The sequence below is a fragment of the Anoplolepis gracilipes genome, unplaced genomic scaffold, assembly GCF_047496725.1.
Source record: "Anoplolepis gracilipes unplaced genomic scaffold, ASM4749672v1 Contig21, whole genome shotgun sequence".
Taxonomy (NCBI): domain Eukaryota; kingdom Metazoa; phylum Arthropoda; class Insecta; order Hymenoptera; family Formicidae; genus Anoplolepis; species Anoplolepis gracilipes.
This window is the reverse complement of record NW_027328671.1, coordinates 243,263-387,441: the sequence shown is the minus strand read 5'-3', so window position 1 is coordinate 387,441 and position 144,179 is coordinate 243,263. Positions and strand designations below refer to the sequence as shown.

General features: G+C 28.7%; 8 protein-coding genes across 25 annotated transcripts; 5 read left to right on the top strand and 3 right to left on the bottom strand.

Annotated features, from left to right (window-relative positions):
• Positions 1-3,612: 3,612 nt before the first annotated feature.
• LOC140675824 (lysine-specific demethylase 5A-like) lies at positions 3,613-22,125 on the bottom strand. 2 transcript variants are annotated; one of them, XM_072910431.1, is made up of 18 exons: positions 21,570-22,125; positions 16,518-16,734; positions 16,281-16,441; positions 15,761-16,129; positions 15,383-15,661; positions 14,688-15,180; positions 14,306-14,433; positions 13,892-14,086; positions 10,971-11,425; positions 10,635-10,896; positions 9,735-10,563; positions 9,436-9,647; positions 9,109-9,333; positions 8,885-8,969; positions 8,372-8,781; positions 6,943-7,069; positions 6,483-6,625; positions 3,613-5,284 (listed from the first exon to the last, which is right to left on the bottom strand). In XM_072910431.1, exons 1-18 carry the CDS (start codon positions 21,777-21,779, stop codon positions 5,237-5,239), a joined length of 4,848 nt encoding a protein of 1,615 aa, XP_072766532.1. In that variant the 5' UTR covers positions 21,780-22,125; the 3' UTR covers positions 3,613-5,236. The 2 variants fall into 2 exon arrangements, with proteins under 2 accessions (XP_072766532.1, XP_072766533.1); XM_072910432.1 differs by having other exon boundaries at positions 3,613-5,355; positions 21,570-22,124.
• A 2,024-nt stretch (positions 22,126-24,149) lies between these two features.
• Positions 24,150-25,323, top strand: LOC140675825 (cytochrome b-c1 complex subunit 8-like). Of its 2 annotated transcripts, none has more exons than XM_072910433.1 (3): positions 24,150-24,283; positions 24,485-24,650; positions 25,092-25,323. In XM_072910433.1, the coding sequence occupies exons 2-3, from the start codon at positions 24,497-24,499 to the stop codon at positions 25,184-25,186; spliced, it is 249 nt and encodes an 82-aa protein (XP_072766534.1). In that variant the 5' UTR covers positions 24,150-24,283; positions 24,485-24,496; the 3' UTR covers positions 25,187-25,323. The 2 variants fall into 2 exon arrangements, with proteins under 2 accessions (XP_072766534.1, XP_072766535.1); XM_072910434.1 differs by lacking the exon at positions 24,150-24,283 and adding an exon at positions 24,317-24,383.
• A 2,392-nt stretch (positions 25,324-27,715) lies between these two features.
• LOC140675826 (epidermal growth factor receptor kinase substrate 8-like) lies at positions 27,716-55,599 on the top strand. 3 transcript variants are annotated; one of them, XM_072910436.1, is made up of 10 exons: positions 27,716-27,869; positions 43,907-43,980; positions 44,441-44,676; positions 45,362-45,695; positions 45,900-47,119; positions 48,490-48,607; positions 52,414-52,878; positions 53,660-53,834; positions 53,916-54,051; positions 54,121-55,598. In XM_072910436.1, exons 2-10 carry the CDS (start codon positions 43,935-43,937, stop codon positions 54,217-54,219), a joined length of 2,829 nt encoding a protein of 942 aa, XP_072766537.1. In that variant the 5' UTR covers positions 27,716-27,869; positions 43,907-43,934; the 3' UTR covers positions 54,220-55,598. The 3 variants fall into 3 exon arrangements, with proteins under 3 accessions (XP_072766537.1, XP_072766538.1, XP_072766536.1); XM_072910437.1 differs by lacking the exon at positions 27,716-27,869 and adding an exon at positions 27,918-28,084 and having other exon boundaries at positions 45,903-47,119; positions 54,121-55,599; XM_072910435.1 differs by lacking the exon at positions 27,716-27,869 and adding an exon at positions 27,919-28,084.
• A 214-nt stretch (positions 55,600-55,813) lies between these two features.
• On the bottom strand, positions 55,814-83,771 carry LOC140675828 (dihydropyrimidinase-like). Of its 3 annotated transcripts, none has more exons than XM_072910438.1 (11): positions 83,581-83,771; positions 72,799-72,893; positions 70,942-71,254; positions 68,333-68,512; positions 66,709-66,822; positions 65,931-66,163; positions 60,675-61,011; positions 60,347-60,502; positions 59,580-59,847; positions 59,069-59,144; positions 55,814-58,829 (listed from the first exon to the last, which is right to left on the bottom strand). In XM_072910438.1, exons 1-11 carry the CDS (start codon positions 83,617-83,619, stop codon positions 58,787-58,789), a joined length of 1,854 nt encoding a protein of 617 aa, XP_072766539.1. In that variant the 5' UTR covers positions 83,620-83,771; the 3' UTR covers positions 55,814-58,786. The 3 variants fall into 3 exon arrangements, with proteins under 3 accessions (XP_072766539.1, XP_072766540.1, XP_072766541.1); XM_072910439.1 differs by lacking the exon at positions 65,931-66,163 and adding an exon at positions 63,262-63,494; XM_072910440.1 differs by lacking the exon at positions 65,931-66,163 and adding an exon at positions 63,262-63,494 and having other exon boundaries at positions 55,814-59,144.
• A 789-nt stretch (positions 83,772-84,560) lies between these two features.
• On the bottom strand, positions 84,561-121,957 carry LOC140675822 (uncharacterized). Of its 9 annotated transcripts, none has more exons than XM_072910424.1 (28): positions 121,583-121,911; positions 117,638-117,810; positions 116,455-116,782; positions 115,812-116,136; positions 115,215-115,573; positions 114,619-114,876; positions 113,914-114,116; positions 113,551-113,684; positions 112,859-113,106; positions 112,345-112,467; positions 111,640-111,831; positions 109,820-110,059; positions 107,450-107,591; positions 106,697-106,818; positions 106,423-106,647; positions 104,960-105,119; positions 104,193-104,356; positions 103,823-104,025; positions 103,285-103,466; positions 102,524-102,648; positions 96,143-96,758; positions 92,696-95,583; positions 91,936-92,077; positions 90,766-90,922; positions 90,209-90,318; positions 89,791-89,964; positions 89,095-89,209; positions 84,561-85,053 (listed from the first exon to the last, which is right to left on the bottom strand). In XM_072910424.1, the coding sequence occupies exons 3-28, from the start codon at positions 116,734-116,736 to the stop codon at positions 84,957-84,959; spliced, it is 7,986 nt and encodes a 2,661-aa protein (XP_072766525.1). In that variant the 5' UTR covers positions 116,737-116,782; positions 117,638-117,810; positions 121,583-121,911; the 3' UTR covers positions 84,561-84,956. The 9 variants fall into 9 exon arrangements, with proteins under 9 accessions (XP_072766525.1, XP_072766524.1, XP_072766526.1 ...); XM_072910423.1 differs by having other exon boundaries at positions 117,696-117,810; XM_072910425.1 differs by having other exon boundaries at positions 117,696-117,810; positions 121,849-121,876.
• A 2,532-nt stretch (positions 121,958-124,489) lies between these two features.
• Positions 124,490-125,582, top strand: LOC140675841 (uncharacterized). The gene is made up of 3 exons (XM_072910467.1): positions 124,490-124,822; positions 124,935-125,094; positions 125,391-125,582. The coding sequence occupies exons 1-3, from the start codon at positions 124,604-124,606 to the stop codon at positions 125,522-125,524; spliced, it is 513 nt and encodes a 170-aa protein (XP_072766568.1). The 5' UTR covers positions 124,490-124,603; the 3' UTR covers positions 125,525-125,582.
• Positions 125,583-128,150: 2,568 nt separating this feature from the next.
• LOC140675835 (uncharacterized) lies at positions 128,151-130,734 on the top strand. 2 transcript variants are annotated; one of them, XM_072910449.1, is made up of 3 exons: positions 128,151-129,127; positions 129,258-129,365; positions 130,407-130,734. In XM_072910449.1, exons 1-3 carry the CDS (start codon positions 128,216-128,218, stop codon positions 130,539-130,541), a joined length of 1,155 nt encoding a protein of 384 aa, XP_072766550.1. In that variant the 5' UTR covers positions 128,151-128,215; the 3' UTR covers positions 130,542-130,734. The 2 variants fall into 2 exon arrangements, with proteins under 2 accessions (XP_072766550.1, XP_072766549.1); XM_072910448.1 differs by lacking the exon at positions 130,407-130,734 and having other exon boundaries at positions 129,258-129,728.
• Positions 130,735-138,229: 7,495 nt separating this feature from the next.
• LOC140675836 (uncharacterized) lies at positions 138,230-141,444 on the top strand. 3 transcript variants are annotated; one of them, XM_072910453.1, is made up of 7 exons: positions 138,230-138,768; positions 138,844-139,003; positions 139,210-139,259; positions 139,344-139,450; positions 139,604-140,062; positions 140,155-140,274; positions 140,357-141,444. In XM_072910453.1, exons 3-5 carry the CDS (start codon positions 139,213-139,215, stop codon positions 139,912-139,914), a joined length of 465 nt encoding a protein of 154 aa, XP_072766554.1. In that variant the 5' UTR covers positions 138,230-138,768; positions 138,844-139,003; positions 139,210-139,212; the 3' UTR covers positions 139,915-140,062; positions 140,155-140,274; positions 140,357-141,444. The 3 variants fall into 3 exon arrangements, with proteins under 3 accessions (XP_072766554.1, XP_072766553.1, XP_072766552.1); XM_072910452.1 differs by having other exon boundaries at positions 138,231-138,768; positions 139,168-139,259; XM_072910451.1 differs by having other exon boundaries at positions 138,231-138,768; positions 138,844-139,259.
• The last annotated feature ends 2,735 nt before the right edge of the window (positions 141,445-144,179 follow it).

Sequence of the window (144,179 nt, the reverse complement as noted above, 5' to 3'; positions counted from 1 at the left end):
AAATCAATAATAACCATACTAGTAAGCCAATTCTTGAAAAAATGTCTGTCCTCTCAAAAATATCCAACGCAAAAATTACATTTCTCTCTAAAAATACATTTATTACCGATTATAAAACAATTTTGTTATATTTGTATGTGCATATGTAACATGACAAGCTCGCAAAGTCATAGGCACTTGTCTTAGGTATCTAACGAGTAATTACATAATACAATAATACAGATTAATATGATATAGTACGATAATGCAGATATAACATATAGATATACATATATGAATATGTTGTGATAACGGTATATAAATTTTTTCGAATATAAGCATATCTTTGGTAAAGCGCTCGTTATATTCAAAGAAATTGAAAATACTAAATATTGTTAAACACAAAATATTTTATATTAAAATGATGAAAAACACAAATATACATCGTTATATGAAAGAGAAATAAAAAAATATAAAAAAATCGAAACTTAGAGGCTAATGCTTTGGAAAATATGTATTACACCTATCTGTCAGAAATATGTACACTGTGTTACGTTTTCAACACACAAGATCAAAATTATCGAGCATTCCATCTTATCAATTTATATTAAAATATTCGTATTATCAAGAATTTTTGTTTTGTTAACCTAATATTTTAGATGAAACATATTTATTGTACGCTAAGAAACATATTGTAACATATTCGTGTACGGCTTGTTGCATTCACGTTTGCGATAGATTCTCTATTAATTAAATTAATTTGATATCCCTCTTACATTACATTCAATGGTGTAATATAATTGATGTAATATAATTCTTTGTCTTTGTTAACTTTTTCATAAAATGTCAAAATTCCTCTATCATTTTGCATAATACACTATGAAAAAAAATTAAAGAGACACTTTCTTCTATGCAAAAAAAGGTCATTTTCATGTAGTTGCAACTTCCTTAAAAATAATTAAAATAAGATCAATAAAAAGCCGTTTCAAAGTTTGAAGTTTCTAGTTTTACAATCTTTAAATGAATTTCAATTTTTTTTATTCGTTACAAAATGATATTGTAAAAAAGCAACGTCCGTCGATTGAACAAATTTTTCCAAAGCTTGTCCAAAAATACCGAATTAAAAAAAAATCTTAGCACAATTTCATTAATTGGGTGTTAAAAAGCAGAATTTTAGCTTTAATTTCTTTTTTTTAACGAATGTTTATTTTTTTCGCCGAGATATTTATTATTAAAGCAAAATCAAGCTATTAACTTTATAACTGGTGAAAAAAATGATCGTAGTAATCATTAATAATAACAATAAATAATAATTAAAAAAGCAATTCAAAGAGAAAAATTAGCACTTTAAAATGTTCTTATCGTTTTTTCATTCATTATTCATTTTTAAAGCGTAATTGTTACTTAAAGATCATGTAAAAATATTCAAATATTCTAAATCAATATTTAATATCCAAATATTCTAAACTAGAAATTTCAAGTTTTGAAATTTTTTTAAATCTTATTCCAATTATTTTTAAGGAAGTTGCAACTACTTGAAAATTGGCCTTTTTATATGGAAGAAAGTGGCCCTTTCGTTGATTTATTATTTTATTTTAAATCCATATTAGAAAAAATTCAAGATTTTTAATAAATAGTGTACAAAGCTCTTTCCTTTCTAGATATGATTTATCTGCTCTCGAAGGATATTGTTTTTCAATATCCAAATATTCTATGCGAAAATTTATATATAATATAAATGGTATATAAAATAAAATTATTTATAAAATAAAATACTGCATCCCAGAAAAAAATCCATGCTTTTAAAGAATTTAACTACTTATTTTTTAAATACTCTGTATATACGGGCAGAGAAATTATACAAGAGAAAAAAATATATAAACATATTTTATGTATAATATGTTTAAATGTATAATATGTATAAAAAGTATAATTATATTTTATATATATATTTATATCCTACAATCAATCTTTGATAATACAAGATATCTATTCAAATTTTATAAAACTACAATTCCTTAATTCCCCATTTTCCATCTTGTTCTAAATGTTTTTATTTAGAATTCCAGATAAAAATTTTAGTTGTAATTTTTTGAAATAAGTTTTTTTATTGTTGGCGTTTTCTAAAGCTTTTCACTTATTAAAATAAAAAAAAAACCACTTAAGTTTCAAATATTAAATTTGAAAATGTGTAGAGGAGATCAGGGCTAGTTGTTACAATATCAATTCTTGACTTTTTATAAGATTCCTATAGTACCTAAAATATTTAATTTTTTTTTTATTCAAACCAACACATTTTTAGGCATCTGTAAATATTTTTTTCATTTGAACAACTACTGTTATGAAAATATTAATTTTTGAACTCGACCAAATTGTAACAATTTGCTTCACTATGGGGCAAGTTGTCGAGGCACCATTGTGTGTTACACCAAAATTGTATACAGAAAACCATACATATATAAATAAGAAAACCGACATTAGATCATTAAGAAGACACAATTATATAGTTATTCACAAAAAGATTTATATTTATTTGCACAAATTTTTTTTCTTACTAATTTATAAGAATTTATACAAAAATTTACAAAAATAAAAATTAATCGAAAGATCAATACAAAAAAAGTTTTTTAAAGTAGAGTTTAAGAATCTATAAATTTAATCTATAAATTACATTTATATTTGTTGAGAGAAAGTTTCCTCTATACTAAATATTTGAAATGCACTAAATATTTAAAATATAAAAGAAAAAAAAAAGGAAGAGAGAGAAAGAGAGAGTGTGGGAGAAAAAGAGAGAAGAGGAAAAGAAAAGAGAATTTTTCATTTCCATAAAACATTTTCATTCTTCAAATATATACATATAAATATAATATATATTTGAAACACATATAATTTACAACTTAGTTAATCAGTGAATTATCAATTGCTTTTGCAATATATATAAGCAAAAAATTATCATAATTTTTTTTTAATTTCCTGAGTTTCAATAAAATGCCATAAGAAATCTCAAATAATTTTTCTACGTAAAAAAGAAATCCCTAAAAATGTTTTTCCAATAGACATTCTGCGATATGAAATTTTCTACAAAATATAAAATAATGACGGTTTTTTAATGAAAATTTTAATTTATTAAAAATTTTTTATAAAATGACTCTTTTAGTAAAAAGAAATGTAATTAATATTTTTTAAATAATTCTCTACAATTATATACTATATGATACACACAAATTAGTAATTTTATTATATTACATTACTTGATATCAATTCAAAATTATTGAATGACTTATCAATGATTCAGTATCTTGATTTTGATTAGCTACCTGAAAATATTGAAGGAATGAATAAACTCAAATCTCATTATTTTCCAATTTTTTTTTATTTAATAAATGATGTGATAGGAAAAACAAATAGGAAAACTGATCATTTATAATATCCGCATTTATGCACATAAATGTTGTGTGAACAATATTTACATGGATATTTATCATTTTTTTCTCAAAATACGTTAAGCAATATAATAAAATAAATGTACAACTATTAGCTAATTAGATTATTAAGAAAAATTGTGTAAACCTTTTTTTTTTTTTTTTGTTTTTTTTTTAATAACGAAACTGACGGGAAAAGATAATGAAAGAATTGTGAGAAAGAGCAGACGCAAAACGGTTGTATTAGCCTCTGGTGCAAAATCGACAGGAAACATCTACAGATTATTATTTCGAGAAGGCAGAGTAGATGCTACATTTAATATATCTGTTTGTTAATCATTTCTTTTTATTTTATACAAACTATAGCTTGCTTATTCTATGCGTTCTGATATATCCTAATATATATATATAGTAATTCAAAAATTCCGGATATTCTTTTTTTACTAACAGATTCTCTGAACAATTTGCAATCAATTTTTCCTTAGCAAAAATATTAAAATTTTTTGCAATTTTTCATTTTTTTCATGTAATATTTTTTTATGACCGAGCCTCAAATTAAAATTTTATTAAATTACATCTGAAAAGAGCACTCTTCTAACTGAATAATTTTGTTAATCTTTTAACTTCTCTTTTCAATTGCTCGAAAATTATTCCCCTTGACATTTTCGCTAAGAATTGACGACAAAAATTGTCTTTAAATTGCAAATTCATCCGATCAATTTTGATCATCCTATATATATATATATATATAATCATAATACACACATCTCTTACTTTAATTCTGTACATAATATACTCGGCGCAAATAAAATCCTCGCTTTGTGCGCTCAAGGGACACTTGAAAGCCGATGCAAAAGATCGACCGAATCCCTTTCCATCAAAACGCGACAGTATTTCCGATTGATTTCAAGTTTCATCAAAATATACTGAAAACGTTCTCATTGTCCGGGTCACTTCAACTCGCGATACATCCCTATTTTCAAAGTCAAATTTATCCACAATGTCAATTAATAAGGTAAGATAATACACACCTACGGATCGTGTAGTTAATTTATCGTTGTTATAAACAATCTGTAATTGCAAATTTTTCTAGCGTAGAAACTGCTTTATTTACAGTGTGACGAAAAACAATAAAAACAATAAAACAAAAGCATTTTTCTACGATATTGTAAAATTATTAAGACGTACATCAACGGTTCATCCGTGATTCGTCAGCGCGAGATACGCAAATTTTTAATAATTAAAAAAAAGAAAAAAACAAAACGACGAATGGACGAATAATACTCTCACAGTCGTGCGGATTAAAGTAAAACAGACGCTCATTTCTGTACAATTGAATTTCGAGGACGTGCGTAAAAAGAATATGGAAGCACAAAAAAAACCGATTTTCTAACATTATCATACATCGTGTAACATTATTCATACATTTACGTAAACGAAAATTTTTTATATATCTGTATAAATGCAAATGAATGAATGACTAGGTACTACTAGTATCTAAAAATAATATATAATTACAATATGAACGAAAATAAACAGGAAACATTCATCATAACGTTCGGTTAGGTGTGTTGCAATTCGATTATGCTATAATACTTTTACTTTTTAAAGTTCGTCTGTTCGTAAAACTGTAGTAATTGAATAATGTACGACCTCGAACAATGTCACTGGTTCCTTAGATAACGATAAGAGACAATCATAAACGTTAATTTCGTATCGCGAGTTCTTGAATCGAGAGTCACAAACTATCGCAAACACCCCGGAATCTCGTGCAGAGCTAACAGACGACATAAAGTGGGCTCCAGTGAATCCTAGACACGAGGAATGTCGCTCTTCTAGACGCCCGCTTCAGTGTCAGTGGTACTGCCATGGTATCCCTGGGGCTAAGAAAGGGAAAGAAGTGCATCCAGACCAAATGATTCAGTCAGATCTAGCGCAGATCTCGACTACCATGCTAAAAGAAAAAAAAAGAAAACTTCACTCTGAAATTATATGATGAAGTGAATAATAAAATAATGAACGTAAGAAAAATGTAAAAGTCAAATATGCCAAAAAATGTAACGTTTAGATAAATATTATATTTTTATGGGATGAATCATGTAACATATTGTTTGAAGAAATATGCATTGAATGAAAAAATTTTTTAATACAAGTTGTTTGATTTCGAGAGGGAAAAAAAGTGTGCTTTTTTTTACTTTGAATGGTGTTGATGATCTGAAGATCAACTTTATTACTTTTTGGGTGCTCATTTAGCATTAGTTCCTCTTTTCTTATGCAGTTATCATCGAAAAAAGTATTTAATAATGGCTTATTTATTATCAATAGAATATAAATCAACTATAATATCACCTGTGACAGGAATCTATATCGTGATTAGTTCGTTCCCCACACTCTATCAGATTTTTATTTGTTACATCAAAGATAAAGTTTACAGAATCACTCTAATTATACCAAAAGGTATAAAACAACGAATCATAAGTACTGTTTAAAACATTGATAGAAAATCATTGATTAGAATAAAACGATCATTTTCTCATCGCATTACAAAATGTACTGAAATGATGGCCAAGATAGTGAACATCTTTTAAATTAAAATTGTAAAAAACATTGATATGGATAGAAAAGACTCATAAATAAATAAGTATCCAAAAAGTGAAGATTAGTCAGTGAAATATCTTGACTCTAAAACTTGACGAAAAATATCGAAAGAAAGTTTTAATTTTTATGCACTGAATATGAAAATATAATAAAAAATTCCATTGAAATTGATCTTCAAATAATCTTAAAACTCCAGGTTCAATTAAGATAAAAAATAATCACATCATTTTTTTCTTCTCAAAACCATACAACTTTTATTTAAAAATTTTTTTCATTTGATGCATGTTTGTTCAGTTACTTTTAAACGACCTATTGAATGACTCATTGTTCGTGTGTGTGATGTATAAAATAAAATATGAAAAAATGAATTATAAGATATGTGGTAATAATAATCAAAATTTGATAATGTGCATTGTACATAATCTAATAAAAAAAAGTAAAGCAAAATATACTTTATTTTACTCCAAACACTTTTACTCTTACCGATGCATTTTGATCGATTTCTTTACAGTTGCTACAAATATAATCGTCTTCTTCAGCAATTTCTGTGCGGTCCAAACCAACACAATGCATGTGGAACCAGCCTTCGCAACCACCATCACACTGAACCCAATCAACTTCTTTACCTAAATAACAAATAAAATAATATATCTTAAAATATTGAAAGAAAAAAAATGTAAATTTAAAAAATACCAAATTTTTAAAGCATATATATTCATATAATATACATATATATTTATATGTACAAAAATCATGTAATATTTAATACATAATCTAACAAATTTATGTACATAATAACATTAACAATATTTATTGTAAATTAATTATTGATTATATATAGTATATGACAATGTACAATTATTATGTTTAGAGCATATTTGTAATGCTTAAAAATGTCATTAAAATTACGTTACAAATATATAAATAATAATGTCATTCTTACCACTAGGCCGCAAACAATTAACCGCCGCGCAATCGTCTTCTTCATCTGAGCTCTCTTGTTTGGTTTTTTTCGTGCGATTACCACCTCGCTTTTTAGGACCTTCGTCACCTTCACTCTTGCGTTTCATCTGCAATTTATATGTAACTAGATCATTGATATTCGAAAATCCATAAATTGTATCAATTGTCATAATAAATCATAAAATGTCTCACAATCAGATTTAAAAAATATTATATTTCTATAAATAAATAAATAAATTATATATACAGGTGTCCTGAAATTTGAGCATAATAAAGTTGACAACATGAAAAAGATTAAAAAATTAAATAAAGAAATTATTATTAAATAACTACTAAAATTTTGTAAAAAATTTCCTGAAAATCTCTTGATCTTCCAAGTATTTTTGTTGAAATTTTCAACTAAAGAGAATATTTAAAAAATTTTTTGGTATAACTTTTCACTCGTACAAAGGAAAAACATAAGGCCATTTAAATAAAAAATGTTGGAATTAAAAATATACTGAAAAAACGGAACAGCTTTCGTAAGATAAACATTTTTCACTTGCATAACATTTTATTTTTTATCTCATTATAAAAATTAAAATAAAAAATAGAAATAATTTAAATATAAAAAATGTGAATAAATTAAAATAAAAAATTTGTATTCAATATTTTGTTAAAATATTGAATGGATATGTATTATCTAAGAATGTGTGCTGATAGAACTCTTCTATTATGTACTTATTGTTAGTAGGTGAGAATTAATTATCATTCTGTGGGTATATATTTCAATTCATTACAAATAACCCCTTACGTGGCACGGACGCACTGGTGCATCCAGACAAAACCGTATTGTAAGTGGCACGGACGCACCGGTGCGTCCAGATCATTTTCGTGTTGTATTGAGTTTTAAGTGTAATAACTATTGTTAAGGATTTTTATCAAGTATTTTGGGTCACTGATTACAAATTTGAACTTAGTTTTTATAATTTGTTAATAAAAAAAAACTATAGTATAAATAGTATAAAAACTATATAAATTAAAATGTTGAAAAATTGTAAAAAAAATTTTTTTTAATTTTTGTGCGAACTGTGGTATATAGGGATAATTAAAGTTGCTAAATTGAAATTTAAGATTGCTACAAAATGTAAAAGTCAGTATTATAGAAATATTCAGATAAAGATTTTTTTTCTTCTATATTTTGACCTTAAATTTAGCTTCAGCGACCAAAAAAACTGAAATATACAAATTATTGAAAAAATTCGCCCTGTCATTTTTTTGGGGCGATTTGAGTGCATTTTATTGAATTTTGGCTGCCAATCAAGGAGTTAATAACTTATGTGTGTGAATAAAATAAAAATTTGATATAAAAGATTTAATTTGTGATATCATTGTTATCAAGAATACAAGAAGTTAGAAAAATCAAATACCTTGCGAGGTCCACGTTTCATGGGAACCGGTGAACTGCTCTGTCTCTTCTCCTTAATGATAGGACTGCTTTTGTTACGTTTGACTACATTTTTGTCTTCAATTTTCTGTCGTCCAATTTTTTTTGACAATTCGAATTCTTCCTTCCTTTTCCTTCCTCGTTTTTTTATGTCCTTCATCTCTTGATTGGCATTCACTTGAACTTCTTCGAACGACTTATATTTTCGCATGGTGTTATGATTATTGATGTGACTTAAGATGCGCCAGATATGTTGCGTCTCGTCCAAGGCAACTTCCAACAAATCACCCTCCATCATCAGTTCTTCTAAACGTAATCTCGCGTTTGACGATAATAGGCCAAACGATTCGCCACTGTTGTCATCCGATTGAGCTTTTCGCCGGATTTTTGAGACTGAAATAATACAAAATTTATTATAATATTTTAAATTTATTATACATTATAATTATTATCCGACCTAATATTTTAAATATATGATATATTGTCAGAAACTTACTGTATGAATACGCATGTTCGCTGCTATTAAAAGTACTACACGTTGGTTCATCATCCATAGCAATGACATCATCATCATCATCATCCTATAATATTAGAAATATAGTTTAAAAAATATATTTTATATTTTATTCACGTAAATCACAATGTTGTTCATAAAATAATTATATTATTCATAATATAAAAGCTGCAGATATAAATTTACAAATAGCAATTGATACTCACAGCAGTACTAAGTGCGCTATCATCTGAATGCACTCCACTGAGAGGCGCGATGGCCTGCACTCTTTGATGCAGTTCGGGATTATTCGCTGCTTTCTTCAACTCGCTGCTGATTATCTTCTCCGTCTTCTCCCTCGCCGCCGCTTCAACTAATTTTTGCGACATCACAGAAAGTTTCGCCAGTATCGACGAGATCTCTTCATTAGCTAATGCTTGTCTCGCTCGATCCTATGTATATATATATATATATATATAATTAAAATTTCAATACTATAAAGATGTAATTTACTTAAACGATATTAAGGAGCGTGTTTGATGAATAGACTTTACCTGCCAATTCATCGCACGTTCGGTCAAGCATTGCAACGCTTCACCCTCCGGCAACCGAATCGGAATTTTCTGGAGACTCACTAAGAGGGCTAGTATCGTCTCCAGGCGAGGTCGTCGTGAACGTAGACAACACGGACACAAGAACTTTATGTCCCTCGGACCTGGTGGTTTACCCTTGTTGTACGATGTCTTAGGTAACGGCACGCAATTTGCTGCAAAATAAAAATTGATAATTAATAAATTGATAATAACAGCGATCAAATTAATTTTTTTCTTATACGATATACTGTCATACTTACTGTGAAACCAATCCTTGCAAAGTTCACACTGAAGCATAATGCCGAATCTTGGTCGCCGACAGACGCAGTATTTGGTATCTTCCACATCGGCTTTCATCTTCATCAGATTTCTCTCCCTTAGGCTTCTCATCGCCTCCATTTCGCGCTGCTCCGCTAGCTTAAAGGCAGCAACCACATTTGCCGAATCACTAGAGTCATCCAATTTTGTATCACAGACATAAACAGCACCTACGGAGTCCTCGCCCTTATGCTTTTTAGTCTTCATCGCCTGTACACCAACGCCGATTCGCGGAGATAAAGCTTCCATTAATGTGTAGTGAGAATTCTTTCTCAGGAATGTTCTCGCAGTCCTCTCCTTCCACGTTTTTGCCTGCGAGAGCGTAGACTCCAGCGTCGGAAGAGCGTCCAGATGCAACGAGATATTTCTACCTTTCCTTATTAAATCGTCCAGAGTGTCATAATAAGGAAAGTTTTCTTTCGTTTGTATGTCATCTACGAGCTTTGTCCAATTCTTCGCCTTGTTCAGAGAATCCTGAAGACTATCTAAGCTCGGCAAGTATGCCTCAACTTCGTCCGCTTCGCGAATAAATTCCTCCACGCTAGTAATGGTTCGTCTATTTTTCGTGTTAAGAAATACCTTCGCCTTCTCTTCCCATTTATCAATCGCTTTCGTTAACGCATGCAATTCCGACAATGTACTTTCGATACTGAAGTGAGGTGGTATTGTCATGCCTTTCTCGATTAGCTTCACTACCTCTTCACGACTGACAGATTTGGGATCGTCTTGGAGAGATTTTACTTCATCTAGCCACTGTATCTGTGCTAATTTCTGTAAAATAAAAAAATGTATTATGTCTAATCCCTCTCTTAGAGAATTAATATATTTCTATTATTACATACTTGTTTCAATAGTACAAGTTGAGGCAGATCAATGCAGATGGAATCTCCAAAATCGATGCACTTCTTCAATTTCTCAACATCACAGTCTTCATCTTTGGACTCTAATTCTTCTGCATCTTTTTGAAACTGCAATACTTGGTCGAGTATAAACTTCACGCCATCCGATTCTTTAAGTTCGCAGCACAGATTGGTTATTTCCTTATAGAAAAGTGTTAATTCTTCTACAGTGAGTTTATATTTAGTATCAACTGATTGCCTAGTCCTAGAATAATAACAGTATAAAAATAAATAAAAATTGCACAAATCCTTATATCATAAAATTTTCATTTTATTAACCTTGTACGCTGTTTATTGTTCAACAACTGTTGCGCGACACTCGCACACTTCTCAGCATCTTGCACAGCGGTGGTTAAAGCTGTGAGTAATTCACTCTCAGGGAATTTCTTGTTCTCAGCCTCGTTGAGAAGCTCCTTCAGTTCACTCAGTTCAATTTTGTCATTCTTGGGATCCATCGCCTCCTTCACTTTAGTCACCCACGAGTCGAACGACTCGGCTTTTAGTTTTAATTTCTGCAGCATGATCGGTAATTCGTCCAATGTATACCGATAACGTAGCGTATGTTTCTCCGGTGGACAGGTACACAGATCAGCGAAGTGTCTTAAGCAAACTAATTGCGAGTTGTGGCACGAGCATGTAACCGCACTCAGAAAACAGGTAGTCTTGCATGCTTCACACTGTCTCTCGTCATCTGGTAGAAGCTCGAATGCCTCACGTTCCGCCTCTGTTACACCCTGTAAATACAGAAAAACAAGTTATAAATTCGAAAAAAATTAGAAAAAAAATTCAAAGTTACTAACAAAAAAACCTCGCGAACCCAGAAATTCTGATTTTAATGAAACTTTGCATATATGTAAAAGGGATAAATAGATGAATTTAGAAATTTCCAGTTGCGATGGAAAAATGTCTTTAAGGGGTGAAATCATCCCTCATATATAAAGCAAGTTTTTTACTTTTCTCGATACATCTCAAAAATGAAGAGATATCAAAAAATGTTTTATACAAAAGTTTTATGGTAAAATCACCTCTATTTAATCACATTAATAAAATCAAAAATTTTCAAAAAAATTCTTTTTTTAATTATTTTTTTTTTAATTTACATGAGAAGTGATTTCACTCCTTAAAAATGTTTTTTCGTCACAATTGAAAATTTTTAAATTAATTTATCCCCTCTAGATGTGTACAAACTTTCGTTAAAGTCAGAATTTCTAGATTCGCGAGGTTCTCTTGTAAGAAATTTTTCCCTCACTATTTCCTAAACTTCACATGGAAAGAAAACTTGACATAAGCGACGAAGTTCCGCGAGACGAAAAAGCAAGGAACGAGGAAAAATCAAGCTGCGTGTTTAGCATCATGAGCACAAGGCTTCGAAAACATAACCTTCTATACGTACAGTAAGTTACATAATAATCCGAGATCGCCGAGACGTGCTTGACAAGTGAGCATCGGTTTCAGTCAAGGCTAATGGTCGCAAACTACGATTATTATTTTAACGATAAAAACATAACAGAGTATCGAGAGACCATCGAAAATACGTGGCGGCATTAATTAGATTTATATAAACGTGGACAGTTTTGTACCGACTCCAACACGTCTAAACAACGCAATATCGCGCGTATATATATACGGATTTACCGCTCGCGCGCGCAGGCCACGTGTACATGTGTATACGTTATACGTGAGCGCGCGGTCTGTATGTACTACTTGGCCTGAATATGTTGACCTTTCGCGGCAAATATATTGCCAGTGTTCACATGTGGAATCTCTTCTGCATTGAAAATAAGACCGCATACCATTAGGTTTGTTCTTGTATAGCTACTGAAATCGAGTAAAATGAAATGGAGATATGCAATAGGTGCGTTCGAAGAGACGCTATTAGCGTGTTCTGTCCTTGTTTAACTTTCAGTAAATAATAAAGATAGAACGACATTTTAGCGCGAATAGCGTTTCCTCGAATGCACCAAGTGTGTTCGGTTTATAAACACTTGTCAGTTATTTTTCTAAATAATATGTAATTAATAATAATAGCTAATAATTATTTTTTTTTTAATATAAGTTTAAATAATAATGTAATAGTTTGTTTTTTAATAATAGAATTTTGTTTTTTTACTCATATCTAAAAACAATACAAGTAATAATATCTGAAGAACAGTTATAAAATACCTAGAAAATACTTGAAAAAAATTGTAATAAAATAGATATACTATTCCATTTAAAAATATTTAAAAACTAATATATTTAAAATATAATTTAAAAAATAATTGAAAAATGTTAAATCATTAATATAGATCTTTTAAAAAATAATTGTTGTTCCAATAAAACATTTTTTTATAACTCCATTATTTAAAAAAATAACTGAGTGTTTATATATTCTCAATTTATATATTTTGAAATTGAAAAGAAAGAGAAGAAAAAAAACAAAAAGTGCAGCAAATTTCACTAGAAAGAACAAACCTATTGATTCTTACATACAAAAAATCAAATAATTAACATAGTAGAAATATTTGATTGTGATTGCTTGATTTGCTTACAATCTTATAGTTATTAGTATTATGATTAAAACTTTTTTATGTGCAATGGTCTTTAAAAATACATAAAATATTGAATACTGTATATGTTCAATAAACATATATGTGTGTGTGTGCGTGTGCGTGCGTGCGTGCGTGCGTGCGTGCGTGCGTGCGTGCGCGCGTGTGTGTGTGTGTGTGTGTGTGTGTGTGTGTGTGTGTGTGTGTGTGTGTGTGAGTGTGTGTGTGCGCGCGCGTGTGTGTGTGTGTGCGTGCGTATGTATATTAAATTTATAAATATATAACAATAATAATATATTAATAATATAAGTAAATAATACACACACACAATAATGTAAATAATATATGTTAATAACTACAAATACATAAATATAAATAAATAAGTAAATTACATTTATTCAATTAGAAATCAAAGAATAAAAAATCAAAACTAAATTGTTGTGCTGATTGATATAAAAAGACCAAAATATTTAAAAACTATTATATTAATAATAAAGTATTAAAAATTATTTAATAAAATCTTATTAAATTCTTATTAAAAGAATTTTCATGTGGAATGTCAAAGTTTTGTCAGTTATCATTAGAAATTTACAATACTAATAAGTGCTTATGTATATTTTAAATATTACTTAGAAAAAAATATTGATAATATAGATATATGTACAAACTTACCCATTCCAACAAGTTTTTTCGTAATTTTTTCTCATCTTCCACCATTTGTAGCATATCGTAATATGTAGCAGTTGCGACACCAATATCTAACAAATCTGGATCCAGTGACATTTTGCAAACTAACTCATCATGAGAAAATACACAAAATCTCCTCAAATTCGAATAATGCGTGATACAATCTCGTCCAACCTTAAGCTAAAATGAAAAACAATTTAGTATAATTTAAATAGAATATATAATTTGTATAATTTAAATAGAACATATAATTTGTATAATTTAAATAGAATATCTAACAATAAGTATAATGTATTATTTATACTTAAATTAATTTAAATTCTTGAATATAATAGTAACTGCATTCTTTATTCAATAAGGCTTATAAAAGCAAACTTGGTCGTGCATCTATTTACATACCCAATCAGCAGGTGCGAAATTGACGGCTTCAGCGAAATTGTAACCCTGATTAAAACCTGCGTGATACGCTCTCGGAAATGTCACAACAAATTCGCCTGCATGTTGGTCTGTTCTAAATACTGGAACTCCTGTTAAATAATCATAAGATTATTTTGATACATATATTTAGAAAAGAAACAAAATAATGTCCTTTGATCGAGAATTATTTAAATGTAAAATATAAACAATTTATATAAGGGACAAATTTTTAGCCAAATTTACTCACAATTTTTCTTTTTTTAACGAGAAAAAAAAAACATTTTTTGAAATCTTATTTCTTCTTCTAATGTATAATTAAATTAATTTTCTTGTTTAACTTTAAGTTTAATGAACAATGACGTACCTTCGTTCGTTAATATGTTCGGATTCATGATGGTGACAAGTTGATGCAATAAATCGGGCTGACTGTGAAACAGTTCTGGCGCAGCAGACTTCATGGAATGTTCAAAGCGCTCTGCCTGAGAGCCAGGCACACCATACCATGTCTTTGGTTCGCCCCAATGTAGATAATTAATAGAGTAGCTCCAATGGTCTTCGTTGTGCCAACAGAATGTAGCAAAGCACATACCGACATACATCCAGGGTACTTTCATGCCGCTGATATCGGCGTTAATATGACCCAAGATACTGCCTCGCAAGACTGGCAGATTATTTAAATTCCATGAAGATTCGGCATACTCCTGATCGCAAGTGAACAAATTGACGCTGGTCTTCGTCGGAAATCCGGATCCGTGATCCATCGTATGCAAATCAGCACCGTATTCCACGGTAACGTCCTCGTCGATAGACGAGACTATTCGCCAGAATTCCTTCTCCACCAGTGATGTTGGAACCATCTGCAAACAAAAATTTATTAAATATACAATAAATAAAAGCTAAATACAAAATAATAATAAAATATATAAAATAAAAAATTAATACATAAATAAATAATAAATAAATATATACATATATACACATATGTGTGTTAATTTATTTAACTGTAAACTGTATTTTAAAATATATGTATTTTGTAATTGTCTGAACAAAAGAACTTACATGAACAGGCATATTAAAATAGTCGCTTTTAAATTGATCGGCCATTTCTCCGAATTGCTGCAACGTGTATTCCCTCTGAGCTTGTTCAAAGCCGAACGCCTCCATAGGCTTGGAAACTTCTTCGGCAACGCATTTAGGACATCGCCAATCACCTTTTGGTATTTCTGTCAATGGTGGCATAAGGCAAAAAGTGTGATAGCTGTCGTCGCAACCGTCGCACAATAGCATGTTCTCTTCATTGTCACCTCTTCCGCAATTGTGACAAATGTATTTTGCCAACTGAATAAAAGATAAAGGGAGAATTAATACATAATTAAGTTACTTGATCTAATTTTTTAATTAGAAAAATGCACGATAGATTGCCAAAATCATACTTACAGGATCGAAATCGTAAACGAGTTTCAAGCCGCGTGTTTTGTTAGATTTCTTTCCCTCTTTGGTATTAAAACCAGCCATTTTCGGGCCTGGTCCGTAAAATTGTAATTTTTTAAGCTCCTTGCTTTTGTCCGTGTCAAAACTGAAATGCCTACTTTTAATTTTATCCTTGCACTCGTTGTCCGAGTCGCATTCCTCCTTACAGTCCTCCTGTTTAATTGATACATCCTGTTTCTCTTCCTGGCCGGAATATCGTTTGGATCGCCGCGAGAATTTCTCGTTCGGCGGTTTAATTTGCTGACGAGATATTATACCGTGAGGCTTATAATCGCGATCCCTCTTCTCATTCACGTCCGATTCTGGTTCGATTTTCTATATAAAACAAAAACTCTTTTATATTAAACTAAAAAATTGGTTACAAGTAATTATATAAATATATAATAATTACTATCATTAAAGTAAATTATTAATATTATTATTAAATTGCAAATAATTGATATTACGATTTTTTTTTTTTACTTACAATATCTGACAATGCCTTTCCTTGTTTAAAGACATCAAACGGATATAAAATTCTCTCATAGTGATTCTTCAATATGCTGCCTACGCTTCGTCCGGATGGGTAACCTAGTTTGTTAGCAATTTTTGCCCATCTTCTTTCTCTTGTTACAGTATCTATGCCTCCTGCAACATATAAGGATTAAAACCGTGAAAATGTAAACATATAAATAAATAAAACATATATAAGAGTAAAACTGACCTTCATCTGTGACTATTTTATGTAAGGAATATAAGTCCAGTGCTTTACGTTCCACAAGCGGAATCTTCAAGGAGGAACCTTGAAGTTCCCAGAATTTTGCAATTTGATCTAAGAAATTAAGCTTTATCCTGGTTTTAGCTTCTAATTCATTTAATCTTTGTATTCTCGGAACAAATTTAAATTTGTCCACGTCCACGGCAAATGGTGGCTGCCAATTCTGCAACAAACCATAGATCTTATAAATATTTCTCTCATAAAAACTTAATAAACAAAACTTAACTAAATTTATTCCAGGCAAATTATTTTTATTTCATGAAGATTAAAAATATTTTAATTTGAAAATTGCTTAACAAATATACTTCATATCGATTTTAAAATCATATATACTTAGGTTTTATTAATATAAAAAATCCTATATTAAAAATAGAAAATCCTTAAGTTATATATATATATAAGATGAGACATATACGTTACTATTATTATTTTATTTCTTTGTTACAAAATAGTAATTAAATTAATTATTATTTTATAGTTTATGCTACTTTAAAGCTTTTAAGCTTCTATGACTTGCTTCAGCTTTTATGACATGCAGTAAAATCAGGATTATATCTCTTTGGAATATATATTTATAAGTATTATTAATCGATAGTGCATAATATATGCTCGCGAAATAAGGTACAATCGAATCATGTTTCTAAATATATACATCACCTATATATAAACCGTCTATAAGAATTATGTGATGAAACAATGAAAGGAGATGATCGATAACGCTTCGAAAGTTTTCTTTTGTGATAATATACATATTATATAATTGAATAACAAATATAAAAAATGAAGTATATACGTTATTTTATCTGGCAATATAGAACGTTAATTAATAAATCTTTACAATTTTCATTTAACTTTACAATTCTTATTTAATCGTAAAGTTTATATTTAATTTATAAACTGTACTTTTTCTGTAAAGAAACTAGTAAATTCAACTAATCAATATCGCTTAACTAAATAAATTAAATCATATCATATTCTAATTAAATAAGAGAATTCTGAATAGTAATGGAATAAATTAATTTATATATGTATTATTAATGTATCCGTATACACATTTTCCAATTTTAGCGTGTTTTTATTTAAATTATTCCAAATAATAAAATTTCTAAATAATAGAAAATTTAAATATTATCAAACTAATAAGGAAATTTAGACTTTTATCGTAACATGAGCGATAACATGATAACATGATAAAAAAATGACAAAATTTTATATATATATATATATATATATATATATATATACATATATATATATAATAAAAAATATACGATAAATATAAATAAATAATCTAAAATAAATGATCCATTTCACATAACTATATATGTATGTATATACAAGAATATTAATATCTAAAAATTTATATGTTAAAACATTATGGTTCTATGTATTTATTCCACTATATATTTATACCTCTTTTTCTATATAAAGTTAAACATTTTTCCAAATTGAACATCATCTAGATATTTATATAGCGCGATTCAGAACTATATTTAATAATATATGTACGGAATGTCTGTATTAAAATTAAATAGATAACACGAATGATATTACATCAGATTCTAGCAATCACAATGTACAAGATGTGGAATGCGATCGACTCGGTAATACCTAATTTCTGACATGAAGCCACAAATAATGCCGAGTTTATTGTTATGTATATATTCGAGAAATGTAAACTGATGGAATATTTTTGATAATTCAACAATGGAAAATATTCGATAATTCAACATGTCGGCAAGCTTTATTATTGTAAATTTATATTTCTATTTCAATTTCATGATATTTGAATAATTTTAAAACAAAGATTATTGCTTCTCCAAATAAATTTTATTCTCACAAAGTATACTGATCTTTCATTTTAAAATAAAATTAATTTCAAAATATAATTTTTTTAAGATTTTCGAATATATTGACATATCGCAAATTAAAAAAAAAATTTTAATAATCTTTAAAATAAGTACTGAAATATCTCACACGAAAAAAAATTATATTTTATAAAATACAGGATTTTAAATTTATTTAGCTTTTCTATCAATATAATAATAAAAATTACTCGAAGAATAAGTAACACTGCGCATTAACGTCTTCAAACATCACACTAAACATTATTACATTACACTTACTGATGCATGTATCTTGGAATAGATAAACAAAACAATTTTAAATCTTTCTTCAATATCACACAATAACGATTAGATAAAAACGTAATAATATCGTAATTAAATTACCTAGTATTACTCATAAATTGATTGCATAAGAGCAAAAAAAAATACATACTAGAGTAAATTTTAAAAACTTCGTTGGGCAAAGAAAATAAACAACCGTATGCAGCTGAATACTTAATTATTAACTATTGATTAGTTACGACGTAAATAAAAATCAATAATCACTTGAGAGATTGTGGCGCTTTGATACTGCTTTTGGCACTTGTCCGAGAGAGTGGCAACGAAAGAATGACAATTTATAATCACATGCAATCCTATGTGCGTGTGTGATAATCTATTTTTTTTCGAGAAATACGTATGCGATCTTTCTGCGATATCTCAATTATTAATGATTACTATTACGTGTATGTGTCACTTATACACATTTACTATTACACTCTTAATAACAGAATCGTTCAAAAATTGCGAAACAAATAATCAAAAGTCGTGTGTGTGTGTGTGTGTGTGTGTGTGTGTAAATATATATATATATACACGAAAATATATAATGCGAATTTTGTAAACAAACAAAAATGTAGTATAATCAAAGTGAGGAGATTTATTTATTTAGAAAACAAATATTTATAAAAAAAAATAAATAAAATTTTGAATATATATTTTAGATATATATTGATAAATACACAAAGACTATACGCATAATTAAGCTGCCATTATGTAAGCATTTAAATATTCTTTTCAAAATAGTATTCTCATTATATTTTACCGAGTTTGTAAATTACATATCTACATTGGCAATATATTTGCATATATTCGGTCTCTCAGTATCGATTACGCGAGCTATGCCCTTCGCGGATTTGTCCAAATATTCTTGTCGCCTACACTTAAGAAAGAACTGGATCAACTACATTAAAATTAATAAATCTAATAATCTAACATTGCGCTAATAAGTACTTCTAGTCTTTTAAAACATAAAATTATTAATTAATTTGCGAATTAAAGTATAAAAATTTACTCTGTAGAATTAAAATTTTATGTTGATGACTTTTTATGTACAATCATTATACAACTTTATACACTCCTTATAAAAAAAAAAGTAGTTCGATATAAAATAATATTCACGATTTTGAGATTAAAATTATGTTCTGCAAATTTGTAATTCATAAATTATTTATTTTACTTTATTTTATTATATTTTAAAAGTGTTTTGCGCGCAATGTCAAATTCATGAATTTCAAAATGTATTATTAAACTTATTGACTTTGTACGTAACTGATTTATCCAATTCCTTCTTAAAGTCGTAAAAAGGAAAAGTTTGATTTCCGGTCCGAATTTTTCTTCTACATACGCGGAAACAAGATGGTGGCGCAAATCGTTTCTAATGGTGGCGTAAATCAACGACGTGTGAGAGCGAATCATAAGACCGTCTTCATAAAGGACACTGCCTCCGCTCGGATGGAAAAATCGCAAAAAAAAAAAAAAAAAAAAAAAATTCGCCAACGAAAGATCCAAAATCCTGTGTTACGATCGAGAGGTGACGGAGTGAAAGGTAACGATAGAGCGGAAAAAAAATTATGTCACGCGGAGAGATTCTCTCTCGCAAGAATAAATACGCGCAAATCGAGACTTTATATTTTCAAGTCCGGTTACACGAAATAATTTTCCCGAAGAACGAACGAGGAGAGAAAGTCGAAGGGAAGTCCAGAGTGACCCGGAAAAAGCACATTTTTCGTCGATAAAATTTTCTAATTACGTTTCCTTTTTTTCTCCGATTTTTCTCATTACCAGGTATTTTCTCGACGTCACGTCGTCAGGTCCTATTGTCACGGCCATTTTATCATATGGCGTTGTCGTTTCGTTATTAAACGTCGACAAACAGTAATAATTAGTTGCTAGACTTTATTTAATTTCATATATTCGTATTGCCTTTTATTAATATTGCCACTGTCAATCGTCTACTGCATTTACGAAAAGTCACTTAACACCTCCATTAATATAGTCGTGACACTAGTCAAACGAAAGAGAGAGAGAGAGAGAAAAAGAAATATAGTAAAATTCTTTTATTAATTAGGCTAAAAACGATTGTTATATAAACCTTATATTTTATATGCACAATATTACTACACTGTAACCACTGTAAAATGTTTGTAAAATTCCTTTTTAAAGCCGCGAAAAACCCAAGAAATAAATTAATATATCAAAGTAAAAATTCTTTCCATTTTGTTTCTCATATTTTAACGGTTTTCGACGGTGGCATGAATTTGTTTTTCTCATGTTCTTTTCGGTTTTTGGCTCGCATCCCGAATGCAATGTCGCAACGTGCGACACGTACAGTTACATATTACATATTACATACGTATTTCACAGGCAAGGGAAATATGGAGAGACGCCGTGGAAAAACAGCGTGCGCGAGTACGCGATTGTGCGTACATTCAAATGGCGTGTGCGTCGAAACGCCTCGATCCGAGGGAGATCAGGTCCTTGTTCCTTCTTTTTTTCTGATCCCCATCGTTTTTATCATTAATAATTTTTTTACTTATTCTATAGAAAAAAAAAATCACATGCTTATCATATTCGAACGTGCGTTACTTCCTTTCGGAAGAAAAATAATGATCATCATTTTTCAATTTTAACATCCTTCGAGCGCGTTCGAAGAGACGCTATTAGCGCTAACAGTGTCATTCTATCTTTGTTGCTCATTAAAAGTTGAACAAAGATGACGACGATGATGATAATAATGATGAAAAGAAGACAAGCTCATGACGCGACGCATGCAGGAAGTAATAAGAGCCATAAACGTCCGGACCGTCCGCTCGACGTCCTGGGTACTCACGGGCGGCGGTTTGATCTTGCAGATGCCAGACTTCTCGGCGATCGGCCGTATTTTCGCGATGTAAGCCAGAGGATCGTGAAACTCCTCGTTGGTGGGTTCGAATACCGGCGCCTCTGGTGGCACCGTGAACTCGAAGTCGCTCTCGGTGCGGTCGCAAGCCATGTTGTCTTGGACGCAACGTTGATTCCCGCAGTTGCTCCTCGATCCCATGACCCGCTGGGGATCGGCAGTGGTGGCACCGCCGATCGGCGGCTACTTCCGACGCTCGCTGATTGATCGGCTGGCACGCACGTACGTACGTACGTACGCATACACGCACTTTAAATTCGAGAGAGCGAGGTGCCCACGCTAGGACGTTATGCTACTCAATTCAGATTAACCGTGTGAGTCACGTAACCCGCGACCCGTTCCTGGACCGACCATGTTTCCCGACGTGCGTATATTCACTGGTGCTTTTGACAATTAACGACGCGCGACGGATGCGAATCACGCGGACATAACATCAACGTGACACACTAACTTCTCGTACAACTCGCTGCAACTGCACGTAACACGTAACTGATTATTCCGTGTCCGTGTTTCGCTTGCTTCCCCCACCTCAAGTATACATGGGCTGCATTTGAGAGGACGCTATTAGCGTGCTCTATCCTTGTTCAACTTTCGGTAAATAATAAAGATAGAATGACACTTTTCGTGCTAATAGCGACTCCTCGAGCGCACCAATAGTCTCGAGTAAAAGTTAAAACCACTGTCTTAAGGCTTGTGTCCACGATCCGAGAACTTGGTCCGAGTACTAAAACTTGGAACACTGGCCTTGTTTACACCGACATACTTTGATACGCGTACTAAATACTACTGGCCAATCAGAGCCATTCCATTCTTTAGAAGACTGGCCATGATTGGCTAGTATAGTACTTAGTACGGGTATCAAGTGCTCGGTGTAAACTAAGCTACTGAACTTGGATGCAAAACTCGAATCAAAATCTCGGACGAAAAAATACATCACGTCCCATTTTTCCGTACTAGTTACTAAACTTTTCGTACTAGTTACTAGACTTTACTGGTTTAATTCTTTATTGCCAACGTGAACCTCTGATGTGAATTAAAGTCACTAGATGTAATCTAGTGACTTTAATATGAATAATATATGAAAATATGAATAATACATGAAAATTTTGGTAAGCAATTATATTAAATTTCTCTGTTTATACGAATATGAAATAAATTATTAAATTGAATAAATAATATATTTATATATTAATATATTTATATATTAATATATTTATATATTTATAATATATTTTTATTCACTTTGACTTTTATGTTGGCAAAATAACATTGATCAGAAACTCATCGTAACTAGAATCGTAATTCGACGACAACGTTATCTTTGGGCGTTTTCCAGCAAAGACACAGACGACACAGTGTAACACAGTGTTCATTAGTGTAAGTGAGACAACAAATGTTCTCCCTCATACTAATGGACACTGTGTCGTTGTGTCGCTTGCTGGAAAACGCCCTTTATTTGCCATAGTGTAAATACTATTATCCGAGAACTCGGAACGAGAACTTGGATTGAGATCTAGGTTATGTTCCAAAACGTCTTCTTCGAGTGAAATTTTACTCGAAATATATAGTACACGTAACGTATACTATATTATGTTGAGTAAAATTTTCCTTAGAGAGGACGTTTTGGAACGTAACCCTAGTATCGTGTATAAGCCTTTATGCTTAGAACGCACCGAGCGATCATCAGCTCCGTAAAGTTAGCCGAACCACTTTGATTTTTTTATAATTAAAATTAACTAATTGTTTGGAAATCGTTTGGAGATGATTGGAAGTCTAATTAAAACGTTTGAAGGTTCATCGTTTTTTTTTTAATTAAATAACTAAAATTTCGGTGTAAAGTTAGCTAAACATTTTTATTTTTCGTTCAATCGAGTTAAACAAGAGTTTATTTGATGCAGAATCGTTAGGTAGTCACGAATAAATTCTTTACAACGTTTGGAGGTCCATAGTTTATCCGAAAAATGAAAAAAATCATGTGCGGTAAAATTCCAAATTCTTTTAAGGCTGATTCATACTTTGGCAGAAAAGCAGGTAAATGTGAAGATGAGCGGTCCTCCTCACCGATTCTTTATATAACTTTATATAACTTTTCTATCCTGCACGACAAATAAATAGTACCTTAAATCAAGTTAAGTAACATTTAATCAACCAATCAAGAGAAAGAACTTTTTGTTTTTTTGTCCAATCGATTGGTCAATCAAAAATTTATTCCAAGCAATTCGGATCTACAATAGATGTAAGGTGCGTTCAGGGAGACGCTATTAGCGTTAACGGTATTATTCTATCTTTGTTACTCATTAAAAGTTAAACAGAAATAGAATGATGCTGTTAGCGCTAATAGCGTCTTCCCGAACGCGCCCGTAGTAAACCTTAAGTCGTAAGGAATTGACCAATCACAATTGAATGTGAAAAGAATAATCGAATGTAATTGGTTAATTTTTTACTGCTTAAGGCTTACTACTATTGTAAATCCAGCTTAAATTTTGAAACACAATTCTGCATTAGAAAATGCGAAGAAAGAACAAACTTATAGATACGTTGGACAATCATCAGATGGCGCTTTTGAGAAAATCGATATGAAAATAATTGCCTACAAATTTTATTGCTGCCATATATTCTTTTGTGTGTGTATGTGCGTGCGCTGAGTAAGTAAAGAAAGATTTTATAATTATATAATGTGTTTTCATATATTTTATTAAGTGACCAAACGTGATTTAAATTCAAGAATTTATATATTAAATTTAAGTAATGTTTTAAGGAACATTTACGTTATTATAATTGTCTGAGAATGGTTATGTTTTGTTAAATCATCAATTATAGGTATACAATTATAAATTTTTTTATAGATTCTAACTAACATGGGGAAGCAGTTCGGAAATCTCGCCAAAATTAATGGCATTGTCTTTTTCCGTCTTAGTCCATATGAACAAAAACCCTTCAAAGGATTAGTTTCTGAAGGTCTACCAAACTTGGTACGGCGCTTTCAAGATCGTGTATTCCGTGTTGCACCTTGTAAGTATATTTGATAATTCTATATTTAATATGTTAGATGCCATGAGAGTCACAATTGACTAGTAATTCATTTTTCTATGGCGATTGTTTGTGTGATCAATCATATTTAAACTAAAATATTTTTGACAAATAAGTTGTAATACTTCAAAATAAAATAAAATATATGAATACGCCTTAGGAAAGTCACAAGAGAAGGTGAGATGAATGCATATATAATAACATTGACAACAATTGAATTATATATACACTATATATATATATATATATATATATATATTGTGTTTTCTAATTATATACTTTCCAGGAGTAAAAATTTCTGACATGGGTAGCAAACCATGAATTACTGAGCATAAAATACATATATATTAATAGTTGCATATTTATTTTTCAATTTAATTAGATATTTTAATGTTCTAATAATGAATTATTTATTTGTTACAGTTTTCATGTTTTCCTACTTGCTTATAAATTGGGCAAAAGAGAAGAATCTTGAGCTTTCTCGCAAAAATCTCAAGGATTATGAAAATGATACATGAAATATAAGTGAATAAATTTTTAACTCTAATAACATAGACATATTAGATGTATTACTTAGGTAGTATATTGTAAAATATTAATCAATCTTGTACATTGAAATAAAAACTGTTAATATATATTAGAAAATATCTATGAATTTGCTTTTTTTATATAAATTCATTGCTCCCTTTTTTACACAGAATATCCAAATAAAATATAAAATAATTTATAAGAAAAAGGACATTTTATATATTTGTAAAAAAATTTATTAAGATAAGATAAATCTTAATAATACATTTATATTTAATTAGATACAGCTTAGATATTTTGTTTAATTATACATATATATAATTACAGGACATCTAAGTATGAAATTATACAGTGTTTTATTTTAATCACTAGACAATCACTTATCATTTTAATCCACTAGACAAATATTTAAAAAAATATGGAAAATGTGGAAAACGTTTCAGATAAAAGTTGTTTGGCTCAAAGGGAGACATAAGATGGTGCTATTGATTTGACGTTTTTAAATGGAACTACCTAATTTTTTTTTTTATATAAATTGATTTTATATAAATTCATCACAATATTCTGTATAAACAGTTATAAAAGTGTATGATGGCCAAAAATTCAATAGTTTATGAGACATTTCATATCTTAATTTGACAATTTTATATAAACTATAAAATACTTTGTAAAATATTTATTTTGTGATTATTTTGCTTCAAAACTTTTATCTACAGGATAATAAGAGGAATCAATTTGAATATATAAATATATATATATATATTTACCTATATATTATATAAAAGTATTCAGAACGTGTTCTTATCAATAATTGCGTGCATTAAACATATCGTTCATACTTATATTTTTAGAATTTCAAAATTAAATATAACGTACACAGAAAAAAAAATATTCTTATTTTAGCAATATCTTTAGTTTCAAAATGTAAATCTTGAAATGAGATTATATTGCGTTAAACAAAGAAAATTTGCTTGGATAAAGAATTTTATATAGTTCATCCATCAAAAATACATTCTTGTTATTTAAGAATAATTTTCTTGAATGGAGAGGAAAAAATATTGGATAGAAAATAACACATGTTCAAATCGAAGATTATAATTTTTTTTAGAGTTAAAATAATTATTTTATTCTTGAAATGACCATTGTAGTATTGAAATAAGATTATATTTTTGAAATTTAAAATTTTTAAATTCTAAGAAGATTATAAATTGTTGCGTATATGTGAAACAATGAACGAGTTCATATGTGTATGTAAGTTTTGATTTGACACTTACTTTTTTTTTGCGTATTTACCGATAAAGGCGCGTATTTGAATATTAGCCAAAGTTTATAACATCATTATAGTATATAAATTAGTAGACGAACATAATGTCAAATATAAAATTTTGTTACATTTTTTAAATATTTTCAAGATTATTTTCTTCTATTATTAAGAATTTTTTATACATTTTTTTATATATTTTTATAATTTTTGAATCTTTATAAATATTTATATAAATCTTTAAATAAATATTAAAAGACAATTTTCTTTTTTGAAGATTTACAATTTATAATTAATACTACTAATGATTAAAAATTAATATTGATATTTCTTGTCTGCAACGAAATGTAAAAAAGATAATCATATGCGCGCGCAGGCAAAAATTTTTTTTAAACCGATTAGTTCTACTATATATACGCTATTCATTTAAGTTTCAGACAGCACGTGATATATTCAAAAATAAATACTATTCATAAATATTTTTACTATTTATGTTTTAAAATATTATATAAATATTTTATATACACATTTTATACCTTAGATCTACACTAATAAAGACAAAAAGATCATAAAAACTGTATTTAATATACTAAAATAGATTAAATATTGTATATATTTATGGTAGTAAAAAGATGATAAATATTTGTAATAATATTTTGTAAATATTTCTCAAATATTTGCTGAAATATTTATAATAAATCTTTATGATTTTTTAAATTTAAGATTACAAAAATATTTACGAATTAGTCTGATAAATATTTAAAATATTTAATTAATTATTACAATAATTATTATTATATATACAAATATTTAAATAATTATAAAATTTTTTATAAATATTATATTATATTTTATTTAATATTGTGTGCTGTCTGGGATATCTATTGAATAAAAAGGGAATTAGATTTAATATATATAATATTTATTATATATATACAAAGCGCGCGACATTTTAAAATATTTTGCTATTTAACCACCCGATCCATCAAATTACGTTCAACAGGTGCTTTTCACCTTTCCTCGAGTCACATTCTTTATGATCTCCCTTTATAACAAGTAGTTTTATTGGTTCGAGATACCAGTCTTCGGGTGCGTTCGTCTTATATAGTGTAACATTATCGCAGCACCTCGCGCTACGCGTTTTTAAATAAAAAAATCACATATTTATTATTTGGCGCAATCCTTTTGTGACGGCATTATATCACTCTAATTGCCGTTATAGTAAACTCTAGAAAAAAAAATAAAAATACTTTTGCAGGAATCACATCAGCTGTTGCAACGTTGATTTTTCTGTACGATCCTGGCATGACCACGGCGTAGATTGCCGATTCCAACGAGTCCGACCGCCATATTGGTCTTGCTCGATGTTCAGCCAATGACACGTTGCGTTATGTGCGGCTTACCTGGAACAGGTAAGGATGCGTAGATCGACGGCGATCAAGTCGGATTAGTCGCCGGAGTATTTGCGGTCGAGCATGTTCGAGACGTAATTTTCGCCGCGTGTCTGTCTGTCGCCTCGAATCCGTAAGCTTCCCCCTCCTTCCCGTTTACCCCTCTCCCTCCGAGTCTGTCAACGTCTCTAAAGTGCGTGTGTTCACTGGGCGCGTTGGGAAAAATTTGTAAATAGGTAAGTAATCGCCTTCCTTCTCGAGCAAATATCGCGTACACGGAACGATCTTGTGTATCTCTTCATTGAGGATATACTTGTGGTACTCTGAGAATTACTAACACGAGATTCTGCACCGATCGTTGCAACGACCTAGGACGAATCATCCGGTCACGCGCACCTGTTGCCACCTTCCGCACCATGCATGGCCGCCCTGGTTGCGTGCCTGTGCGTGCTCGTCTACGATGATGACGAGCGAGCCTCAGTAGACGCATAGCATATAAAAATCACCTGGTAAAAGGTGCGGGCCGTACTACTTTAAGGATAAGTTGGACGGATCAGTTACGTCAAAATTAATGAAGCTAATATATTTTGAGATTCATGAATTTGACATTCCGCAAAACACTTATTTTTAGCCTTTTAAAACATAAAATTAATAATTCATTTGTGAATTAAAGTAAAGATTTGCCATGTAGAATATAATTTAATTCCCGAAATCGTAAATATTATCTTGTATCGAGCTTTTGTATCGAATTTTTTATAATGACTGTAGTACGAAAATTTATAATGATTATATATAAAAATTCATAAAAATAATTTTAATTCTACAGGACAAATCTTTACTTTAACGCGCAAATTAATTATTGGTTTTAAAGGATAAAAATACTTTGCGTAATGTCATATTCATGAATCTCTAATATCAGATTTATAAACTTTTGACGTAATTCAAATCCATCCAATTCCTCCTTAACTCCCGTTCATGTCACCGACATGAAAATATAACTAAAATACCGACATGAGATTCAATACGAATATCTTCTTCTTTTCCGATGAGAACTAGTGCATTATAATGTGGTATGACTGTTGGCAATATGAATATCTGTTGCAACCGGAGAGGTCACAAACGCAGAAGTCTGAAGGAATATAGAGCTAACACTTTTTATTTCCGACTGTTATGTTCGCTGCATAGCGTCACGTTTTAATTCCTGATCATGACATCGAAACTTTGCAAATGTGAGAAAACCGTGTAATTTTGAAGAACAAAATTTAATTTCGACTAACGTGAAAGTTTTAATCAAAGTTACAATTAAAAATCAGATAAACAATATTTAAGGAAATAAACTAACAATAAAATGAATAATAAAATTAGATTATCTCTATTGACATTCCAATTTTAAATAAATGAATGTGCTTAATTTTTTTAGATATAATAATAAAAAATATATATACACATACCTAATACTTTTATTTTCATAAAATTTGAAGAAATAATTTGATATTTTGTATAAAAAAAGAAAGAAATTTCTGTGTATTAAAAATCACCGCCGCTTTTTTTCTGACAGATTTAGGAATAATTCTATCGGAATGTTATGTGTGTATGTGTGTGTGTATGCGCGCGTGCGCAGTGCGTGTATAGTATGCTGATGCATGTGCGTGCGTGCGACTGTACGCTTTCAATGACATCAGAATAGAGTTTACGCTGTTTTCTAGTGTAAATTTCTAACTAATTAAGTAAAAATTAAAGATCGAAGTACTTTGGAAATTAAGGTAAGCTTCTTAATTGGATGGTATGTCATGTTTTAATTGTCGGATATGTTATTGTATCTAGATCACGTATGGTATGTTTAAATTTCTCTCGAGTCTCTATATCAGTTTAATATTTTAAAATCCAATTATAAAATCTAAATCTATAATATTAAAAAAAACATTTATTCGTAATAATATAAAAAAAAACATTTATTCGTTTTTATTAATCTTTATTATTAATAAAAAAGCTTGATACATAAAATCGATAACAAAAAGTAGGACACAGTATATAACAATAATTACAATTGAGAAAGTTAAAAAAGCTACAGTTTATATTAAATGTGAGATTTTGATGAATTTAATTTTTTTAGTGATTATGGGAGAAACACTCTAATTGTAATGTGTAGCCACAAAGATTATTTCCTCGTACTAATGTGCTTTATCTATAATGAACGCGCGATATCGATTATTATAGCTATTGTAGTATTGATTCGCCAATTCTTATCGGACTATCATTATCGTGATCTGTGTGATGATCTGATGATTCACTGATCGCTGACCTTTGATCATCCTCTTTTATTCTATCAAATAATTTTATTGTGTGAAATTTTAATTTTTTACCGATGATAAGCATTTAGTCACAATTTAAATCACAATCAACATTTTATAATTTTATGTATTTCTAAATAATAATTTTAATTGAAACAATATAGTTAATTATATATCTAATAGACAAATATAATTACCTACATTTGTAAGTTATGTAGTTTATCATATTTTAATGTTATGATATGAGTTTATAATATGATAATTATTTTAATATACATAATCAATGATATTCTTATATAATTTAATTCTGTGAAGTTTTAGTTTGTACATACATGTACATACACGTACACATATAACTATATATGGTGAAATATAATACAACACAACATAGTATTAGAATTAAAAAAAATACTTGAATGAAAATAAATTATATAATCATATTATATAGATGTTCATTCTCCACAAAGGTAAATTACAATAATAATATTAATTGTGAACGTTCTATTCCATATTTACAATAACTTCTTTTTATCACGTCTCTCTTTTGATTTTCTCAAATATGTCGAGGACTTTGTAAGAAACGATTATTGTATTTGTTAAGACTTATTGTTAGAAACGCAGCATCGTTATTTGTAAATAGTAATCGGTAGTATTTGTAACTTGAAATCACATGAAAAACGTTAATGTTGGCATCTTTTCATTGAGTAGGTAAAAGTTCACGACAGACATCGTAAGAGAAGAAGAGCTGTAAACATTCCTCAGCCTTCCGTTAAGCTTTAATCTCGTGTCGCTGCTCGTTCGTGACATTTACGATCTGCATTCCTTCGTTGTGTCACACACAACTGCATTGTTTGCCATTTATAATAATCAGTAATGACGTGCTGTACGTACATATACATAATCGACAATGAATGACGTCAAGACTTTGTCATATTATATATTGCGTGAATATCATGTTTTCACGTATGTTTACATTCGATCGGACACGTGTTGATATCGAGATTGACGTTGTCGTTACCGAAATCAGACAAAAACTTTGTTCCAAACGGCCGACGATGATATGTAGGGGAACGTGAGGTAGAACGGCCAACGTAAGCATTGAGCAAGTTTTCAACATATTAAAAAAAAATAAATTGATTTTTTTTACTAAAAATATTCTTTGGATTATCCACTGTAAGAAAAAACACAAGTTTATTATAAAATAATAGTTTAAATAGACGAGATTATTGATTTAGTAAAAGCCTAGATTTTCGTGATATGCTTTTCATGCGGGGAATAATGGACCACCTCCAAAATTTGTTTATTTCATTAACATTGATGTCTAAAACTTCTTAAAAGTTGTATATTATAATATGATATATAGAATATAAGAATATAGATTTGTATTTTTAAATGATAACTATAAATTAATAAATAAAAACAATTCTCTTGTTATAATAAATATTTTTAAAACATGGAAAAATATCCTTTAATGTAATAATTTTTGGTATTAATTTTGAAAGACAGCATCTATGTATACTTTCTTTCTTTCTCTAGTATAGAACTAAAAAGTACAACATACATTTTGTGGGCTAATATTTCATTAAGCCTCAAAACGTATTTATTTACTTTTGATAAAAAAAAATTATAATTAATCAATATTTACATAGACACAGTATGAAATTAATAAGAAAAGATTATTTTAAAACATAAATGTATTTACGGTAATAAAAAATAGAATTTTATCATTGTTTAATTTATGTAAATATATCGAAGAATTACAACTCAGTCGCGGAGAGCACAGCAAGTGCATTAAATAATTTATAACAACTTTCAACTAAAAATATTGCGACCACTGATAACAGCACGGAGAAAGAAACACCTAATAGCAATAATTGCAACATATTTCATGACATGGTAGCATCTCTGTAAAAAGATATCGACTCTGCACCATTGTACCCCGCGGTGTTGTTCTACCCCACGTTTCCTTATATATAATTCTTTGAACCATGACAGGGAAAAAGACATTAAATAGCATACAGTAATCCACTTGAGCTCATCCAAGCAAGTCTTGTCATATCATTTCTCGTATCCCATCGTCAAATGACACCTGTAATTCACGCCTACGAAGTGCCTACGTAATCTCCCACGTGAGACTAGCATCGTGACACAGATCGCGAATGTTTATTACTGCACGTATGAGTTTTCGTCATTTCAATATTTATGATGAACGTATTATAAATCGAGGAAGGCTATTTTTACAAATTATGCTAAATCTATATATTTAATGAGATCATCGCAATGCAATTTAATTTGAATATGTATTTTCTTTGATGAAAAATAAAGCAAAAATTATTAATATAAATAATTTTATTGATGGTTTTATATATAAAAGTGAGACACTTTTTTAATTATAATAGAAAAATTATTTCAAAATCTTGAAAATTTTAATTCTATTTTTAATTTAATATTTTTTAACATAATGTTATTCTGAAACTTGCTCGTTGAATTTTGCTGTTTTTATACCGTACATATTGGCTTTAATAACTATGTTTCTCATAATCTAGCATACATAGAAAATGTAGCTGCACATAGCAATAGTTTGTTGACCTCTTAATACGTCTGCGATTTCATGACATACATTGAGAATACTTCTTATCCATATTTTGTGTCCATCAATATAATTTTTCACCATCTGTTTATAAACATTAAAAACTTTTTTACTTATAAATATTTTTATTTGTTAATCATGTTATTTCTATAAATATATAATTGTACTATGTTCATAATTCAAAATATTATACAAGTCACAGCTAACACTTGATAGATTATTTATCGCAGAATTTTATCGATTGATATTAATATTTTTATCTTTATAACACTTGTTACAGCAATGAAATAAAAAAAAAAACAGAAAGTCTTATATTTTCTGAGTAATATTTAGTAAAGTCAAATAAATTTCTAATACTGGTTTCTATACTAATTGTAAAATATTCCGAACATTTCATCAGTGTTTTTTTCGTGCGCAGACATTACACTGTAAAAAAGAGAGAAAAAAAGCGGAAGATATCGGAAACGCAAATTATGTTTACCATTATGAAAACTATCTTGAATTCCTTTCTAGACTCATTGGTTTTTTATTCGGTTTTTTTCCTTATATATATAAGGATGTTTATTAAACTATATCTCATATCTTTATATTTATTTAGTTAAATGCAAGGAAGATTTACATGAAGCACGTAATTAAAATAAATATTCTTTTGATCTCAGGATATATATTGAATCATATATATGGGAATAAACGTACAAATTCGTTCGACATACAGATGATTGATTGCGAAGATTGAATTAATTCTTAATGATTAATCAACGAGCCAAGTGGTCAAGTGAAAAGTTGATTCGGGTTGTGGTTTGGTCCATTCACTGCGAAACTTGTTCGCAACTCAACGCGAACGGATCAATGTAGGTATGCGAAGTGCATTGGCAACTTTCTTTCCACTTTTTCAGCGCTTATATCGAGACTCATGTCCGCGATGTATGTATTTACTTTCAACATGTCTTGTTGGTGCTGCCGGCATTCCGATCTTATATATGTATAAGAGTGGAAAACGATCAAAGTTTCATTTATATACATACATAGTTCCGTGTGAAAATATCTTTCACGCAAGGTTAACTTTCCGTGAGTTTTCTGATTTTGTTGAAATATTTTTTCTGAAAAAAATACTTTTTATATGCATTTTTAAAATATTATTGAAATATGTTGAAACAAATGTATAAATAAGCACTAATTTGATTTTGATTAATAATTAATTAATATTGAAATATCAAATTGTCTTTTGTGTAACTTTGTGTGATTGCATGCAGACTATATATTCTTATTGAGTCTTCTACCCTTTCTGTAATTTGCATATGCATCCCACATACCTCCTATCGGATCTATAGATATAACGTATTTGAGTGTATTAAGTAATAATTACCACATGTTCAAGGAGAATGACGTAATATTCACGCATGATCATTCACTTTTATATTTATATATTATATATTATATATGACAACAATCTCGCAATATTAACATTTCATAAAATAAATATACAGTAGTAATTGATAATCATTACAATTATTATAATCATATCTATAAAAATTTTTATGGGCTGCCGTGCATAACGAAATGTAATCAAGAGATGGCCATAATTTCAACATAAAAATTATGCTAAATATTCAATGTTGTATCATTATTGACGGAATGTTACTGTAATGTGCAGCATTGATCGTGAATGATTACAACTGTATTGCCGTGCTGTCCCCTTTCTTTAATATCTTTTTTACATTTTCTAAAATTTGGCACGCTTATCAGCTTGTAAACTATTAAGTGTATTTTTCATATATATGTGTGTATGGGTGTCCCATTTTAATTCCTCCAGTGAAATATCTCGAAAAATATGGAAAATTCGAAAAAATGTTTAAGACAAAAGTTGTATGGTTTCTAGGGGGACATAAGATGGTGTCATTAGTTTGACCTTCAAGAGTCACATGAAGGTCACGTGAAGGTCATTTTGAATTTTTAAATGGAACACTCTATATATATTTTTGCATATTCTTGTAGCTTATCTTGAGAGATTTCCAAAACACTATGATAAAATGTTTTTTCATTAAATACTTTTCGAGTTATAAGGCTTCAAAGTTGCAATATTTTGACATAAAATACAAGATATCTCGCAAAATATTCATTTTTCGATTATCTTATCCTAATACTTTTATGCACAGAATAACGAGACAAATCAATTGGCGTAATTAAAACACATAATTATGTTAAAGTAAAAATGTGTAACTGCTAGTTGCAAATTCAGATTTTTTCTTAAAGATAACTATGTGTATTTTCTTTACACCAATTGGTTCGTCTCATTATTCTGTGCATAAAAGTATTAGGGTAAAATAATCGAGAAATGAATATTTTACGAGATATCTTGTATTTTATGTCAAAATATTGCAACTTTGAAGCCTTATAACTCGAAAAGTGTTTAATGAAAAAACATTTTATCATAGTGTTTCAGAAAGCTCTCGAAGTCAGCTACAAGAATATGTAATAAAAAATAGTAGGTTTCATTTAAGAAATTAAAAATGACCTTCACGTGAGCTTCAAATGATTCTTCAAGGTCAAACCAATGGTACCATCTTATGGCCCCCTCGAAATCATACAACACATGTCTGAACCATTTTTCTCTCCAAAGCTTGGTTTTTGAGATATTCGACTGGAGGAATTAAAATGGGATACCCTGTATATAAATTACCGGTGCGAAATAATATTATTTATCACACACGCGCGCGCGCACACCCACAAAGACACACACACACACAGTTGAAGCACATGAATGTCCAAACAAATGTTGCAAAATATATATTATGAGAAAAGCGAGATCGCGAATTAAATTTTCTATGCACAAAGAAGTAAATCTTTTATAAATAAATAAAAATATATTTCTATCTATGAATTAATATTATCAATATTGGTTAATATAATCTTTATTAAAATGAAGATAATCATAATTTTCACATTGTATACTGCAGTCAATGATAAATAAGAATATAATCTAAAAAAATGACAAGAGTTGATAGAATTGTTTGCTAAGCGCATGAAAATTTAAACTCTTGTACAGATTTTAATTCACAGCTAAAGAAAGATACGTAGATAAAATACAGGAGAAGTGATAGAGATGGAATTATATTTTCCCGGATGACATTTTCTCGAACGCGCAATGCAAAATGCGCATTCGCGCATGTACAGTACCTGACAAAAGTTTATGAGTATACCTCGTATTTAAAAAAAATTGGGCTATTTTCAAACTCGATGAAAAATCATTGTAAACAAAAAATTAAAAAAGTATTTTGAAATTTCAATTTTAACGCGCTATCAGTAGTTTTTAACAAATTTTTTTAATCTTCTCAATTCTGTGCGCTTTAAAAAAAGATATACTGTTTTTTCCTCAAAGTTACATATTTGTTGACACTCTACAACTCGATAAAAAAAATTTCTGTCGAAGAATTTAAATTAAGTTTTATAAACATTTTACTTATAAAACGCTTTTTTAAAAATTTGTCTACGATTTGTTTTTGACTGAGTTATAAACTAAATTATATTTTTTAAATGATGTCGGTACTCGACGAAAAATCATTGCAGACAAAAAATTAAAGAAATATTTTGAAACTTGAAGCTTCAACTTTAATATATGGTATTAATAGTTTTTAAAAATTGTTTTACTTTCTCATTTTTTAAAATACAGGTTTCAAAATCGTATAACTCAGCCAAAAAACTCATGGAAAAATTAAAAAAATACGTTTTACAGATAAAATGTAATTTGTGATTGTAGTCATAAAACTTGATTTTAATTTTTCGAAAGAATTTTTTTTATTGAGCTGCAGAATGTCAAAAAATATGTAATTTTAAGGAAAAAATACATCCTTTTTTAAGACACAGAACTGAGAAGATAAAAAAAATTTTTATAAATTACTGGTAGCGTGTTAAAATTGAAACTTCAAAATTTTTTAATTTTTATAATGTTTGCTTTTTGCCGAGTTGTAGCGGTTTGAAAATAGCCCAATTTTTTGAAACATAGGCTTAAACTTTCGTTAAGTAGCATGTATGTACATACATGTTCATCAAAACATAATTGTATTGGTATATTGTATTGTCGAAAATATTCTTTAAAGTACAACTTAATTTTGAATCATGTGTATTTCGACAAACTTCGATTCTAAAAAGAAGTAACATCTGCAGTATAAAATTTAGTTTTTTATTTTTATATACTTATCAATTTATTTTTTACTTAAGTATCTAGAATATTTTTATTTTTTTTAATGAAAAAACGTAAAATTATCAAAGGAAAAAATTGTTTATTTCGAAGAAACAAACGTTATAATAAACAAAAAATTTTTTTTGAGGTCATATTTTTTTAAAAGTGATTGATATTTTTTAAATTAAACTTACATATTTTTTTATTATTATTTGTATCAGCAAAATTAATTCAATATGTGACCTATAATAGTATAATTTCGAGTACGAAACATTCAGAAATGTATAGAAATAAATACAAATAATATGAAATAATTATGATAGAGAAAAAAATTTATTTTAACAAAATAACATACTCAAAATTGATATCTATAAACTTTATAAAGAAATATTTCCAATATTGTTATAAACAATTGTTATGAACAATAATCACCTTTAGAGTTTTCTAATATGAGCTTATATTTTAATACATTTTTTGGTATAGATAGATAGATAGATAGATAGATAGATAGATAGATAAATAAATAAATAAATAAATAAATAAATAAAGAGAAATAGAGAGAGAAAGAGAATTAATTTATATTTTTATTCTAATTTGTATAATATGTATTTAATTGACATTTAATTTAAAATATTTAAATAATGATAAATGCCTTTTTATTATTAATATATAGATTATTTAAATTTAATATTTTTATTTATATAAGAAAAAAATACAATACATACACATACTTTTTATTTTTATGAAAATAGAAGATACCTTTAAATAATGATAAATGTCTTTTTATTATTAATATATGTAGATTACATAAATTTAATATTTTTATTTATACCTATAAGAAAAAAGTACGGTACATACACATATTTTTAATTTTTATAAAAATGGAAGATACTTTTATATATTCTGCACACACATATTTTATGTGTTTGTGTATTGTTTGCGATGACAGTTTCTATTATAACTCATTTTGAATTTTTAATATTTATATATATATATATATGGAACAGGAAATATGTTAATGAGAATAGTTTACATTAAATTAAAATTAAAATTTCATTATAAGCAGAAAGCTGACATTCAGGGCGATAAGGAATTTCTGGCACGCAGAAAATACATTGACAACTTTAATATCGAGGAGAGACATACACATTGAAGCCCACTCTCGCCTTCCTTCCTTTTCCCTTCCCTTTTTGCCATGATTACTGTACGTTAGGTCGCTGTCGAGATTCTTATGCCCGCGAGCATTAGAACCACACCGTGAACAGGAATTCTTTCACGTCGAGTCGAATAGCTACCTACAATGCGTGAGAGAGAACTCGAGGTGAAACAATTATATTCAATATTTTATATAATTTCTGTAACATCTTTTTAGTGTGCATTTTTTATTTTTGTAATGTACATTCTGCTAGATTAATTATTTCTCTTTCTTAGCAAAATTAAAGAAAAGTTAACTTAAAATTATAAAACCTATATAAATATATAGTTTATAAATCGACTTTTGGAATATTCGTTTTTTTTTTTTTTTTTTTTTTTTATTTATTGTAGATTTTATGGGTAATCTAAGGACTTAAAATATTATACCTTGAAATGTCTTTAAATTAATTTTCTGCGAAAAATTTAAAAAACGTATTTTGATAACAAAAAATATATTCCCAATGTCTGTCATTACTTTCCAGATAACTATTAAGGCAATTATGAAATGAAACTTTAATTCTGTTAATAGTCTTAATATTAACAAACTGTGAAAAAACATGAAAATAAATAATAAAATAAAAATTATGTCAAAATATTATAATCAATACTTGTTTTCTTTGTAATATTAGTATAATTAGCATCTAGTGTTAAGCATCAACTGATAAGAAGAGATGCAAACATATTTGTTGATAGTACATTTATCTTAATTTATTAGATTCTTTCTTTTGAGGAATATTAAAAAACATTTACATGCCAACAATGCCGAAAGATATAATGCGCAGAATAGTGTCAAAACGTATGTAAATTTTTTATTAATAGTTAGACTTTATAAACAGAGTTTATTTGTTATTTATTTTTCCTCTTGATAAATGTTTAAAAGTTGATAGCATATTGAAAATATGTATTTAATTATTATGGTATATTTTTTGAATTTTGTTTGCACAAGGTTAATTCAAAGACACATAATATTAGATCATTGACTTGTTCATACAACATACAAAAAAAATGTATAACAAAAGATGAGTAATTATAAAAAAATAAGAATATTTAAATTATAAAAAAAATTAGAATGTTTAAATGATCTATCTTTTTAAATAAATAAAAAATTGATTTAAAAATATTCGGACCCTTAAAAGTAAACAAATCCATAAATATTATTTTTCGAAAAAATAATTACTTAATATTTTAAATATAAATAACTATGATTTATATATAATAAAAATAATAAAATAAATGTATGTGAGATAGCAAAATAATAAATTTTTGTTATACTAATGGTAACAATTAAATGTTTTCTATATATTAAGTTTTCTATAAATATATTCTCTCTTAAATATCTTCTATTTTAAACGTTTGCCAAAAGAAAATTGGCAAATAAACTGAAAATTTGAAGAAATAAAGTATAAAATATAAGTATAAAAAGCTAAGGTATCAGATGCATCAGTCCATTTGTTGACAGTGCTTCTCTTTCTTATTAGTCGCAACCACAACCAAGGTAATAGCGTAATTTCAGAAAAATTCAATAAGTGTTTTGTTACGTGTAGAAACATATATATTGTATATATATATAAGCCACATTTTTACAGACAACAATTAAAAATCCTTATCGAGTCATATATTGTTGCGCAATACTATTAACTTATTGTTAGTTGGTGAGTTTGGATGATATACTGTACGACTTTTGATACATAAAATAATACTTGATACATAAAATAATACTTTTAATAAAATGAAAATCACTACTTATTTGACTATTGAAACCAATACCTATTTCTTTCTTAATCTGTCTCTCTCTCTCTCTTCTTGCTTTCTTGTTTTCCTTTTTTTTTCTTTATCTTTTTTTTTGTTTTTATTAGAACATTTTAAATATTTTGTTATAAAAATACGTCATCATAATCTAACTTTTTAAACTCTATTGCCTTTATCAACCGTTTAGTTTATTATAAAAGAGAGCCTTGATCTTATTTATTTATAATCTAACTTTTTGTTTATTGATATTAAATACATAAAATAAAACCATCATCAATAAATATATATACAGGGTGTTTCATTTTAAGTGATATGGTCGATTATCTTGCGAATCGATGATTTTATTGAAAAATGTTTCAGAAAAAAGTTGCATGATTTGAAGGGTGACATAAGATGGTATCATTGGTTTGACCTTGAAGAGTCATTTGAAGCTCACGTGAAGGTCATTTTTAATTTCTTAAATGAAACCTACTATTTTTTATTACATATTCTTGTAGCTGACTTCGAGAGCTTTCTGAAACACTATGATAAAATGTTTTTTCATTAAACACTTTTCGAGTTATAAGGCTTCAAAGTTGCAATATTTGGACATAAAATACAAGATATCTCGTAAAATATTCATTTCTCGATTATCTTACCCTAATACTTTTATGCACAGAATAATGAGACGAATCAATTGGTGTAAAGAAAATACACACAGTTATTTTTAAGAAAAAATCTGAATTTGCAACTAGCAGTTACACATTTTTACTTTAACATAATTATGTGTTTTAATTATGCCAATTGATTTGTCTCGTTATTCTGTGCATAAAAGTATTAGGATAAGATAATCGAAAAATGAATATTTTACGAGATATCTTGTATTTTATGTCAAAATATTGCAACTTTGAAGCCTTATAACTCGAAAAGTATTTAATGAAAAAATATTTTATTATAGTGTATTAATGAAAAAATATTTTATTATAGTGTTTTGGAAAGCTTTGAGGTAAGTTACAAGAATATGTAATGAAAAATAGTAGTTTCCATTTAAGAAATTAAAGATAACCTTTACGCGACCTTCAAACGACTATCCAAGGTCAAACCAATGGTATCATCTTATGTCACCCTTCAAACCATGCAACTTTTTTCTGAAACATTTTTCAATAAAATTATCGATTTGCAAGATAATCGACCCTATCACTTAAAATGAAACATCCTGTATATATATTTTTTTCTTATATATTCTTTAAATTTCATATAATAATCATGGCATTATTGACACAAATATGTATATATATATATATATATATACATATTTGTGTCAATAATGCCATAATTTTTATATGAAATTTAAAAACTATAAAGTTTATACAGCTGTTTATAGGCATAGTATATTATGTGTACACAGCTGACATACATTTCTATCACCGCACAAAATGAAAACTGATTGTTGTGTCTCCTGTCACATAATAATTCTCTTTTCAAGCCATGATGTTTAATCTATCGTAAATTGCGAAACTGCCTTCAAATATTATAGCTCTGCAATCATTAGTAAGAAAGCAAATCATGAGATTAATTATCATCATTTAATGATCATCTCTTTATAGATAATTTCTATGTATTGAACTGATTTAGTATTGGCTGATTTAACAGTCTGTTATTTTATAACAATATAGATATGTCGAAATCGATAAATTTAGCTTTGTGTAATTCATTTATAGACTATGGCATAGAAAAATATAAGCAGAAAGCAAATAAATATTTTTTTATTTGTTTATGTTTTCAAATTGATCTGTGACAATATTCGATCAGAATATTTGTAATTGAAGAATTTGCTTACTGCTTATATTTTTCTATGTGTCATGGCCTTTACTCTTTAAGTACAAAGATACTTTATAGCCATGCATTTGCTTATGTGATTAACTCGAGGAACGACTAAGGAAGAATTTCTCTTGGAACAAATTCAGAATTTCACATTCCTCACGCATAGTTATACAAAAACTAATCGTCATCTTCTCTCAGTTTCTCTCGCGCCTATTAGGAGTAATTATTGACGAACGTGTATTGTAGATTTTGTGATGCATTAATCTACACGACACTTTCCCGTTTTCCTGTTAAAAAATGAAGGGAAAAATGTTGCTTTAACAAACCACAATGGTTTCAATATTATATACCAAATAACTTTCCTTATCAGAATAAGTTTCTATTTTCAAGTTTCTATAATTCATTTTCTTTGTTTATATAATATATATACACATACACAGAGGGTGTTTCCTTTAACCCTTTGAGTCACAACGGGTCACCCAGAGACCCACCTTTTTTTCGTAGTTTTTTATTGTTTTAACTACTTTTTTATCAACAAATACCGGACTTTTTGTTTCTACAAAGTCTCTAGAACATCAATAAGTGTAAAAAAATATGAACCGTCATTAATTGTTAATTGCAAAAATATCATATATAAACAAATAGTCAAAATTAGTACTTTTTTACGAAAAAGTACATTTTCTACTAATCTGACTAATTATGACAATAAATACGGCAATTTTTTTATAATCTTAGTACACTCTAAAATATTTTTCAGAATTTTTTTAGAATTTTCCAGCGTCTTGTTTTTGTTAAATCCTTCTTTTTTTGATCAAAAATATAACAATATTTTCTGTTCTAAATTAAAAGTAACAGTTGTATTTTTTTTAAAATTTTTTTTTCTGAAGGTTTTTTTAGATCGCAGAATCTGAATCTAAAGGAAAAAAAATTTAATTTCCAAAATTTAATACAGGGATCCAATATGGCAGGAGTAAAATTTTGAAAATCTCGTCTGCCATATTGGATCCGCCATCTTGAATTTTGAAAATCTGACAACGGATTCGTAATCAGCGACCCCAAAAACCCTTGTATATCAAATTTTATAAAATATTGACAAGTAGAAAAATTCGTGACTCAAAGGGTTAACTAGAGCATTTGTAGTTAAAATATCTTTGTTTGCTTTGATGATACGAACAAAAGTCAAAAGCGAAAATTGTTCGATACAAAGACATTAATATTGTGATAAAAATTTTTTTATATGTTATCTTTTATGAGATTTCAAGGTCATTGATATTTTTTTTAGTGAAATGATATTTTTATTAATGCAATGATGTAGGTTATAAAAGAATAAATTCAACCACATAAGATGTGTTGACTTTCAAGTGACTTTGTTTACAATTGATTTCTCATCATTTTGTGAATAAAAGAATTGAGATAAAATAATCGAAAAATGAATATTTTACAAGATATACATATTTTATGTAAAATTATCACAAATTAAAGTACAAAATATCTTGTAAACTATTCAATTTTATGATTTTATAACTTTTTACACCGCATATTGCGAGGAATCGATTTATACGTATAAGAAACTTTGCATTCCATTTAAAAAACTAGATTGATCTTTCAATGACCTTGAAAAATAACCTTAGTTAAAATTCCAAATTATTAACTTTTTTTCTCTTGGAATCCTATAAATTTTGTGTGAAATATTCTGTATATATTTTCATAAGAAATAAGAAGTGAGCAACATTACATGGATGCAAATTAAATGAGGAGTGAAGTGTCTGAAGGAGGAGTGAAGCGAACGATTAGCTTCGTTGAATGTAAAGTTTCACCTTCAACAATAAAGTTCAATAAACCGGGAGAAGAAGATAACGGAGAAGGAGGAGAGAGAAAAGAATTCCAGACATGTCCGTTAAATAAATTAGGGCTCAATGAAATGATTTCACTTCAGCGGTGTGTTAGTTTTTTGAGCGCCAAATATGACACTCTTTTGACTCACTCTTGCATCAGATATGCATCGCACAACGCGAATATGTTGCTATCATTTAAGTTATTAAATACAAACTATTGTCTGGCTGTGCTTGACGCTTGGCAACACCAATATCTACGACTAATTCTGTGATTCGGAATAAAAAGACGGCATGTGAATAAATTAAACGGGCAAACGCAAAGCCTGAAGGCCAATTAAGATTTTCTTTGCCCTCGCCCGTGACGACTTATTACGTATCTGACATACAATTCCTAATTCGTGACTTCTCTCTTTCAGTTATAATCAGGATCGGTATATCCTGTTTATGATGCCGTACTACAATAGTGGTCACAGTCCCGCTTATAACAAAGGTGAGTAATCGTACTAGATTAATTTCATTTCAAAGTAAATTATCATTTGCTAAAATATTATTTTTCTGCTAATTTTATTTGATTTATTTACTATTGCAAATTACAAGGAAATAAGGAGCTTTATGTAAATGTATAAAAATTAGAATAAAATAAATGGTATAACAAATTAGAATAATTTAATAAATTAAAAATATTTTGTATTATTTTAGAAATAAATAAGAGGAATAAATTAGGAATGTTTGGAAAAGAAAAATTTAATCAGATTGTGCTATAATAAAAAAATTATGTAAGGAAGAAAATTATTATTGTATAATAAAAATTATAAAAGGATTATTTGTGTATTATATCATAAAAAATTATATAAATATTTTGTATTATCTTGAAAACTGAACAATAAGAGAAGAAATAAGAGTCGGGTTTTTTTTGACCGAGTTAATTAAAAGCAAACCTCATATTTTAGATGGCGGTTCTAGCGGACCGTCCAGTACTTCTGGCGGTCGCGCCAGCGGTTCGGAATCGACGTATATGATGGAACACTTGGCCACATTCACCGTCACGAAGGACACCGGTATTATGTTTCCGACTGATGGTATGCGCCGACTTCTACAACTGGAGAAAAGTAATGGCATCTGGAGTCAAAAAATGCAGCTTCGTCTCGAACGAAACTGGGTTCTTATCATGGACAATGAAACAGGGGTAAAATTTATCTCTTTTATTTCACTTATAAGTATACTTTAAAAATTGAGAAAGATATTTATAGGACTTGATAATATTTTTAATTAAATTCATACTTTTCATCATGTTCTCTCGATCGTTTGCATAATTGTAGAAACTATTATGATCTTTCTCTTTCTCTCGAAAATATAATGATCTTGTCAAAATACTTAAGACTATACAAATATTACAATATATAATAATATTTTTCAAACTCCTCAGTAATTCTGTATAATAAGCAACCTCACAAATTTGAATGACTCTGACATATATTGTCAAGGTCATGAACCTGAATCTTTTTAACGTCTTGAAATGTCATCATCTGTGACATTAATCATTTTCACGTCATTACATTATGTCATTTTTGGATCCAACTGATCAAATTTTGACGTCAAAATGACATGTACTTGCTACTTGGAATATATCAAAGTCATTAAAATCTCTGAAATCGTTTTTATTATGTATAATTATTCAGTTATATTCAAATATGGTATTACTTTTAAAAAATAAAATTATACATACTTTTTATTTTTGATAATGTAAACGAAATTATTTGATATAGTTGAGGACTATTTGCATAATTTGTATCAACATTTTAATTTGACATTTTATACGAAGAAGTACAATCAATGACAGTTTTATTTAATAATATATTGAAAATTTTTAGGCTGTCATGGAACGGTTTCCGGCTTCCTCAATACAGGAACCAACGGCATTCACATCAAGGGACCCGATGGAGATGTACAATAATATTTTAGTCTTCACGGTAGGCGACGACAGCGGTTCCGGACAGCGAGTAGAGATGCATATATTCCAGTGCCAGAGTGTATCGGCACAGGATCTAGTTGAGGACCTGAAGATACTACAAACGGGAAAACTTGTTACGGGCGGTTCACCCAGAGCTCACAGAGGTCACATTCCACCTCCGCCGACCTTACCGCCTCCGGAACCACCTCTAAACGGTGTCAGAGAACAAGTGTCCACTTTCAATACAGCGAATGGTGAGTATACAATTATCGAAAATTAATATTTTATATGCGAAATTAGTCTTTATTTTAATTTTCGAGAATTATACCAGTTTGATATCCATCTTTTTTACTCACAAGTTTCTTATTAACTAAGGATTAATAGTGTTAATATCAATTAACCAAAGATTAAGAGTGTTAATACAGGGAGAATATTTTTATGTATATTTATTTACATAGCAGACGGTCAGAATGACATTTCCCGGGAAGAAAACAATGACGAGGTATCATCGACATCGTCAGAGAAATACGAGCGCGATGTGACGATTCTGAACCATTGCTTTGATGACATCGAGAAGTTCATTGCGCGTTTGCAGCATGCAGCTGCTGCATCACGGGAGCTGGAACGTCGACGACGTAACCGGAAATCGAAAAAGAGAAACCTCGGTGATGGTATGCTAACGATGAGAGCGAAACCACCACCTGAGATGGAGTTTGTTGATATATTTCAAAAATTCAAGCTCTCATTCAATCTGCTCGCTAAGCTCAAGGCACACATCCACGATCCTAATGCTCCGGAGCTTGTACACTTTCTCTTTACGCCGCTCGCGCTCATCGTAGACGCATCTCACGACACCAATTACGATCCGAATTTACCTAGTAAGGTGGTGTCGCCGCTCCTTACACGAGAAGCTGTCAATTTATTGATAAACTGTGTAACCAGCAAAGAGACCGAACTCTGGCACTCACTGGGTGACACGTGGCTAATACCGCGTGATCAATGGAAAGGTCATGTACCGCCTTACCATCCGATCTTCATGGATGGCTGGTCTCCGGAATATCCTATCCCCGAGGATAGAGACCATGATCACTTGGCGTCTTTGCTAAATGCAGATAAACAGAAGAGAGACGAATTACCGGAACAACAGAATGACCCTTATTATAATCACCGTGATGTGGACGAGTCACATTACAGCAGCGATTATTTAGAATACGACAGTCGAGAAGAGCGTGGCGGTAATGAGTACTTTGACAGAAATTACGGACCTAGTTCAGAATTGTATGGTAGAGAGGAAAGAGCAGACCAAACTAGGGCGCATAGCGACATTTCTGTAGATTCGATTGAGAGAGCTCCCAGAGCGTCGGCCGGTATAGACAGAGCGCAGGAAGCTTGGTTGGACGAATTGGCAGCACGCCATGCCAAGATCGTGCAAGTCACCTATCCACGAACGGCAAACAACGACAAGGAGCTCACCGTGGTCAGGGGCGAATATTTGGAGATCCTCGACGACAGCAGGAAATGGTGGAAGGCGAGGAATTCTCGGGGACAGGTTGCTCACGTGCCACACACTATCGTTACGTCCCACAATTCCACCGCTCACGCTGGTGACAATGATGTCTTTAACAATCCTTTGTATACGAGCAGATATCCGAGGCAGGGTCACGGCTATAACTACGAGGTGAGAATTTTTTGATAGATAGATTATTGATGAATAATTATGAGTGGTGTAGTATGCGATTCTGGCACAGTGAGTTGTGCGTCTGCTTGCTGTGCCTAAGATCTCGGGTTCAAATCCGACCAGAAATTTCGAATTTTTCTTCGATTTAATTTGATCGCCACCTCTCGGATGGCAATGGCAATCCACCAAAGAGTATCTTGCCACAAAAATTTCCTCTATCTAGGCCGTTCAGAACCAGCAGTAAAAAGTAGGTCCCTTTGACTTGCAGATAAGACGCACTCTGCGGTTGAAGTTAGAGGGATAAAACCATCCTCCTTCAGGAGATGACAGTTGAGAAAAAGGGAGGTATAGGGTTGTAAAAAAGTTGATATACACGGCAAATCCTGAGGGGAGTCCGGATTAAACCAATTTACCAATTTTTACCAAATTATGAGTGGCGTAAAGAATTCTAGATAATCAACTGTTTGAATCAGTTGCTGTTTTGTTGTCAATAATTGTATTATTGTTGGAAACATGACAGCAATATGATTAATCAATAAGATTAATCATGCTTGGTTATCTGAGATGTGAATAAAATTGTGTTTATAGATAACCAATGCTCATTTTAGCAAAAGTTTTGAAACATATAATAACCCCTACAGCACGAAATATTGCTAAAATATTGCATGAATATTTCAGTATTGTGACATATTACAAATATTGCAGCAATATTGTGCAAATATTATAAATTTAATATTTTATTGGAGATATTGCAAAATATTACTGCTATATTATAATACACTCACATATCTTTTGCTAGTTTGTTTGCTTACCGCTATGTGACGCACTATGCGTTATCTATTCCGTATTCAGGTTTTTTTTTATAAGAGTATCTAAAACCTGCAAATACAACACAACTATAGTAACATTATATATATTTTTCTATCAGCTTAATTTCTGATACAATCCTAACATAGGAAATTCACGTATTGAACTACTTGTTTAAAAATTAGACAAATAAGTATTATGCATATAAGAAATATTCTGCAATATTTTGTAAATATAGTATCACGTAGCAGAAATATATCAGCATCATTATAGAAATATTGCATAATATAGTCTGGGAGCGGACATATCTATATTGTGATAAGCTTTCAGGAATATTGCATGCAATATTCCAATCTTGCAAAACAATATTCCATGAATATATCGTGCTGCAGAGGAATTGTAATACTTTATTATTGTACAATAATACGATTTATGATCGCATGATAATTTAATATAATTATAGTAAGAAATCGAAAAGTTTAATGTTCTTTAGATTAAAACATCAAATTAAATTTTATAAATTTCTAATATTTATAAAATAGCATTTTGCGTGTATGTCGCAGGATTCGGAGCTCGAAAGAACCAGCACTAGTCCAGGACCGGAAGCTACGCATCGAGCACATGCGATTCCGCCACCAGCACCTGCTGATTGGGTGAGAAAAGAAAGACTTGGGAAAAAAGGTGAATTTCGATACTTTTAAGCTATTTTATTGCGATTGCAGGGGCGTTCTATATTTTTATTCGAATTGTGGAACAATTCCTAATATATTTTTTCAGCAAAATTACGAAATTATAAAATCCAGCGTTTTCTCTCTAAATAAGTTTCGATTTTAGAGCAACAAATGTCTTTCAAAATCGAAAGATGCTGCCTTAATTGGCGTGGTTAGGCCACTAAAGTCAATATAATATCAAATCTGATAAAGAGAGTTGATATACATAAGAGATAAGGAAACGCGCATTACGTTAGTATGTAAATGAATTAGCATAATTAACCATGTTAGATCATTGTTCACGTCACGTTCCAATTAGCGCATTTATCGAAGAATATTGTAATATCTGATGATTTTCTCTTGAACGTGTACATATAAAGAAGGTATCATTAATAAAAAGAAGTTCTCTAAATGTGAGAACCAACAATAAGTAGTAATAATTCGTTCTATTACGTGGATATTCATATAATATTTTTATTCTCGATGATTGATTATTTTATTCAATTTCTTTTATCGCGCTTAGCATAGAAGATATGATTGATAATAATCAAAAATAAAATATGACATTGAAGATACTGAACTATTTTTCAACATTTAATGATATATCCGAAAGCTAAGATATATACCAATATTGAAGCTCGTTTGATATGAATTTTATTAATTGATCAATATGCACAATATGAAAGTTAGAATTATCAAGTAGTAGTGACTGTCAACCTCCTCCCCCCCCTCTTCCTCCTTAATATTTAAAATAACACTATTTAAAATAACAATAAGTAAAGAAAACAGTAATGACTATTATCAAGTCCGACATTTAACTTAGTTGAGAATTACCGGAGTTTTTAATATTGTATTTTTGTTTATCAATTGTATGATTATTGAAGATTATCATCATATATTATATTCTCTATATTTATCGACTAACTAAATTTAATTATATAATTTTATAATAGCAGAATGAAGAAATATATATATATGTATATATGTATACACACTCATATACATACATATATGCGTATTATATTATATTTTATGGAAACGTTAACCCATTGAACATTCTCTCGTTAGACAGTACTTATATACAAATACTTACATATATACAAATAAAGCAATGCAAGTTATGTCAAGTATGAAATTATATACATACATAAGGAATCCCGAAGTTCACAAATCAAAAAAAAAAACTTTTTAATTTAATTTTTCGAAAATTTTTCTGCTATAGTTTTTTGATTTGCGAATTTCGAGACCCTGTATAATTTTGCTTTTCAAATATTATGTGTATATATATATATATATATATATACATACACACACACACACACACATAGTCTGTTCAGAATCTGGTGCGACTAATTTTTTTAAAATTTTTTCTGCAGCGCACTCTTTTAATTATTGATCACATTATGAAATTTGATATTTTAATCACGACAACCTAAATTTTCAAAACGCTTCTGAACAGACCGTGTAATTATATATATTTTGTATGTGTGTGTATTTGTATGCAATACTCCTAAATAAAATTAAAGCTCTTCGAGTCGATCGAAAAAAATGAAATTTGTATGTAACTTTGCGATAAATGATCATACATCAATCAGTATCATACAGCATTTTAAAGTTGAAAGTCTCTTTTGAACAACAAAATTTCAATTTTGAAATCAAATGCATTTATAAAAGAAACATTTTTTAAACATTGCTTTATGATCATTTTGAAAAGTAAAATTACATACATTTAAAGTCATCATTTTTTTGATTGACTCGAAATAATGTTTTAATTTTGTCGAGAAAAATTTTTTTTATTTGAACAGCAAAATTAAATTAGTTAGATTCTAATATACTATACTATATTTTCATTGAAACTATAGCAGAATTGCTGTGTCTGTCCTTTGTCTTTATATTGGGAATTTCATTGTGAGAAAAAGTTTTATTTCGATAAAAGCTCTTGATAAGAATCCAACGACAAATACGGAGAGAGAGAGAACAAAAAATTTTTCTGATATCATAATATCATTTTGACATTTATTGCACGCTCTGTTTTATCAATAGCTTTTATTGAAGGAAAAAATCTTTTGTCCGATTCTGCTTGTACATGTCGTCGCATGCATTTTGTATTTATTAGATCGATGTAAATAAGCTTGTACAAATAATTGAAGGAAAATAGTAAAAAAAGAAGAGGAAAAAAAATCAGAAATAAAAGATGTTTGCCAACTCAATATTAAAAAAAGAAATTATATTTATATTTATAATTTCTCTAACAAGAAAATTTTTTCTCATATAATCAGTTCTTTTTCCCTCATATTTATATGAATTTCATTCAATTTATTTCAATATACATTGACTCTAAATATCTTTATATTATGTCAAAAGATAATAATAGAAGGTACAAGCATAAAATACGAAATTGATATCATCAAATCAATACTCATCACTTCTTAGCTTGCATTATTTATTATTATATATTTAAATTCGATAATATAAAATAAATATCGAGTGTTGAATTTAATAATAATAAGTGGACCAAGAAATCAATCAGCAATATACTCGCACGTAAACAATAATCGTGGACAAGAAAGCATTTATTATATAATCTTTCCCTGTCATAGATGTATTTCTTCTGTTCACTCCTTTATTGTTCAACTATAATATAATATGTTGATAAAATGCTCTCTAAAATGCAGTAATCGAAAATCACGACATATATAATTTCTACAAGAAATTTTACGATGTAAACAGTTTATTTCCTATCTTTTCTCTTTTTACGATGGAAACCTTAAATCTACATTTGTATAGATATGTGTCCACGAGTGGGTCGGGGATGCGATTTATGTCCAGTATTTCATTACACTGTAATTTATGTATATCACTCTTATTGTTAATAAATATATGCAGTTACAGATTATATTTGTTCGAAGTATCGTCGTCTCTTTTATTTTTTCTCTTCCCTATAAATTGATTAATTAAACTTAATTGTAGTAATATTTCATCATATTTTACACGAACACTTGGTTTAGTGCAGTGATAAAAAATACATTGTACACATTTAACACGTATATTTAACAAATGGTAATTTATTATCCCGATTTATAATTGTTCAAGTTGTAGAAAATTTTGACTATTGTTACTTGTAGCGCTTAAACTATGCTTAATGTTTGTTCGTCCAATACATCAAAGACTATCTGTGTCTGTATTCTAAGCTTTGGGGTAAGTCTTTTCATGTTTTTAATAGCTTTTCTAGATTGATTATGATTTATACATATGTGTACATGTCTACCAGTGAATTCTATCCTATATTGGAATGGCTAGTCCTTTGTTTGAAAATATGAAGAGTGAGAGGGAAAAAGCTGCCATTCTCTTCTCGTTTAGCAAATTCTGATTGGCTAATGATTTTCTATGATCTTGTCTACTTTATAAACCATATTGTTTATAGTTTATACAATTCTTTATTGCACAATATTGTTACATTGTTAATCTTGTTTTTCTTTTCTATTTTATAATTTCTTTGATATTATACTTATTAACTGGTTGTAGTGGAGATTATTACTGCACATTTGAATAAGCTAATGTTTTTTTAGTTCGGATAGTACAAGACTAGAAAAAGAGGGAAATGGCAGTTTTTTCCCCTCTCGCTCTTCACATTTTCAAACAAAGGACTAGCCATTCCAGTATAGATAGGCTTGAGTTCACTGGTACCTACAGCAATGAAATGTTCCTGCGATAAATAATTCTTTATCGCATGGCAGTTTGTAATTTAAATTAATATTGCAAAAAATTATTTTATAGACAACATTAATGCTTACAACGCCATCAGTGACAGCAGCAGGTCGAGTGTTTCCTCTATCGAGAGTACCTCTCAATCGCACGGAAAGCTCAAAACACAGCAAAGTATCGTGGAGGTGCATTCCCCGCCTCGTGATATAGTATCAGATGAAGTATCCGATAAATCGGTGTCGCCATCGCCATCCTCTTCGCCAACATTTACCTCGAAATCAACACTAGCTACGTCAAAATCGGCACCAATATTATCTACACTGAAATTAGCATCAGCGTTATCTGCAGCGAAATCAGCACCCGCATCACCTGCATTAGCTTCGTCGAAGATACCTTCGACGCCTCCACCACCACCTCCACCACCACCACCAACGCCAATAGGTTCCATTCCGCTGTTCCAAACTCAAAAATCTGCGCCCTCGACATTTTCCACATCCAATAAAACGGAGGTTTCCAAAAGTATCAAGTTCTTTAATAGTGAGTTATAATCAAATTTTAACTTTTTGCGTAGAACATTTTAACTCTCAATAGAAATGTAAATAAAAAAAACAAAAATTTTTTCTTCATTAAATACACTTTTTTTGTGAAAAAAAGCAAGCTTTGTTTTTTCAAACAATTTTTTTTTCTCAAATATTTAACATATTTATGTTTTGATTATTGCGAGTTTAGTTTTCATTATTTTTTATTTTTTAGATGACAAATTTGCGCTAAGTATCACTATTTTAAATGTAGATCGCATTTCAATGGTTATACAGGTTGCCATAAAAAATATACTTTAGAGTCACTATTTTAGTATAATAAAAAATTAAAGTTTTTATATTTTTAATTAATTTTTTAAGTAATTTTACTGAGATTTAAAGAATTAAGAAAGATTTTTGTGATTAAAAAATACCACATAATTCAAATAATTTTTAATTAGATACATCATAAAAATTTTTGTTATACATTTAACTAAAAATTATTCAAATTATATGTTCCATATTATTTTAATTGTTAAAACTTCATTAATCCATTAAAATTATTTTTAATAAAAGATAAATTAAAAATATAAGAATTTAGTGTTTCTTTTACTATATTAACAGAAATGAAGAAAAATTATAATATTATATTTTAAAAAATATTGAAAGAAACTAAGCTTGTTTTAATAAATAAAGAAATGTTTTTTCGACTTTTTTTTTGGGAAAAAAAAATTTTTACATCTCCAACTGTTAGTAATAGCTTTTGTATTGTTAACATTCATCTTACCTGATTATAAAAGGCACTTCCGGTCAAGAAGAAGTTCAAAAAGAGCTGAAGTTTGTCTTGAAAATGTTCCGAGAGAAGAAAGCGAATTCTTCTTCTCTCAGCAGTGATATGCGTGAGATTTGGGTGAATCAATACTCGACCTCTCGGGAAATTCAAACCTGGTTAGCGGCCAAAGGGTTCTCGGAGAAGTACATATTGACTTCATCTATCTCAATATTTAATATGGCACCGGATTGATTTGATCACTCAACGATTTATCTTACTTGCAGAATTTGCAAACAATTGGAAAATGTGAATGGATTGGAATTATTTAATTTATCGCGACGACGATTGGAGCAATTGTGCGGATTGTCCGAGGGAAGCAGACTTAATGGTCAATTAACTTTAGCGAAAAACGAATGCGGGGTAAGTGCATATATCTTGAATTAGACAATCCTACGTCACTTTTCTTGTGAGTAAAATTTTTATTTTCAGTACAAAACAGCTCGGTCATCGGAACTCAAGCAGATCTTAGAAAAAGCGCGCCAAAGAGCAGAGAAATTAAACGATAAGGCTGATGATTTCAAACAGTGAATTATATACTTATGTCATGAACCATATGTTCCTTACATTCCGCCTTCCTGTGCAGGAATGATGCAAATGTAGTGTTTTACATAAAGTATTACCAGATGTTTCCTCCGAAAATTGACGCTATACAAAAAATGTTACAGACAAAATTTTTAAGGTTTTGAGAGAGAAAAATTTGAATGTTGAATTTTATAACTAAGGTAATATAATTATATAATTATATTACCTTAAAAAGGTAATTATATAATAATATAATAAATATAATAAAAGATATATAATAGAAAGTAATGTTTCAAAATTATGTGAATATAATCTAGTTTTTTTTAAATGGACTCAACTTAACTTCTTACACGAATCCTTACAATATGTAAACAGTTATAAAGGATAGTTTACGAAATATTTTATAATTTATATGTAAAAAATATTATCAAATTAAAATATAAAATATCTAAATTATTCAATTTTGGCCATCCTATCCTTATAACTTTTAATGTTGAATATTGCAAGGAATCGATTTGTATAAAACTATTAGTGTGGTCCTATTTAAAAAACTAGAAAAAAATCGTGATCTTGAAAAATGACCTTTAAAGTTAAAATTCAAAATTATCAATTTTTTCTCTTTTAAAACTCCATAACTTTTGTTTAAAACATTTTTTGTTTGATGTCAAAAACACTTTATAACACTTTATGTGAAATACTATATGTATATAATAGATGATATATGTGAACTTTATCACGCGAAAATTATCACGTGACAAGAGAATGAAGGGTAAAATAAAATAATATATTTTTTTCGTAATTTTCAATAGAAAAAAACTTATCATAAAAAGAATTTTCAAACCGCGAAAACTATCTTTAAACTTTATCGATGAAAATATCTTTAAACTGAAATATTTTATTTTACCTTAAATATTGTGATAATAATATTAACACAGCAAATCAAAGCAATATTGTATGCCAAAGATTTTAAACAAGATACAAGCATGTATTATATACAATAAAAATTACCTGTGATGTTTTTTTTCTTTTTGAAAAAATACAAGCAATATATTATCCGTTTGTTATATTTTAACAAACTCGAGCATAAAAATAGGATGTTTCCCAGCGATACCCAGTTTGCGATATTTGAATTAAGAGAATTTAATTGAAGCATTTTAATTTAATATGTATTTATAAACACATACATAATAATATATATATGTAAAATAAATAGAATCTTATTATTTGAGACAGCAAAACATGTTAAGCAAAATAAAGTTAAATTTAAATGTTGCAAAAAGAGAATTGTTATCAAATCATAAAACTGATATTAAAAAATGGTAATTAAAAGATTAATCTATATGTAATCAATATGACATATCAGAAATTTATATTATACCTGCAAAATAAATTGTTAAATCGTTGATTAAAAGAACAAAAACAATTTATCGGATATATAATCCTTTTATACATCCCTGATATAACAATTATTATTCAGCTTATATATTATATATATATATATATATATATATATATATATATATATATATATATATAATAAGAATCTAAATAGGAGATTTTGGCTCTCTGTATTATTCTATCGAAAAATCAAATGTCAATATTATTGATGTTACATTATATATTTATTAAAGCGATCACATACATTATAACAGACATAAATAGAATACTCTAGTTGTGCCATTTATGTCGATAAACTATACTTTTTCCGAATACTTGACGCAAGGTCACATAACACGTGAACACATTGATAATTATATTTATGCTATTTGTCGTCAAGCCCTCTTATACATATATATGCCTTTTAAATAATTGATATCACAAGATATTCAATAATGATAACGTAAAAAATTTTTTACACTGGTATAAAATATCAACAGCGTCACATGTGCAAAATATAATAACTTTCTGTGTAAAGTTTAATTAATAACAATATGTTAAAAATATTTCCATTATACACAAGATACTTTACGAATCAGTATAGCTTATATTATAATTCGCCATCTTCGAATACTCATAAAATGCTTTAAATAAAATTTGTTTTTAGAAATATTAAATTAATATTAAATTTATTGTTCTAAATATTTTCAGGAAATTAGTGTAATTTCCTTTTGAATTTTTTTTTCTCTCAAATTCAAAGTCTCAAGAATAATGAGTCGGAATAATTATATAAAATCGACGATATCATTTTTGTGAGAAGAAAAAGCATTTTACAAAAAGCATTTTGCACAACAAGTATTTTGTGTCATAGTTACTTTTAAACAAACGAAGGCGAATCTGAATACAAAAAAGTTACTATTTTAAATAAATATTACACGTCATATTTCTCCTGATTACATACTTCATTAGAAAGATATCTAGAAAAAATCAAAAATTTGCGAAATGTCGATAAAAAATCTATTATATAAAATTTTTTATTTTTAACGTTGCTTGTGTGAAAAGATATGAAACGACGTTGACAGCAAAAGAATTTTGATTTTTCCGATTTATATTATTTGCATATAAGCTCTAGTCCTACGACTTTTTATATTTATTAATAATTGCGTCATTAATACTCGGTATGCGATGATGATGACTATACGATTATACTTTATTATTTCTTATCATATCAAATTAGCTTTGATAGCAATACGATACTTTCTGATATATCTTAAGCGTTAATATCGTTGAATAAAATAATAGATCAGAAAAAATAAAATTGTAAAATAAAATAATAAAATAAAATGTTGAAGGAAAATATTCGATACTTTAATTTAAATAAAAAAACAGGTGAATTTTAGACTGTTTTAAAGATCGGAATGTAGAAAAACTTGTAAATTAAATGAGAAAAATTAATAATGATACATAAAACGTGAAAATGATTGATTCGAATGTCTCTTAAGTAAATTTTTCTTACAATTAATGAATATGTATTTTTTATAAAACGTATTATCTCTTATTTTGTTTTTATCGCAGTGATCTTTTTACAGCGATAACTACGAGCGAATACTATTAAAAATTTGTGCGTCGTTTCATATCGTACGCCCAGACGCCATAATCGATATCAGTATCGATATCCGTAAACTTCGGCTGATAAGAATTACATACATTTATATAACTATTTGTTAAACGAAAATTCTGATTCGCTGATAATATTAAAGTGTATAAATCGTCATTCGACCCAGAATCGTTTTCCTTTGATGTATTCTTTCTAAGATTCTACAGCAAGTACAAATTTTTATCGAAAATTTCATCATAAGAAGATATTTCAGATGTCAAAATTTCTCTGATTTACACACTTAAGCTAGTGATGACTTGTGTCACTTGTCACAATAAATTTAAAATGCAACATTCAATCTCAACACTTTTAGTAAAATTATGAGAAAACACATGTAAATTTATACGATACACTGTGTGTGCGGTTACATAATAATGATTATTTAAATTAATATGAACTAAAATTGCGCATTTTTATATACATCTAACAACTTAATTAAACTATGTACTGAAATATTTTCTTATTTACTATAATATAAATATAACGTAATATGAACGTTTATATTTTGTTGGAAAAATATTAATGAAATAAGTAAATTAGATCAAAAGACTTTTAATGACTTGTGTGATTGTGTGATTAATAAAAAAATCTATAGTCTTTATTTATTAATAAAACATTTATATATACGCGCGCAACTAAGATATTGATTGTTGTGAAAATTAAGAAACAAATTTCTTCAACGGTTTTTGATTATATGTATACAAGCATACATAAACATACATAATTATGTCATAGAATGCAATTAATCCATATATATACATTTGTGTATAACATACATTATATCATAATAAATCAACATAATTTTTTATCGATGGCTCAATATGAGTGTTGCAACTTAAATCTTTTATTACATTACTTTGAGCCACAATTCTTTTCGAATGCGAATCCTCTTTATCGCTGACAATAAATAAGCTATTAATAATAATAATAATAATAATAATAATAATAATAATAATAATATTAATAATAATAATAACAATAACAATAATAATGTTAATAATAACTTATTGTTTAATAGTAATAATAATGTTAATTATGTGACATATCACAATTTTTTATTTTCAAATTTTTTAATATTTCCATCTATTGTAATATATCTTTCTTTTGAATTAAAAAAAAAGGATTGTGACATATATTGTAAAAATGAAAGAAATTATTTCAGAAAGTTCAAATTTAGCAGATAACAAATGCTCTTATTATGATTGACTTTGCAATTTTCAAAGTTCATTCAATAATTATCGCTCGAAAAAGTTAAAATTCACCAAATATATTTGAATGTTAAATATGTATCTTTTTTTGCTCTATATATATAATATGAATTATATATATAAAATTTTTATATGTGTGTGACAATAAATTTTAAAATAAAAATAACAAAAATGATTTTAAAGAATTTGAATATGAATATTATCAAAGAATTAAAAAATCAGAAAAAATATCAAGATCAATGATTCATATATGCCAAAGTGATACAGTGCAATGCTATATAAAATATTAAAGTGAATGTGGATTAATATATGAATATATGAAACATACAACCTACTGATCAGCGACTTCTGCATCCTTCTTCGATGGAACAGACCTTGATCGATGGGAATAAAAAGTATAAAAAAATGACTAAATTCAGTGTAATATTTGGTGAATAGCGAACCTGAAAGCGCGGGGCTGGTACTCTTCGAAATGAATAAAGCATGTATTATGTATATGTATGTGATGATGAAGAAAAGAAAAAAAGAAGAAAAGAGGATAAACATTCCTTTCTCGCATTAAGTGACCTTTATACATAAAGCGAATCTTGAAATTTTTTTTTGCATAAATTACCAAAAGCCTCCCGCACTGCGACCGCCCGGTGGATTATTGACGCGAATGCATGCCCTTCGTGCTTCTTCGACATCCTCTGCAAGAATAGTACGCCATTTTATTCCCGTAATATAAGAAATAAATATAATATTAATAATATATAATAATATATAATATTGATATATTTATATAATATTAAATAATAAATATATAATATATTTATATATATTATGTTCTTATATATTAAGTATTATATAATATTTTATTTATTACATTATTATATTATACATTATTATATATTTGTATATTATACATATATTATACATATATATATATATATATATATAATATATAAAATAAAATAAAAATAAGTCATAAAGTAATAAAGATCTGTTAATGTGGGTCATTTATGTGTCAATATATGATGTCGAGCTCAAAATCTAGTCTTTATTAAAACTGTTATACAGCCATCAGAAAATATGTCCTGAAGTGTGAAATATGAAAGTTGAAAATTGTCAATCGTAAAACTCACCGCTGATAGAGAAAGTAGAATCTTGCAGATTTCTCTGGCCTTCAAGTCTTGGTCCTTTCGTAGATGGTGTCACCACAGCGGATTCCGGCAAGGTAGGTACACATATGGGTCTTAGTTTTTCTCTCGGACTCTCGTGAAACGAACCATTAGTCTGATTAGCTCGAGCTGCAGCGGCTGCTCTCGCTTCTTCCTTGGCCTTCGCAATCGCAGCGTCTTCTTCCGCGTATCTCTTGGCCTCCGCTTCGGTACGGGCGACTCCACGTGGTTTCTACGCAGCACAGTTGCAATATTAAATTTAAATTATAAATTTTAAATGAGAATTTTTATTCTAAACTATTAATTTTCCTAAATTCAGTTGTATAATATAATTATACTTTAATATTATTACTTAAAAATAATTTTATGAAAAATAGCACCATAAAAAAAAAACAAAAAAGATTAGAAAATTATATGCAGTGTTAAATACAAGGGTCACATATTTTGAAAGTAGATAATATTGATCAAAACAAGAAAAAAAATACTAGTAAATACTTTTAAATATACTAAAAATAATAAAAATAATATATAATAAATACTAATAAATATTCTTTTGTTTGCTGTATTGTAAAGATAACACGAAATTAATAAAAAAAGGAAAAATAACTCACAATATAGCCCTTGTATATTCGAAGATGTTAATTTACCCTGTTTACTAAATTTTTTTTTCTCGTTTTAATTAATACTATCTCTCAAAATATGACCCTTTTTTAATATCCAATATATTATACCTTTTCTTTATCGTTTATCATGTCGTACACATAAGTGCCAAATGGCTCCGTATTTATATATTTCCCAAAGCCGTGAACAGCTTTGAGCTCACACTCGTCCACGCACACGCGTCCACTGACAATCACATATTCAGGTACGCCAGTTACTTCCATACCCTGTATTAATAATCGAATATTAGTAAATAATTAAATTGTATTTAGGTAAGATATTTTTATAATTGCGATATCAGAATGACTTTCAATAATCCACTTTCTTTCCGAAAGAATTATGCATATTAAGTCGCAGTTATCACTTCTCGCCAAAAGCGGACGAGTTGATTAAACTCGCCTCGAAGATGTTGAAGTCAACGGCCTGGACGTGGGTCTGAGCGGAAATGGTGCGTTTCCTGTTAGGGTCCCAGACGACAATATCGGCGTCCGAGCCGACAGCTATGACTCCCTTTCGAGGATACAAGTTGAAGATCTTGGCGGCGTTCGTGCTGGTAACTGCAACGAATCGTGTGGGATCCATTATCCCGGCATGCACGCCCTTCTCCCAGAGCACCGCCATCCTGTCCTCGACACCGTTCACGCCGTTGGGGATTTTCGTGAAATCATCCTTACCCAGAGCTTTCTGCTCAGAGTTGAATGTGCAGTTATCACTGCCCGTAACTTGGAGAGTATCTCTGAAAAATGGCTATATTAGAATCTGTGAAAATTGAATTAAGATGATTTCAGAAAAAGAACCAAGTACTAAGGGATACCTTGACATCGAGTAAGCTAATGTAATTAAAATTAATAAAAAATAAAATTACCGCGAACATTGAACGATTAGAAACTAAAAGAGAGGACTGTTTAATAATAATCATCAAATCAGCTGTTTTTCCATCATCTGTGTCATTAACGCGTATTGCATATGTACAGATGACTTCCCACGTCGCGGCTATTAATATTAACATTACGAGCATTTATGCTTATGTCATTCGCGTCAAGTTGTTATTATAATTCATCGCTGCAAAAATGGACGTGCAAAATAACGCGATTATTAATCATAATAATGAATCCTTAGCTTTGTGACGTCTAATTTAATATATTTAAAGTATTTTTGAAAACATTTAGATAAATCTGTAGTTTCTATTAATACGTCCTGCAACTTATTTAAGAAGAAAAAATATTTTTAATAATTTATATTCTATAGAGTTTTCAAGAAAAATTCCTAAAAATTAGTATAAAGATATTTATAACTTTTTGAAAAATAATTTTCAAGAAACATCCCTTCATTCATTTATGGATCTTTGATTTTAGACTAATTTTTATAGACATTGCTTAAAAAAAATTATTTATTCGCAAGAACAAAACTATGCTAAAGAGTGTTACTATTGATTTTTTTAAATTATAAGTATTTTCTTCATTCGAGAAGAAAATTCGCCGGGAGCAGTTGACATCATTCAACTTTTTAACGAATACTGTATATTTTCTTCTTCGATAGATCATTCTTTCATACAAAGATAAATTATTTATTTCTTAAATAACTCATCAAAATAATAAATTTCATTTTAAAAAATTAGACTTTTTATTAGAAAAAATAAATCATAAAAAAGAGTTTCTGTTTCTAATTTTCACTCGCTGATAATACAGGCTTGTCATAAAAAATTGTTCAATATTTTAACTGTTTTTAAATGTATTTTTTGGTGCTGAATTCGAAAAGCATAATAAAAAATGTTACATTACAACAGTTATTTCATAAATTTGATTTTTTGATAATTTTTGTTATATGTATGAGAAATTTGTGATCAAGAAACATTAAAGAAACGTAACTTTTTATTGAAAAAGTGTACATTCCTTTGGAGAATGAAACTAGAAGACCAAGGTAAACCATGAGTTTCACAAAAAATTTATTTGCATAGAGGATTTAAAGGCAGAAAGAAAGCATTCAGTTTTAATTGTGCCAATGAAATGGAGAGAGCCAAAAATCACTAAAAAAAGTCTATAAGCTGTTTTTTATACAATAAAAACAGATATAATCCTCTTTATAATTTTAAATATTCCTTTTTTGTAAATAAATCGTATATTCAAAACTGGCCACAAAATATATAGGGTTCATGTGTATAATGTTTTACTACTAATTTTGTTTAGTTATAACATAAAAACATCAAAGCAAGTGAAAAAATTGTATGGAGCAAATCTGAGGTAATTTTTAGATTCTCAAATTCCTGAAACCAGAAAAAATTTTTATAACATTTTTATGACTCTCAATTTTGTAGACCTATATAATCAGAGATATACCCTTCTCTTTTTTTTTAATGGTGTCAAATCCTTTTTTGTACAAACTTTTTTTAGGAAGAGTAATCGATTTAAAAAATTCAGCCATTTTGAAATATTCTTATGGAGGTGTGAATATCTAAATAATGCAATTTAGAGATAATAATGCGGAAGCTAACCCGTTTGTTATACATGTACAGGATGAGGAAAAGTATGGAAAATCTCGAAAAATCTCGCAAAATATAAGTTTCACAGAAAAAGAATCTAAGGCGAGATCGAGGAAGAACCTGGTCACCTAAGACAAGATGTATTCATTTTTTCATTTATTTTTTTATATTTTATATTAGAAAGTATCCCGACAAACTTTAAAATATCTCAGGAAATTCTTAACCAAAAGAAGTTTTATTATAGTGTTTTGGAAAGCTGCCGAGGTAAGCTACAAGAATATGCAATTAAAAATAGAATGTTCGATTTAAGAAATTGAAGGTGACCTTCAAGCGCCTATTCAAGGTCAAATCAATGATACCATTTTCATGTCCCTCTCGAAACCATACAATATATTTGTCTGAAACATTTTTCTGTAAAACTTATATTTTTTGAGATTTTTCAGGGTTTCCATATTTTTTCCTCACCCTGTATAAACATGAAGGAGGCTTTGTGTACAATCTACTTACTGGGCCAGGTGTTCGGTTAGATAAGCAGGTGTTGTTGGATCGGGCCGTAACGGCGGGTTAGTAATGAAACGCCTCGCCTTTTCCATATCTTTACCAAACTGCTCGCTACCATCGATTCCGACGGTGCTTGCTAGGGTTTCTCCAAACACGATGACACCCTCCGACCGCTTCGCCGACACGACGTCGGCGGCCGACTTGCTCGAGATCGCCGTTACGTACAGTGGACTATTTACCTAAACGCGATATTTTTATCCTCTCTAAAATTTAACTTACTAAACTTGTGCTCTCTTTCTCTTTTTTTATTCTACAATTTAGATAAAACGCATCACGGCTGAAAATATTTTATCATTTTTTTTGCATCATTTATATAACTAATTTAAATTTTTAAAAGCTTTAAAAGTTCAATATGTTTTGTATGGATTTATATGGAATTAAAAATATTAGTGACAATTTTTTAATTATATTATTTTTTATTATGTTATTGTGTATTAATATTGTATAACGCCTACATTTTTATAGAAAATATGTCTATTAAAATAATTCAAATGTAACACGAATGTCTAGAATATAAAAAAAGTAATGCGGCTTTCATGTAAAACACAATTTAAATTCCTTGGGCTAATAAAAGTCAGACGCGAATAAGAGAGTGCGTATTTGAAAGAAAATTAATTTTTTTTATTTATTGTTAGGTAGAGGAATATTAAAAATAAATCTTGAAATAAGATTTATTTAATTACTTGATATTGTATCAAGAAAAACTTGTGTCCTGTATACAACTATTTCACACGCACGCAGACGCACATAAGAAAAATTAATTTTAATTATATTTAATTTTCTTTGAAACTCACGCATTATCATCGGTTCGTTTAGTTTCTAATCTAACCCGGGGAATTTAAATTGTCACAAATATATATGTCTAGAAGTATGTTCTCAAGTAGACACGTAAACACGTGCACGTGTATATTATTTAATGTATATTATATATATTTTAAAAATCTGAATATTTGTATCTTCAATATCATTGATGATAATAATAGATTTAATTTTGTTATTAAATATTTCATTTGTTAAATTTTAATAAATAAGAAATAGTAATAAGAATTAATGAATCGATACATAAATATACATCAAATTTACATTAAATAAAAAAAATCTTTCAGCCGTGCTCGATTTATCTATAATAATTTTTCAGACACTATTAATATTAATACTTTTTTTCTATATTAACTTTACGTAAACATTTTCAAACATTTAACGCATAACGTTGATAAAATAACGTTAAAAGTAATTGTGAAAGGCAATTGTGCTACTACGTATGGCAGATATATTTAATGCATAAAAATAGAGGACGAGGAGAAAACAAAAGTGACCATATATTTTTACTTTCAATATGCATGCAAGTAAAGTTTTGGTCGTGCAAAACCGCACACTAAAATAAATTTTAGTGTGCGCAATAAAAGACAAATTGCATAATTGGACTTTATGCAGTTTGTACGTATGTCACGCAAGCCTCTAGCGGAATAAGGTATAAACTTAAATTGCTATTGCCGCAATTGCAACCTATTTTCGCTAATTGACTAAATAGAAAGTGTGAGGGAATAAAATGAAATAATCGATATTTTAAACCGAATGCAGATGTGCATCCACGTTATTTTGGGAGATATATTCAATAGAATATTTAGTTTTCTCTATTCGAGATTTTCTCTATCTGAATCCAACATTTTCCCTCATTCACTCTCTCTCTCTTTCATAGTTGTTTAGGAAAAAACTGGTCGGTGCGTTACTCCTTTTAAATAGAAACTACGACTGTCGGTGCGTACTAATTACGCTGATTTCGAATGACAGTTTTCCGACAACATTCTTGCGGATAAGAAATCATTGAGCGATAGTTTCACCGTTTAGAAATGCTAATCATCGATAGATATGTATTCAAACAGTCATAATAACTAACAATTTATACTAACTCTACCTTTTGAATACGGCTTTCTTTTTTAAATCAAAATTTATAAAAAGCATTTTTTTATTAAAAATAAATATAGTTTTGATTAAAAATTTGAGTTAAAGTATGAGATTTCTTGAAACAATCAGTTACAGAAATCAATAATATCACACATTTCTATCTTGATTCTGATTTTTTTTCTTTTCTTTTCTTACTGATCGGCTACAAACGATACAGCTTTGTTTAATAAGAGAATATTTTGAATAAGAAAAGGGAAATACCTATCAATAAGTTTCTTCGGATGTTTTCCTGTACTTTTGGTTTTTTTCCGGTTCCAATTAATTTCACATATTGATTGATAATTTCTCTGAATTGAACTCACCAAATTGATTCCATTTTCAGAAAACTTCAAATTTTAGCAGAAGAATGAAGAAAAAAAAAGATTTAAAAATGCGACATCTATAGATTAAAGTTAAAAACTTACATTTATATGTTTACTGTCTGTTGAAAAAAATTTCAAAACGTATATATGTACGTCTATCGTCTTCAAAGGGTTAATTTTTGCTTATAATTTACATTTTTGAATTGCAAATTGTGAACTCTTAATTTGTTTATGATATCACTTATAAAATAGTTCTATACGCAAATAGAATCATAAATTTATGTTCTAGCCTGCCCCCGATGTCAAAGTCGCCCTGAATTCATGGCTTTTTAGTTGGTTTTGACTTACTTGACCAACATGTTCACAAGTACTCGCGGCGTATCCGTATCTGGCCTAAGTGGCGGACTTATAATGTGACCAGCGGCGTGTCTCCAGCATTTGTGCGAATAGTTGGTACCGTCCGTGCCAATTGCAGCCGCCAAGGTCTCGCCGAAGACGCAAACACCGCGTTTTCGCGCAGCTTCCACTTGTTCGGCGGCGCTACGACTCATCACATGCACTACATACAGCGGACAATTGACCTAAGCAAAATTTCGATACTAGTACGACTACTGAGAATGTGAGACGATAGTGTCTGATGAATACACTTTTGCCTATGGGTACATTTTAGCTTCCTTAATTAAAAAATAAATAAATAAAAAGGAGGTAAAAAAACAAGAGAGCTCAAGTGTGGAAATAAAAAATGATATGGGTGTATATATATATATATATATGTTGCTAAACTCTATCGCATGACACAGATATTCCTGGACATAGCAATGAAAATTTTGGATACATTGAGAATTGGGCATATGCCAGTAAATGCATAGCAAAGCAGTGGTTTATTTTGTCCTGAATTCTAAAGTAAAGATTTATGTTCGTGAACTAAATACTGTGACAGGTAGCGTGCCAAGTGCATTCGTAACAGACGGATGAATGTAAGAGATTTACATGTATTCAGGACAATTATATGTATTCAGGACAAATTAAAGTATAATATAAAAATATAGATGACGAGGTACGAATATACGAATTATCAATGTTCAACAATAATAGTCAATGGTACTCAGATTATCATTCCGCTTACCTGATTTGCGATAATGCACGCTCTATTGACAGCTTCTGCTTCAACTTCTTCAGGTCGTGACATTTCGTGGCCTTCTGGACCTGTCACTCCTGCGGCGAGTAATTTTTTCGCATTCTGTAACAAGTTTATGGCGATAAGAGAAAGCTTATATTTTATATTAACATTCTATTGCAAACAACGCGAATATCTTTATCTTTCGTTGCCCAACGTAACTTTCAAGTCATACATTAATTTTATTACTTAACTTCCTTTTCACGTTTCATTATTTAACGACTATAGTAATTTTTAAGTTACAATATAGAAAGTCATTATTATGTTTCTTGTATTTTCATAAATAAAAGTTTATTCATTATATATTTTATAGTTACTATATATATTTTTACTTGTTTTTTTTAAAGATATTTAGCACCTACAATCGGAGCAAAAAGTAGTCGAAATTGACGAATAAATACTTTTCTCATATATCTTAATATATGATTATTATAAAGATTGCATAAAATCTTATTATTTATTCATAGCTAGAGTGTAGAAATGTATTTTCGAACTTTTATTGCTTTTTTTCGGAGAATTTTCGTGTTTCTTAAATTATAATGAGAAACTTTTATCATTGATAGTACCTCGATTTCAACATTACAGCACAAAATTTGAATTATAAAAATAAAAGAATTTACTCGTACAGAGTAATTTAAAATGTCAGAATAAAAATTATAATAGTGAATAATGACAAAATATAGAAGATTTTTAACTATTTCTTTGATAAATTTAATAATTTGTCATTTCTCCGAGAAGAAAGAAATGTGGCAACATGGTAATTTTTCATAAGTTGGTCAAATTGCAAATTGACATGTGAGGCCTAGTCGCTTCTCGCTTACACGTTTGTATATAGAGGCTTCTTCAGATGAAAAGATAGGTTATTTAATATGTCAAAAGAAGGCTTAGCTGAATGCTATGTTGCCACGTTTTCACAATAAATAATATGTCATTTCGGATAATAGGACGAAATTGAGAAAATTATATTCAATATCTTTTGAACTAATCAGTACTTGACCAAAATTATGTGATCAAATATATCCTCTATGTTTAAACTATATTTTTGCAAATTTTGAATAAATTCCTATTATTATTTCTATCTATTTTAGCTCTTAAATCAACACGATCACAGGTTTTTTATAAGATAGAAAATCAATTTAAGGGCTAAAAAGGACAGAAATAATTATATTTATTTATATAAATAATTATATTTATAATTATATTAATACTTTTACTTATAATTAGAGCCACAAAATCATTATATTTATAATAATATCGATGGGTAAATTCATTGCAAATTAAAATCTTTATAACTTTTGATTGCTTCAGTGAATCAACTCTAGGTTTTTTTATAAGTCTCTAAACATGTATCAGAACAATCTATGCAAATTTTATTAAATTCCTATATTTTTAAAAATAGGTACTAAACATCCTTAAATTTTTAAATATTCTGAATATATTTTTTTATATTATAATTATATTATATAATTATATAATAATTTATTTTTAATATTATTTACTTTTGTTTTATTTTTAATTATGAAATTGATGCTAAACAATTATGCATATTGGTATAATCATCATCCCTGCGTACCTCCGCGATAAGGTCACCGTTCTCCGCGTGTACCATAGCGACGGCGCCGATCTCTTTGCACGCTTTGAAAACCTCGATCAGCTCCGGGTCTCTGAGCATAAACATGTCACGATAAGCCATAAACATCTTGAAGCTACCAACGCCATGGTCCTTCGCCAATGTTACCATGTCTTCTTTAACCTGCAAAAGAGGAAGTAGCAAGCATCGATGAATAATAAATCGAATGGCGCTTCCTTTTGTACAACGAACGGCAAATAAGGCGCGATGAACGATTTGCTTTCATTGCAGTCTCGTGCGATTTCCTCATCCGTCATTCTATATACAGTATTTCAACTACATAATCACACAGCAATTCACGTCACAATTTACATATAAAATATGTTTTTTGTTTTGCTTATATATAAATATAATCTTGAAAAATGAATGACTAATCAAATTTAATTGATTTATTCTATTAAGGTAAAATTATCGAAATACGAATCCACAATCCCAATGACCTTAACATGTATGTACTCAGGATCATATATGTTGTAACATATGAGTAACCTGAGTAACTACCAAATAATTTTAGCCGTCGCTCGTTGTTTATTAAAAAGTTATAAACAAAAAGAGATTTACGAATTAGGCGTAATTTTCGAACATCCTACACCGCTTCCTATTTTCAATGCAAACTGAAATTTATTATACAGTTTGTTTTGATTTAAAAAAATTAAAACAAAAACTTATTAAAGTTAAAAACCTATATATGGAACCATGCATTGATACACAGTAGCTTCGTCTTTTATTATTGAACTGACCGCATTATAGACTGCAATAGTTCAGAAAGCATTTTTTCCCTTTCATTGAAAGGGGAAAGATACCCTCTAAACTAGTGCAGCAAGTGTAGCAATAAAAAACAGACCTCTTGTTTCGCACAGAAAGATGGGTAGTATGGAGTTGTACAGCTTGTACTAATGGAGGAACCTTTATATGCCGAACATATAAGGATCTCTCGAAGAAGGATTAACTAACAATAAGAGGATATATTATTATTCTATCTCTCTTTCTATAGTCTGGGTTGTTCTCATGAGAAAAAAGGACAATTATATAAAACCTATATAAAAAGAACAACTACAAGTCTGTCATTGTTTATCATCCAATATTTTCTGCTCTTTCTGCCCTATTTCAGTATGTCAGAGTCTCTCCATTAGTATAAGCTCTATGTATGGGGTACTCCTCGCTCCGCGTGGAAAGTTGAAAATAACCCATGTGGAACCGTACAGTAATAAAAATTTATGAGTACTGATTTCACACAGGGTTTCATAGGAGCTGATGGGAAATATTTCTTCCATGTCTCAGAAAATAATTTTGGGCTAGGTTAGGCTAAGTTAGTTTTTTCGATAAGGGCTGTTCGATTTACTACACGTAAATAAATAAAATCTTTGCTAAAAGTAGATTCTATATTCTATAAAATGTATATAGTATCCGAAAATTACATATAATTCGAAATAAACAAAATTTTTTGTTGATAACTTTTTAACGAACAATAAGCGACAGCTAAATCTTTTGGAAAGTTACTAAGTGTGACCTTGGCAACATATGTCAAGGTCAAGGTCATTAGATACATAGATAGTTAAAATTTATCCTTGCGAAATATCTTGTATCTGTAAAGTAATTTTTACTAATCAAAATAAGATCACCATTGGTTTTGATATCCGAAAAAATTTGCAAAAATACTATCTCTGTGTTTACAAATCAGAAATTAAAAATTTTATTTAAAATAGAGCTTATGTAACAGAAAAACGGCAAATCTTTTGTACTAATTGAACAATATCAGTGACCTTAAACAGAGATGTTCAATGAATTCATTAGTATTTTTCAATTGAATTATACAATTCTATCAATTGGAAGTTGCAATTGGGTTAATTTTATGGGTACTCTGTGTACGTTTACGTAATTACCATTGTTGTAGAATTACGTAAAATTTTATCTTTATATTGGCGTCTGGTCAATGTCATCAACATATAATTCTGACACATAAAACTCGTGTATTAACTTAGATTAAAAAAAAAAAAAAATAATCACAAAAGAGTTTTTTTTCTAAAAGAGTTTCGTGTTCTTGCAATTATTTCGTTCCGGGTGACTAAAAAGGCAAAATAAAGAGTACAGACAAACCGTATCGTACATGATATGATAATCTAGCGCAAACATTACGCTATACTCACAATGTGAGCGTTTAATTGATACATCAATGCCGTAAAAGTAGGATGTGTTTACATACTAAAGCATTTATTAAAAATAGATCATATCGAAATAATTATATAGAAAACAATGAATTGTAGGTAGAAAAGCTGATAAAATTAGATATTTTATATGCTATTATCATAAATTATACGCCATCGCAAACAAATTACATGATAGAAAAGCTTAAGTTTAGTCTTAAATTGCAATTTTCTATGGTGAAGTATTATTTGAATTATTCCTAATTACGAGAAAAATATATATAGTTAGAAGAAATTTCAAAATCTAATAAGTTACCGCCAACTTGTTTAAACTATCTGCATGATTTGCGATATATTATAACGAGAATATATTTTATAAGAAAAAAATATATATTATAATAAATTTACTTTTGGATTCCAAGAAGTGACGGCGACGTGCAGCGCATAATCACAGCATACTTTTTCATCCGCGGACTGTCTGTACCTCTCGTAAGCCTCCACAAGACTCTCTTCTTTTCGTGGTATTACAAAATCTATGATCATCGTGGTACCGCCAGCGACTGCAGCCTTCGTGCCCTGGTAAAAGTCATCCACCGTCTTGGCTCCCATAAACTCGAATTCCAAATGTGTATGCGGATCTATGCCACCAGGCATTACGTATTTTCCCCGTGCATCAATGGTCCTTGTGCCACCCGGTATAATAAGATTGCGTCCCATTTGCCTATCGATTTAAAAGACAAAGATGTTTTCGAGCAGTTTTACTTTTTGTGCTCTATTTGATTCCTTGATGACTTTTTCTAATAAAAAATTCGGAGTTATTTAAATACTTAAGCTACACTTTTTAGTTGCATCAACATATGACTGACGATTTAACAACGTGCTTGCTGGCTACGATCAGTCACGTCTGTTTGATAAATCAAACGCTCTGTGATTGCCATCTCTTTTAGCTTCAGTGATGAAGTAACGACATGTATATCGCGTTTCACTTGAATGTAAAGTGGCGGTTAGACACGTGAGCTGAATCTATTGCACGATTGTCACAGTATATATCAGTCATAACAGAACTCTCAATATCTTCGAGAAACAAACGTGCGAGTTTACGTTTGATAAATTTTTCTTTAATAAGTGAGAGTAAAAAGAGAATATTAAAAAAATTTTTTAATGCAACTTTCTAAAGTAAGATTTTTTATTATACTTTTCTAATGCTTTTCACTTATGTGGAAGAAAACACAGAGCCTCTTAAATCTCAAATGCTAGATTTGCAAATGTAATGAAAACATTGAAGCTTTTCACTTTTTTATTATTAAAACTATGATAAAGAACCTCTACAGCACAATATATTGATAGAATATTATGGTAATATTGTTTTGCAAGATTGAAATATTGCATGCAATATTTCTGAAAACTTGCCACAATAGGGTCATTTTCAATTTTTTTTTTATTATTCCAAATAAAACTAGAGATTTTAAAAACATTATAAAAAATATTAATATATACCGTAGAATCATTATAACAACATAAAAATAATTTAAAAATAAGAAGCGTTTATATATTTCTGCAACGTGAATACAATATTTACAAGATATTGCAGAATATTTCTTATTTGCATAATACTTATTTGTCTAATTTTTAAACAATTAGTTTAATATTTGAATTTCCTGTGTTAAAATTGTATCAGAGATTAAACAGATAGAAAAATATATTTAATGTTACTATGTTGTATTTGCAGGTTTTAGCTACTCTTATAAAAAAACTTGAATACGGAATAGATAACACATAGTGCGTCACATAGTGGTAAGCAAACAAACTAGCCAAAGATATGTGAGTGTAGTATAATGTAGCAGTAATATTTTGCAATATCTCCAATAAAATATTAAATTTATAATATTTGGGCAATATTGCTACAATATTTGTAATATGTCGCAATAATGAAATGTTCATGCAATATTTTAGCAATATTTCGTGCTGTATGGAAAGTGTGCATGTTTAATATTTTGTTAATATTGAACATATTGATTATATAAGTAGAGACAGATATATAATTATAATTTATTTAGAACAATTCGCAACTTGCTTAGTATATAAGAAAAAATGATTAAAGAGAAAACTTTTAAAAAAATGTCCTGAATCTTATGAGAATTTCTTAATATTTCCAAATATAAAAGAAATCCTTAAGAATTTTAGATTTTCCATGTTTTTTCCAGGAAGTAGACACTTTTACGTGCTACATAATAAAAATGTACTTTACAGTCAGTTTGATCATACCTGATAATACCATCCTCGATGTAAACGTCGCTATCGATAAGCCCATCGTCATTGACAACCTTGCCATTTTTAATTAGCAATCTGTTCTGCGCGCTCTGTAATAAAACAAAATAATATTTTGCGTTAGTTGTAATTGCAAAAAGATGTAACTCTTAAATCATTTAACACAAATTAAGCGAGTCTTTTCTATTGACCGTGACTCCGATCATTGTCCTTGATGTTAGTAACATACACAATGTGAGTGAGTTCCAACATCCGGAGTACACAATTAATGTGCCTACTTGCATTGCTATGTATTACGGTATTATCAATCAACGCTGTGTGAGTGACGAGTTCACGCACTTCCGCTAATGCTAGATTGAGAGCATGTATGTCCGCAATGTGCATGATCCGATAAGTGAACAGTTACCTGCGTTAAGGGAAATATGCGTGCGCGCATGTACATATACATATAAAATGTATAAATTATGTTTTATATTATTTTTAACTGTGATATAAATAAAATATACATAATAAATTATATATATTTTCATAATACAATGTAATATATACATTTATATATTTAGATTTAATTGGCATAACGAATTTCATAAAATTAATAAGCACTAAAATAAAAAAAAATATAATATAACGTAATTTTTTATTGTTATTTTTTCTTGACATAATGCATTAACTGGATATATCTATATTTTCCTGGAAAAATAAATATTGAAGAAAAGGGCCGGCATTGTTCTGTATGGCATCGACAAAGTGCAGGTTGATGAATAAGTGTGTCCTTTTAAGGGACACAGACTCTCGGTCTTTTGTCCTGCAAAGGGAATATAAAAACTAATCCTTAAGGAGGAAGAAATAGTGATGAAAGGAATAAGAATGGCGGTAAAGTGTCGAACAGAAAAGAACAATTCTCGAACATGTGCTGCCGCCTACATTCCGGAAATATACTAGCAAGTCTAAACCTTTTCGCGCCTCATGAGACCAATGTCCAACCATGTTGAACAATGAGCCTTTGCGGGCGAGTTCTATTTTTTGATGTATGGATTAATTGTGTCGAAAGTTAATACATCTACATTTTGAATACATTTTGAAATTCATAAATTTGACGTGGCGCAAAAGACTTTTAGCCTTTAAAAAAAATATAAAATAATAATAATAATAATTAATTTGTAAGTTAAGATGAAGATTTGTCTTAAAATTAAAATCTTTATTTTGATGAAATTTTGTGTATAATCACTATAAAAATGTTTATGGTACAGTCACTATGAAAAAAATTAATTCAATATAAGATAATATTTACGATTTTGAGATTAAATTATATTCTATAATCTATAGGATAAATTTTTACTTTAACTCATAAATCAATTATTAATTTTATATTTTAAAGGCTAAAATGCTTTGCTCAATGTCTTCATTTCGAAATGTATTAGATGTATTAATTTGTTACGTAGTTGATTCTTTTTAAGTTTTCCTCGAGACTTCTGTGTCATCGAGTCTTTTTTGTTCTCACGTAAAAAAGCATTTGATTCGAAATTAATAAAAAAAAATTGACAAAATCTTTGCAATCTTCTTCTATCTTTATACAAATATCACTTATAGTATATAATTGTTAAGTGTTGTAAATGTACTATTATTAATATAGTCTTCAAAGCAAATATGACAAAGGCTCCAAATTCCTTCGCACACTATAAAAAATTCAACTATACTTCTCGATTTAGAACATCTGATATGTTGAATGAAGACAATAAAATCGATATATCAAAAAGAATACATTATGACCAAAATAACAAATAAAACTAAATATAAAAGAAAAGATAAGATAGTTACCCATGTATATAAAGTTTTATTGGAAAATGCAGAAATACGAATGCTCGATCTCTGATTTTTGTATGTTGAGAGATCATTGAGAAACCTGGCGCAAATATAGTTTATCTATAAATGGAGATCTTGTCATCTTCAAAGTCTAGTTATTACCAGTTGGTACTACCAGCATGTGTGTTTCATATGTTAGAGATCAGCATTCGGGTATTTTCGGCACGCTCTTAGAATATCTTCTCCACGCATACGGCATCTCATGTGATTTTTAAGAGAAATCTTCTCGAGAGTGTTATAAGAGCGCTACAAGAGCGATAAAATCTCATAAAACAAAGTACACATTAGTCTCTGAGAGACTCTTAACTTTCTCAATATCTAAAAGTCTACACATACAAATTATATAAAAAATTCTATTTTTCTCTTTTTAATTATCTGCTCCTCTTAAATTATTAATTAGTAGTGAAATTAATTTTATATCTTGTTTTTTCTTGTAATTTCATTAACAAAAAATAAAACTACATTTCTTATATGCCTTTTAATCGACATAAAAAATAAAAAATTATGTCAATCTTGAAATTAATATATAGAATTATATTAATAATAATGTGCATGCATTATATTAAAGTAGAAATATAATATACATATAAAATTATTATTTTTATCGTAGAGCATTTGCTGAGAAAGCAAGCCGAATATGGCACAAAATGCGGGCTGCGTCGAGCCAGACAAGCGGCCCTGGTTAAAATCAATAATCTGACTTCCTGTCTATATATCTCTCCTGCTGGTACGAATTGACGCGGTTTTAAGCGAAAATCGCTTATCGCGAATATCTTTTCACGATTAGATCATTAGTGGTAGTTTAACGTATCAAAACGTGCGATTTTCTGTCTCTCTCTCTCTCCTCTCTCTCTCTCTCTCTCTCTCTCTCTATCTATCTCTCTCTTTTACAAAGGTCTTGTGAAAGATATATGTGAGAAATAGATTCTACTTTTAGATCTTCGGTGCAAGGCACGAGATTATATATAGATGTATAGATGATTAGTTTCCCTGTGAAACTATGTTAAACTATGTTACTTTATTGCGATATTTGAGATATGCATTATATCGCTTATTATTAAAGAAGATAGATAACAGATGTAATTTTCACATGTAGAAAATAACTCTCACATAGCTCCAATTTATGTATATTTATGTATATTTAATTTAATTAAAAGTCATATTAATTTTTCAGACACACATGGGATGCCCGTTTGAATTGCGAAAAATCCTAATTGAAGACTTTGATATCGAAAAAGACAAGTATATCTGGAAGCACTTTACTTTTTTACCTTTAAGAAAAGAAACTTAGAAAATTTTTCTTTGATTCGGTAAGCAAAGCTACTGAAATTCAGGGCGTATCATAATACAGATTAATTCATCTAACATTAGCATAAGTTTGCTTTGTGCAGTGTGAGATAAAACGCGATGCAAAACAAATAACATCAAGCATATCTATCTTAAGTGTATCCAACGTCTCGTTTCTTGAGTCACAAGAAGATTTCGTAAAATAATTTTAAAAATTATAAAATAAAAATTTATACTATATTTTTTCAACTTTAAAAATGAATTTATTACATATATTTATTCTAAATATTCTAAATATAATTTAGAAATGTATTACGATAATAATACGCACAGTATAATATTTAAATATATTCTACAAAAATTATTTTTAGAAGAATAATAAAATATTATACATATTATTTTTACGCTTCTTGAGAAAAAGCGTCTTAAATTTAGATTGAATCATGTAGTCTTTATCTTTTTCTATATATATATTAAATTAATTTGCATTTGAAAGATATTTCAACAGTTACGCAAGAAAAACTTTGCTGAATAATTATTGCATGACATCGATGTAAAGTGTAATTGCGTCTCGCTTCTTAATGAAAGATGCCGTATGTGGATGTACGAGCATCTAGTTCGCAGCCGAGCATGAAAGCTACAAGACATCTCTTTGAAATAACATTATCGTCACGATCAAGACGTCCTTGGACCATATCCCACGATCACGTTTCTTCGCGCGAGTGAAGATGCACAAGAAATTGATCTTGAGTGGATCCTACGCAAAATGTCACATCCGAGATCATGAAAATTATATTTTATGTATATTAATTTTTAACTAAATTATTTATGATATTAAGAAAGTAAAAATTACATTTTTTGTTATAATTAAGTCTTGCCTATATCTATTTTCTATATCTAGTGAAGCGAGGATGTAGCTTTCATGACGCAGAGTTGTATGTTTGCTCTCTGTGTCAAAGACTCGGATTCAAATCCGGCTAAAAACATCGGATCGATTCGATCGCCACCTCTCGGAAAACAATTGCAAACCAAAAACATCTTGCCAAGAAAACCTAATTTGGCCGTTCAAAACCGGCATTAAATGATGTAGGCTCCCATGTCCGCGGAAAAATTATAAAAAGACCACAGATATAGAAAAATTATTATCCCTTCTCCTCTGATAAGGAGTACAGACTGGAGAGAGAGAGAGAGAGAGAGGGATACCTATCTATAGTTTTTAAGTGCTCGCCTTTAGAATGCCTCTGCGAACTCTGCAAACGGGGTCGCAAACAATCCGTGTATCTAATCTACTTTACATTTATACACACGGCAGCACCGGAAACGACATATAAGTCACACCTGGCTTCTTCTATCGTGGTCATTTACATTTTAGAAATGATGCCGGCAAATACGCGTTTCTATTGACTTAGCAACTGATTTAGCAATCGAGTCAAATTTAACACTGCCGCATTGTAAAAACGTGGCGGATGAGAGAGAAAAAAGAAAAGAAGAGAGCAAATTTTCCGCGAAATTACTATGACCAACAATGAATAAAGCTTTAAGAATAGACGGATGCGGATAGCGAAAGAGGAAACAGAGCGAAATAAATAGCTGACGAAAATTGCCGTAATAATGATACTCTTCGACATGCTTTAAAAGTCATATGTGTCGAATTTTGTGATCAATCATTTAGAAATTATGATATATTACAGATCCATCTTTATAACGTTAGCACTTTATTTTTAAAATTTCGATGTAATGACTAAAGTTTTACTTTTTCTTCAAAAAGTTCTGATACCCACGCAGAGAAACAATGTTATTAATAAGCAATTAAATTAAATAATATAACTTTGAAAATATTTGTATGAAGTGTTAATGTCAAGTTATACAAAATTTGATAACTTTTTTTATTTCGATCACTGAACTCTATCCTGATTAGAGTGAGTGTTATCTTCAGATTACACGAGCCAATTTAAGAGAGATGATAAAATATACAGAGTGTTTCATAAACACTGTTGGGCTGGTTATATAATAGTCATGTTCTTTTTATTAAACAAACAAAAAGGTTCTTATAAAAATGTTTCTTAAAAAGTTTATATAAAACATGTTCGTTAAAAAGCTAATGTCAAATTAAGATTAAAAAAATAAATTTCGATATTAACGTATGTTAATATATATTTATTTGAAAGAATTCTAAAAAGTCAAGTAAATTTAAGTAATAATCTAACATAGTAGCCCCTATTTTGATTACAATTTAGAGTCATGGAACACGGAAAATACTCCAGAAATACTTTTTAATAAGACATGTTTAAGGAACATGTTTTATAGGAACTTTTTTGTTTATCTTGATGAGAAGAACATGATTGCATACAGTCAGCCCAATTTTTACGAAACACTCTGCATATACATATATTCTGTATATACAGAATGTCTCAAAATCCGCATCACCTGCTAATGTAGCAGATGGAACACTTTATACATATGCAGGGTAGGCCATTTTAATCTATGCACTGTAATATCTCAAAATCCATAAGTTTCAGACAAAAGTTGTATAGTTTCGAGGGGGCCATAAGATGGTACCATTGGTTTGACCTTGAAGAGTCATTTGAAGGTCACGTGAAGGTCATTTTTAATTTTTTAAATGAAACCTACTATTTTTTATTACATATTCTTGTAGCTGACTTCGAGAGCTTTCCAAAACACTATGATAAAATGTTTTTTCATTAAACACTTTTCGAGTTATAAGGCTTCAAAGTTGCAATATTTTGACATAAAATACAAGATATCTCGTAAAATATTCATTTTTCGATTATCTTACCCTAATACTTTTATGCACAGAATAATGAGAGCAATTGGTGTAAAGAAAACACATAGTTATCTTTAAGAAAAAATCTGAATTTGCAACTAACAGTTACACATTTTTACTTTAACATAATTATGTGTTTTAATTACTTAAACTTATGGATTTTGAGATATTACAATGAATAGATTAAAATGGCCTATCCTGCATAAGCGAAAATTTTATTTCCTGATATATTATGGATATTTATTTTGTGACAAAATATTAGTAAATTATGTGAAAAGTTTTACAAAATATAAGTAACACAAGAACAATGTTCAATCCGAAAGCCTTTCCAATGAACAATGTTTAACTTTTTTCATTGTCATGTTGCACTCATTTCAATTAGGATAGAATTTAGTGATCAAGATTGATTTGAATCATTTAAAAATAATACATCTAAAAATAACACAAATTATTAATGCACTAAGAATCAAATAACATTGAATGCCAAATATAGGATATAAATATAAGCTATAGACTAAACGTGAGAAAAATATGCGTGTATACAATTTATTATAATAAATTGCACGTATATATTTTTAATAAATAAATTTATATTTGTAATAAACATATTTTTAATATAACCAATATATAATATTTATAATAAACAAATCTGCTCGATAGACTTTTATGCAATAATTAAATAAAAAAAAAATATATATATAATTTACTGCTTACAAATTAATAAACTATCAAATAAAAATTTGTAATTTACTTTTCTTGACAATTAAAATAAATTAACAAATTATTACTAACAATTGCTATTTTAATCATTAAAATAACAAGTTTTTTAAATAAATTATACTCATCATGAAGCGCATAAGGTAACGTGAGAAATAGAACCAGATCAGTTCCCATTAATTACACATTTTCTATGATTATACGCCTTCGCAGGTATTATACTAGGTTATTTAGTACGTCATCGCACAAATGCATCTTTGTTTGCTTCTCTCATTCCTGACATTGTAGATATGTACAAGTAACATATTAACATAAGATAAAAAAATGTCAAATGATGAAGGAGAGCAATAACGGGTTTTTTCTATGTTAACAATATACATAAATATTCTGTGTTAATAATAATTTTTTATAAGAAGGGTAGAAGGGATAAAAGAGCTAAACTAATACAAATTAAATAAATAACATTTCTTTATCTCGTCAAGAAAATGCTAGGGACAGAGTTTTCCCGACATTAGGTCGACGAGTCGAGTCGACGAACTATTGATTCCTGGAGCGCCAACTACACGTTCTCAACTTACTCCTGACCGTATCGCAGTGCCGTATGATTTTACCTTCAATGTCCCTCCATTTTCCGTTATATTCGAGATTATTAGAATGACGGATTTTTGAAACCTCCAGAATATTCACTTTTCTTCATAGAATTTCTAGTATCTCATATTTTATTTTATTTTCTTTAACAATAAGTAATTTAAAAAAAAAAGTGTAAATCTTTTATCTCCCAATACACAATAATTGATTTAAATTTATCGAAATTATTTTCCTGTTCGATATTATACATGATACTTGCATTAAAAGTTGTATGCATTATAGAATCGAGAAAAGTATCGAGGTATAGGTTCCCGATAAATAGTTTTTAGTTTTTCGATAAAATTCACCGATAATTATAAAGAATAAAAAACATCATTATTGTGAAATACGGTGGGTTAGAATTATTTATCCAGTTGTATATAATTGTAATTTTAATATTTCTAAATTAAAAATGAACATATATATGAAAATCCGATACACACCTGTTACAATTGTTATATTAAATATAATTAATGTTTGAGAACATGTTTGAAATATAATATGGTGGTTCCATTTACAGAGTTAGAGAAAGAGGATGAGAGTTTTTTTGCTTCCAATTGATACTAATTATAAGTTAGCTCGTGCTAATTAAACGCAACATCGAGTTCATCATCCTTTAGCTCCATTAACAGACAGAATTAACATAAAATAATCTAAACATAAAACAAAAATATTTTCAACAATACACAAAATCTACAAAGTTTATCTTGACATTAAAATATGTAATAATCTTATATATATTGATATATAATTTCAAAATATAATACTTTTTAGAGTTGTGAAAGAAAATCACTTGATTTTATTTTTCTTCTCTATACAAGTTAAGAAACATTATTAGTTTATGATTTTTGCATTTCATATCAACACGCATTTTTTATTATACAATATGATTGAATCCAATAAAATATATTTTCGCAAACATTCTTTATTCTATATTAAGAGATGATTATTAGCAAAAAAAATGCAATACATCATTATATCATTAATTATAAAATATGAAGAAACAATGTAGAAGTAACATATTTTTTGTAATTGTTATATTTTTAAATTTTGACAACAAATTAACAATTATGTATTAATATGTAATAATCAATAATAAAATATTGATTCACAGAACTGATTATGTAAATTAATCACTGCCCCTTACAATTAGTGTCTTGATTGACTCTCTGTGTGAATATACCTAATAATTTCACACTTCAAAAGATATTTATGAGGCATTGATATAGAATAAATTGATTATAAAATGAATGATATAATGTAAACAAAAGAATGTATCGAAGACTTTTCAAAACATGACAATAAATTTTTTAAATTTAATTCAATAATTATTTAAAAATTATGTATTAGGTTGTTGCAGACAAAATAGTCGTTTTTTTTTTTAAATTGAAACGTATATATTGCAAATTTAATACATATTTTCTTAATCAAAATAGCTACGATCTATTTAAATACACTTCTTTCAACGCGATACAAATCCTTCAATGCCGATTCTGACTCTATTAAAAATTATTATAATTGATATCCGCAACCTAATAAAAAATAATAATGTTTTAGGATTGATTAACTTCACCAAAAATTTAAATAGTTTCGCATATTGTATTTTAACTATGTCGTCATAAATTTATTACAAATTAAACGATATAAAAATCTTTCCATTGATTAAAAACTGTCTAATTTATTTATAATGTACATTATTTATTTATAATGTACATTATAAATAAATTATGCTAGTACATATTATCAAAAGTCAATTTCAATAAATTCCGTCATTTATCTAACAAGACACATACATACTACATGTATAGTGTGTAGAAATGTATGTATTAATCATGATTTCGATTATGGCTCATTTTTCCGATTAAGTAGACATTATTTCATATGCATAAATTGCAACCTCAATAAAATAAACGGCTTCGTATAATCAAGATCACAATTCTCACGCCGATTAAATGGTCTCATATTATATAATCAAAGATTATTAATTCTCAATCAATATTAATTACAATATTTTTTAGAATCATAAATGTAGTCGATTACAAATACATATTATTTTATCAGTAAATTAACTAAAATACAAATTACTCCATAACGATTAATTTATTTAAGCTCCATAATATTATATAAATCGTATGCCAACAATCATAATAATCTTTAGCAAAGAGAGCAAAGGACGTGATAATGTTCCTTATCATACAAATGGTTATTTATTGTACGGGTCGATTGATCATATGTATATCAGTAAAAATAAAACGTATAAAAACACGATTCTGCAAAAATCTCATTTACTGAAAATTGTTTTAATTTAATTTTAGCTAAAATAAAAGCTTGCGTGTATGTATTTAATTAAATGTTCTTTCTTTATATTTTTAATTCTCTGTGCAATTCTTTATATCTCAAAGCTACAAATAAAGATACAAATTGATAAAGCTATCTCAGAGTTTACAGAAGAGTTAACCGAATGTCGAAGCAAACTGTAATAAAGCAAATAATTCTAAAAAATATAATTCGACTATTATATGAAAGATTTCAAAATAAAACAATTTTGGAAATAAAAAGCAGTAATAATTAATTTTATAACTATATAAAGTAATAATTCTAAAATATTTCTGGCGTAGAAGTGAATAAAGAAGTGACTCAATTCATTTGAGGAAACAAAATAAAAAATTAAGTTAATTTAAAGCTAATTATAAGCATTAAATGATGTTGGTGCAACAAGTTCTTTGAACTTGAAGTTTTCAATAAGTAAATCAATTGTACGTTGTATGTTTAATCTAAGATTTTGATGCAACATACAATTTGACATTACACTTTTCCTGGAGCTTTATTCTTTGCTCCGAAAAAAAAGGGAAACTGACAGAGTGGCTTTTACGTTACACGGGTTACATAATATCGTAAATACGTAAAAGATATGATGCACGTATAACACATAAATGTTCTACTTTGAAACATGAATGTACATATTTAATAAATGTTAAATTAAAGGATATGATACAAATAATGTGCATAAAATTAAATAAAATTTTATTTCACGAAATATTCTAGAATATTATTATAAAAACTAAAAATAAATGTTATAACTAAAAATAACCAATTCCCAAGAAAAAAATAATAAAAAATATATGGAAGATAAAAAAGGAAATAAAAAACTTTATTCATGAATCGGTGAACTTTTTCACACGTAATTTAAATGATTGCGCATACATCTTAAATAAAAAGTGTTCCTATTTAACGCTGTTGATAGTCAGTTGTTCGTCCACCAATTAAATGCGCGGTATTAAAACAAAAAAATCAATACGAAACGGAATAAAAAAATTCATTTTATAGTAGAACTAAAATTTTAATAGTGATGGTAGATTTATCACAATTATCGCTACCACGTTTTTCGTTCGTCCACCATTACGGAATGCATGTAAAAATAACTTTTTTCTCTTCTGCGAAAAACACACCAAAACGAGACCGCAAATGCGAAAAATTTACAGGTGCTAAAACGTACTCACCTGCAGATGAATGGGCACTTTCTTCACCGGAGTACTCATCTTGCGGAAAAAACAACGATCACGCGTACGTATTTACTCTCCAATACTGAGTCACTTATTTTTATTCTTATAAAACAAACGTTGGTTTTTTATAACGCGTTACTACACAACCTACACGATCGACTAAATGCGACTGCTGCGACGCGTCGGTATCGTTTTCATCACTCGGAGAGGGTGGATCCCCACTCGACGATCCCCTTCGCTTCCACCAATCGGGCCGAAGCATTGACAGAACGCGGGAAATGTCAAACGTAAATAGAAGATGCATTCCATTTGACGTTATAAACGCTTCGAATTACGTACTTGATTCAGGAAATTTCTTTGCTTTCATCAAAGTTTTTTCAGCTTTTTTTGTGTCCTGTGGACATATAATCAATTTTAATTTTTAATATAAAATTAATTTTCTGTGAAATATTCTGTCTCTCTCTCTCTCTCTCTCTATCATCTGTCTAGTTCTTATTAGTCGCGGGAAATTTAAATTTGCGTTTCACAAAGAACCTTACTAGTTTTTGTTGAAAGTTTATTAACGTCAAATAGAATAAATTAAAATATTGTGCATATTTGTCATAAAATATCAACTTTTTTCTTTATCTATAAAATATATTATAAAATATAATAAATATGTTATAAAATATATTATAAAATTATAAAATATAGTAAAAATTTTCTTAATGTCAGATTTAAGATAAATGATTAATTAAAAAACACTCTTTAGTTTAATCTGTCACATTATTACATTTTTCTAAGTATCAATAATAAATTTTGAAACATCTGATGTACACAATAAATTAAATAATATGAGTATACAATCTAATACAAATTAGGATATGAAAATAGTTTGTCCATTATAAAAAAAAAGTAATAAATTCAATTTAGCATTTTATTTTGAATTTTGTGTAGGAAATTTAAATCCAGTTCTCATTTATGTCAGGTGTTTTTATCTATCATCTCGAAGCATAAAATTTTATTTTCTCTTTTTTTATATTACGATTCATTACACAATTTTTTAAGTAAAAACATATTTTATTCACGCAATTAAATTATATATCGATGAAATAAATACTTCGACTTGTTTATTTTTTTGCGTCAAAAATAAACAGTTATATTTGTGTAAAAAAGATACGTTTATTACATATATATTGAATATGTCGAAAACAGGCAGAAGAGTTCTAGGCATATATGAATCCTCTATCTTCAAATTCCATGTCGCATGTGATAATTAGCTTAAACTATTTACAATTTTATATATATATATATATTTATATACTTTTCTCATCTAGCGTTACGATAAAAAAATTGTAGCAGAAATATATATACAGAAGCGTAACTCCGATATTTTAGACTGAATATTTAGAGCCACATTTCTTTATTGGCGTTAATCTCAGGCCTTTAGCTAGCATTTGAGCTTCGAGGTCGCGGTCTTCGCTCTGATATCTAGAAGAAACAAACATATATATATATTTATATACATATATGTATACATCTATTATGTTTATATATCTATTTATACATATATGTACATTTGTAATAATTAAATATTATTTATTATTTAAAGTTGTGCATATAACATATTTGCATAAACCTTTTATTCAAAATCACTCTCCTTTTCCAAAATATATTGGCATTCAATTTAGTTATTGTCAAATGGAAAAAGTTTAAATTTATAAAACAGTTTATAGATACAATATTATTGATTTATCTTCTATCTTTGTATAAATAATAGCGACATTATTTTTTATCTTTATTTTATTGCAGGCAAGATAAGGAATTTATATTATATTAAAGAATTTGTAAATATATAACAACAGTTCTAATATATATAATGTTTCCGTTTATGACAATAACACCCATGAAAACAAAGACAAAAACAAAGACAAATTTTATTTTATTAAAAATATATCTAAAATATATATCTCTCTCATAATCTAACAACTACATGAATTAAAATTACAAGTCACATAACATTTTACCACTGTAGGCAATATAAATATAATTTGGAACAAAATTCAAATAGAATTCTATTTAAAAAAATTTTTTTTAAAAATATAAAAATACACGTGCCAAATAAAAAAATATTCAAACTTATATATACAAATAGAAATGTAAATATTATAAAATTATTAAAAACATAATTATTAAAGAATTACTTTTTCAAAAAATAAATATGAAATATAGCTAATTAAGTAATTGATTATATACTATCAATTTATAATCAATTTTAAGAGTTTTAAATTTCTTTAGTGTTTATAAAGTATATTTAATATAATGTATAATTTAGAAGAAAACTTAAAATAAAAACTTAATATACCAGGATCACTTTAAAATACACTGTGTAAAATCTGTATTTTACAATATAAATTATTTGACAAGTACTAATAAAAAATTCATACAATATTTACATTTTTAATATATAACATTTTATAAAGTTTTATACTTGCAAAAAATATACAGGGTGTCCTAAAACTATTGGATATTCTTTTAAAGGGATTCTGGATCTTCAATTTGAAGATTTTTCTTCATCAAAAATGTCAAAAGAGGTCATTATTTTTTGTAAACTTCCAATTTTTACCATTATATATCTTTGTAACTAAGTTTTAAATAAAAATTTTAATGAAGTAAACTCCACCTGAAATTAACTGAAAAATGTACAATAATTGTATTAATCTTTTAACTCAACAAAATTCAGTTTGCGAAAAATCCTTCTTTTTTAATCGCTTATAACTCGAAAGTTATTAATATCTCAACTTTAACCAGAAAATTTGCCTTTAAAAGATTATTTAGTAGTTTTGGGATACCCTGTATATATAAAAAAGACATTTATATTAGCTTATTAAAAAGTCTAAAGTTTTACATGCGCGAAATATATTCATTATTACATACATATTGTCCAATTGTCTTATATATTTTATTCGAAATAATAAAAAATAATTTATCATCATTATTACCATCATTTATCATCATATGTATCTGCAAATTATTAGAAAATGTTAAAATAATACATATTTACATATTTTTAGAATTTATGTCTTAATGCACATTCCAGGTTTTACGAAAATTAAAGGAATCTTATATATAATTCATATGTAAAAGATTATAAATTGACAACACATAATCAACTATTAGGCTAACTGTGTGTATTGATTTTATATCTTATTTTGAAAAGTTATTTTTTAACAATATTTAACAATTTTTTATTTCTTAAACTTCTTTTTGTTAAGTATCTACACTAAAATATAAATTGGCACAATGCTGTTAAGAAATTTATAAATTAGATCAATTTTAAGTTATTTATAATTGTGTTTTGAGAAAAGTATATATGCATTTTTGGCGTTTTATTTAATGATAAATAATGATTATATTAATATGATGTTAAAAAATATTATATCTATTTTAATAAACACTTCTTTTTTATATTTATTTTTAAAATAATAGTGAACTGATAAAGCTTTAACAATATGATACAAATAAAACAAACATGGTAACATAATAGAGCCAGACACAGAAAACTGTCTTTAGAAAAGTTTAACAGTACGTTTCCATCTTCTTTTAAATGTTCATTAATGCAATTATAAATCTGATGTTATAAATAAACAGAATAATGTCCACCAAACATAAATTGGGACGTAAACAAGTGGGCAGTATGACGTAAACAAGTGCAATGTTTTTTTAGGAAGCTCTCCGCAATCATTAAGTATGGTGTGATGTAATCATTCTGTATCGTTTTAAGATTCAGAGTATTTTTGTCATTTAATAAAAAACATTTCAGACAACAATCTCTTGTGTAGAAAATTGGCTATCCCCCATCACACACATACACATATATCCAAGATTTCCATTTTATCCCAATCAAATTCATGATTCATCAATCTGTGGTCCGTGATAATCAAATATTCAAGCAATTTTTACATAAATAAATCTTTTATCATGTTATTACCAAAACGTTTTGATAGAATATTTTTATGCACTCGCGGATGAAGTTATTTAACAGTTTATTTATACCGACACATTCTTTTATCAAGATCATGGATTGAGAAAACTGAAACATAATAAGTGTATTAAAAAACCGAAAGTATTTCATAATAATATCAACGTTATTTTTGTTAGATATAGTCAATTTTAATTTACATTATTTTCCAACAACATTTTTGGTTGTTCATGTGAAATATATAAAATAATGGATATCTATTATCGAACAAAATCTTAATAACAAGCTTATTTTTTAAGTAGAATCTTGGATAGGAGAGTAAAAAGCTTTAAATCAATGAATGTGCATTTTATATGACAGTCTCCTAGTTTATGTCAAAAAAAATAGATTTATGAAATCAGTTATGTTCTAAAAAATTATTAATAGTTATTATTAATAATTATTAATAATAATTAATTAAATAATAATAATATTAATAAGTAATTATTAATAATAATATTTATTAATAATAATTTTGACATCAAAAAAATTCAATTGATTATCGGTACTTTACTTTCGTATTTTTTTTCATTTTAAACAAACATATCATGAAGTCCGTTAATAAGTTTTTTATCTTCCTTTATTAATATATAAATATTACTAAACGTTAATTTTATTTTAATAACATTTTTATCAGTAGTAATATTTGTAATCTCTTCACAAAAATAGCTGTTTATAGTAGTTAATTAAGCACTTATCAAGAGGTCACGTATGGAGAAAAAAATTGAAAAATTTTTATTGATAATGTAAGATGACCTGCTTTTAATAGCTATTTGAATATTGATAAGAAGTTTATTGATGCTGTACTCATACATGATTTTAATAATTTCGTTGATATGGAACAGTTACTGAAAAGAAATTGAAAACATACTATTTCTTTTCTAATAAAATTAACTTTTCTAACAATTCTGCGTTTGGTTCTTATTAGTTTTTTATTATATTCGTTTTGTATTACGAAAAAATTATCACTCTCCCCCCCCCCTCCCTTCCAAGCTGCATGCAAGTTATTTTAAACTATCTACTGATAACAAATATAAAAATTAATAAAAAGTAACAGTGAAATAAGTGTAAAAAGAAAGTAAAAATAATTATACAAAAAACTAATTAATTTACAAAATGCATTGCTTTTTAGAAAAGATAACATTATATTTAGAAAAAATGTGCAAATTACATATATCATTGCAATTATTCATGATCAGTAAATGATGAAATATTGTGTTCTGCAGATTGTGTTTTGAAAAAAGCATACATCTGTTACATGATTGACATTCCAAAATGCATTATGAAAATGCTTGTGGAAATTTTAAAATTTAAAAGATGCTAAAAATGACTCCTTATTACAATTGATAAATATTTCTGCTATATAAAGGAAGAAAATATACACAAATAAAATAGTTAATAATCTAAAAAAAATGCAAGACAAATACTCCGAGTTATCCAAAGGCATTTTCAAAATACGAATGTAACATGCATTCATATATATGGAAGTCAAATATGATGATCTACACCACCTTTGTCGTTCTTCTTCTAACAGAGCAATTAGGGAATCCCTCTTTGCTACTATCTCCAACATTTCCGTCAAGATTTCTCCTTCCTTTTTAACATCATCACTAGTCTTCTTATCATCTATAAAATAATGTAACTTTTATCATACAATTATTTTATGATTTAATATTCTTTATATTTATTAGAGCAAAATTTGAAAGAAAGAAATTGAATTTTTCTTTACAGAAAGTACTTCTATGGAAAATAACAATTGGCTGTACTATTTAAAATTTTCAATGTATTAAATATTTTATATAACAAAAAATCTAAAATTAAAATTATTATTAATTAATATTTCATTTATTATTTTCTAATACATCGAACATTTATATTAATGAATGAAAAGCTGAGTTATTTGACAAAGATATAACCAATATTTTAGAAAAGAAATTATGCAAATAAAGAAGCAAATTTGCATATTACAACGCTATTTATGAAAATGACTACAAATGAATTTATGAAAGTGATTACATGTACTGTAAGTTACATTCTCTTGCTGCAAACGCTGAATTAACTTATTGTTAGTTGTGTATCTTGAACTATTATAAATATTGTTCAGATCTATATTATTAACAGAATATTTTCTCTTTCGTATATATTTAATTAATGTATATATAATTATCTTATATAAATTAACGAATTGCAAAGAAAAATATATTTACCGTCATTGGCCAAACGTTCACGCAATTCTTGTTGCAATCGTTCATGTCGATCTTCCAATTGAACTTCTTGTGCACGTACTAAAAGCTCTTTTTCATATCTACGCAACTCAGTGCTTTCCTTCATAAGGTCAAACCATTCCTTCAGTAAATCGTCTTCTTCATGATTGGGACAATCTAAATAAAATTATAAAGTATAATTTCTCAAACTGTATTTTTCTCTTCTATGTAATAATGCATAATATATTTATTTTATCATATGTTTATTTGAAAACAAATATATAATATTCCAACTAAAAAATTTTTATTAAATATCAGATTACATTGATAAATGAAAACATGTAAAAAAAACAATTCAAAAAAGATTAAATATTAACATATATCGAACAAAATAAAAATTTAGAAATTTTAGAATTATTACCTCCTTCACCACGCAGCGCTTTCTCGACACTTACACCACGACTTTCCAATTCCTTCTGTTTTACCTCGGTTTCCTCTAATTTTCTCTGTATTTCTTGAGCCATACGCAATCTTTAAAATATATCTAAATTAATCATGTTTTCGAATTCAAGCTGCTTACTTAAATATTTGTATATTAAACGCAAGAACAATGAAATAAAATTTATTAGGGAGAATATCTTCTACAAGCTTTCAAAAATTATAAAATTATGAAAACACACAATGGCCTATTTTAATATTTTTATTAACAATAAGAAAAAATTGTCTGTATATTCGTCAAGAAAAATATTTTGAAGCATTTCAGGTAAGTGACTATTATAGTGACTATTATTGTAAAGTGACTATTGTATTATAATTTGATTTATATATATATATATATAAACATATATATTATTTTTTTAATTCTTATATTTAAATTTTTCTAGTATTTTTCTAAAAAAAATTTAGTGTATTTAACTGACAAGAGCATATATTAATTTTCAAATTATTTCGGATATATTACTTGAGTACATTTCTTACCTCTTTAATTGAGCTTGTCTAGCTACTTTTTTAGCAGACTTTGATTTACGTGGAACGCTACCGCATGATTCTTCAGTTGCAGTAACTTTTTGGGCACACGATGTCGACAAAGCAGCTGTTTTCGTATCGTCATCCGATAAACTGTTATCTGCAATTTCTAAAATGTTTGTTTTGCTAAATTATATAATATTTTATTTTATTTTTGACGAACTGATAAAATGAAATAATTCATACATTTTTATTTACATTAAAAACAGAACAAGTATATGTGTTTATTATATACTTTGTTAAGTTAAACAATTTACATATACAATACAAATAAATATTTATGAATATTGAAACCAATATTTATTTATACAGGGTGGGCTATTTTTATCGATCCAGTCGAATATCTCGAAAACCAAGCCCGGAAGAGAAAAATGTTTCAGGCAAAAGTTGTTTGGTTTCGAGGGGGCCCTAAGATGGTACCATTAGTCTGACCTCAAAGAGTCATTTGAAGGTCACATAAACGTCATGTATAATTTTTTAAATGGAACACCCTATATATTATTACATATTCATGTAGCTTATCTCAAGAGCTTTCCAAAACACTATAATCAAATGTTTTTTCATGAAGTACTTTTCGAGATATAAGGCTTCAAGTTGCAATATTTTGCGAAAAATATTCATTTTTCGATTATCTTAACCTAACTTTTATGCACAGAATAATGAGACAAATCAATTAGCATAATTAAAACACATAATTATGTTAAAGTAAAAATGTGTAACTGTTGCAAATTCAGATTTTTTATGTCAAAATATTGCAACTTTGAAGCCTTATAACTCGAAAAGTATTTAATGAAAAAATATTTTATTATAGTGTATATTTTATTATAGTTTGGAAAGCTCTCGAGATAAGCTTCAAAAATATGCAATAATATATAGGGTGTCTCACTTAAAAAATTAAACATGACGTTCATGTGAGTTTCAAATAACTCTTCAAGGTCAAACCGATGGTACCCTCTTATGGCCTCTTCGAAACCATACAACTTTTGTCTAAAACATTTTTCTCTCCCGGGCTTGGTTTTCGAGATATTCGACTGGATCGATTAAAATGGCCCACTCTGTATAACATGTGTTAATTTCAACATTCATAATTTAGTTAAAAGAAAATATTTATATAATTCGTACCTGATACTTGAGTGGTAGATATTGAGTAATTAAGTGGTGGTGGTGGCACCGGTGGTGAATTTTCAGTGAGAAAATTTCGTACAAGTATATCTTCACACATACTTTTAGGTCTTGCATCGGATTTTGACGAGATTTTGTCAAGCTGTAAAAAATTTTAAGATATCAATTAGAAAATAATTATTTTGAATGTTACAATCATAAGATTTTAATAAACTAATGAAATTGTTACGAAAAAAAATTTAGCAAAAATCCAATAATATTATATGTACATAAATTTAATATTAAAATGTTATAAAATATAATATTATAAAAATTGACAATTATATTTTATAAATTTGTTTCGTTAAACAAAATAATATATGTGCAATATATATTATCAAAAATTTAAACAATTCTCGAGAATCTTAATAAAATAGAGTTTACAAAATACCCAGTGAAAAATGACCATCAAATCAACATCAAATTGATATCGAATCGATGCAATTTACATCAATTCGATGTCAATTCGATGCCAACTCGATAGGTCCTTTCTCATTGGGTAATACTAAAGCCTAAAAATAAACTTGTTGCAAATCACATAAAAAATAATAATGTAAAATACAATAATGACGTTTCTGTCCTAGGTTGAAATGTCTTCGGTAATATTAAAACATATAGTGGTCAAGATGTAAAAATTGTCCAAAAGAATTACTGTTATTTATAAATAAAGTTGACTATTTATAAATAACTCCAAAGATACATCAGCAAAAATCGGACTCACTTTTCCTTTTGATTTCGAAGTCAATCGAAAGACCGACAGCTTGTCTTTCTGGTTAGGCGATGTAGGACTGGTTTCTTTCTTGAAAAAAAAATCCGATACTGCTTGTATAATACTCTTCCTTCTCTCTGAATCTTTCGGTTTCTTTTTATCTCTCTTAATCGTTACACTATTGCTATCCGAACACGATAAACCTGCAGTATTCAACAATTCGTCCATTGATTTCGCGCTAGTCGCCGATAATTTCTGAAGATTTAACTTCTTTGCGATATTCTTCACATTGTCGGTACTCTTACTAGTTTGTAATTTCAACTCGGAATTGTCTTTTTTCTTGAAGTGGTACAATCTAGCTCTTTCAGTTTCTGATGTATCATCCTTTTTCGCATCATCCATCGAAAGTTGTCGGCGAGCTGTCACCTTTATTCTTAATTCCTTGATCCTATCCTCAGGGCTTAAACCTAAATCCTCGTCACTCTTCAGTCTGGCTCGTTCTCTGGCATCTTGCCTGGCCTTTTCGGCTGTTCTTCTTGCTTCTTCACTCTTATATCTTGGTGGCGCGATTGGTGTCTTGAAGATATCTTGTAGACTAGTCGGTTTTTTGTCTGTTACCTGGCTCAGCTGATCGGCTTTCTTTGGAATTTTCTCTTTGGCTTCCATTTGATCACTTTGAGAGCGTGAAAACAATGAAGAGTCCAGTAATTTGTTTGCCTCGCTGAAAGTTGTATCAACTGGACTGTTTGTTAGAGATGTTATGGAGGTAGGCACAAACTTGTTACCAATGGAAGAACCATTAGAACCATTAGATTCCTGTTTCATCGGTGATAGAATTGTGGTAAAGGACGAAGCTCTAGCGGCCCTTCGAGCCTTTTTCTCGGCTGACTTCTGCTTGTGAGCCTCAACCTTATCCATCAAAAGATCTTGAATAACATTCTTCTGCTTCGAGCGCTCTCTAGTGATCTCCTCAAGTTTTCTCGAGGTCGCCGGTGAATTGATACTACTATTATTCGCAGTTGTCATTTCTTGACACTTGGTCTCTTCGGTAATTATTTCCGCTGTACACGTCTGCGATACGTTCTTCGAGTTCTTTCGCTTCTTTCTCACGTCGATAGAATCTTTTGCGTTGCTAAATTCCGCGATTCTAAACTGCAGCCTTTTTACGTATTCTAGATAATCCGGATTGTTGGAATCAGCTTTGACTGACTCGTCGGGCTTCTCTATCACTTCTAAAGGAACTATAGACACTTGAGGGGTAACCGGACTAGCAAGTACCGTGACAACTTCACTGGTTGTTGTATCTTCTGCCGGCTCCATTGTCAATAAACTATCTTCCTCCATCGATTGGAACAATTCCTTATTAATAGCTTCTACCAATGGCGCTGCCGGTGCGTTCTCCTTAATTTCTCCCCTAAACTTCTCTTCGCTCTGTTCTTCTCCAAAGGCTGTTTGAATTTCTGATTTATTTATGGCGGGTTCGTTTAGCTTGCTAATCACATCCTCCATAGTGATAGGATCAATCTCGATCACATTGGCATCCTTGAAGCCTTCTTCTTCTTCGCTGTAGGAATCGTTTTCAAAGTCTAGTCTCGCTATTGGCGCATCAGCGATTGATAAATTGCGCGACGAGTTATCAGGAACGATTGTCTTGACATTCACAAACTCAATGTAGCCTCGGTTTCTCAACATTGCAATATTGGAAGCGTCTTGAAGGCTATCATCTAGCAGTGACTCATTGTCGGTATCCATGTAATTAATGTCCTCGCCATTAACTAATAAATTCGATGTGCTATTGTTCGGATATTTCTGATCGATCAGTCGGTCGAGCCTGGAATAGTCGAGTTCCGTGTCCTCTTCTTTGGCGATTCTGACAGGCGTGGAAGTTAATTTTGCGTTATTTCTTCGTACAGTAATAAAATTAGGATCAATGTCGAGCTCTACATCACGGAGATCGTCAGAGACCAAAGCTTCCCCGTCGCGGGCCCATTCGGAAAATTCTGTCTCGGTAAATGCCGCGGTGGTGATGTCATTCTCTTCGGAATCATCTTGCTTGTTGGACATCGCCGAGGCTTCGGAAGGACTGCTGCAGTCTCTCTTATTGTCGTCCCGCAAGTCCAATTGTTCCATATTATTATTCAGCGTTTCAATAATATGTACATTATCCACTGATGAATCAATATTCGATGAATCGATCAGTCGGCGATCCTGCAGATAGGAGACCTCGATAGAGTCCGGCTCGAAAGTCTGACCATCGTCAGGATCGTAATGTTGTTGATTGTAACGATCAACCCCCTCGTCCAACAGTAGATCGCCATCAGTACTGTGGATCTGTAATCTGGGCGGCGAAAGATTTATAGCGACAAATTGGTCGTTCTCAACTTCTCCCACTTCGTTGGAAGAGGAAGAAGATAACGAATCGCTCTCCATCTCGGAGTCACCTGAACTGGCATCTTTAGCCTCGTTCTTTTTGTTCCAATCTACTTGCGGAACGACAATGGACGTCTCGTGAAGCGGACTACGCGGTCTGAAACCGTTAGTTTCTTCCGTGTTGCTTGAAAGAAATTTTTCCGTATTTTGTGAACTTTTCATATCCTCTATGGAATCTTTCGTTGATTTATTAGTTTGATGTAGAAACACTGGTTTGTCGATTAACTCTTTGTCCTTTATCGAAGATTCACCACAGATGTTAGGAGCTGTCTTTGACTTTAAAATGCTGGTTTCTTTTACCAAGTCAGGTAATTGTGGCGCTTTGGACGGATTTTCTATCGGAGTTGTCGGCTTATACGCAATATCGTTTGATAAATTTCGGCAGCGATCGGTTGAAAATTGTCGCGAAAATAAAATCGTAGGCGACAATGGAGAAAGTGGCGCATTGTTGGTTCGCAGCTTACTAGTACCTTGAAAAAAAATCACATATAATTACATTGAATTTTAACTGAAGTCATTTTGAAAGGTCATGAAAAGGTCAACTTAGAAATCAATTTATGTAAAGAAAACATAATTGTTTAAAAAAATAATTTGCAACAGCTACATTTTTTTAAGAAACAACTATGGGTTTTCTTTACATCTATTGACTGATGTTGAAATTTATAATTAACAAAAAATGATCTTAATTAAAATTCAAGATTATCAACTTTTTTCCTCTCCAAATCCTATGGATTGACTCCAGAGAGATGATGAGTTTAGTAGACTAGGTCTATCAACCAACAGTCTAGGTGTTCTCTGAAAATCCTCACAACTGTCAAGCGCATCCTACTAGACTATGGATGCTTGGCAGTTGTGGGAACTTTCAGAGAAGACCTGGACTTTTGATTGATTATATTCTTCTTGTTTGTACTAAACTTTTCACCATTATTTCTATCATATCAACGCAATACTCCTCAAATTTGGCCTCCATAATATTATATACGTATAAAAATAATGATGCAAAATCATAAACACAAAATATAAAGATACCTTGAAGAAATGCTTGCATAGTAGGACTGGGTTCCGGTGCTGGGTTTAACAGCTTTTGGTGCTGAGAGATCGCGTCAGTGAAGTTCCTGAGTTTCGTGTCCACGTTCGACGTCGACCCTGATTTCACGACGGAGCCACTCAAAACTGATCCGCCCAGCAAGTAACGTTTTTTCAACTCTAAGGACAGTCTCGAGGCGATACCTCCGGTGGAGTGGGTGCGATTCAAAAGATAATCTCCCTTTCGCGGGTTCAGCAATGGTGTTCGAGTATTGGTGTCGACAGTGGTAGTTGAGATATTGCAATTCACCTCCTTGCTCGGTTCGTATTTAATGTAATTGTCCTTCAAAAGCTGTTCGTTGTTGCTGTTACCTTGTTGCTTCGTGTCTTGCTTTAAGTTGCTGTTAATCGAAGAAATCACCTTGCTCTTTATCTGCACTTTCTTCGGCTCAACGTAAGTACCTCTTGTTTTCCGCACGTACGAATCATTGATGGTGATCTCAGGGATCTCGTGCTGCGTCGGAGTCGCCTCATCGTGCTCGAATTCTGAATCGGTCGAGATCTCTGTCGCAGAATTTTCTGCACTTTCTTCAGTCGAGGCTTCCTCCGATGATGCAACCTGCAAAACAAAGTCATTATGCTGAATGAATATTATAGGCAATATATAGCTACATATTAGTTATGTTTTAGTAAATTAGTTGAAGAATGTGAAGCAAGAGCCACAAATATGGTAATATTCTGCCTATAATATGTATAATATATACATTGAATGTAGTTTTATTATTCTATGTAAATTTATATATATATATATATATATATATATATATTTTAAAATGTATGTGAATGAAATGTTACTTCTATAAGTGTTGCTAAAACAATGCTAAAATAATATCAGAATTCTTTTTTTCACAAAAATATGTTAGTTTAAACTTACTTTGTAGGTCAAAATAATTGAATATTGCAATAAATAATTTTAAAGATTTAAACATAAAAACACAAAAAAACAAATATTTAAAATAATTAATTAAAGAAAAAGTTAAAACTAAAGTTTATCACATTATATTATCATATGAGTTTATAAATGTTCAAAAAATATTTGTTTAAATATCAAGATAATATCAAAATTATTCTTTTTAATTCTTATACACATACAACAAGCACACACGCACGCAAAATACCAGAACAATTTTGGAATTACAGAGCAATATTGATTAGTGACTACAGAATGTTCTATGGGAGCTAAGTTGCTAAAATTAATTTGCTGTTATTTTTAAACGCATATGTTATAAAGAGCAAGAAAAGTAAAATATATTCTATTATTAAAGAATTTTGACAGTTTTATTTACATATAAATTGAATAATCGAAGATATTTTACTTTTTCTGCTCTTTATGTACGTTTAAAAATAATAGCTGATTTATTTCAGCAACTTTCCGTGGAACACCCTGTATGTAAGTTGATATTTCTTGCAAATTTAAATTTTTACATTTTTATTTAATATTTTTTTGCATGTAATTTATATAAATTTTTATAAAATTGTAAAATATCATACAGTATGTCAATCATATACTATCATGATAGTTATTAAAATCTTTAAAAGAAAAATCCAAAAACTTGTCAAAAAAACTTGTTATTCATTTTCTATGTAGAAAAAATGCATTCTACACTTATTTTGTATGTATGACGTATTATATAAAATCTCTAAGTTTTGTAATTGAAAATGAGAATGTGGTGAGATATTTAATAAAGTATCGGCTGGTGGAAATCTTTACACAAATTAGTCAAAATTGGTGAGTAAACTGTTTTTAACACGAGCACTAAATCAAACACAAACGATTATTAATGCTTTGAGTCACTGTTAATGATAAATTAGTTCAATAACACTCCACTCATACACAATAAAATGATTACCTTTTCTTTAGTGCTCCTTACTCAGTTGCGATTAAAAATTATCCTTTCGAGAATTAAAAAATCATTCACCAGCCAAGATTCATACATATTCTTTTTTTTTGTCTACTTTATTAACACATCTCACAGTTTTCTCAAGTTTAAAATCACAATTTAAAAGCAAAATTACAATATATATATTAGTGACATATAAATATCCATAGAATTATGAATCGTAAATACAATTATAGATTTTCAATTTTATAAGTGTGAAAAAAATCAAATCTATAGATTCATAAATCTGCAGAATTTTAGATCTGACAAGAAGAGTCAGACTATAACTTCATTGATAACTTCACTCATACAAGCAAAATATATAGAATCACCAATATTCAATAATCAATTATGTAATACATACACACATAGTATTATAGTATCGAGTTAGTGTACAAATAAATTCTTCGATCAATTTGAAGCCAACTTTTTATTAAAAATTTATTTATACGCTATATTTTTCATTGTTAATATTAAACTTTTTGGTAAATATACATAAAAAGTTACACTTATGATCACTCACTTTAAAAAGTTGAATATTTATGTTGAACCGTATAATTATAGATCTTATTTTTTTTCAATTTGTTTCTTGATAAGAACAACCATATTCAAGATAAGAGATAGTGTACAAATAAAATAAAAAATACCAACAAAGAACAGCGTGAATAACAAAAAAAAAATCAAATACAATTAAGAATAAAAGTGAAGTATTGCAAAGTAATATATCATAAAAATCAGAAATATATCTGTTATGTAATTCAAAGTATAGGTGTGATTCAGGATTTTATTTTATTCTGTATACGTTTTTATGTATATTTATCAACTTTTTAATTGTTAATATTAAAGACTATTTTAGAATATTTTTATACAAAATTAAGCTTCCAATTAAATTTCTCATTTTACTTAAATTATGTAAAAATAAAATGTTTGTTATCTAATTATATTTTCTGAAACTTAATTGAAGCAAAAAATTTTCTATTTTCAGTCGTTTATAATTGAACAATTACCTAAGCATTTATATACTTTTTAAAAACCTACATACTTGTAAACTTTTATACTTTTTTCATAAGCTTTTTATATCAAAAAACAATAGAAAATTATACTATCAACTTCGATAATTATCGAATATTAATATCAAATATTTAAAATGTAATTCAAGTTAAGCTTTCTTTTGTAAAATATATCATTGTCATAAAATTTTTTAATGTGACATTATATCAATATATCACGAAATTACACATTTGTCTTTCTTCGACTGACTGTTATAAGAAACAGATTTTGTAAATTCCTCAGGATTATTTGGCAAACGCCGATTTGTAGAATGAGTTTTTTGAATCGACGATATACTCTTGCTTTGATTTTGTAATTTTACATCTGCAATGTTTCGATTTTCTGCTGCCGTTACATTTATGTTATCCTTTTTGCTAATTTCGTTATTGACGTTCGTTGAAAAATTCATTACGTCAGTTTGTAATTTTTCGACATTTGACCTTTGAATAATATCGTGACTTTGGATATTTAAAACATTCTGAATTTTCGGAATACTATTAATATTTTGACTTTGTAATGCGATATTTTTTATATCCTTAGCTTTAATTTCCAAAAGTTTTTCAGCATTCTGACTTTGAGTATTGGAAACATCATTGCCATTTTGACTAGATAATTTTAAAGTATTATCCACAGCTAGATTTTGTAGCTTCAATATATCTTCCACATCTTGATTTTGACTTAAAGATTTTAAATTTCTTTTTACCGACTTTTTTCTTACCGGGATTTCAGGCGTAGTTTGACTTTGTAGTTTCGATATATCTTCGACATCCTGCTGCGAAGGTTTTAAATTTCTTTTTGCAGACTTTTTTCTTATCGGGATTTCAGGCGGAGAAAGTTCCGCGGAAGAAATTGCGAATAAATTATTATTAGTTGCTGTTGCATCATTTTGAGAAAAATTAATATCATTGGGTAAATTTTCTTGCTCCAAGCTTTTAGGAACTTCTGGAATACAATTTTGTGTTGAATCATCACTCGCAATCTTTGTATCTATGACAGAGTCCACTATTTTGTCAACAACTGTAACTTTTGCCGCAGATAGATCTTCACATATTGTATTTCTTAATTCAGGCAATGATTTTGAATTAGCTCTAATGTTTTTACACAAAATCTGTGGTGTATATTCATTTAAATTCATATCACTTTTATATATCATGTTATGTTTGATGGCTTTATCTGTATCATTTTGAAATAATATATTTTTATTTAACTTCAAAATATTTATTTTATTGGCTATATTTTTATTACTATTATCCAGAACAGTTTCATCTAAAGACATTGAATTTACTTTCTTTTCTTCATTTTCTTCACTATTTAAAATACTATTCTCTGGATCAGTATTAATTACGTCTTCTTTTTGAATTATATCATTATCTATTATGTTGCTATTTAAATTTACGTTCTTAACTTCTTTTTCTTTATGTATGTCACTTATGTCATTCTTCAGATTCTCATCTATTGAATTAATTTTTTCTATTTCCTTTGTATTACTTGTAATATCAACCTGATCACTTTCTAAAATAGTTTCTAGACCTATATCTGAATATGAGACAGTTTCATTGTGATTTAATTTAGAAATATTATGATTCGATGTCAGAGAATCTACATAATCAATATCAATATCATTTAAATCAGGATGCAATTCGACTAGATCATCATACATTAAGTCCAAATTGTCATATGCTGTGTCTCTTTTGTCATTACATATTTCAAATACGTCCGACAAATGGGATTGAGAGCCCATCCCATTATCTTCCGCAACCTCATTCTGCGCTTCAATTTGATTAAATTCTCGATCAATCATGACTATTTCGTCGTTTATATTTTTGATATCAATTTCCAATTTCGGGGGTTCATCTTGTTTAATAGCGTTGGAAACTTTATATTTGTCACAACTATTCGAGGAACTGGTCTTATCAAAGTACTTAAACATTTCCTCTGTGTTTATCTTGCCGGATAATCTAGGTTTAATATCTAACTTTATCACTTTTATCTCAGATGTGTCTTCAGTCCCTTCATTTTGTGCCGGTTGACATTTCGAAATCATCTTTTTATTCTCGATGAAATATTTGCTCATTTTCAACCGAGCATTTTCGGTCGACAGTGGTCGAAGTCCATTCCCTACAGCTTTGTTCTTCGCCTTTCGTTGTTGTAAATCGCGTTTCAGCTTATCAAATGCGCTGTCGCAATGCGGAATATTATTATGCGATTCCAGGGGAACCAATAATTTCGAAGGTTCTAAGGGTAGTTCTTCGAGCTGTATCTCTTGTGTTGGAGATGGCGACGTTACTGTCACTGTTGGATATATTGACCTTTGTAATAAGTTTGCAGCAATCATTGGTGTTGCTGCGTCGATCTTTTTGTCAGCAACATCGCTCACGTGACTATTATTACTATCATCGATATTGACGACATTCTTACTTTTGTCAATAAAATTGTTATCTTCACATTGTTTAATTGCACAGACATTTTCGTGCTTATAAATTTCTATTTCTTCAGGTAAGTTAGATTTCGAGCATTCCACCAAGTCGTCTAAATGATTGCTGCTGACTGAATCGTTACACGATATCTCATTTGATCGATACGTCTCTGATGATGAAGAAGATGAACAGTCTCTACTTCTGTTCAAAGACGAAGCAATCACACCCGGTAAATTATTAACATTCAGAATAGTTTCGTTATCAGAAACCTTGGGATCCTTGCTTACTTCAGTGCAAGGTACATCCGAAAGTGTAATTTTAGCAACCTGTTCCAAACTACCTTCGTCATTTTGTGCAACAAAATTATTTATAGGAAAGTTTAACGAATTCTGAATTGAATCATTTAAATAAGATTCATTAATATTTAGATTTAAATCAATAGGGTTTAAATTAAAATTTTTCATATCAATATTAACTTGATTATTTTGCAAATTATTGTTATCGATTCTGTTATCTGAACTGTTTAAATCTAATTGAACATTTTCGTCCACAAAACTTTCGTATTCGGAGCTGCAGTTTTCTTTATCCAAATAATTGTTATCAGAAATATTAGTAAGAACAATTAAAGATTTGTTTGGATTCGAGATATCATCGTCAGCATCGGCTGATACTGGAAAAAGCGGTGGATGGGTCACGCAAATTATACCGTCGGAAGTTTGTGGAGTAACATCGAGAGATGTACCATGTTTATCGGCGGAAGTCATAGTGTCCTGACTATATGTACTTAAAGCTAATTCACTAGAAGTTAATGCAACCTCGTAGGAAGATTCTTCGAGATTGTTGTTTTCGGATAATGATTCACTACCATTCGTATTCATGTTGGATACTGTTGAGGGTACTGTTACTTTAGATTCGAAAGAAATGAGTGATTCCTGAGCTATTATAGTGGAATCTACAGAGTCTTGAAAATGTTTCACCTCTGTTTCCGAGCCGGTGTCAGTATCGGAGTTGCGTGGTGGTACCTTCAACCATACTTCTTGCTTGCGGAGTTCTCGAGCGCGTATGTCCTCCTCGTCTTCGGTCGCAGTCCCGCTTTCATCATCTAATAAAGAAAACAAGTTATATATGTAAGATATTATGTTATTAAAAAAAATTATATTAATTAAATAATTAATTTAATTATATAATTAAATATAATTTAATATAATTTACAAACACATAACTATAAACTTGACAATGAGAGCCATGCGCGGATGTTAATGCGTAAAATTTCTTTAGAAATTAATTCTTTCGCGAAATTTGAATCGTGCACAGGGCACATATTTTACTTGGTGTATTTTACCAAGAAATAGATTTTCATTTTACGATTCAAATTTCGGGAAAGAATTAATTTCTAAAGAAATTTTACACATTAACATCCGCGCATGGCTCTCATTGCCAAGTTTATAGTTACGTGTTTGTAAATATTGGAGCCTTATATCTTTCAAATTATTAATATAATTTAATTATAAGTTAAGAAATTAATAATTTAATTAAATAAGATATTTTTTAATTAATTATTAATTTCTTAACTTATAATTAAATTATATTTCTTAAATAAAATTTAAAATTAGATTTTTTCTTGTAATATGTATGAACATAAAACTGTACGAAATCATGAAATATGTATGATACCAAGAAACAATGAAAAACCTCAAGAAATTCAAAGATTATCTATCACTTCTAAATGAGTGAATACCTTCACTAGTATATTCATCACTAGAATCTTCATATTCGTTGCTGCCAGTGTCCGATTGACCGATTGTAGCGTGCGGATAAGAATAGCGCAGTGTCCAATTTTTAGCCAATTCGAGAGTTCCCTCGGTTGTTAGCGGCTGGTCAATAGCTTCTTCAAATATCTCATCATCTTCATCGGAATCACTGTGTATCAAAATTAAACATTAACATTAATATTCATCTAGTTTGATTAATAGATGAAAAAGTTATTAAAATTTTCAAATTTAATAAGTTAATTATTTATTTTAAAAGTTGATAAAAAATATAAAATAAAATTGAACGGTTCACTAATGGAAATTATATAAAAAGAAATAATTTTTTGGATAGTAAAAAAATAAAAAGTGTCTTTTAATTCAAAAAATAGAAATTATTGTATTCATAAATGAAATAGAGGGGTACTTAAAGAAATATAAAAGTTTAAAATAAAAAAGTTATTAATTATTAATTATGTAGAACTGTATAAACACAAATAATTGTTTACAAAAATATATAAAACTTGCCTCATATCAGAAATATCATCACTGGACCCCATTTCTGCAGTAGAAACACCAAAATTTCTATCTGTCCACTCGTCCTCGTCCATTTGGCTATGAGCTTCCTCAGGATCTGACATTTCTGCTAGATTTTCAAATTCAATTCTCTCCGGAGTTTGACCACGATCGAGGAGATCGAGTCCAACAATGCCTTCCAATGGTGTTTTAGCCTAATGTAAACATACATATATACATATTTGCTCATTAGAATATATCATTTTAGATTAAACATTTGTTTCAAATTCTTTAATCGTTTATTTATGATCGTTTTATTTAGGATTTTTTTTTGTGTTTAGTATTTGATGCATTTTTATTACATTATTATAAAAGATTATACCTTTTCTGGTGTTTTCAATGTAATCCCAGCATTGGGTACATTTTCTTTATTCACTAAATTAATTCTCTTCTTTTCTGCTCTAGTCTTCATCGTTCCCGATAATCCAAAGTGTTGAGTACAGTAAAAACGCCCTCCATTTTTTTCTCGATCAAACGTGTGATTTCCTATAAAAAATAAAAAAAAACCATAGTATTAGCAATAATATTAAATTACTGAAACATAATAAAAGATATGTATTAATATGTAACATTATATCAAAATATGTAAATACATATTTTTATATACAAGGGATATACAAGTATTCAAAACTGATAAAAATTGAAATTTATTGTTAAAAGAAAAATTTAATTGTAAGAAGCTTGTATTTTTTTACATATGTCCATTTCTAGATTTAAAGGGTAAAACAAGTTTCCAAAAAGCTGATACTTATATTTGAATATAATTCTAAACAATTATCATCGAAACGATAAAATATATAAAAAATGTTTTATGAGTTCTTGAATACTTAAAAAAAAACTGTGTTTGGATTTTTCAAAAATTTAATTTTTTAAATACTCTGACTTATAATTATTTTTGCAAACTATAAACTCTTTTAAAAATAAAAATAAAAAAATTTTTCTGCCAAATAATAAAAGTTAAATTTCACAAAAAATAATATCTAACAGTTTATATTGACCTCGATATCGATATGTCAATAAAATAATTGCACAAGCTCTTTTTTTACATTTTTGTAATCAAGACATTATATGAAGAAAGAGAGATATTACCTATCCTTAACGAGGTGGAGCAATACTCGCATCGAAAACAACCGCGATGAAAGAATTTGCCTTCCGCACTAAGTCTTTCCATTAAATAAACTCTTTTGTTGCAAAAATGGCACATCTCCGAACTTCCTTGCACCGGTAGCACGATGGTGGATTTAGTATTCTACACAAATAAAATTTGTATAATCTAGCATAATAATTATTAATACCATATTTTTCAATATAAAAAATTATTAAATTAGCAAGATTTTTTAACAAAGAGTTTTCATAGAAGTTTTTATATTATTAATATCATAATAATAAATTACGTATACATGCACATACAAACAGACTACATGCAATATATACATTTAAAACTAGTAAAATACATACAATTTAAGTTTTAACTAAAACAAATTTTTCTAGATAAAAGTTAAAAGATATTAAATGTTATATACAAAATCTTTTGCTATTATTATTATTATTATTTTTAATATAGGTACCTTTTTAAAGTTATTTCGATAAATTTTTATAAAATAAAAGTCTATATTTTTTATTATACAAACTTATTCTAAGCATTAATATTTATGATTTTTGTAAATGAAATTTTTTATCTAATATTTCAGAAATATTTTATAAATAATAGTTATTTATATATATGTATGTGTGTGTGTGTGTGTGTGTGTGTGTGTGTATCTGTAATCAACTACATATGCATACATATATAATTGTTTATAAAATATTTCTGAAATACTAAAGCAACTACTTTCGCTTTTACCTAAAATCAACAATGTTATCTCTTAAAATATCTTGGATAGAAAAATTTTTTCAAAAATCTTTTAAATATTGAACTATAATAAAATTGAAATAAAATTCCGCAAGAAAAAAAATATAAATTTCTATTTAAAAACAAAAAATTAACTATATAAATTAATAATAACTACATTAATACTAATTAATATAATTATATAATTATATTAATATAATAATAACTATAAAAAATAACTATATTAAGTAATCATCAAAATTAATCATCATTTATGAAAAAAATAATGTCAAAAATTATCTCTTTTAACATCCTCTAACTTTTTATCTAAAAGAATTTTTTATAAACTTCTATGTTTTAAATGTTTGATATATTTTAGTTTGTAGTTTATTTTGTATATAAGATTTATTAATCTGAGCAATTCTAATTATAATTTATAATCGGTTCAAATCTTAAATGTTATTTTGCAAGTAATTCATATTTATAAAAGAATATTTTTATACAATTGGAAAAAAAATACATTCTAAAATTTCTTCAACAATATAAGTCCATCATTGATCTGTGTCTTTCTTAAAAAATTTCGTAGTTAAGTAAAATATTGTTTAGAAATTGATCAACATATACATACATATAAGATAAAATAGATATCTGTACATCAATAAACACAAATTAATTAATATTGCGTTGACCATCCTACGGAGATCGTAAAGATCGTATTTACCGATTTCTGCAGCTTGGGTTCCGTATCCTGACTTTTATTCGAAAATTGTTCAGCCATAGCTGAAACTTTATTGTGTCCGAGCGCGCTACCCTCTCGGATCTTCTTGCCTATATTCTTCAGGGTATTGTCTATGTCAGCGTACTTACTGTAGGTGTCCCTTTGATCGTTGCCCCGCTTTTCCATCTTGATCTGCCGAGCTAAAAACTGAATGAAACATATACACATCTAAAAAAGGTGCGAGAACGTCAGTGCTATTGCGCGTTTCTTTGCCAACCTGCTCGCGGCTCCACTTTGGCACTCTCTCGACGCGATCATGACGAATCCCACGGCCCATCTTGTTCTCTTCAATTTTTTTCTCGATCTCTTTCACGTTCCAGTCCGTCTTCTCGATCTTACCTACGTCCATACAAAGGTATTTTATTATATTTTTTATTATATTTATTTATATTCGACTTATTGTTAGTATGGCATTATTTGAATTGATACATAAATAAGTAAATTTTAGTAAAATATGTAAAAGTCAATCAAAATTATTTCAAAACTATATAAGTTTCTTTTTCTCTCTTTTTTTCTTATTAATTTTGTCACATATAATATCTTTCAAAAATCTGGTAACACTAAAACAATCAACTACAATGAAAAAATATGTAAGAAGCAAAGTTGTAGCTTTAAAAAAATCGTAAAATAAAATTAAAATTTAAAACTTAAAAATTAAAATTTTTTGACCAAAACGATTTTATATCACTTCGGAAACATTTCCATGTCAGCTATAGAGTATACAATAAAAATAAGTTCCCATTTTAAAAATTTGAATTGTTTTTTATGTATAAAAATCTATAAAATTGTAACTTTATACAACTTTGAAGACTTTATCTAAAATCAAACTGTTATCAGATTTTTTAAGCTCTGCAATTTTTCCTTACATATTTTTTTATTAATTATAAACTTTTGAAGGATTCTGTATAATTGTAGATGCTTGAAACTTTATTGGAATTCGATAAATAAGAGATTAAAAATGTGTACAAACCGATAGCACGTAAAAGATCTCTGGGTTTCTTTTCGGACGATGTTGTTCCTTTTAATTTATCTTCAAAATCTTTTATTCTTCCCGAAAATTCTTCGTCCACACTACCTCTTTCGAAACCGATGTGTATCTTAGGTTGTCTGTCCTAGGAATAATTGATAAATTAGTAATCTATCACAAGCAAATGAAAATCATAGGGAGTACCAAAAATAATGCAAGCAAGTATTTCACAAAGAGTAATTTTAATAGATTTTATAGATATATCAGAGTTTCTCGAAAAGTCCATATAATTATGAAGCCGTTTTCCAACGAGTTCAAAAATTAGATCTTTCTTATTCATTCATTTTTTTTTATTATCGAAATTTGTTTGGAAATTAAGGAACATCTAAAAAATTAAATAAAATAAATTTTGACAAGATTAAATAAATAATATTTAATTCAAATAAATGAAGTTAAATAATAATTAATATATTAATTTTAAGTTTAAGCAAGATATTTAATAAAATTTTTAAAAAATTATAAGCAAAATAGAAATTAATAATTTTCGTGAAAATATAAAATTTTTCTGATTAATTTATGTGCTCTTCATTTAGAGATATAAAATATGTTACTTAAAAAATAAATCTTTATTTGTGTGTGTGTATTTAAAATATCTGTCTAAAGAAAGACATTAACGATGTAAAAAAGAGCGTCAGTAATATCATTCTAATCAAAATAACTTTTTACAAAATCTCTCCGGCCAAAATAATTGTTTACCAAAATAAAGTTTAAAAAATATAATAAAATTAAATTAAAATATATATATTTATAAATTAATAGCATTAAAAATTACTGAAATCATAAAGAAAACTAAATATGTTTAAAAATTATTCCTTTTGCCAGCGGATAGCGTGTTTCGAAAAAAATTCGCATATGAAAAAATGTCTAACACAGACATACGTATGTTATTATTTATAATTTATATCATTATAAGTATATAGTATTTACATTTGTATCTACACTTAGTATGCTCGTTTCCTGGATAATGTAATTCATAGACAATCAAGTATATATTAATTTTCATACATTAATATTAAACCAAGAAAAAAATATGTTGGAATTGCACAATGATTATAATAATAACAATTTTTTTAATAGAAATTTTTAAAACAAGGAAAATTTGCATTATATTATCCCTGTTCACAAGACGCATAAAACAATAAAAATGACACTATTTGCAATTCCAAACTATTGATTAAAATCGATTATCAAGTATCGATCAATCTAGCTATTTTTGAGATTCGATAATTTTACGATAAAATACTTGCGTCACTGAACAATCCGTCTCGCTATTGTTGCAAGACACTACCATGTTTTTTGATTATCTTGTTAGTAATAAGATGAATTTAATAACAAATGTCACAATATTAGAGATCATCAGTTATTCAAACTTAAAAAAATGTAATAATGTTATTGACTTTTAAAGTTAATTTTCTCAGAAACAAAACCTTATATATAAAACTTTATTTTACATTTTCGACTTATTTTTCCATGTTTTATTATTATATTATCTTCTCGATTGTACCATCAGTTACAGAATATTTTGTACATAGAGTTTCTAGGACCATTTATTTATTTTAACAAAAAATCTAATAACTTAAAAAACTTAATAGCTTTATTCATATAAGTGTTATTAATGAAGTTGTAAGTTAAATATGTCTATTATTTTAAATTTTAAAATTAAATGCTTCTTGATCTCAAACTCTAATTTTTTAAACTCAAAAATAAAACTAACACAATTTAAATTAATTTCTATAAAATTAAAATTTTAAAAATTTTCTAAATATTAAATTATATATATATATATATATATATATATATATATATATATAAAATGCTATATTAGAGAATTTTTTTAAATTCTCGCTTTACATAAATTAATTTAAATTACGTTAGGTTAAAAAAATTACAAAATAAAATATATATACATATATATATATATATATACATATATATGTTTATATATTTTTAAATATATATATATATTTTTTTTTTATTTCATAGTATTTTTTATTTTGATATAGACATTGATCTTACAAGTGTGACAAAAAATACGACTGTAAATAGAATAATTTTTCGTAGAAAAATAAGTCGAAAAAAATCTATTAAAATTTCTATTATCACAAAAATCTTATTAAGCATCATATTAATCAAAAGTATTTAATAACATATATAATTTATATCTTGCAAACAAGTTTAATTAGTTAATAATAGCGTCACTATCATGCCGAGCAACTTTTAGAGACAATATATTCTGTTATCTTCAGCATTGATTTGTCATCAGAGTAGAAAAAAAAAACATTCATCTGCACTCATAATCAGTCTCTAGCTTACTGGGTAGAGTATTTTCTGTTCTAAATCTTTTACTCTGTCCTTGAAATCTGGCGCAGTTTGACGGTATAAAAAAATCGAATAATCCTCAAACGGCCCGTCTTTCTCGTGTTTCGCATTGGCTTGCAGCATTTGCATGCTTTTGTAGAATTGTTGCGTCGCCATCTTGCGCAAATATTGCCGCCTCTTCATGCGCTCAGTTCGATGCTTTTCAATCTCATCGAGTCTTTTCTGTCTTTCATCCTTTATTACACGAGTTTAGAATCGTCATTAGCCAATGTAAGTTGACCAATTGTAAATCGTAAATGCTAATATTTTTTTTTACAGCAAAAGCACACTATATTACATTTCGAATTATGCTACTGCATGAAACAGCGTCAAAATGATTCATTGACTTCTGAATTATTTAAGAGTCCAATCTATTTTAGAGGGTAAAAAATCGATTTTTTTTTTACATCTTCTGAAAGTATGATGTCTTTCAAATTTTATGGAAAATTCGTAAAATTATAATAGTTATACTGACTTTGAATAGGATTTCAATAAAATTAAAATATCTAATTTTAAGATGGCAATATATACTTTCTTATTTCTTAATTTTCTCTAATAAAACTAAGTTCACTATCTCATAAATATTCTACAGCATAAAACTAGAGAAAGTATATTCATTTCAGATAATTGAGCAAAATAAGTTAAAATATCTAAAATTCAAAAACACTGGCGTACTGTATAAATATCAATAAAAACATGCATAAAATAGCAAAAAGATCAATTTTTAATATTCTTAAAAAAAAATTCCTAAAAATTATCGACTTTTTATACTACTAGAGTAGATTAGGCCCTTAAAGAATACAATTTTATGGAATGCAAGATTAAAGAAAAACAGAAAATTATTAAAAAATAAACATTAAAACAATTAAATCGAAATTGCTAGCTTAATTCTAAATTTGACATCTACAATAATCAATTATATTATTGCTGTATTTAACCGGTATTCAGTGAATATTTACATATTAATATCTACAGCAATAATTAATACATTGTAATCAATCTTTTGTGTGGTCTCTCTCCTCAGAGTTTAAAGGAATTGTGATAGCAATTGTATAACAACATATGCATAAGATTGTATAAAAAATATAACCAACAGTCTGTTCCTTCCTATGCTGGATTACGCGTATTCAGTACATGTCTAGTTTCTTCCAAAGTATGGTAAGGATAAGTCCAACAAATGCGATTAACAATGATATGAATATCCTGTGGCATGTAACAGCTTCGACTTTCTGCCATTGTGACTATATAAGATTCAAGCATTTCAGTTATTCTAGAAGTAAATTACTACACATGTGATTTTTACAGAATTTTCTTTTGTTCTATTATATTCTTGCCAATAAAATTAAAATTTTATTAAAAATTAAAATAAATTAGTTTTTTTTTTAGTAAATCAGATTTTTCAAAATAATTTTTTTTTATATTATTCTACATTCTTGTAAAAAAGTGTACAGGTGTCATTAAAGAAACAAATTGTGTTTTTGCAGAATAACATCCTTTACGAAATATTGAATTTTGTTTAAAAATTAAAATTTTATTTTAATATAAAGTATATATATATATTGCGTGTAATTACTTTAAATATTCATAACTTTCGATTTATTGCAATTTAAATTTAAAAAAAAAAAAATTCTGTAATCTGATTACGCGTACAAACACTACCACACATTTGTATATTTTATTCTTGTATTTGCAATATTTTTTTGTACATTTATCCAATTAAGTTAAAACAAGTGCATTAATGATATTATGCATTAAAAAAAATTTATTTCACTTACCATTGTTGCACTCATTTTCTCGGTACTGCGTCTCTTTCGAGAACGTCGACTAGTTGTATCTTTCTTATCCACGTAAGATTGTACATTTTCATTAGCGTACCGCGAGCGCGAGTGCCTTTTCGTAGCTTTTTCCTCAGGTGTCAACTGTTTCGGTTGTTTCGGATGTGCGCTGCATTCTTCTATTTCTGGTTCCTATTTACAATAAAAAACATAAATGTTTAAATTCTTGATTAAGGATATATCTTAGATATAAATAATTTTTGAAATTTTTTTAGGAAAATAAACAATATATACAATAAAATAAAATAATACAATAAAATAAACAATATATAATAATAACAATAGCAAGATATCAAAATTTAAGTGTATATTAATAAAAAAGAAATGATTTTAAATGAAGAAAGAGATTACAAATTTTTAAATAAAAACATTTAATAAATGATTGTTACAATCTCATAAACTATGATTTAGCAATAAGATGACTGAGCCTGAAAATATTGGAAAATATTAGCTTTTCCTGATATCATTGTTTTTTTATAGATAATATACTATATTTATTTATAGATTATTTATAGATTATTTATAAATAAAACTATAAATATACTGTAATTTGAAAGCAGACGATTGAGATTTGTAAAGAGTTCTAGAAAATGGGCAGAGATTCTCTATTTAAAGCTACTTACAAATTTAATTAAAGTTACTTACTAATTTTGGATGCTTGATATACGGGATATCGCCTTTGAAAGCTTCATATATTTGTGTTAAGTAAGAATACATTGTAAGTGCATCAGGAACATCACATTGAGCCATTTCTTCTCCCGTCATTATCTGTAAGTACAATTATTTTGGATTTTTTTTATATGTAAACAAAAAATATATATTATACGGATAATATTGTTAATATAATTCTAGTAATCCAATAATATGTAATTTAATAATTGTATTACTATCTGAAATAAAAATATTTGTCAGCAGCTCATTCATAAACAATATAGTTTATATCTTTTCTATATTTGTTATTCTATTTATTGTTTATTATTTAAAAATCATACAACATATTAAATAATTTATAATTGAGAATATATATACAATAAAAAAATTGGATAATAATAGCAACCAATTTTAAAGTCATATGTTTGTATTTTATTAAATGAAGAAAAAAATGTGTCCACATAATTGGTGATATTGAAGCAAACAGATAAATATGTAACATGCTTACCGGCGGTATATTTAATTCTTTTTCCAACATGTCAAAGGCGAGTTGATTGTTCTTCACTACATCTTCCGCGTTTAAACTATAAAAATTTATTAGATCTGGACGGTATCTATGAATTATTGCACAAATAGCTAAACCATTTTTGAAGGAGGCACCCATGTCTTCAATATGAACTTTATCGTACAGTGCGACTTGCTTTTGTAGCCAACGGAGTAACGTGTCTGAATGAATCTGAGTCTCTGCTCTCAGATCTATAAACAACATTTTATGTCTCTTCACGTTTACATTTTTAAAAAAATTAAAATAATTAAGATATATTATTTTTTATTGATATTATTGTATACATGTGATTAGTATATGAAAATCTTTAAATATCTTTAAAAATATTTAAGATTTTCAGAATATTAAATTTTTAAATACATAATATAATAAATGAGAAAAATCGATATCAAAATTATATTCATTTTTATAATATCTAACACAAATGGATAAATATGTTTATTTATTATTATTTTTTTTAATTTCTTGAAATCTACAACTTCAAGATTTTTTTGAACTTCTTTTACTTTTAATAAAACTCATAATTTTTTTTATAATTATTATTATCAAAACATATCTAACATTTTAAAACAATTACAATTAAAAATTAATAAAAAATCTTTAAAAAACTCGACATTATAAATCGCTAAACTTACCACGACGTCTTCGTTTCTTTGGAATATCGATCTCGGACTGTACTGTAGATTGTTTAAGGCTTTCAGGATCATCTGTGTCAAAAAGACTGCGCACTTGTATAGGGATCACAGAACGTACGTTAAGGTTTGGATACCTTCAAAAATAAAATTAATTAATTTCATTATTATTGCATATTATATTTGATATAAGGCAAATTATGAAAAACACTTAACAAAAATTTTCTTAAAAATTCATATGATTTCTGTCATGATAATTTTCTAAAACGCTCTCGCTTAATAACCACTTGATACCATTTTCTTTATCTCTATTTATAATAATATTTAATTGACTTATTATACTAATCCAACAGAATTGTACCTTACCTAGTATGAGGATCAAGGGTGTACGCGGCATAATCCCTGTTCAAATTCTCCGGTGTCGTCTGTCCCAACAATCTGTATATTGACTCGCGTTCGGCGATTACTTCCAATGGTGAAAGCAAAGCGCCCCAACCCTTGATTGCCCAACCAGCGTCCAGAGAGCTCAAAAATCCTCTTGCGCAACCAGAACCAGTAGGCCAAAATGGCTAGAATTCGTGAAGTAAATTTTAAGAATGATTTAAAATAAAAGATGTTAAGAATTTTGTTTAATTCCATAATTGTTATTGTCTTTATACTTAAAAAATTTTTTAAAATAACGAATTCATTAAACAAATAAACTTATAAAGTATTTTATTATTTATGTAAATATTGTTGTATTATTATTATATATATGTATAATATTATATACAGTACCAAAAAACTAATAGACTTAATTTAAATAACATATTTTTGGACTCAGAGATGAAAATTTTAATATCATATGTCAAGACAATATTAGTTTTTAAATAAACTAAAAATTGAAATCAAATGTCCCAAAGTTGATTTATTATTAATTAATTAATTATTATTTTTCTTTATTTCTTTATTATTATTTATCTTCTCTATATAAATATAAATATTTTATAATTTAATTAAATAAAATATAGGTTAAAAAAATTAATTTAAATACATAAAGACGAAATTTTCGTAAAAACAGAAATTATTTACCTCTAAAAGACTGTCGCCTACAAGGATCATAAGTAGTTTGTGTCCATAGCGTTTCAATACGCGACTCGCATTTTCTGCCGCGTACATTGAAGTAAAGTCGAACATGGCTACGTCCGGTTGGCCATAATGATTCACCGCAAATTCCATGTTCATCATTTGATATTCCGTCGAGAATTCCGCCGCTTCCCGCGCATACAACATTAATGCCTCGCGATCTACGTTCTCTTTCGCAAGTAGTTTTGCAGTGTCAGCATGATCCTAGAAATCAATAATTAAAACTAAATTATTTGAGAGACAAGTAGAGAAGTATAAAAAATTTTGCAATAGCTTATTTTCTATTGTTTGAATAAATACTAAAAGACTGCTATTTTTATATTATCTTTTGTTTTTAATTTATATCATAGTTATGCATGTTAGTAGTTTAGCATTCACTTGTAACTTCAGTATTACTTCATATCATTTTAATATTGTATTGATATTTTATAATTTGGTATTTTTACATGTATATATTTCTAATTCTAAATCTATAAAATATTATTTATGATCTATGTATGATAAAATATAAAAATAAAAATATATATATAAAACTTTGTTACCTGTAGAATAACTCCCTTGTCAATTAAACTATGTTTCTTAGCAGTCATAACGAAATAATGCGTGTCATCTTTGTAATATACAATGTTTTCCAAGTCAATTCCCGTTTCTTGATATAATTCCTTAAAAAATTTTTGATTAAAGATAAAGGCAACACCACTGATCTCTTCAACTCTAGCCTCTGCCTCGGTTCGTTTATTTATGAAATTCGCAGTAATTGCGATGGCTAATTTCCCTCGAAATTCTTTTCTTTTAAAACCTTCCAAAGTATTTCTCTTGCCATCAGCTCCGATTAGCACGTCAAACTCGTATTGAGAAACTGGGTGATCCACTGGTAATGTTTTTGCTCTCCAACCAATCTCTGAAAAAGACAATATTAAAGTTTATTAAAATTTTTATTAAATTTTAAGATCAAATTTATTAAAAATGAATCTAAAATACATATTTAAATTTCTTTTTATTAAAAGGATTCCATAAATTATATCAATTCTATTCTTCTTTTTATACATATTATTCATAAACATATTTTGCCATATTTTGTATATATTAAAATTAATTTAAAAAATATATAATTAATTCTATAATTAATCATTACTTACTGCCGTCCTCTTGATTGTCCGGAGGTGGAATCAAGGAATCAAAGCTCACACTTTCATAGAACTCAACGCCAAGAATCAGAGCAACCTTAAGTAAAATACATTGCAATTGCCGAATGCTAATGTGATCGATGGAACCTGCGCAAAATTTTCCAAAGAACTTTTTCGCTCCCAAACCTCGTAGATCCTGGATAACAAAGGGCCACAAGTGCAAAACATTGTTCCTAGACATCCGGTCCCTTTTCTCTATTACTACGACTTTTGCTCCCAACAGTTGTGCCTCTATGGCTGTGCGCAAACCACATGGGCCTCCACCAATGATCAAAATCTATGAAGATAAATAAAGAAGAAACTTATTTCTAAAACAAATTCTTTTTAATATAATATTATATTAACAGAAAGAAATTAATATATAAATCAATACAAAAATGAGGACTTTTATCCTAAATTTTTATTATATATAAATATTTATATTTATTACTTAAATGTTCCATTATTTGAATAAAAAAATGTTCTTGTAAAAAAGATAAGTCTATCAAATATGGTTTATAAGGGAGAACTTTTTAAAAATATATTTCACTTTTAAAAATTTCTTGTTTACAGGAGAGAAAACAATTGGAAAGTAAAAATTAATAAGTAAACTCACCCTTGTGTTCGGGCATGCTTTACCACGATTGTAACATTTGTGATTGGCCCGTTGATCAAATTTCTTCCAGAGCGCTTGTGCCTTCCATGATCGTAGCTTCGCCTTCAATTTTGGATAAAACTGAGTGATGATGTTCGGTCGAACTTTTAGCAATTCGCACAACTGTCTGTAATAACCAAGAATAGACTTCAATGTAGTGGCATTGCAAAACTGATCGAACACCTCGCTGGCCAAAGCCGCTTCCGGTGAGTTGACCGCCTGCTTTTTACTGACTGGATCCATCGTCTTTCACTTTCAGTTTCGTGATAATTCATCAGTTCTTCATTACCTGTAAAAAAAAGAAAGTGTTTTTCAGATTTTATTTAATTTTTCATAAGTATAGTATTTAATTTTTATAGTATATAATATTTGTATATGTGTTATAGTATATGTAGTATTTTTATAATAATTTTTCTTTATATACATACACTTTAGTGTATATATATATAAATACAAAATTATTATTAATTATAATAATAATACATTATAAATTATAATAAATATAAATATATTTATTATAAAAGAATTAAATGTATAGTTTGTGTTATATTATAGTTTATATTATCTTGCAATAGTAAAAATTCCTTAATTGAATAAACAATTATTAGGACAAAGTAAAAGAATAAATTTTTTTTACACTAGAGTTGTACAATCTCACAGTGCATTACTTACAATTAATTAAAAAAAATTGTATTATTAAATATAGATATAAGAATTTGGGTGTTAATAATATGTATACTTATGGATAAGTACATAATCTTTTTTAATTGCAAAATAAATCATAAATTGTTTTGCATTTCTGTAAAGTTAACATTCTCTATTTTCTCCATTCTCAGGATTTCAATGCAATTAATAACATTCTGGCAATAAAATGCGAAAAAAAGAATTTTACTTTGCAAAAATATTTGCTTCATTTTTTATACATTTTTATTCGTATTTAATATTGCATTTGTCATAAGAAAAATTTTGTTGTCAACAAAAAAAGAGCGAAATAAAGAAAGACTCAGCTTACATTTGTCCATCGTGTTCGAACAAAATGAATGTGTGCGTCAGTACTTAAACTAATTAATCCGCCCATTATCAATTTTATTATGATAACTTTCACTTATTCACGGTCTTTACAACAAGCAACTGTAATATGTACTTTGCATTGAAGGTGCCATTGATAGCTCGCGCGTTCTTCTTCAGTTCGTTGAACTTACGGTCTGATAACTTTGTAGCCCGTCTCATGCATTTGCTCTCACGTTTCGCCGAGGAAAAGCGGAAATGCAAAAACTTCTGCAGTGGATTTCCGGAAGAATTATTTCTCAATATCTCCTAAAATTTTGAGCTTTTTATTTCCACGTGATGAGAGATGGACAAAATGTGAGAGTAAAAAAAAAAAGAAAAGGAATTACATAATAATATATCCAGAAAATTAGATTTTGGAATTTATTTTTTTATTACATCTATAAAAGTATAATTGGAGAACTATATAATTGTATACTTACATTTATAATATGTAACAAGCATAAATTATTATAAAAATTTAGTATTATCAATAAATAATTTAATTTCGCAAGTACATTAATTAAATTAATACAAAGTTAAAAGAAAACATTTTGAGAAATTATTACATTTTATAATTTAGTTAAATTAATATATTTGATAAAATAACAGAATATTCAACAAAACCATACGATTCGCATTTTTATTTAAAAGAATAATAATAATAAATAAATGTTAATAATAAATAATAAATAAATATTTCATTTAATAATAATTATATTAATTTAATAATAATAATAAATATTTGATATTCTTTCATAGATCAAATTTCTAAAAAAAGCAAAGTGTACATTTTATTAATTTTTTATTAATATATTCAATTAATATTTTTTACTGCTTATATTTTATTAAAGTATTTGATTGTTTTTATCAGTCTTGTTTTTAAAGACATAAAATGCGTAATAAATAAAGAACTTCTTAACACAATGCACTTAAAAAAAGAAGAGATGATTAATATAGTTAATTAACTGTTGACAATAAAAATACTTTGTCATGTGTCAGAAAGAGAAAATAACACATGACAAAATATTTTTATAGTTCATCATGAGAGTGAATCAACTAATTTATGACTATAGTATCAAATATATGTTATTATTGCTCAATGTTATATGAAAAACTATCATTTGGAATGTTTGTTAGAAATTTCCAGTACTTTATCTATTATGTCATTTCTTTGGTAATGTCAAAATTACTAAAAAAAGTTGTCATAGAATATAATAAAATAATATCAAAAATTTTTATCCTAAGATCAAACTTTACTTTAAAACTTAGAAAAAAAATAAAATAGAAAAAAATTAATAAAAAAATAAAAAAGAAAAAAAATATTTAAATTTATAATCTATTAATTAAAAAGAATATATTCATTCAGCCATTAGTGTTACATCAACAGTAAAAAATTGAAAGAACTAGGAAAATTTGAATACTAATAAGTAACGAACATAATAATAGGTTCGTCAAAATCCTGTGACAGAGAAAAAGAGAGAAATATATGTACACTTATTTTCTCTTGTTGTCTTCTCTTGTTGCATTCTCTAATTTAATGTACTATGATGATTTAATGTACTATGCTCACTAATAAAAGTCATTGTAAAAATAATTGAATTAGCAGCTCCATTTTTACAAATAATAGTTTAGATTGCCATGGATTGTCGTAAATTATGGGTAAAAATTATAAAAAGATATATAATATTTAAATTAAGGATTTTTAATATAAAAAAAAAAATATATATATATATATTTATAACATATATAAAAAATATATGATAGAAAATCAATATATATATATATATATATATATATATATAATTTATTTAAATTTTAGAAAGATATAAATAATATTCTTACAACTTTTACTTATTTATTTTTCTTTTCTTAAATTTTGTTTAATTTATTTGTATGTAAATTGAGAAAAATATTAAGTAACATAGAATTTTTAAATGTTATTTAATATTTAAAACAAAGAAAATATTTTAGTTTTTAAACATTAATTATAAAAAAAAGAGATATTTTTAATATCTTTACAATATTTCTCTTTTAACTATGTGTTCAAATTTAAAGATGATTCAAATATAAGTGGGAGTTGACGAAAAATGGTGGACCAATCAAAAATGGCTATCTTATATCATGACTCTTATAAGGCTATGTTCCACTTGGCGATTGCATGCTCGTAGAATCATTCCACCCTCATTGTTCACTGACAGTTAAACAAAGATAGATAATGTTTTGCTTGGGTCTTTAGTTTATACCAACATAAAATAAAGTACTCCGGAAGAAAGTAATTTTACTTTTTGCAATAGTCTTATTTCATCATTTTTATGGAATAAAAAAAGATTAATCAATTTTAATAATCCATGTTTTGCATAGATATCTCAATGTGCAGTTGAATTTTTTTTACAATATTATATATATATGTTCCTTTTACATTAATAATAATCAATTCATCTCATTATTGTGTACATAAGTATGAAAATAAAATCATGAAGAAAAGGAAATTCTTTTATATTATCAGAACATGTCAAAACATGCATACAAAATATAAAAGTAACAACAATATACATATTAAATTTGCATATTAAATAAATAAGAAAATAAATCCTTGCAAAAAAGTAATTAAATTGACAATATTAATATTTATACCTTCTAAATAAAAATAAAAGGATGTATGTATAAATAAAATATTTAAAGAACATATATTTGACCTAATAAAATATTTTTATAGTTTATTTTACTTATAGTTATATTACAGTTGCTGTCACTTCTAATTTACTTATATTATACTTAGTATTTTACTTATATTATATAATATTATATATAGTTGCTGTTACTTCTGATTTTTATTATTATAATATTCTTAGAAGGTAGAATTTTAACAATTTTGGCTTTTTCGGAAAATTATGGATATAAATACGCCTTGTAACTTGAAAAAAATATAAATATTTTCACAGCAAAAATATAAACTTCAAATTCCAGTAGATTTTAATAATTTATAAAAAAATTAATTTGCAATAGTAAAACTTTGTATAAATCAATTTAATCTTTTAAAGTATTTTCACAAAAAATTTAAAATTTATGTAATTGTTTTTTACAGTAACAATGTTATTTTCCTATAAGAGCACATGTAAAAACTTTTATTTCTTTCTAAAAACTTTTAATCTATATTGTAAGGCACTGTCGAGTTTTTTGTATTACTTTTATTTAAATGCAATATAGATCTATAATTTTTTCATAATTTTTTTATTAGAAATGACACAATCTTAAAAAAATAGAAATTATTCATATCTTGTAAACAATTCCAACTAGATCAAAGAAACATTAATCAGAATAAGTCCCTCTTGAAAAACAAAATTTTGTACATTATTTTGAATCATCATTATATTTTCGAAAATAATCACTTTAACACCAAAATAATGGGAAAGATTAACAAAGAACACATTTTTTATATATTTTTATATAACAAAACTGTAGAGATTATTATTTATCACAACATTCCAATTTTTATCTTTGTGTAGTTAAATCTTGAATTAAAATTTTATCTGAGGTTAGTATTAGATATTTCTAATATTAAATAATCTAATGTTAGATGTTTCTATCTGATATTAATAATAATGTGATATCCGATTACATTTATCTAGTATTAGTTAAACGATGCAATTTTGTCATCCACTTGATATTTCAAAACTTAATTCGCGAAGAACTGTTTTATCATTCATTTATATCTAGGAAATAATACCTTAATATTTTCGCGAAAAGTCGACATCTAAAAGTCTATTATTAAAAAGATATTCCGACATACAAACGTTTGCGAGGGGTACCTTATATAATTTTATATACATGTTATATATATAATCGAATATATTTATATAAACGTATACACATACATAAGCTCATTTAGGGCACATAAAAATTGACGTAATTAATGCCAATACATATAACATTTAATACAATGAATATATGTGTAATCGAATCTGTGTATTTATATGCACTTACGAACGTCACAAATTTATAGGTATGCATGATAGGTGTGCGTGAGATGCATACGTACGTGTGTGAAAGGCTGCGTCATACGCTGCGTATAATTGTATGACTGACGATATTACAAGACTATGATCTCTCTCTCGCAGAGCGATTTTGCGGAGCGGGACCTCTTCCTTTTTATGGCTCGAACTCGCATCGCACAAAACACATACGACGAGAGGGAGAAGAACGAGGGGATAGACGAGTGTTACGTTCACGCACCATGGGAATACCGATGGGACCTCATCGTTCACATGATGAGCTATCTCGACTTAATCATCGCATGCAACTCACCGCATAAATAAGCACTACACACCCACCATCGTCCATTTCCTTTTACAATCTCGACTCAACTCACTCACAACGTTATATGACACATACTGAAGGAATGACAGTCACAGGAATGACGAGTGACTGGCAGACTCCAAGTCGATCTTGGAGACCTCACGTGGTGGCAATGCAAAACTCTGCTGTATTATTTGAATTAGAGACTATGGTCGGTATTCATAGTCCGATATTATATTTAAGATCGTTTTAAGATCCTGTTCAACCAATCAAATAACCGCATAGCATCATTTTATTGGTTGAACGAGATCTTAAGACGACCTTAAATATAAGATCGGACTATGACATATATTGCACATTGTTAAACATATGTTTATATTATATAAAAATAGATAACTAAATTCATTTGAAACAAAAAAATAGATAAATTCATTTAAAACTAAAAAATACATAAACAAAACCCAAGTAGCACTGTTCGTTTTATAAACGTTTTCCAAACGTATCTAATACGAAAAGATACGTTTAGAAAACGTTTATTAAACGAACATGTGCTACTTGGGAACTCATTTAAAACTAAAAAAAAAGATAAACTAAACTCATTTAAACGAATAATGCATCGCCATAGATTTACTGTCATAATATATTCAATTACTTAATACAATTTTACGCTTATTTTTAAATTTTAAACGTACAGTCGCAAATTTTGAAAATAACTTAGAACGCAATTTATGACAGTCTGAAATGTGTTGTGTGGAAACCACAGACTTCTATATATAACTAGACCGCTAACTTTCTTATATACTAGACCTAAAAAGTGACCCCGAAAAATATGTACATTAGTAGGATAGAGAAAAGGAGGGGATAGATATATAATATGGCTACTACAGAAAACTCGTGTGTGAGTGACATTGCTTTAAATTCAACCAATCAGCGTGACTGTCATCCTACTAATGATGACGCATGCGCATAAGTTTTGTACATACTTTTCGGGGTTATGTATTTTGCCGTAGTTATCAGTCTAGTTATATATAAAAGTCTGTGATTCTTATATCTCTATGGATTATAGGCTCTCTAACATAGACTTACTAGAATAGACTGCTCATGAAGGTAGTGGGGGTATCATTGAATTCTTGAATTTATACTTGTGGCTTGTAGCTATGCTTATGTATTTTTGTGTAGATTGGAAATTCAGATACCGTACGCATGCGCATGGTATCTGCTTTCTGCTTACGGCTTCTGCAATTTTATGTGTTTCCACCTTAATTTGAACCGCTAATCTGAACAAAAAGGAAAGAACATTCTTTGGATCTGAATACAGTCGGACCTCTTATCCTACGAAACCTTTTATCCACAGACTTCTATATACAACTAGATTGCTAACTCCGGCAAAGTACATAACACCGAAAAGTATGTACAAAACTTATGCGCATGCGTCATCATTAGTAGGATGACAGTCACGCTGATTGGTTGAATTTAAAGCAATGTCACTCACACACGAGTTTTCTGTAGTAGCCATATTATATATCTATCCCCTCCTTTTCTCTATCCTACTAATGTACATATTTTTCGGGGTCACTTTTTAGGTCTAATATATAAGGAAGTTAGCGGTCTAGTTATAGTATAGAAGTCTGTGCTCTTATCCTACGACAAAAAATCCTCTCATGCTACGACCGCGAAAGGGGAATTATACCCCCACTCTAAAATTTTTGTCGTAGGATCAGAGGTTTAAGGGGAAGATTCCGGACCGAAAATGTCGTAAGAGGTCCGACTATATATAGATACATGTTGCTGTTTTTTAGGGAACGCTTTTTCCCCGTCGTACAGTGGCGCTAACTGGATCCATTTTACGGCCGGCGGAACTACGTGGTTGGATCCACTTTCCAGTGTCACAGATTAATAGATCTGTGCTAGTGCCACATGCCACGGTAGAACGACCGATGGTTCGAGTCCGTGCTAGATCCATAATTGTGGATCTTAAAAATACGAAACATATAATAGATTTATTAATATGTTTTATTACATATTATTAGCTGCGCGTGATCTTTTTCCACTTTAGCATATATTATGAAGTAATATATACGTATATATAGAATTAAAATGCATATTTTATTTCACATAAAATTTAATGTTTTAATAATTTCAATAAAAAAGTAGTTTAATAAAATATATATGCGTATATTACTTCAATAAATATTACCAAAATGAAAAAGAAGATTATACGCAATAATGTCTCGTACTTTATTAAGTGATGTATACCAATGAACCCAGGTAGCACAGGTTCGTTTTATAAACGTTTTCTAAACGTATCCAATATTTTTTAAACGTCAAACACCAATAAGAAACGTTTCAACAGAAACATTTTTAAAACCATAGTTTAAGAAACGTATTTTTTACGTTTCTATAAGGCCTGATTGCATCAACATTATTTTGGCTTTAAACGAGACTTAAATATATATATATATATATATATATATATATATATATTTAATAGAATATATATATAAAAGAATTATTTATTATGCTGCTTTCTATATATTGTTTAGTTTAGCATTTACTATTTACTATTTAACTTTTCTATATTCTATTACTTTTGTGTTTAAATCTTATTTTTTACATTTCTATAGTTAAGAGTTACTCTTGTGGAATAAAAAACTAATTCAAGATTACACTTTTTCGTAATTATTTTGATGATGATGTACATCAACATCAAAATAATTAGATATATATATATATTTTTTAAAAGAAAAAATTTCTCTAACATAGCATGTTATTTTTAGATTTTTCTTACGTTGTTCTAACAAAATTAGTGAACTTAGAAACTTCTATGAACTTGCTTCTTCCAATGGTCAAACAACTTACAGCACATTTTCGACCATCGAGAATACCCCATGTGGAGGATGTTCCTGAAATACCAGTTGACACTGATGAAAATTTGGAAAATATTGAAAGATTTTTAAAAACAAAACAAAATTTTGAATACATGGTAAATATAACTCATTAAATCTCTTTTTATATTTTTGCATTCTGTTTATTTTCCTTTCTTTTTTTTAATCCATATTTTTTTATTATATTAATGTGTTATTATTCTTTTAAAGGTACAGATTTTAGCTATATCAGGTGGTACAACGATTGCACAGATAACAAGAAGAACATTGGAAAAAATAATAACAAATAATTACGCTAAAAACTTTAATTGGGCAGGAAGAGTACCTAAAAAAGCCTTCAAAGTTTTAAAAGCGAAAGATTTAATCATAGGTTTGTCTTTTGTCTTTGAAGCCAGCATTGATAACATTTAGCAAATATGTTTAATTATTACACACACACACACACACACGCACACACGCACGCACACGCACACACACACACACACACGCACGCACGCATGCACATAAATATATGTACATATATATATATATATATGTGTGTGTGTGTGTGTGTGTGTGTGTGTGTGTGTGTGTGTGTGTGTGATATTGTACAGTTATTATAAAACTATTATGTTTAATAATTATATATAAAATAATAATGTATAATAATTTATAAATTTTTTACAGCTACTGTCAGAAACGTTGAACCAAACGCTGCAGTCAACAAAATTGAAAATTGTATCAAAGATTGGTTGAAGCTATCCTCTATGCGTATTACTTTAGCCGAAATTAAAGCAAGAAGAACTTTTCAACAAGAATAAAAATTTTAAGTTAAGATTTATTAGATTTTAAGATAACACAGTTCTGTGATTGAAACATAAGTACAACAAAATAATTATATTCTTGGAATAATTAAAAAAAGTTAATTTTTTTTAAATTTTAATTTTGTTGTAATTTTTTTTATTTTTTAAGTTAAAATTAGGTTAACATTTATTAAATTTTAAAATAATTTTAAGATAAAATTGTTCTATGTTGAGATTTAAACATAATAAGTATACAAGACAAAAAAGTTATATTCCTGGAAAAATGTGTCAATTTTTTTTCATTTTATGTATGTGTTAATTTTTTTTTCATTCTTTGGTATAATTATTATATGTTTAAATGTTTTTTTTTTATATAAGAACTTTATTTTAAAATACTTTATTATGATTTGTACTTTATATATTTTTGATTATAATCTTATTATAATATACAGGCAATATAAACTACTATATATGAACATATTGTATACATATATTTATTTTATAAAAGAAAAAAACAGTTTTTATGCGTGAAAAAGATTTGTTTTCTTATGAAATAATAATAAAATAATGCGTTCACACCCACACACACACATACACACACACGCACACACACATATATACACATTATTTATATATATATATATATATATATATTTTTTAATAAAATTGAACTAAATTTAATATATATATATATAATAAATATGATTGTTTATTCACAGATTCAATAAAATAATGCATATATATATATATAATAAATATGATTGTTTATTCACAGATTCAATAAAATAATGCATATATATATATATATATATATATATGCATTATTTTATTGAATCTGTGAATAAACAAATTTTTCACAAATAAAGGAAAGAAAACGGTATTTTGACCGTTTCTTAAACGTTTTTTTTTGTTAGAAAATAACGTTTCCCTTAATGTTTCTTAAGTGGACATTTATACCAATCAAAAACGTTTTCGAAAGCCGGTTTTAAAACGTTTCGCAGAAACATTTGTGAAACGTTTTTAAAAACGTTTTTTAAAACGAATACGTGCTACTTGGGAAGTGTACCAATAAACTGACACACATATATACATGTATATTGTGAGGACATTTTCATTGAACAACTGTATATTATATAGACCAAACGTCATTATGAGGACGGTCCACATAATAATTTATACGCAACGTATATTATGTAGACCGGACCTCATAATTTTTTAACTGAGTTCCGTATATTATAAGTACCATCTCTGTAATTTTACGAAACGTACATTATGAGTACCATTAGTAAATATATGAAATGTACATTATGAGAACTTTTATGTGTATTTCATATACAGTCGGACCTCTTATTCTACGACATTTTCGGTTCGGAATCTTCCCCTTAAATCTCTAATCCTACGACAAAAATTTTAGAGTGGGGGTATAATCCCAGTGAGCATTTTTGAGAGGATGAGCTCTTGAAGAGGACTTTTTGAAGAACTCTTTAATTTTTTTTTAAAAGATATCAATGAGTTATCTTTCTGTAAGATGTCTTTCAAAAGAGCTTTTTATGATTCTGTTTAAAGATGTCTCTAGAGTCTTGAAAGGAAGAGCTCTCTAAGAGGATTTTTTGAAGACTTCATTAATTTTTCTTGAAAATGATATTATTAAATTGTCTTTTCGCAAGATGTTCAAAAAACGTGTGTGCGTATAAATAAAATATAACCTCTAATTTACATAGGGATAGCCTAAGAAAAAGAAGAATATATACTTTTAGCGGCGTTACGCATATTATTTTAGAGAAAAGATCGAAATTGTGGGAGTCAAAGTATATAGTTGGCAAAAATAGAAGAGAAAAAAGGAGTACGCTATATAAAAGTTAAGTATTGAAAGTCTAAAAATAAAATACACATTAAGGCTCTTGAGTTCTCGCCGCAGAACTTCGATGTCGACAGTGGCGACATATAGTTCTGTCTCTTTCTCTCTTTTGGGAAATATGTCAGAAGCGAGAAATGACAACCCAATTTATGTTGCGATCTACGTCGTAATTATTTGCTTTTTGCTAGTGTTGTGATGTGCAACGTATTTATGAAACTTGTGAAAATGGACGGCTGCCAAGCTGTATAAGGAATAAACTGTGTAAAGTAACATTTTTTTTTCCTCTCCTTTCGACAGCTGTCAAATCGCGTGTTTTTCCGCATTTCAAGAGTTCATTTCGGACTCAATTTACAGTTATTTATCAATTGTCAGGAGAAAGGATTACCAGCCGTCCATTTTTACAAGTGTGCTGAAGAGATTGGTAGTATTATTTTGTTGAAATATGTTTTTATTTACATGTCAGTCGCAACATAAATTAGGGTGTCATTTCTCGCTATTTCTCGCTTGTGACGTCACAATTTCAATATGGCCGCGATGACTACTCAGGAGCCTTAAAAATAAATCATAAACGAGAGGTATATATATATATATATATATATATGTATAACCTCTCATATATTTTATTAGCATTTTCTTTTTATTGAGATTTATATTTTTAAAATTAATTTTTAATTAATTTTTGTAGTTTTTAAATATTAATATTTTTTAATATTTTCAAATAATAAAAAATGTCATTACGCAAAAATTTAAAAAATTTATCTACGAGTCAAAAAAATAGAAGGCTTCTTAAAGCTTGCAATAAGTGTTTACAAAGTGATATTGTAGAAGATGAAGCAGGTGACAATAAAGTAATGTGTTCAAGTGAAATAGTGCATTTATTTTCAGATAATGAAATTTTTGATGAAAATGTTAATTTCAGTACTGACACTAATAGTAGTAATGATGAAGAAAACTATTACATTGAAAATATTAATGATGATGATGAGTTAAATGATATAATAGATGACGATAGAATAAGTGTAAATAAAAATGATTTTAACGTTAAAGAACAATTAAACCAATGGATATGTGATTACAATATTACTCATCGAGCTATTGGAGTATTATTAAAAATATTGAAAAATATTAAAAATGTGAAGGAGTTAGAAGATCTTCCACTTGATTCCAGAACATTGCTCAATACGCCTAAACACACTGTTACTCGTGAAGTTCCTCGTGGGAAATATTTTCATTATGGATTAGAAAATGCTTTAATAGATATTTTAAAAACTGTACGCTTGAATATAGTACCTAAGAATTTAGAAATAAACATAAATATTGATGGTTTACTTTTAACGAAAAGTTCGAAAAGCCAATTTTATCCAATATTAGGAGAAATATATCTTAGAATTTGTGAACCATTTGTTATTGGAACGTACCATGGCTACAGTAAACCTGATTGTCCCAATGATTTTCTAAAAGATTTCATTAAAGAGTACATTTCTTTACAAGAAAAAGGACTTAAATTTAATGGAAAATATTTTACAGTTAAAATTCGATGTGTAATTTGTGATTCTCCAGCTCGTTCATTTGTGAAGTGTACTAAAGCATTTAATGGATATTTTGGTTGTTCAAAGTGCATGCAAGAAGGTGATCTACATAATCATCGAATGATTTTTCTTGAAATGAGTGCAAATTTGAGGACAGATGAAAATTTTGTTAATCAAGAAAATGAAGAACATCATACTGGAAGATCAATTTTTGAAAGAGCAAATTTGGGAATGGTAAGTCAATTTCCATTAGATTATATGCATTTAATTTGTCTTGGAGTTGTTAAAAGAATGCTTCAAACTTTTATGTATGGAAAAAACAAAGCAATTAAATTTAATTTTAAAATTATTCATGAAATTTCAGAATCCTTATGTAATATTTCTCCATGGGTACCAAGTGATTTTGCATGGAAGACACGTAGCAGAATTGGAACGTTGGAAAGCAACGGAATTAAGATTATTTCTGTTATATGTAAGACCAGTTATTTTGCAAAATTATTTACCACAAAATTATTTATTACATTTTAATTTTCTACATTGTGCAATTAGAATATTATGCCATGAAAATGATTGTATTAACAACAATGAATATGCTAAAAATTTGTTAATTTATTTTGTTGAAACTTCTAAAGTATTATATGGAAAAGATTTTATTGTTTCAAATGTTCACAATTTAATACACTTACCTAATGATGTTGTAAAATTCGGACATTTAGATTCATTTAGTAGTTTTCCTTTTGAAAGTTTTTTATATCAAATTAAAAGACAATTGAAGAAAGCAGAAAAGCCTCTAGAACAATTACATAATAGATCAATTACATAATAGAATAGTGGAACGTGCTAAATATAAAAAAACATATTATGAACATAACTTTTCAAAACCTCAACTGATACAATATAATTCTATAAAGTCAAATAATACAAAAAGTATATGATTCTATTTTATATAAAACATTCAAACTTTCAGTAAAAAAAGAGTCCGATAGTTTTTGTTGTTTAAAAAATACTGATATTTTTCATATTGAAAATATTTATAAATATAATAAAAAATCCATTATGCAAGGACGAATATAAATCCAAATAGTCTTCCTAATTATCCAGTAGATTCTAAATTATTTAACATTACCGTTGGAAATAAATGGTCTGAATTAAAAACTTGTCCAATTGATGAAATAAATAATAAAGTATTTTGTACTCCTTATCGAGAATCTTTTTATTTTTTTTCTATAATTCATTCATGCACATAAAATTATATAAAATTCTCTCTTTCCCTCTCTCCCTCCCTCCCGCCGTTAAATACATATATAATATGCATAATAAAAATTACTTATATATTAATTTTGTTTTGTTACTCATATAAATTTATTTATTTATTTTGTTTTAATAAAAAAACGACACTATTTTATTACTATTTTTAATTTCTATTATTTATTTAAAAGGAAAATTGATTAATAACAAAATTTTATATTAAATATGCGCGCTACTTTCTTCTTAATTAATGTTTTCATTTCAGCCATTCACAATCACGGTATATATGATGTATGGGAGTATGTGTTCAGTCCGTTCAGTTTTCATAGTCCTTATCTCAAGGGTGGAGGAAACCTTAATGAAGAATTCTTTGAATCTCCAAGGCTGTCTTATTTCATAGATGAATCTCGAGTCTTCCTTCCAAAAGGAAAGAATATTTTAGGGATTTTTAGGGATTTACTAGAGACAACATTGTTTTACGCGCCTGCAACTAATTTCACATATAAACTTTCAAGTGATTGAGTTACAAATAAGTTAAGTTAAAAGTATATTTATTTATTATTTTTTGTGCAAGTTGTGATCGCATTGCAAATATAATAATGAAAATGTTCATTATACGGAACGGGAGAGAATGCTGTTGGCGCAGCTTGTTTCAGAAAAAAAAGCTATCGAAAATAAAAAGACAGGTGCTTCAGATCTAAAAGATAAGGTGGATGCATGGGAAAGAATCACAAAAAAATTTGCTAGCGAAGGATGTACGCCTCGCTCTAGCAAACAGTTGAAAAAATGCTGGGATAATATGAAACAAAGGTAAAAATAATGATTTTACTAATAATTTTATTAATGATGAGGTTATATAATTATTTTAAGTGCACACATATTCTTCTTCCTATATACACTTTTATATACTTGGCTTGTTATATAATATTTTAATAATAATTATATTATTAATTAATTATTTTAGAAAACGAAAATTAAATACGACAATGCGGCACGAACGGCTTATGACAGGTGGAGGTCCTGCATCAGTACAACCGAATGATCCAGTGATGGCATTCATGGATGCAACAAATGCAAATTTAGATGTCGAAATTGATTGCCCATTCGACAGCACAGCAGTATTTGAGAAAGAATGTATAAGCACTACATATAATTCTTATTTTTTTATTATTCTATTATTATACATATATGGTAATAATAATTTATTCTTTATTTTTTGCTTTTCAGATAATGTAAAGATGGATTGTGCGTCTGAAAGAATAGTCATCGAAGATGAAAATGAGAAAGAAAATGAGAACATTGATGATATCTGTCATGAAGATTATATCCATCAAAATATTTTATCTACATCATTTAGCACACCAAAAGAAAAAATAGCTGCTTCAAGGAATAGCACATCAGTAGAAAAAAGGACCACATCAAGCATAAACAATGCATCAGAAAAAAAGTCACGCATTAAATATTAACGCATTAAAAGGAAAAAAAGCTACTTTAAATATTAAAAACATAGAGGTAAATTTTATGAATTAGGTTATATTAATTTTTTAACAGATTATATAAATGTGAGAGAGAGTGTGTGTGTGTGAGAGAAAGAGAAGATGCATTTGTTTTATGTACGCGTGATTGGTGTGTACGTATGATTGATGCATGATTGGCAGCGAAATGCGCGACGCACGTATGCATACATGAGAGCGCGACATAAGTCCGCGACAATTGAATAGCAAAAAAAAAAATATTATGACACATCAGGAGAAGACATTAAGACATTAGTGTGTGTGCAGTTTTATCGCGAGGTTTCTTTTTGAGGTGATTTAATTTTCCGTTTGATTAGTGTCCCTTTTCTTTCGGGATAGTTTAACTATTTAATAGATAGCAAGAAAATATTATCCCACATTTGGGGGCTCACCTGGGATCGCGAGTCAAACGGGCCTCGTGCATTGTGACAAAAGACGACGAAGACATTATGCTTTTCGACAAAAACGACGGTGTTGGACAACGCTTAGACGGGGCATTGTGCAATATATAAAACGAGAAGTACGTTAACCATCGACGTGAAAATAACGACGAATTATAGAGAGTCGAGACGATCAAAATTTCAACATGCCGGAGGTGACCGATTTTACATTGAGCGAGCTACGAAGTAAAGCCAAAGCACATGGATTAGCCATCGGCGGCACGAAGGCCGATCTTATTAATCGATTGATGGTAAACGATCCGACAGGCAGGTGGATAGAGAGCCACGACGAAAATGAAGAGTGAGAAGCCGGCAGCGGTGGAGAAGAGTTTTACGACAGCGTGAGAGATGCCGAAGACGTTAGATGTGAGCAAGACGTTCAACCCAGTGCGCGTGAGAAAGAGCTAGCCGACCGCGAAAGAGAGCTCGAACTTCTTAGACGGGAACGCGAAGTCGAGTTCGGTAGACGCGAAAGAGAGTTGATGCAACGCGAACTCGAAATCGCTCGACGCGAGATCGCAATACTGCGACAAAATGAATGTGCAGTGATGACAGAGAGGGGGTCGCGAGTGCGGGAAACACGCGAAGAGCAAAGAGGCGAGGCGGCGATGATGTCGCGTCCATTATCAAGTATGAACATAAAAACAATCGCCGAATTGGTAAGCGAATTCGACGGTACGCCCGACAATTTCGACGTGTGGCAAAAACAAGTGAGTTTTATGAAGACCACATACGAACTAGCAGACGATGCCGCGAAGACGTTGATCGGAATGAAGCTCAAGAAAAAAGCATTTGAGTGGCTGCATTCAAGAGCAGAACACTTATCGATGACTTTCGATGAACTCATGGACGAGTTAAGACGAATGTACCGCCCAAAACAGAACAAGATTGATTTACGAAAAAGATTCGAGACCCGAGTATGGAAGAGGGGCGAAACATTTCGAGAGTATGCGCACGATAAAGTTATAATGGGTAATCGCGTACCGATTGACAAAGACGATATGTTAGATTATCTAATCGAGGGAATTCCCGACCGAGCGTTATGCAATCAGGCGCGTATACAGTGCTTCACGACTAAAGAATCACTAATTGATGCGTTCGACAAGATAACATTACGGGAGCAACCGACGGCGAGTTCAACACAGCAAGAAAAACGAAGTGTCATGTCAACGAAGTCTATGCGTGGTGGAAAGCGCGCGGAGGCCGAAAAGGATGAGTCTGTCAACGATGGAAAGAAGACAAATCGTAAAAGCTGCTTCAACTGCGGATTGTCAGGTCACGTGAGCGCGGAATGTCCCTCGAAGGGATTGGGACCGAAATGTTTCAATTGTGGCGAATATGGACACATCGCGCCGAAATGCCCAAAGAAAAACGAGACAATAAAGGAAGTCTGCGCAGCAGCGTACATCCCGCACAAGAAGTATTCGAAAACAGTGACGATTTTGGACAAGAACATCGAAGCGCTTATTGACACCGGAAGCGATCTGACCCTAATGTGCAAAGATGAATACACAAAAATAGGTTCCCCTCCCCTTCAGCCGACCGAAGTGCGATTCACAGGAATGGGCTCACCCGCCCACACAGCCATGGGAGAATTTCAGACGAAGATTACAATAGACGGACATTATTTCTCAATTCTTATACGTGTTGTTGCAGATGCTGTATCTCGCCAAAGATTATTAATTGGAGCCGATTTTCTAGGGTCGAGGAACTTTCACGCAAGGAAGGGTATGATTTACATTGACTCCGACGACGAGGACTTACCCGAGATTCTACAGATTAATGTGCTTGATGAAAATGATGTCGAAAAGGTTGATCTTTCTCACATCGAAGACAAAGATATGAAGGAGCGAATTGCGGCGTGGATCGAAAATTACAAACCTAATAAGACGACAGAGACGACCATAACCATGAGACTCGTATTAAAAGATGATACAGCGGTGTATCAAAAAGCAAGGCGTCTTGCGCCTGCCGAGAGAGACATCGTGAACACTTAGATCGCGGAGTGGCAAAATCAAGGCATCGTCCGACCCTCAACATCTGAATACGCCAGCCCTGTAGTGCTCGTTAAAAAGAAGGATGGAACGCATCGATTATGTGTGGATTACCGACTCCTCAACAAGAAGATTGCCCAAGATCGATACCCGTTGCCACTAATTGAAGACCAGCTGGACCGGCTGCAGGGCGCGAAGGTCTTCAGTACCCTTGATCTAAAAAATGGTTTCTTCCACGTACCAGTTGAACCCGCAAGTATAAAGTATACAGCATTTATTATCCCCGACGGACAGTTCGAATTTTTGCGCGTTCCTTTTGGTCTGTGCAACTCACCGTCAGTTTTCCAACGGTACGTGAACGCAATTTTTCGAAACGCCATTCGAGACGGAATAGTTTTAACCTATATGGATGATCTCATTGTCCTCTCTAACAACCATGAAGATGGATTGAAAAGGCTAAGCATAATATTTGAGATAGCAAGCAAGGCTGGTCTGAACATCAACTGGAAGAAGTGCTGTTTTCTGAAGAGACGCGTTGAGTTCCTGGGTCACATCATTGAAAATGGTACTGTTCAGCCGTCAGAACGAAAAATTGAGGCAGTCAAACGTTTTGCTGAACCAATGAATATTCGACAAGTGCAAGCTTTCCTGGGACGGGCTATTTCAGAAAATTTATTGCCAACTATTCGAGAATCGCACGACCTTTTTCAAACCTTTTACGAGCCGACGCCAAATTCAGTTTTGATACTGATGAAAGAGAGGCGTTTGAGTCTCTGAAGACACATCTTAGTTGCCGACCTGTGCTTAATCTATACCGAATGGAAGCTGAGACGGAACTCCACACTGACGCATCAAAGTACGGCTACGGAGCCATTCTTTTGCAACGCGACGAAGACGATGGATTTCTACATCCGGTATATTTCGCGAGTGGTAAAACCACACCGGCGGAGGAGAAATATTCAAGCTACGAGCTCGAGGTATTGGCTATCATCAGAGCTCTTCGGCGATTTCGAGTATACCTATTGGGTATACGTTTCAAGATTGTGACTGACTGTAAGGCTTTTACTATGACGATGGGCAAAAAGGACCTTTGCGTTCGAGTAGCGCGGTGGGCGCTGTTATTAGAGGAATTCCAATATTCCATAGAGCACCGATCAGGACAAAGCATGAGACACGTCGATGCTTTAAGTCGAAATCCGCTTCCTGTCTGTTTGACGATCAACGAGAGTTCAGAAAGTCTAACGACGCGGCTCAGGAATGCACAAAAAGACGACGACGACCTAAAAGAAAAGATCGAGAAAGCGAGAGAAGGACGACTCAAGGGTTACACTATGCAACGCGGTTTACTATATAAAGATGTCGGCGACGAGGTACGTGTTGTGATTCCTAGGTCAATGCAATTGCAGCTAATACGAAAGATGCATGAACGAGGCCATTTCGCAACGAACAAAACGGAGACACTCATCCAAAACGACTACTGGATACCTGGTTTAAGATCAAAAGTGGAAAAGGTGATTCAGAACTGCATTCCGTGTATCCTGGCCGAGCGACGACAAGGAAAACAAGAAGGTTTTCTTAATCCTCTCGAGAAAGGCAGCGTACCCTTTGATACTTTCCACATTGATCACCTGGGTCCGTTGCCATCTATCAAAAAGTCTTACGCGCATATTCTTGTTTTAATAGATGCTTTCAGCAAATTTGTTTGGCTGTATGGAACAAAATCGACGACGTCAGCGGAAGTTATTGACCGGCTACGAAAGCAGTCCTATATCTTTACCAATCCTCGAAGAATCATCTCCGACAGAGGTACGGCGTTTACTTCCAAGGAGTTCGAGACTTACTGCCGCGAGAAGGGCATCGAACACACTTTAACGACTACGGGGATACCCAGAGCCAATGGTCAGGTAGAAAGGGTAAATCGTACTCTAATACCGCTATTGACAAAGCTTTCAGCGCCCAACCCGAACGAATGGTACCGACATTTGGATGTTGCACAAAGATGTCTCAACACTTCACCGCATCGAAGCACTGGAGCAACACCTTTTTGGTTGATATTTGGAGTAGACGCACGATTATCAGATGACCCACAAATCAAAGAGCTCTTGAACGACGAGCTAATCACCACGTTTGACAATGAGCGAGAAGAACTGCGTCGTCAAGCAAAAGAGAACATCCAACGAACCCAATTAGAAAACAAGCGTAATTTCAATAAAGGCAGAAAGAAAGCCTTCCAATATCGTGAAAACGATATCGTTGCCATTCGTCGTACGCAACTAGGACCTGGTTCTAAGTTCACTCATAAATTTTATGGACCATATGAGATTATCAAAGTCCTGCGCAATGATCGCTACGTGGTGCGCCGGATAGGAGAAGGCGAAGGACCCAAGCAGACCTCATCTGCCGCTGATTCCATGAAGCCTTGGACAAGCGATGACGGCGAAGACCTATACCAGAGTGAAGAAGAAGATAAAGGCAGCAGACATTCGGGGCGAGTGTCCGGTCAGAATGGCCGAGTGTGAGAGAGAGTGTGTGTGTGTGAGAGAAAGAGAAGATGCATTTGTTTTATGTACGCGTGATTGGTGTGTACGTATGATTGATGCATGATTGGCAGCGAAATGCGCGACGCGCGTATGCATACATGAGAGCGCGACATAAGTCCGCGACAATTGAATAGCAAAAAAAAAAATATTATGACACATCAGGAGAAGACATTAAGACATTAGTGTGTGTGCAGTTTTATCGCGAGGTTTCTTTTTGAGGTGATTTAATTTTCCGTTTGATTAGTGTCCCTTTTCTTTCGGGATAGTTTAACTATTTAATAGATAGCAAGAAAATATTATCCCACATAAATAATTATTATTATTATTAATATGAATAAGATTTTATTGTCATTTTTTAAAATTAAAGTAGAAAAAAGTAATAATCTTTATTGCAATAAATTAATGATAATGAAATACTAATAATAAAATAATTTCGATTTTCAGAATATCCGTGACGAAAGAGTTACGATTAATAAAAATACGCGAAGCAATTGAGCAACAGCGCGAGCTTCATCGTAAAAAAATAAAGATTGCTGAAACAGAGGAGCAGATTGTTCTTGTAAAACTTTTGAAGGAGGAAGAAGCGCTCAAGAGTAATACATGTAAATAATATATCTATAAATATGATAAAATGACTTTTGTTAATAATATGCTATAGATACAAGTTATGTTTTTATTATATATTTCTATATGTTTATATGTATTTCAGTTTATACAAAGTTATGTAAAATATTTAATTATTTTTATAAGTGACTAAATAACTATCAGTGTTCTTATAAATAAATGTTATTCTTGATAATTAATATAAAATTCTATGTTTGTTATCAATTTAATGGAAATATATCCTCTACATTTTCATCTTCAAATCCTTCGTCAGAATCATTAAAAAATTCGTTGTCCATCATGCACTTTTAATGTGAATGCGTAACATCACAAATAATAACAAATTGAAATGTGACAGCTAACTTGAAAAGGTTATGTTTGCGCATCATCCGCTAAAAAAGGTTAAAATCTCCTCCTTAAGGAAGCTCGTGACTTTCCTTGAAATAAGGGAGCTAATAAAGTTCCTTGTTTGGTCAAGGAAGGTTTATGAAACGTCGAATGAGAAATAACCCAAGTAGCACATATTCGTTTCAAAAACGTTTCACAAATGTTTCTGCGAAACGTTTTAAAACCGGCTTTTAAAAACATTTCTGATTGGTTAAAATGTCCACTTAAAAAACGTTAAGGGAAACGTCATTTTCTAACAAAAAAAAACGTTTAAGAAACTGTCAAAATACGATTTTTTTCCTTTATTTGTAAAAAATTTGTTTATCCACAGATTCAATAAAATAATGCAAATATGGATATAATCCATCTATTTTCATGTTCTGAATCTCTTCTCGAGATTACATCAGAAGTCAAACTGACAAAAAAGACATAATTTAAATTATACTTTTAGTACCCCTTTTTTTAGGTTTTATATACATGTTATGAAAACTTGAATACGAGTTAAGTCTGAACACGCCACGTAGCGGCAAACAAAAGAACACTATATTATAAAATATTATAAAATATTAAAAATTATATTATATTAGTATATTATAAAATAGATCTTTTTTGTCTTGTCGAAAAGATGATCAAAAAGTCATCTTTTCATCGACTTAACGTAATTATGACTTTTAGAAGACATCTTTTAGACATCTTTTAGTTTTCTGTGCTATCTGGGGATCGTCTTAATAAGTACAGTCTTAATAATGTGTATATATATAATTTTGAATTAAAACATTAATTTTTGTTCTATTTATAGAAACGTAAAATATACGTTTCTTAAACCATGATTTTAAAAATGTTTCTGTTGAAACGTTTCTTATTGGTGCTTGACGGTTAAAAAATATTGGATACGTTTAGAAAACGTTTATAAAACGAACATGTGCTACATGGGTACATATATATTATTTTTCTTAATAGAAGATTGTCGGAATGACATTAAAAAAATAATATGATTGTTGGTTACAATCCAACAAATGTTGTTAGATCTAAACCCAAATTTATTACAAGAAAATAATACATTAAATTTAAATTTACCAATTGAAACACCAGAAGCATTAGAGGAATTTAATACATTAATAATGCAAGATTCTAGCTTTATTACAATATGTAAGTACTCTTTATCAATTCAAATTAATTAAAGTAAACAAATATATATAACAGTTAAATTTAATACTTTTATAGAAAAAATTAATTAAAGCTGTAGGCGGAAAAGATGCGGAACATCACGTGAGAAATGCATTGAAACTCACCTTAACAGATCATTTAGCCTACAAACTCTCCTGGACGGGACAAAAAAATACAATAGAAATCAGATGCATGAAATTAGTTAACGTAATTATCGGTATGTTCTTATTTTCTCAAACTTTTAAATATGTCAGAATTAGGCCTATCGCACAATGCTAGGCAATAGGAACAAAAACAGAAATTAACGGTAGAAAAGAGAGAAAAAGAGAAAAGATCTCTCTCTTTCTTTCTTACGTTATTTCTTGTTCCAATTCCTATTAGGTTTATTCGCGTTGCTTGTACTTTTTGAACTTTTGCACTAAGTGTATGAGGAAGAGTAAAACGTGCAATAATGGCCGAAGACTAAAAAGGAGGTAAATATAAAATAATACATAACCTCTTAATGTTTAATTGAGATTAGAATATACAAGTAAATAGTTTTTTTAAATACTTTTTAGAGAAAAACTATACAAAATGACAAATTTCGGACGTGGTTTCTTAATATTGGATGCCTTGGGAAATATTAAATTTGATATAGATGGATATGCGATATGCATGCTTAAAGGTATAAAAAAATAAGTAAATTTTTTTAAGAATTTTTTTTATCTTTGATAAGATTTAATTTTTGACATTTTTATATTAAAGGTGTTATTGCTCATTTAATATAATATAATTATATAATAAATTCAAATTATCTTTTAATCTCTTTTATTCACAGATGGAAGACAGTTTAAAATTCCCAAAAATGACATTGATTTTTGTTCTGGTACTCTAAATTTAATTGTTGATGATGAAACGCAAGTTTGTATAAATCTTCCACAATCAAGGATGAGAGAAATATTTGAGAGCAGACCACAAAATGATCAAAATAATCAAAATAATGAAAATGATCAAAATGATGAAAATGGAACTGTATTACAAACAAGTTCACAATTTTTGTGGAAGGATACATCAACAAAATTATTGTTAGATATATATAAATCGAAGAAAGATCTAGTCAGTACAAGGAAAATAAAAACTACTGTATAAACAAATTGCAGAGACTATGGGACATAGTGGTTACTCCGTAACTCTATTACAAGTTGAAAATAAAATAAAATCATTAGAACGTTCGTTCAAAAAACATGATTAGCAATAATAAAATGACAGGCAGAGCAAAAACTTGTAAATATGAAGCGTAAGTATTTTTAAATACAATTTTTTAATGTGATATATGTATTTAAGATTTGACTAAAATTTGAATAAAATAATAATTTTCTTTAATTATAGCGAATTAACAGACTTACTAGGAGAAAAACATAGCATACAACCACTTGCTTTATCAGGAAGGAACGGGTTGGTACTTAGAGAACAACTAAATTCTAATTCTAATAAAGAAAATAATGCTATGTAAGTATGTATAAGTATGTAAGTATAATATGTATAAACAATGAACAAATAAAATTTATTTATGACAATTTATTTTATATAGAGTTAACAATGTAATTGATGCCTCTGAAGAATTTTAAAATGATCCTGATACATCAAACATTGGAATTTCCATTGAAAATGTACAAAATTTAAAAAAAGATGAACTACAAAGTTATACAAATAAGACACGACGAAATTCAACTACTGCATATCTAAGTAAATGTCATGCTGCTCTAGATACATATATTTCTGAAAGAAGAGACAATGAAAGGCAACACAATGAAAGCATACAAATGCAGATTTTTGAAGAATTTAAAAATATTAGAAAAGTTCAAGAAGATTTTGTAAACTCCTCAAAGAAACAATGGGCTATAATAAACGCTAAAAGAGATGAAAAAAATAAAATTCTTAGAGAAATTGCAAAAAATGTTGCTACATTTTCTTACAGTGATGATTAAAACATTTTGAGTACATATGTATATTGAGTTTGAAGATTTATGTTTAATTGTTTATTTTTTTTTTAAACAAGCTCTCTGCAAATTCTTTTTATGTAATATTTAAAAGTTTTTTAAGTTTCCTATGTAATGTTTATAATTGTACGCTTTCATTGCTATTTAAATTCAATTTTTAATATAACTTTTTATTTTTAATCGTAATAAGTTGTTCTTCATAGTACAATTTTGTTATTTCTAATCGTAATAAGTTCTTTATAGTACAAATATTTTGATAAGAATAGTAAAAGTATTTAATGTTGTTTTGTTTTAAATGTTTAAGTTTATTTTTACGTTAAATACATATGTATTTAAAAATTGCTCTTAATGTTAAAAGTAAACAAAATAATGATTTCTGTAACGTTAAGTAGTTTTTTTAAGGATGCAGAAGTTGAGCTTTAATTAATCTTCATTGAACACTGTAATTACATCTACTTACGCCCTATCATAATTCCATCGAGCGAGATTATAGCGCATTATATGCAGGAATAATTCTCTGAAATGTTCCTATCTTCGATAATAGTTTATACTAAAAAAATAGTAGTACTGCAAATTAATTAGTGTTTTAGATATTAATGTATTATTAATTAGTTATAAATTATTCTAAAAATTATAATAATAATAAATTATTCTATTATTAAATTAAATACGAGTTACGTGTCCTGTTTTATATTGTTTTGTAATAATATGTTTAATATTGTGTTTAACAATAAATATACATATTATTCAATCTTATTATTAATTCAACTATTTTATAAAATTGCAAGATAAAAATTTACAATGACATATCTTACGTGGATATTAATTAATGCATCTATTATCACGAAGGACTGACAATGAGAAGAATAGTGTTTAATCCATAATTTATAATTATAAAGTTAATAATTTATAATAATAAAGTTTTCTTATAAACAATTTTTATTTATGTATTTCTTTTGCACGTGCAAATGGTAGTATGAAAACGCGTTCGTGTCATATAATAATTGAAAACGTATATATTATATATTTCATGACTTTTTTTATATTATTGAGTAATTAATTGGCGACACAACTCGTCTCGTAAAAGGCGACCACGTTCATTTCCAGGAATAACTTCATCATTATTAATATTTATTATATTAGCTTCTGGATCTGGATATTCATCGTCACATGGAGGTTCCAACAATTCTAAATCGTGTATGTTCGCCAAATTGTGTAAAACGCAACAAGCATGTATCATTTGCACCATACGTACAATATTTCGAAGTTTGAAATGATACAGTTGTCTAAATCTTTGTTTTAAACAACCAAATGCGTTTTCAATTACTACACGACACGAACTTAATTTACTATTAAAATGCCTTTGAGCTCGTGATAGATGTCCGTTGTCTCTATATGGAACTATTAAATATTCCAAACAAGAATATGCACTATCTCCAAGTATATAAGAACTTCCTAAAATAATTTTTTTCGTTTATTAATATGAAATAAATAAATTATTAATATAAACATATTTAATATGAAATAATAAATAAATTAATAATGTAAACATATATAATACTAACTTGGACATATTTCCTGAAGACATTCGTACAAATTAGATTCTCGAAAAACCCTTGCATCATGTACCGATCCGGGATATCCAATAAACACATCTTAAAATTTAAATTTGTGATCTACTACACCTTGTATGTGTATAGAAAAATATTGTTTCCTATTTATATAGGAATCGTGATCTTGTGTTGGTTTATCAATTCGGACGTGCGTGCCATCCACAGCACCTATAAATTTTGAATTTTATGTATATAAATAAATTCTAAATAACATGATTTACATATATAAGAAAAATAGATTATAAATGTAATACCAATAACTCCAGGAAACTCTTTTTTTGTAGAAAATATGTCATTGTTTGTTCTTTTTCGGAAATCTTATTATATTTGGAGCAAGTTGCATTAAAAAGTTTGTAACTCTTGTTAAAATTACATACAATGTACTAATTGTAACTCCAAACCGATCAGCGACGTCACGATATCCTGCACTTTCATGACCAAGAAACCATAAACATGTTAAAATATGTTTTTCTGCTGAAATTGGCGCATATCCTGCATGTTCTGTAATGTTGAAGATTGGATAAATAAAAATACATGTAAAATTTTATAATAAAAGAATAAAATCTAATTACATTTAATAATTAAAATATCTATTTTTATAATTTACAATTTTTTAAATAAGTATGTAATCAATTTCTTATATTAAAAATTATGTACAGTTATCAAAAATAAATAATAAATAATGTGTGTGTATGAAATATACCTTGCAAAGATGTAAAAATTACTGCAAAACGCTCAATAAGATTATATGCAACTGAACGTGATAAACGAAAGTACATTATGAAGTCCTTATTAATATAATTTCGAACAACACTTTCTATGTAATTATTTACTTTGATATGGTGAATACGTTGTATACCTCTTAATCCTAATTGGATTAATTGTAACATTTCATTATCTAAAATATAACAGAATAGAAATTATTCTTTATCAAATAATTATTATAATATTAGTATACATATTAATAATAAATATTTAATTTGTTTATTGAGCAAAATATTATTGTATATAACATATATATATATATATATTATATACCAGCATCATGTATAGCATCCAAATATGCTGGAATTGGAGGTAAAAATTCTTCATCATCTGATATATCCGCTATTTCTTCAATATTTTGTAATATTTCATTAATAATTTCACGTACCATGATCGACAATTATGCACTTTGCCGTTTGAGCTACTTTGTACAAATAACTAAATAAATTTCTACAGTTATTACATTCCTAGAGAACTCACTAGAATTAAAGTGCAAAAAGTGCGAGCAACGCGAACAAATCTATTGCCTGGCATTGTGCGATTAACGTAATACACACTCACGCACACATACCCACACGCGCGCGCGCACATACATCTCCTTGATTAAAAGTGTTATATTTATAGAAAAAAAGTTAATTTTTAAATTTAGATTCTAACGTCCGACATCATTATACATGTACACACCTTTATGTCACTTTTTGGGTACTTTGTGTAATCTAATAAAATGTTTATCTGTAATTTTACAAAATATAAGAAAAAAGTTATAACATTTTTGTTACAATTTTTTCAAAATATTTTAATCTATAATAATTACTATGTTATATTATGGAGATATATAATTTTTTCAGTTAAATTGTTTTCATTAATTGTTCACTCTATACTTTTAATGTTCAAAAATTTAGTTTTAATTTCCTTTCAATCAAGTTTTAGTTTCCTTTGGGAACATTTATATTTTTACATTTCTTAATTAATAATTTTTAAAAGTAAAATTTTTAAGTATAATATATAATCGGAATATTATTTTAGAAAATAATAA

Bases quoted from the DNA above. Each gene is read 5' to 3' on its own strand.
- LOC140675825 (XM_072910433.1), top strand. From the start codon at position 24,497: ATGGGGAAGCAGTTCGGAAATCTCGCCAAAATTAATGGCATTGTCTTT. The intron at 24,651-25,091 runs GTAAGTATATTT...TATTTGTTACAG, and splicing joins TGTATTCCGTGTTGCACCTT to TTTTCATGTTTTCCTACTTG.
- LOC140675828 (XM_072910438.1), bottom strand. From the start codon at position 83,619: ATGAGTACTCCGGTGAAGAAAGTGCCCATTCATCTGCAG. The intron at 71,255-72,798 runs GTATGATCAAAC...TTAAATCGATAG, and splicing joins ATCGAGGATGGTATTATCAG to GCAAATGGGACGCAATCTTA. The intron at 58,830-59,068 runs GTAATTTATGCA...CCATCGATCAAG, and splicing joins CGCAGTGCGGGAGGCTTTTG to GTCTGTTCCATCGAAGAAGG.
- LOC140675836 (XM_072910453.1), top strand. From the start codon at position 139,213: ATGAGGAAGAGTAAAACGTGCAATAATGGCCGAAGACTAAAAAGGAG. The intron at 139,260-139,343 runs GTAAATATAAAA...AATACTTTTTAG, and splicing joins GGCCGAAGACTAAAAAGGAG to AGAAAAACTATACAAAATGA. The intron at 139,451-139,603 runs GTATAAAAAAAT...TTTTATTCACAG, and splicing joins TGCGATATGCATGCTTAAAG to ATGGAAGACAGTTTAAAATT.
- LOC140675824 (XM_072910431.1), bottom strand. From the start codon at position 21,779: ATGGGATCGAGGAGCAACTGCGGGAATCAACGTTGCGTCCAAGACAAC. The intron at 8,782-8,884 runs GTAAGTTTCTGA...GTATTATTTCAG, and splicing joins CGAACATGCGTATTCATACA to TCTCAAAAATCCGGCGAAAA. The intron at 5,285-6,482 runs GTAAGAGTAAAA...TCCCTTTCTTAG, and splicing joins AAATCGATCAAAATGCATCG to CCCCAGGGATACCATGGCAG.
- LOC140675826 (XM_072910436.1), top strand. From the start codon at position 43,935: ATGATGCCGTACTACAATAGTGGTCACAGTCCCGCTTATAACAAAG. The intron at 43,981-44,440 runs GTGAGTAATCGT...CTCATATTTTAG, and splicing joins CAGTCCCGCTTATAACAAAG to ATGGCGGTTCTAGCGGACCG. The intron at 48,608-52,413 runs GTGAATTTCGAT...ATTATTTTATAG, and splicing joins AGAAAGACTTGGGAAAAAAG to ACAACATTAATGCTTACAAC.
- LOC140675835 (XM_072910448.1), top strand. From the start codon at position 128,216: ATGTGTTCAAGTGAAATAGTGCATTTATTTTCAGATAATGAAATTTTT. The intron at 129,128-129,257 runs GTAAGTCAATTT...ATGAAATTTCAG, and splicing joins AAAGAGCAAATTTGGGAATG to AATCCTTATGTAATATTTCT.
- LOC140675841 (XM_072910467.1), top strand. From the start codon at position 124,604: ATGTTATTTTTAGATTTTTCTTACGTTGTTCTAACAAAATTAGTGAAC. The intron at 124,823-124,934 runs GTAAATATAACT...ATTCTTTTAAAG, and splicing joins AACAAAATTTTGAATACATG to GTACAGATTTTAGCTATATC. The intron at 125,095-125,390 runs GTTTGTCTTTTG...AATTTTTTACAG, and splicing joins AGCGAAAGATTTAATCATAG to CTACTGTCAGAAACGTTGAA.
- LOC140675822 (XM_072910426.1), bottom strand. From the start codon at position 116,736: ATGGATCCAGTCAGTAAAAAGCAGGCGGTCAACTCACCGGAAGCGGCT. The intron at 115,574-115,811 runs GTAAGTAATGAT...TGTCTTTTTCAG, and splicing joins GGACAATCAAGAGGACGGCA to AGATTGGTTGGAGAGCAAAA. The intron at 95,584-96,142 runs GTATCTTTATAT...TTTTTTTTCAAG, and splicing joins TATGCAAGCATTTCTTCAAG to GTACTAGTAAGCTGCGAACC.